General features: G+C 54.7%; 4 protein-coding genes across 8 annotated transcripts; 3 read left to right on the top strand and 1 right to left on the bottom strand.

Annotated features, from left to right (window-relative positions):
* Positions 1-15,605: 15,605 nt before the first annotated feature.
* On the top strand, positions 15,606-40,362 carry FAIM2 (Fas apoptotic inhibitory molecule 2). Of its 2 annotated transcripts, XM_004598981.3 has the most exons (12): positions 15,606-15,716; positions 17,615-17,807; positions 20,120-20,223; positions 20,598-20,662; positions 20,995-21,048; positions 25,531-25,581; positions 25,794-25,833; positions 26,287-26,324; positions 26,681-26,768; positions 27,032-27,127; positions 28,497-28,550; positions 40,102-40,362. In XM_004598981.3, the coding sequence occupies exons 1-12, from the start codon at positions 15,702-15,704 to the stop codon at positions 40,249-40,251; spliced, it is 948 nt and encodes a 315-aa protein (XP_004599038.1). In that variant the 5' UTR covers positions 15,606-15,701; the 3' UTR covers positions 40,252-40,362. The 2 variants fall into 2 exon arrangements, with proteins under 2 accessions (XP_004599038.1, XP_058529384.1); XM_058673401.1 differs by lacking the exons at positions 15,606-15,716; positions 17,615-17,807 and adding an exon at positions 18,417-18,539.
* A 24,121-nt stretch (positions 40,363-64,483) lies between these two features.
* Positions 64,484-68,231, top strand: BCDIN3D (BCDIN3 domain containing RNA methyltransferase). Its single transcript, XM_012930880.2, has 2 exons — positions 64,484-64,759; positions 66,664-68,231. The coding sequence occupies exons 1-2, from the start codon at positions 64,523-64,525 to the stop codon at positions 67,225-67,227; spliced, it is 801 nt and encodes a 266-aa protein (XP_012786334.2). The 5' UTR covers positions 64,484-64,522; the 3' UTR covers positions 67,228-68,231.
* Positions 68,232-75,105: 6,874 nt separating this feature from the next.
* NCKAP5L (NCK associated protein 5 like) lies at positions 75,106-105,094 on the top strand. Of its 3 annotated transcripts, none has more exons than XM_058673570.1 (12): positions 75,106-75,333; positions 95,760-95,888; positions 96,620-96,688; positions 96,786-96,824; positions 97,367-97,486; positions 98,954-99,067; positions 99,830-102,414; positions 102,954-103,116; positions 103,273-103,354; positions 103,581-103,889; positions 103,973-104,115; positions 104,301-105,094. In XM_058673570.1, the coding sequence occupies exons 1-12, from the start codon at positions 75,283-75,285 to the stop codon at positions 104,511-104,513; spliced, it is 4,017 nt and encodes a 1,338-aa protein (XP_058529553.1). In that variant the 5' UTR covers positions 75,106-75,282; the 3' UTR covers positions 104,514-105,094. The 3 variants fall into 3 exon arrangements, with proteins under 3 accessions (XP_058529553.1, XP_058529554.1, XP_058529555.1); XM_058673571.1 differs by lacking the exon at positions 75,106-75,333 and adding an exon at positions 94,304-94,419; XM_058673572.1 differs by lacking the exon at positions 75,106-75,333 and adding an exon at positions 95,059-95,149.
* Positions 105,095-118,543: 13,449 nt separating this feature from the next.
* Positions 118,544-132,867, bottom strand: TMBIM6 (transmembrane BAX inhibitor motif containing 6). Of its 2 annotated transcripts, none has more exons than XM_012930885.2 (10): positions 132,717-132,867; positions 125,483-125,570; positions 124,462-124,570; positions 123,305-123,425; positions 121,499-121,547; positions 121,312-121,409; positions 121,080-121,159; positions 120,280-120,380; positions 119,581-119,656; positions 118,544-118,726 (listed from the first exon to the last, which is right to left on the bottom strand). In XM_012930885.2, exons 2-10 carry the CDS (start codon positions 125,536-125,538, stop codon positions 118,703-118,705), a joined length of 714 nt encoding a protein of 237 aa, XP_012786339.1. In that variant the 5' UTR covers positions 125,539-125,570; positions 132,717-132,867; the 3' UTR covers positions 118,544-118,702. The 2 variants fall into 2 exon arrangements, with proteins under 2 accessions (XP_012786339.1, XP_058529740.1); XM_058673757.1 differs by lacking the exon at positions 132,717-132,867 and adding an exon at positions 132,074-132,289.
* Between the last annotated feature and the right edge of the window lie 5,899 nt (positions 132,868-138,766).

A 138,766-nucleotide genomic window follows, 5' to 3' on the forward strand; every position in this document is an offset into this window, starting at 1 on the left:
GTCTCTCATCCATCCCATCGGGGACAAGGACAGCTTTCCCATCTTGGAGTCCCTGAGAAGCAGCTGAGAGCGGGGGCTCAACTTCAAACACGGAGGTGATGGACAGGGGTGCTGAGCCCTAAACCCAGACGTCCCTGGGACAATAGATGTGAGCCTGTTCCCCTTCCTCTGGGTCACAAAGCCCTGGAACTCCTGGGAGGAAGTGGGAAGGGAAGGGCCAGTATCTGGGTGGGACAGAAGGCTAGGAGAGGTTGGAGGCATTCAGGATTAAGGAGGTAAAAATGCATGCTTATACAAGCAGCATTGTTTCAGCATCAGTGGCTTGACCTTACCTGTGATGGGTGGGTCCCTAAAATGGAAGTGCAGTTGGGGAGAGGTCAGGGAAGGGACAGATTCAGGTTCAAGATGAGGGTCAAGACTCTTCGGGCAGTACTGCGTCCGTGTTACAGAGAACCAACTCACAGGAGCAGTGTTCCAACACTGTGCCCTGCCTTCTCCACCCCGCTCTGGGCCACCTGGTGGGCAGCTGCCTGCTGGGCCTCTGCCAAACCTACAGCGACCCCTTTTAGGGCCAGAGACTATGCCTGTCTGTCTGGCTGCTGCCTCCATAACCCATGCCTGCCTAAGAACACCCAGTGCAGTGGGTGCTGGGTTGGGGGCACTGGGTAGGGCTTGGGCAGCCTTGAGGGTCCAGCTGTTTCTGCCCAGACTTGCTGCTGCAGCGGCTTGAGACTCGCCAAGTCTTTAGGCATGCAGACCCCTTCTCTGCTGAGTGTCTGTACCTTGCCTTGGTCAAGGTTACAGCTGACATGGGGCAGGGTGTGTGTGTGTGGGGGGGTGCTTAGCTAGCAACGCTGTAGACCCCTCCAGCTGGAGTCCTCCTGGCTCTGCAAGTTGACTGGGGCAGCTGCTGGCTCAGGTGGACCCTGAGCTCAGATTGCAATCACCAGGGAGAGCACCTGGCGCTGTTGGCAATGGTGGGGCCTGGAGACCGTGCATCCCTGTAATGTACCACACTGGGGGGGTAGGGGGGTGCCTCAGGGTTAGTCTTTATCTCACACTCTCCAGTCAGGCTGAGCAGGAACAGCAATGAGGAAATCAGGACCCGCAGGTGCCTGGTCTGTTTTGCTCTGCTGGGAGTTGGCGATGGCTCCGGCCCTGGGGTCTGTCCCATACCTTTCAGAGGTTTCTTCTTAGTCTAGGACATGGGCCAGCTCCCGGGGTCAACAGGAAGACTGCACAGGGAACACTTCTCTGGGAGCCCCACGCCTTCGCTCCCTCCCTCTACCCACCGAGCAAACTTCTTCCACATGGGCCCTGGCCCCAGCCCCCACCACGTCTTCTGTCTTCCACTCTAGCCCCAGCAGCAGTGGCCACCTGCACACATGCCATGCGCTGGCACTAAGTGTCCGCTCTACTGGGAATAGCCCCAACCTGAAGAATCCCAGAACCACCTACTGCTGTGCTTTCTGGCCTGCTTGTCTGTCCCTGCGTGATATGGAGTGGCATTCCTGGCTCTGTCCCCTGAGGGCTTAGTAACCTTGGACAGAGTTGCCTAACCTCGGTTTCCACTGGAGGGGATAACAATCCCCACCTGGGGCACTGGGAGGGGGAGATAAGGTGGAGCCAGAAGATGGCAGGTGTCACTGGGATTCTTATCAGCCTGTGCCTGCCCAGCTGTGCTCAGGACCTCTGCCCTCTAGGACGGAGGTCGTCTGGGTCAGCTGGCCCTGGAGAAGCCACTAAAGCCACAGCTGTACTGGGGGAGCTGCCATCCATCACCAGGGTTTGCTTCCAGTCCTGCCTGCTCCACTTTCAATCCAGCTCCCAGCTGATTACCTGGGAGAACAGGGGAGAATGGCCTAAGTACCTGGGCCCCTGCCACACACATAGGAAATCTGGGTAAAGTTCCAGACTCCTGGCTTTGGCCTGGCCCAGCCTCAGCCACTGTGGCCAACTGGGGAGGGAGCCAGCAGATGGAAGATCTCTCTCTGGGTTTCTCCCTCTGACTCTGTAATTTTGCCTTTCCAATAAATAAATCATTTAAAGAAAAGCAGCAGAAAGGAGAGAGCGAACGAGCTGTGCTGTTAAGCCAAGATCTGGTCACAGCAGATGCAACTGGGGCTTCACTGCCATGTGAGCTGACCAAGCCACATTCCGGAGGGGAAGTACAAGCTTGCGTGTGGATTCTGCCCCAGGAGTCCCCTCACCAGGGGCTGCCCTTCTGGTCAGCTCCCTCTGCACCCACTGACAATGCTCACTGCTGGTACAGTCACTGCAGGCCAGCGCTGTGACCACAGGGCTCCCAGTCAGGCTGCGTGCCTGGCATAGTGTGCCCAGGTGTTACAGCTACGTCATGAGTGGTCACCAACAGTGTCTCCCATCACAGCTGTTACGAGGGACTAGCAGGCAGTAGATCCAGGCTGCTCTGGTTCAAATCCCTGCTCTACCACCCTCTCTACCTTCTGGGGCAATACAACAACTAAACACTGTCACATCTTCATTTATTTTAAACCTTGAACTTCTAAAAATTGTTTGAAAGGCAGGGAGACAGACAAATGGATAGCAGTCTCCCTTCTGCTGGCTTCCTCGGTTAATTGCCCGCAACAGCAGTGGCTGGGCCAGGCCGAAACCCAGAGCTAAAGGTGACTTGAGTGAGTGGCGGCTGCCACATTAGCAGGGAGCTGGAACCTGAATTAGAGCTGGGACTGACTCAAGCACTCTGACACCTCCATCAGAGAGCTTATTTACTTATCTTTACAAAATATCTGAACTAGATGGGTCAAAATGCTTCTGACACATGTACATGCGTGAGTTGATGATTCAAGAAAACCATCACTCGCTTCTGGACATGCTAAGGAACCCGCTCACGACTTTGAAAATCGTTAAGTGAGGCGGCTAATCCAGTGTGGATTCTGTCTTTCCCATGTGGGTTATCACGGTTGAGCAGACGGCAGAGCAAGGAGTACCTCCCTTAGGAAGTTCATCTCCATGAGCAGGTCAGAAGGAGCCACAGGCCAGCCTCTCTGCTGAACTAATGGACCCAGGTGCCGACTCCCCACCAAGCTGCTCCCCTTCTACCGTGTCCGGTCGGCCTGGTGTCACCTGAATCCCACCAGGCACCCCACAACCTGTGCAGGGACACAATCCATTGTGGAAAAGCCTACAGAAAAAAAAAATGACCTGACTTCTTGGACAAGTCAATAATGAGGGGGAAGGAAGAGAAAAGGGAAGAGGCAACCACGATTCCAAGGAGACTGAAGAAGTGTCGGTCATGTACAATGGTTGGGCTTTCCTGGAGCCTTGATGTGCCCAAGTTGTGTTAGAAGTGAGGACTTGGAGTGGTATCTGAGTGTGGGACAGTCGCCAGCTGCAGCTGTCACACACCGCAGGTGGATGGACTGAGGTTGGAACACAGAGTCCCAGTTCCAGCTGCAGGCCAGCTCCCCGGCAGCTGTTTTTCCTCCTCCCATGTGCGCAGGCCCTGCCCTATGGGTCCTGGACAAGGCTCCCCAAGGGTGGGACCGTGGGAACTTATGAGAGGCCCCTGCCCCAAGAGACAGGTGTGAAGGGAGGGTGCTTCGGAGAGCCGCTGACCCGTGAATTGGGCAAGGGTGTAGCCTGGGCTTCAAGTGAGGGCAGAGCCATGCCAGTTGATGTGAGCTGAACATTTCCTACTTGCCTGAACTGCTAGAGTGTGAGAAGGGAGACCTGCCAAACTGCCTCCCAGGTGTGAAGGCATAAGGGACCAGGCAGGGAGGAGAGGGGAAGGCATTATCGCATTGCACGACACTAGCATTCCACATCAGAGTGCCAGTTCAAGTCCTGGCACATCTACTTCTGTCCAGCTCCCGCTGATACATCTTGGGCTGGCCTCACTTGGGTCCCAGAGTGTGAGACCCAGATGAAGTTCTTGCTACCTGTCTTTGGTCTGCCTTAGTCCTGGCTGTTGCAGGCATTTGGGAAGTGAATCAGCAGGACAAAGATTTCTGTCTTTCTCTGCCTTTCTTAAAAAAAAACCAAAAAGCAGAGTGAGACAAACTAGGCTACCTGCTGTTTCAGCTCTCAATGTCCACGACAGCCAGGGCTGGGCCAGGCTGAAGCCAGGTGCCAGGAACCTCATGCAGGTGTTTCACGTGAGTGACAGGGACTCACATATTTGGGCCATCTACTGCTGCATTTTCAGGTACCTCAGCTAGAGCTAGACGGAAGCAGAGCAGCCAGGACTTGAACCACCAGGGTCGCACTATGGGATGTCGGTACTGTACGTGGTGGCCTCATCCCGCTGCTCCATTCCACCACGCTCTGCCTTGCAAGTAGAGGAAAATAAATAAACACTAAAAATGAGTTAGTGAATGAGTAAGCCCAGGTGGGCATCCCAGGCTGACTGCAGCCCTAGGGAGAATCTGCCCCTTGGAGGCAAGGAAACAGGCCAGAGGCTGGAGGCTGTGACCTCGGGGTGCCTCATCGTCTGGTCTTCCAGCTCCCAGGATGTCACATGTGGGTGCAGCTCCTGGGAGATTACAAAGAAAGGATTTAAGGATTAAAATCTCCAGACGCTCTGAGCCCTGGAGCCACAGGCAGACTGGCACCTCTCAGTGCAGCCCTGTGCTGTCTGTCTGCACTCCCCGTCTGATCCTGACATTATTCCGTGTGTACGCTTGCAACCCCTCCCTCTGAAGCAGGTGCTTGTCTCCCGCAGGTCACTCACAACTAGGGAAGCAGATGATGGAGAGAGAACCGTGAGCTCCTCTCAGGACTTTGTAAGGCTAACCTTGCACCCTGACATCCCTCCCCAGCCCAGCCCGGTCAGGACGCTCCTACTCTGTGACTTCATGGTCCCTTGGCATACCAGAAGGACTCCCCGGGAAAGCAGGGCTTCAGGAAGTGGCCAGTCTAGATGAACTCACATACAAGACATGGTTGTGAGTCTCAGATGGGGTTCAAATCTTTACTTATATATTTTCATTTCCTTGAAAGGCAGAGCAATGGAGAGGAGGGTGGTGGGAGAGAGAAGGAGAGAAAGAGGGAGGGAGAGAGAAAGAGAGAAGGAAGAGGAGGAGAAAGAAGGCAAGCTTTCATCTATGGTTCATTCCCCAAATACAACAGCCAGAGCTAGGCCAGAGCCAAAGCCAGCACCAAGAACTCCATCCAGGTTTCCCACATGGGTGGCAAGGACCCAAGTACTTGAACCATCATCTGCTATCTCCGAGGCTGCTCATTAGCAGAAAGTTTGGTCAAAACAATTGGTGCAGGAACTTAAACCAGCACCCTGATAGGGAATTCAGGCAGTCCACATGGCAGCCTATATTTGCTGTGCCGTAACACCTGCCCCTCCAGGGAAATGTGAATATTTTTTAATATGTATTTATCTTTATGGGAAAGGCAGATTTACAGAGAGAAGGAGAGATAAAGAGAAAGATCTTGCATTCGCTGGTTCACTCCCCAAGTGGCTATAATGGCCAGAGCTGAGCCAATCCGAAGCCAGGGGCCAGGAGCTCTTTCTGAGTCTCCTGCTCAGGTGCAAGGGGCCCAAGGCTTTGGCTGTCCTCAACTGCTTTCCCAGGCCACAGGCAGGGAGCTGGATGGGAAATGGAGCAGCCAAGATACGATCCAGCACCCATATGAGATCCCAGGACATGCAAGGCAAGGACCTTAGCCACTAGGCTGCTGTGCTGGGCTCTAATGGTTTTAACAGTCACGAGAAGAAAGTATAAGCAACAAGCAAAATCAATTTTAGTGGCTTATTTAACTCAATCTACCTCAAATATTAGTACTTCCATATGATATTGATGGAAAAATAGCAAATAACGATATTCTGTCCTCACTTCTCCAAGATTTTTGAAACCCAGGAGGCCTTTGCCTTGGGAACATCATGGAGTCTCACCTTGAACTTAGCAAATGTTAAGGGCACATGTGGCTTGTGGCTACCACCGCAAGATAGCCCTGGTCCAGGTGACAGATCTGGGCATCGGTTCGTCTTACACAGAATGTAGAGCTAGAAACAGCTCTGTGGCCCCAGAGGTGAGCGTCACCTGCACAGAGTTGCTGGAGGAAAGGTGACTGCAGCCTCAAGTTCCTGCCTGAAACCCCTTCCCAGGCAGCCAGGCAGGAAACTGGACGAGGCTGGGTTCAGCGCTTGAAGTCCCTTCAGCTGCACCTGCCAAAATGCTGCCCTTCCAAGAGCCCAAGCTACAGACCTAGTAAGCAAAGAAGGCAGGCCAGGTAACCTCCCGGGAGCTGCACCCACGAGTCACGGCCTGGGAGCTGGAAGACCAGGCAATGAGCCACCCCAAGGTCACGGCCTCCAGCCTCCCACCTGTTTCCCTGCCTTCATGGGGCAGATTCTACACAGTGCTGCAGTCAGCCTTTGGTGCTCACCCAATGCTTTGTTTATTAATTTAACATTTACTTATTTCCATCTGTCTAAAAGTAGGAACTAGCGTGAAGCTACCACGTACGATGCTGACATGGTAAAAACCTGTGTTTTTTATTATTTGATTTTTTTTTTTTTTAAAGATTTTTATTGTTATTGGAAAGCCGGATATACACAGAGGAGGAGAGACAGAGAGGAAGATCTTCCATCCGATGTTTCACTCCCCAAGTGAGCCGCAACGGGCCGGTGCGCGCCAATCCGATGCCGGGAACCTGGAACCTCTTCCAGGTCTCCCACATGGTTGCAGGGTCCCAATACATTGGGCCGTCCTCGACTGCTTTCCCAGGCCACAAGCAGGGAGCTGGATGGGAAGTGGAGCTGCCGGGATTAGAACCAGCGCCCATATGGGATCCCGGGGCTTTCAAGGCGAGGACTTTAGCCGCTAGGCCATGCCGCCGGGCCCTTGATTTTATTTTTTAAAAACCCAGAAACTTATTTATCTGAAAGGCACCATTACAAGGGCAGGGAATATTGGAACAGGGAGATCATCCACCCACTGGTTCACTCCCCAAAGGCCAAGGACTGGGACTGGGTCAGACCAAAGCAGGAGCTTCTTCTAATCTTCCACATGGGTGCAAGAGCTCGGAACTTGAGCCATCTTCCGCTGCTTTCCCAGGCCTATCAACACAGAGCTGAGACAGAAGTGAAACAGCCAGGACACGAACTGGCACCCATATGGGATGCAAGCATGGCAGGTAGCAGCTTAACTTGCTATGCTACAACACCAGCCCTCCCTCCCCTCTGTTTCAATCATGGGTAACCAGTTCCTTCAATCTACTTTTTAACATTTTCTTTAACATTTAAAGGGCCTGGTGCGGTGTGGCCTAGCAGCTAAAGTCCTCGCCTTGAAGGGGCCGGGATTCCATATGGGTGCTGGTTCTAATCCCGGCAGCTCCACTTCCCATCCAGCTCCCTGCTTGTGGCCTGGGAAAGCAGTCGAAGATGGGCCAAAGCTTTGGGACCCTGCACCCGCGTGGGAGACCCGGAAGAGGTTCCTGGTTCCCGGCTTCGTATCAGCACAGCATCGGCCATTGCGGCTCACTTGGGGAGTGAATCATCGCACAGAAGATCTTCCTCTCTGTCTCTCCTCTCTGTATATATCTGACTTTGCAATAACAATAAATAAATCTTAAAAAATACAACATTTAAAAACGCACGAGTATCCATGACTCGCGGCTGTGAAGAAAGCAATCTATCTCAGGAAACTCCCTTTGAAAACCGATCTGGTCTTCAAGTCCTGGGACAGCTCTGCCTCTGTGTGGCCCGCCCAGGCTTCCGCAGGCCCAGTCCTGTCTGTGTATGTGGATGTTGGGGCTTGCCATCTGGCATGGTGGGCTCGGAGCACTGTTCTTCCCTCCTCTTGCTGGCCCAGTGAGGCTACCTAAGACCACAAAGCCTTCAAATGAGAGCCGTCACAGACGCAGCTTGACACTCTCGCCTCCAGCCCTGCCATCCTTGCCTTGTGGTAGGTGATGCATGGTGCATACCTCGTAGCAGCCTGGAAGGTGACCAAGGCACAGACCCTAGCCAACTCGCCCTCAGTCTGGCTCAGTCCCGGCTCACCCGTCGCTTTGCTTCCTCTGGCTTCCCACAGCCCTTCTGGGGCAGAACTACAGGTTGAGAGTGAGTGCAAGGGCAAAGGAGCCCTTGGCAGGTGTGGGGTCTTGGCTGAGAAATAGAACTCTGGGCTATCTCACACCTTGGCCCTTTTCCAGAAAATGTCTGCAACCCTGCCTCATATCCATCGCCCGACCGCCAGCTGCTGGGGGAGTGGTTTCAGTGGGAGGACACGCCAGCCCTCAGAGCTCCCCAGAAAGGCGCTGCAGGGGAACAGGCTGCTGCCACGACACAGACACCACTCAAACATTCACGAGGCTCCGGGCCCAGGACCAGGGCTTTGGGCTCAGTCAGGCAGAAGGGAAAGACGGCCCACTCAGCCACTAACCTGGATTACCTGGCTGAGAGGCTGGGTCCTAGAGGCAGAATGGCCTGGGGACTGGGAGGTGGGCTCTGGGATCTGACTGCAAGGGTTGGGGGTAGCGGTTCACTTAAAATCCGGAGAGCTGTGAGTGAACTTGACTAAGTACTTGACATGCAGAGATTGGGCAATGACCAAGACTGTGCAGGTGACACACAACAGGTGCATTCAACTGGGAGGTCTTCAGGCAAGAGGGGCATTGTACCACATCTGTGTCTACCTAGCCAGTGCCAGCACTCGCACTAAATGCTCGATGGATGGTGCTATTTGACAGACCTACTTTGTGTCAGTCATGGTTCTGAGCCCAGTCCTCACATTTGCTCTTGGAGACAGGCATGGGGGAGCTCCTCTCAGGAATGATCCCCTCGGGCTCGGTACAATGGCTCAATGGCTAAATCCTTACCTTTGCAAGCACTGGGATCCATATGGCACATGGGTTCATGTCCTGGCTGCTCCACTTCCCTTCCAGCTGCCTGCTTGTGGCCTGGGAAAGCAACAGAGGATGGCCCAAGGCCTTGGGACCCTACACCCATGTGGGAGACCCAGAAGCTGCTCCCGGCTTCGGATTGGCTGAGTTCCAGCCACTGTGGCCACTTGGAGAGTGAATCAGTAGATGCAAGATCTTTGTGTCTCTCTTTTTGTCCATACATCTGATCTGCCTTTCCAATACAAATAAATAAAACTTAGAGAAAGTGAGCCCCCATGGGGCAGGGGTTCTGTTTGAGATCCCAGTGAGGCATGCATCAGTGTTTGATCAAACACTGGTTGGACGAGGAGACGCGCATCTCAGAGATGAGCAGACAAGTTTAAGGCCTGAGGGTTCACCTGGCATCGGGATTCAGCAGCTGGAACCGACTCCCACCCGTCCCACTCCCCCACTGCACCACAGAAGCCCAGTAGGTGCACAGGACAGGGTAGGGACTGGAAGGGCCTTTAGGGAGCTTTCCTTGTGCGAGAGCAGAGAGGTGTGCACGCAGCAGCTCATGTGATGGTAACCAGACCCACAGCCAGCCCAGGAACTGGGGACAGGGCAGGAAGAGGGCAAGGGGGAAGCAATGACTTCTCTGGCTTCTTCCTGTTCTTTTCCACTATGACGCTGTGCAGGGGACCTGCTGCCCTGGGCCTCCCAAGGAGTGACCTGGTCCTTCCCACACTGAGGGAACCTGGGGGCTGGCGTGGGGAACCTGGAAACTTTGGGCTGTGCTGCCCTCAGCTAGGGCCTGCTCCTGCCTCAGCCGCAGGCAGCACTCCCCAGCCCTGCCCAGGGTTCCCAGGCAAGTGAGAAGAGGGAGGGGTGGGAATGTGGTTTCACACCTTACCCAGTACCCCCTGCAGCTAGGGGAAGAGTGATTCAAGACGTTGACATTTGCCAAGGCTTGGGCTCCGGATCCTGTGTCCTGGAGACCGTGTCTGTGGAGGCACGGCATGTCCCAGGGCGCGGGGCTACCAAGGCCGGGAGGGCAGCCCTTGCCTTGGAGGGTGGGGCTCTGTGCCCGAGACCTGTGCCAGGCGGGGGCGGGAGCAGGGCCCAGAAACAGCAGCGAGAGGGACAGGGGCTGGGGAACAACAGGTATTGTGTGTATTGGCACCCTGGCAGATGCAGCAGCCTGAGCCTGTGGCACCAGCCCCCTCCCTGAGAAACCTGGCTGGGGGTGTCTCTGTTGCACCTGTTCCCTGTCACTGACCTGGAAAGCACAGATTCTCGCTTCCCCAGGGGCCCCTCTGTGGCGGGGAGGGCAGGAGTTTGGCTCTGAGGGGAGAGGTGCCCGGGTCCCCACATCCTCGCTGCCCCAGACCCTCTCAGCCACTCTGCCCAGTAGCCCCTTAAGCTCTCCCCAGCTGGCTGGGGCCCCACCATGATTGCGTATCTTGGGGTCACCCAGGCAACCTCTTGGGCCTTGTGCTTTCACGTCAGGGAGAGGAGATGTCACCCCTGTCCCCTCCCTGGCACCTGCCTGGAACAGGACTGGCTGATATCCAACAAAACAGAAAGACAGAGCGGGAAGTGGGTTGGGCTGCCACGCTGTGGGCCTGAAAGGAGGCGAGGAAGTGCTTGGGGTGCCACCCCGCTGACGTCAGAGCCCCGAATGTGGGGGGTGAGACGCTGGCCGGGCCCCCATCTCCATCTAGCCAGCCAGGTCAGTGGAGGTGAGGCGGAGGGCAGAACTCCTCTGCATGCAGCCCAGCCTGCTCAGCCCAGCCTCACTCGGCCAGGACGTCCTTCTGGCTTCTACTTGCGACTGAGCCAAGGGGACCCAAGCTCCCACATCCAACCTAGCTTGGGCCCCAGTGCCCCAGGAGCCCCACAGGACGGGCCCAGGGAGGGAGCAGGCAGTGGCTCTGACCAGAACACAGAGCACACGGGCTCTCCCGGGGTGGGGGGTCCCCCCTGCACCCTCTTCTGGGTGCCAGGAGCCTCCGTGGATGTCTGCAGCCATCTCCACCTAGCCTGAACCTGCTAAGCATGACAGGGTCATGCTTTAAATAATGGAATGGGGCCTGCGACACCAGCATCCCAGATGGGTGTAAGTTCAAGTCCCTGCTGTCCCTCTTCTGGTCCAGCTTCCTGCTAATGCTCCTGAGGAAGCAGCGGAAGATGGTTCCAAACGCACGGGCCCCTGCACCCATGTGGGAGGCCTTGGCTCTTGGCTTTGGTCTAGTCCAGTCTTGGCTGTTGTGACCACTTAGGAAGCACTCTCTCTGTCTCTCCCTCTGCCGTGCTTTCAAATAAATCAGTTTTTTTAAAGATTTTAAAAAGGATTTATTTGCTGGGCCTGGCGTGGTAGCCTAGTGGCTAAAGTCCTCACCTTACACGTGCTGATTTCCCATATGGTTGCTGGTTCATGTCCCAGTGGTCCCACTTCCCATCCAGCTCCCTGCTTGTGGCCTGGGAAAGCAGTCGAGGACGGCCCAATGCTTTGGGACCCTGCACCCGCGTGGGAGACCCGGAAGAGGTTCCTGGTTCCCGGCTTCGGATCGGTGCGCATTGGCCCATTGCGGCTCACTTGGGGAGTGAATCATCGGATGGAAGATCTTCCTCTCTGTCTCTCCTCCTCTGTGTATATCTGACTTTGTAATAAAATAAATAAATCTTTAAAAAAAATAAAAAAATAAAAGCAGCGGAGGATGGCCTGAGGCTTGGGCTCTTGTATCCACATGGGAGGCCCAGAGGAAGCTCCAGGCTCCTGGCTTTGGATCAGCTCAGCCCCGGCTGTTGTGGAGCCCAGAGAAGTCACTTGTCATGGGCAGATGGGCTCAGCCTCTCCTGTCACCAACCCCTGCCCCTTCATGAGCCTGGGACCCTCTCTCTCCCCATCCCTCCCACAGTTGCTGAAGACCCAGCCTTTTTTTGCATTTCAGAAAATGCGTTCATAGCAAGCATCATTACAGCAGTCTGGTCTCTGGAGCGCCTCTGTGAACACACTATTCCCTTGCTCAAAAAAACCTTGAAAGCCGTGGGAGTCAGGGAGGTGTTTGGCATAGCAGCTGGGGTGCCTCTGCCCCACACCAGAAACCTGGATTGGGTTCCCAGCTCCAGCTCCTGACTCCAGCTTCCTGCCAAAGCAGACCCCGGAAGGCAAAGTGGGTGACGGCTCAAGTACTTGGGTCCCTGCCCCCCACATGGGAGTCCCAAACTGGGTTCCTGCCTTTGGCCTGCAATTATTTGAAAGAGTGATGGGGGTTCTTCTCTCCCCTCCTATTTTTCCCTCTCTCTCCCTTTCAACCCTCACATTCTCCACTACTTCCTTACCTCATGCAAACAGAATAAAGCATAAAGCCCATGCAGAGGCTGGGGACCCAAGGTTACAACCCCAACAGCCCCTCCCCCCATCCCAGGCATGCATGCTTCCATCCCTCCTGCTCCAGCCACTTGCCCATTCCTTCCCTGCACGGAGTGAGTCTAAACGGACCACCTCCTTCTCAATGGACAACTATCCCTACCACGTGCCACTCAGAGGTGGACACCTCCAGTAAGGGACCTGTGTTGTAAGGAGGAGAAGTCACATGTGGAGCCCCGAAAGCCAGCACTGGCAGCTGCCCCCAGCAGTTCAGTGTGTGCGGGGCACAGTGACAGACACCCCCGGCCTATACGATCATTCTGTCCTCACCACAGGCCTGTGACATCAGCACAGCCCGAACCTCTGGCTCCACGAGGCTCTGGGGTCTCACTTGCCCCTCTGCAGGACTCTCAGCTCCCCAAATACAGAAGGATGACACCGGACCCTCTAAGATGGCCTTGCTCACGAGAAACAGACCAGCATCCAAAGGACAGAGGAATGTGGCCTATCCATCCAAGTACTCACCTTCCAAGTACTCACCTTCCATGCCTGTGCCAGACGCTGCTTCAGCCCTCCGGGATCAGACTAGGATAAAACACCTGAATGTTCTTCCCCGTGTGGAGCAACAGCTCAGTGGGAAAGAGGAAACTAACCAGGTGTCACTTGTCATGTGGGAAAGAATGCAAGTTAGAGCAGGAATAAGACTCTCCAGTGTGCTTGGAGGGGTGTGCTGGTGGCCTTGCTACTTTGTGCGAGATCAGGAAGACCTCCCCAGTGAGGATGTCCCCAGTGAAGACCTCCCCATACAATGAGATCCAGAAGAGCAGTGACAAAAGTGAGGGCCTGAGGGGCCTGGCACGATGGGCCAATGTCCAAATCCTCAACTTGCAAGCCCCGGCATCCCATAGGAGAGTCGATTCATGTCCTGACTGCTCTATTTCCCTTCCAGCTCCCTATTTATGACCAGGGAAAGCAGTGGAGGATGGCCAAAGCCTTGGGACCCTGCATGTGCCTGGGAGATCTGGAAGAAGCCCCTGGCTCCTGGCTTTGAACTGGCTCAGCTCTGGCCATTGCAGGCATTTTGGGAGTGAACCAGCAGATGGGAGATCTTTCTCTCTCTGTTTCTCCTCTCTGTAAATCTATCTTTCCAGTAAAAGTAAATACATCAGAGAGAGAGAGAAAGAGAGAGAGAGAGAGAAGCAGGAAAAGAAAGTGGCCCAAATATAACACATAGAGTATGTGAAGGCCTTGGACTACGTACAAGCAGGTTTGACCCAGCCAAGGAACAGCCAAGACCCCCTTGCAAATGCAGCAGAGGAGCCCAAGGAGAAATGGAAAGGTGGTGGTCTCTGTCAAGTCAGCCTCTGGGTCAGGACACCTGCTTGGGGCATGCCGACTGCTGGAATCGAGGCAGTGTGTTCCGCATGCTGGAATTTTGCACAGTCCAGCAAATGGCAGCACTGCCATAGAGAGGCTCCTTGATTTTAAGACTTACTGACGTATTAGAAAGGCACAATGATACAAAAAGAAGTCTATCCACCGATTCTCTGCCCCAAATGGTTGCAACAGCCAGGGCTGGTCTAGGCTGATGCCAGCAGCCTGGAATGCCTGTGCGGTTGGCAGAGGCCCAAGCACTTGGGACCCTGAGTCTAACAGAGACAGATGAAGACACTTCATGAAGTCATGTGACAGGCACAAAGAAACTTCCAGAAGAGGAACATCTATCCCAGCTGAGGGAGGGAGGAGGCTTCCTGGAAGAGGTGCCACCAGAACTGTCTCAGAGGACCAGGAGGGTGAGTGCTTCTCCTCACAGTCAAGCCGTCCATGTCCTGGCTAACCCTAACCCTGGCTGCTCCACTGCTCATCCAGCTCCCTGCTCGTGCGTCTGGGAAAGCAGCGCAAGTCGGCCCAGTGCATGAGTCACTGCATCCAGGGAGACCTGGATGGCGTTCCTGGCTCCCAGCTACTATGGGTATCTGAAGATTGAACCACCAGATAGAAGATGGTTCTCTGTGTGCTTTTCCTTTCTCTCTTTCTCTGTCACTCTGCCTTTAAAATAAAAAAAATAAAGGGCCCGGCGCAATGGCCCAATGGCTGAATCTTCACCTTGCAAGCACCAAGATCCTCTAGGGGAGCTGGGTCATGTCCTGGCTCCTCTGCCTCCCTTCCAGCTCCCTGCTTATGACCTGGGAAAGCAGCAGAGGACGGCCCAAGGCCTTGGGATCCTGCACCTACATTGGAAACCTGGAAGAAGCTCCTGGCTTTGGACTGGCTCAGCTCCAGCTGTTGCAGCCTCTTGGGAAGTGAATCAGCAGATGGAAAAACTTTTGTCTCTCCTTCTCTCTGTAAATCTGTCTTTTCAATAGAAACAAACGAATCTTTAAAAAGCAAATAAAGATAAATAAAACAAACCTTCAAATAAAGAGATGGAATACAAACTTGGGGAGTGTCCCTGCTGCAAGGTCCTGCTCCCTCCTTTTGCAGCCTGTAAGTGACCGTCTGTGAGGGAAGTGGCCACCTCTGCATGTCCCAGGCCTGGCTTCTTATCTCCCAGGAGGGTCACAGCCTCATAGAAGCCCAAGGCCTTAGGCCAGAGAGTCCTCCGCGGCAGCTCCCATGGACACCCCCTCAGGGTCCACACCGCACTGCCCCCCTGATCTCCCTGTCTCCTGCAGCTCCAGGAGGCTAAGGGCCTTGCCAAGGTCACCCAGCCAGTGGCGGGCTGGACTGGGAGTAGCCCGGGTCTGCAGACTGCAAGTCCCATGCAGACAGTGCAGCAAATATGGGAGCCCGGGCATAGTGACTGGAGAGGGTGACCCAGCTCCGTACTCAGGGCAAGATGGAGATGGCATGGGAGGTGGTCTGGCCAGGGCTACAGAGGGGCTCCGTGGACCGCTTAGAGGCAGGCACGGCAGATCCGGTCTCTGGCTCTCCTCTCCCGCTGGATGATGAAACGGAGGTGTCGGTGTCGACAGGGGGGCTTGGGACGAGGCAAGAGCTCAGGGCTGCGACCAAGGAACCAGAGGGGACTGGACGGCCGCGCCTGTGCCAAGGATGAGAGCGGAGGCCCGGACACCTGCAAAGAGAGGGGCTGGAATGCCTGTGCTGCAGCATCAGAGGCGGCAGCACCAGGGCCTCAGCCTTCGCGGTCCCCGCCCCGTCCCCCGCCTCCCCGCGGACCCATCCACCGGCAGGCTCTGCAGCGCAGTGCGCCCGGGCCGGGACGGGTGCAGGTGCCGCGCGGGGGCGGGCGCGGGGGCGGGCGCGGGGGCAGCGCGCCTGCCCTGGTCGCGTCCCCGCGTCGCCGAGCCGCAGCGGCTCCGCAGCATCCTCGGCCCGCCTCCGCGCCGCCCCTCCTCCCTGTGCGGATGGTACGCTCCGGCCCGCCTGGCCCGGCCGCAGTGGATGCTGCTAGAACCCACGCGCAGAAAGCAAACGACGCAGGCAGGCTGCGCGGACCCCAGCGGCCGGCCCTGCCTCAGGGACCCCTGAGCGGAGAGACGGCGCCATGACTCAGGGCAAGGTACCTGCACCCACTCCCCTCGCCTGTGCATCCTGCATCCCTCCGGGCCCCCTGCTTCCTAGCATCCGAGAGCCCAGGGCCACTTCTAATGTCCTCCTGGGCCCCAGCGCCCAGGCCCGCGATGGCCCCTGTTGTGGTCTGAGCCCCCTTGTGAGGCAGTGGGCTCCTGGTCTCTCCTCCCGCCCCAGGCTGCGCCTGCGGTCCCTGCTGTAGTGCCCCCAGCTTTTTTTCCCAGTTGGCTTATCAAGGGGCGCCCTGAGGGACTGCGCCCAAGGGGCAGCTCCTCCGATCCAACCCTCCAACCTGTGTAAACTGTACCCCCCTCCTCAGATCCTAGCTCACTGCCATCAGCCCATGTCTGAACATCTGGCTACCATCCTCTGTGGTTGGGGTTACTATGGCAACTCTGCATCAGGATGCTCCAATTTTTGTTTTGCTTTTGAAGCAGGGCATGGGACTGGTCGGGACAGTACAAAACCTCTTCTTCCACTCACCCCCCTCCAGTTTGAGGCCTGAATTGTTGGGGAGGGGCTGGGCAGAGACTTGGCTGGACTCCCAGGGTTATGTAACAGCGACAGCCTGTGGAATTACACAACCACAGCCTGGGACACGCGGTGGGGGTTGGGGATCCCCCATCCTGGTTGGGGCCACTGAGGACTGGACAGGGAGACCTTGAGATGACCCCCTTCTCACTCCCTCTCCTCTCGGAAAGGAGCCTGGCCCTTGGATTCCCGCTGCCCCACATGCCAGGTTTTAAGCTCTTTGGGCCTCCAAGTGATGTCACTGGGTGATGCTGCAATTGGCCAGCCCTTCCTTGGGAATGCCTTGGGGGCCGGGGGCAGGCAGAGCCTGGGAGACAAGGTGTGGGCTGCAGTGGGCATCCTTCCTCTCCAGTCTGGGGACAGGCAGGGAATGGGGAGTGGGAACCAACATACACACAGGAACCAGGGCTCTGAGGGCCCTCCTTGAGGAGGTGTGGGAATGGTGGCCAGGGAGAGCATCCCCTCCACTGAGCCGACTTGCCCTCCACTATCCCCACTGACCTGTTCCTTGCCCCAGCCCCGTTACATCCTCCACTCTGGGGAGCTGGGTGGGAAAGACTCCTTCAGCCAGGGGTACCAGGGACCAGGCCCAACCCTGGGCTGCCCCAGCTGGAAGCCCGCAGCCTACCTGGGAGCCCTGGTGCCCAACAACTCCCGCTTACCAAGGTCCTTTGCTTCTATTCACTCCACGCCATTGTACCAGCCTGCACAGCTCATGTCCCTTCACCAAGGGGTGCATGTTGTGAGGCAGGGGACCTAGCTGGGTACAAATAGGCCTCAGTTTCCTCGCTGGCTGCATGGGGGAAGCAGCTACCATGGTGCCTTTCCAGGCCCCGTCCAGTGGGAACTGGATGCTGAAATCCCAACAGGAAAGGCCAGAATGGGGTCCTTCCAGAGAGCCCCTTGCCCTCCCTCCACCCAGCAGCCCTTCCTTTTCTTCCCTGCCCCTTCCTCTTTCTCCCGGGCCCTTGCCAGCCCAGCAGGAGGAAGGGCAGTTGCAGTGGATGGTGCCCGGGTTCTGCAGCTGCAGCCCCGTGACCCCACCAGACAAGCCTCCCTCCGTCTCTGGAGTCAGAATCTGGCTAGCCAAGTGGCAGGAAGATCACGTGGGAGAGCCACCTGTCTGTGACTTGGGTGATGGACTGCCCTGCGCCGGGACCTTTCCTGGACCCCAGGAAGACCCATCTCTGCTCCAGGGGCAGTGACCACCACAATGCTCCCGGGAATTCCTTCTGTCCTCACCTGCCATCCCGGGCACAGGTGCAGGTGTGCCAGGAAGTCCTGGACACACAGGGACTGCGGATGAGGTGGAAGCCCCCTGTCCCTGGTGACACCTCTCCCCGCTCTGCTCCACAGCTCTCCGTGGCTAACAAGGCCCCCGGGACCGAGGGGCAGCAGCAGGCACATGGCGAGAAGGAGGCTCCAGCAGTGCCCTCGGCCCCACCCTCCTACGAAGAGGCCACCTCTGGGGAGGGGCTGAAGGCAGGAGCCTTCCCTCCAGCCCCCACGGCTGTGCCTCTCCACCCCAGCTGGGCCTACGTGGACCCCAGTAAGTCTCCCAGCTCCAGGAGGCCAGGATGCCAAGGGGAGCGGAGAACTCAGATGGAAAATCTGAGCAGGAGGAGAGGCACTGTGTGGCTGTCGCTTGAGGCTGTGCCATCCACGGTTTAGGATTTACAAGAGTGTCCCGAAGGCTCCATCCAGAACACAAGAGAGAGGCAGCGGCAGATAAGTCATTGAGTCATGGCTCCCGGGGAACAGAGGCAGAGGCTAGTCCACAGGAAGCAGTGTGGAGGAGCAAAGATGGGAGTCAGAACAGGGCAGAATGAAATGAATCAATCATTCCCTGGCTGTTAGGAGACCTTCTAGAGACGGGTTCCCATGGGGGAGCCCCCATCCGTGACCACACTCCCTGTCTCCTAGTTGGGTGCAGGAGGGCGTGATGGAGCAGGTGGGTGGGCGCCAGCTTCAGTGCCCTTCAAAGCCAGGCATGGTCGCACACACCGGGGGGATGTGGGGTTCTGACCACTGGGAGCCCCTCTCCCCATCCAGCCACTGCGAGAGCTTTGCTAGGGCCAGGAGTACAAAGGGCTTCCCAGAGGCCCCTTGCCCCACCCCCCACTACTGGCAGAATTCTAGAAGGAATCCCATGGACAATGCCCTCAGACAGAGCCTCTGCTCACACGGAGTAGCCACATGGTCCGAAGCTCCCACCACCCGCCCCCTGGGCCCAAGGCCCAGAAGACTCACCCTAAAGTGGCCTACTGGAAGGTCCACGAAGGTCTGGTGGCATGAGGCCCTCCTGCTTGCCCCTGCCAGCCCTGGGCAGCACACCCCCTCCTCCTGCCCCTTGCTATTCGCAGCCTGCCTGTTTGGGTTTGCGGCAAAATGTAGATATAATGGAAGGAGAAAGCTGAGAATTCTTCTCCTTCCCTTTTCTTGGTTCGGTGTTTGACCCTCACCCATTTCGGGCGGCATGTTGATTGACTAGCCATTCCATGATCTGTGTCCTCACAGAGCTGGCTATATAGATGAGCTAACAGATGGCTGCCCTAGGGTGACCAGGGAGGCCTAGGCAGTGTACCTGACCCACCTTACAGGCAGGGAAGGCTGCCTGGAGGAGGGGGCTTCCATACAGTGTCCTGAAGGACAGGTGGGCCTGCAGGGTATCCCCAAGCAAAAGGAAGAGAGAGGGAAATGAGGGTGTAAGGCTGCAAGAACAGAATGTGCGTGAGAAATGGGAGTGCGTGGCTGGGAGGAGTGGGAGGAGGAATGTGCAGTGTGGCTGCAGTGACCCCATGGAGAACCTGAACTTGGACGATGGGCACTGGGGAGCCCCTGCAGAGGTTGCAGCTGTGCAGCAGAATGGTCAGCTTTGGAAGGCCAGGACAGGAGCGGTAGTGGGGGTACGGGGTAGGAGGGAGCCATTGTTGTTGACAGTGGAAGGAAGCTTAGGGAATGTGTTTGGGGGCAGGCCATGGGCTTCTGCTTTGATCAGCTTTGGTCTCCAGCATGTGGTCATGTGACTCACACTAGCAGAGCTTGTGCTGTCTGAAAGTTGGGGAGGCAGAGACACACACAGAGAGAGAGGTTACCCATTCTCCCTAAATGCCCACCACAACTGGGCCTGGCACAAGCTGAAGCCAAGAGCCAGAGACTCGGCCTGGGTTTCCAATGTGAGTGGCAGGGACCCAGCCTCTTGAGCTACACCTACTGCCCCCCAAGGTCTACGTTTGCAGGGAGTCAAGAGGAGAAGCCCATCTGGTTGAATGCAGGTGTCTCAGGTGGTATTTTAGTGCCTGCCCCACTGTGAGTCTGTTTCAATGCACTCCCTTGAAAGCTACCTGTTCTGAGAACAGGTGCTAGCCTTCCCACCCATACACGTGCTTCATATCGTGGCTCTGGCCTCATGTCCGTCCCCTCCAGCTACTCTGGCCAGAGTACCAGTAGCGGCTCCTTCCCCCACAGGCCTGGGAGCATCCAAGACCTGGACCAATAGCCCTGATATGTGCTGGGAGGCAGAAGGGTGCAGGGAGAGAGAGAGACTGTCCCTTTCTGCTCTTTCGTCACAAAGATGTCGGACTGAGGGGTACAAGGTAGAAGGTCCACGTTTGTGTGGCCAAGCATGGCCCTCTGGGGACCCAGGTCAGGGTGGAGGGAAAGAGAGAGAGGTGACAATGCATTCTCAGCCCCCTAGTCAAGAAAAACAAGATGTGGCAGGGGAACGGAGAACGGGGTTGGGCTGGGGTGCAGGGCTGGGTGATGGCCTTAGCATGGTCCCAAGGTGCCTTGGGACAGGAGGCAGCTTGGGGTGCCTGTTCTGTGCCCGAAGCCCTCACAGCCCCCTACCTGCCCACCCAGGCAGCAGCTCCAGCTATGACCGCGGTTTCCCCACCGGACACCATGAACTCTTCTCCACCTTCAGCTGGGATGACCAGAAAGTTCGCCGAGTCTTCATCAGAAAGGTGATGCTCCCCCCACCCCAGCTCTTCTGGACTGGAGCCCCAGAGAGCCCCACCCTTTTCTTCCCCTTCTTGGGGGATCCCAGCCATCAGCACTCCCAAGCACCCTGCCATCCCTGCACAGCAGCCATCAGCAACTACTGGGCAGGGTCCCCTCCACCTTGGGTTCACCCAGTATCTGCCTCCTGTCAGCTCCCCGTCCCTTCTCCTGTGCATCTGGACCCCATGCCAATGGCCCTGAGAAGAGGGTGGCGCCCTCTCCTGTGGGTCCACAGAGCTGGTTGATCCCTGGGGCAGCCGGCCTGTCCCTAAGTCCCGCAGCCTTCCACAAGGAGCCGGGCTGAGTGTGACCCCCTCCCCCAACATTCCCTGCCCAGGTCTATACCATCCTGCTCATCCAGCTGCTGGTGACTTTGGCTGTTGTGGCTCTCTTTACTTTCTGGTAAGTGGGCAGCATGCATGGACCTGAGACCTGGTGGGAGGGTCTCTCCTGGGAGGTTTGCTGGGGTGGGAGCACTGTGGAGGCTCCTCCTCACGCAGGGAAGGACTGGAGACGGTGCTCAGGGGAGTAGTCCTCTGGCCAGGCGGGGTGCACCTGCTGCTGCTTTCTGGGCAATCACCCACCCCAGTGCACCAGGCACCCACTCAGGAGCCCCCTGCTTCCTTCCTGGGCCTATCTGCTCCCCTCCCCCACCAGCCCTCAGGGATGGGGGTGGGGGACAGTCACACAAACAGAAATAATGACATTGGGTCTCTCTCCCTACTTCTCCACAGTGACCCGGTAAAAGACTATGTCCAGGCCAATCCAGGCTGGTACTGGGCATCCTAGTGAGTACACCCCGAGGCCCCCAGACCCAAAGCCCCAGGGCAGGGAGGGTGTCCCCGTGTCTCCCTGGACAACCCCGGAAACCCTGCTCCATTCTGTCGCCTAGAGCACAGCCCCAAGGGTCTCGCTGGGGAGCTCAGATCTGTTGGGGAGGTGGGGTAGGTGCTGGAGCTGAGGCTGAGGAGACTCTGACCCTGGTCCTAAGGAGAAGGGGCACTGCGTCACCCTGACACGTGGGAATAATATTGTTGCTGTTCTTATTAACACTGTTATTAGCACTTGTGAAATTATTAATCATAATAACTCCCACTTAAAGAGTGCCTAATAAGGGCTGGGCATCTGTCTGTGTACTCAGTGTACTGCGTTGCGTTTGATCCTCAAAACGGCTCAGGACGGTGATTACCTTGGAAAACCGAGGCTCCTTGGAGAGGTTGAGTCATTTACCTAAGGTCACCCAGCTCGCCAGGGGCACAACCAAGATTCAAACCTGGGGTTCAGGTTAAGGCTTGCATGCCTAATCCCTCTACTTGGCAACCTCAAACCACCTGGCTCCTACGTGTCCTGCCCTCGAAGGGCCAGGGTCACCTGCAGAAAGAGGTTGGAAGGTGTAGGCCCTCCCATCCGGGCAGTTGCAGGCCACAGCGGGCCTGGGGCTGAGAGCAGAGCCACTCTGGCTGCTGCTCTGGTCTCCCTAAGCCACCACTGTGAGCCCAGCCCTATTCCGGGATTGCTGGGGAAGACGGTGGGCGATGCCAGGTGGCAATTAGAGGTGCAGCAGAGGGGAGAAGCAGTGGGGAGATAGGAGCCCAGAGCGCTCCTCCCACACCAAGGGGAGCACCTGCCAGGAGAGGCCAAGGACTGACACGCTCCGTGGCAGGAGGCGCATAGGCTCACGGGGGCTCCACATCAGGCAGCCCTGACACCTCCTAGGGGACAGTGGGGCTGGCTCAGGGGTTTGCCACCCACAGCTATCATGGGCCTGTGCCTGTGTAGGGGTCTGGTGGTACAGGGGTGCTCAGCCTTCACTGTCATGCAGGGCCGACTACAGGGCAGGAAACTCACACCCCAAGTCTGCAGACTGAGCAAGCCGGCCCAGCCCATGGGGAACTGGGAGGTCCCTGGATGGGAGAACTAATGAGGCCCTGGTGACTGCCACCCGGGCCAGCACACATGGTGGGTTGGCATGGCTCCTGGCACGTCAGCACCCGGGGCTCCCCACCCCCTGCTGAGGCCTGGTGATTGGAGTCCTGGGGCCCCTCCCTGGGCCGTCCACTGGGGAGGTGTGTGGGGTGGGGAGCAGGGCCAAGTTCTGACCAGGGAGCCTGTCCTCTACCCGTCCACTCTCTGGCCTGGGGGCAGGGCAGGCAGAGGGAGGCTGGGGTGAACATGGGCTGCGTGTTCTGCACTGAGTGTCACAAAGCATTAAAGGTGTTGAGTTTCCCTCACCACCAGGTAGCCTGCCTGGGTTCTCCCCACTGCTCATCCCTCTCCTTCCTCCTCCCCTGCCCCTGCCCCAGGCACGGCCCCTTGAGTCCTGCAGGGTTTCACCTCCACCGACACACCGAGGGCTCCTCTATCCTCCTCTCCCATCTTCCCTGTAGAGCAACTAAGAATCAAACAGTTTTTTCTATGCGCGGTGCCAGATGTAAGCGTCTCATGTCATCCAGGCAGGTGTTGCGGTTACTCTATGTTACAGATGAGCAGAAGTGCAGCCTGTGCTGCCCCTGGAGGGTGGTGGAAGTGGGGACTGGAACAGGCCTGGTTGGGGAGGTGCTGGGCTCGGTTCTGATGCTCTCTAGTTAGACCAGCCCGAGCCCTGGGGCTGAGGTTGTGACGTGCGCCTGTGTGCGCCTCGCCGGCTCTCTCATTGCATCTCTGACTCATCCTCTGCCCCATGGGATGCCAGCTCCCCCTCCCCGGGGACTCTCGCCTTATTGTCTTATTGTCTGATGGCTCCTGCTGAGCTGCCACGCGTCAGCGCTGCGGGAACACTGGTGTCTGGCAGAAGTGGGGCGGAGGGAGCTGTCTATCAGCCAGCATTGAATGATAACCACAGCAGCCCCCACGGGGCAGTCCTTGCCCTGTGCTCACCCCTTTATGGAGGGCCTGAAAACATCCCCCCTCAACAGCTCATGAACTGACACCAGAGATCCTGTTCTGTAAAGGAGGAAGCCAGACCCAGGCTGTGGAAGGGCTTGGGGTTTTGCATCCCTTGGTCCCTCTACTTATCCTCCCAACCCCTCATCCAGGGGTTGAGGAGCTATTGTCCCTTGCCATCAGCTGGGCCAGGGAGACAAAACCCACACCCAGGGCATGCGTATATGGGGTATTCTTGCCGACACTGTTGTTGAAGTGACTGACCAGTGACTCAGGGGAGGCCAAAAGAGGGCAGGTGTAACTGTTTCCCAACTGGGGAAGGATGGCCCTGCTGCTGTACACGGAGAGAGGGTGGACAGCAACCCTGCCCCCACCCCTGGGCACCAGCTGCCCATAGGACCCCCATTGCTGTGGTGAGGACTGCTCAAGAACAGGAAAGTGTTGAAGCTGTAGGAGGGGTCTTGATCACCAAATTTAATAGGCTTGTCTGGATCCTTGCAAGCCCAGATTTCTGGTTTATAATTGTGTATCTGCATTTCATCCACAAAGACGTAAGGAACACCTGGCAGGTGCTGGTTCCGAGCCAGGTAGCCACAACAAGGCAGGCTGGACCTCAGGTGCCACAGCTGTGCATGGAGGACCAGGTACCCCAGGAAGGCCTCCTAGAACACGAGATCTCTGGTGCCCCAGCTAGTCCTTTCCAACAGGAGCTGAGGTTGGCAGGTGCCTTTCCAGGGTGCAGAGCGGGTTGTGATGACGAAGGTGTAGATGGGGCAGAGCGTGGTAAGAGCTGGGTGGGCGTGGATGGCGCAGGGCACTGCCAGGGCTTCGGGGCTTCTCTGTCGAGGGAGAAGTGTTATGTGATGAGACCTGCTTGGGAGCAGAGGGCCGGAGGGAACTCCTATAGCAACTCTGCCAGGCCAGAGAGAGAGAGGTGGCACAGCCAGCAAGGGTGGTAGAAGGGAAGGAGGGAAGGGAGCAGGTTTGCGAGCCACTTGGTTGGGCGGATGCTCAGATGCAGACGATTAGCCGGGCGTGGCCAGGTGACAGTCCAGGATGATGCTGAGGTATTGGCAGGAAGGAGCAGGAAGGAGGGAGAGTGGAGTTGAATGCCCTGTTTCCCAGAGGGCAGCAGCATGCTAGCATCTGGGTTTGAGGAGCAGAAAACAGAAATGTGTGAGGTCATGGAGACAGGTGAGCCTGCCTTGAAGTGTGTGCGTGGAGCAGTGGAGGGGACCTCAGGGACTGAGGAGGTGTGGCCGGAAAGAAAGGATGCTGGGAAGTCAGCTAGGGTGAAGACGGACGGACGCACGTCAGTGGGACTCGGTGAGGTCATCGCGATGTGGCCCAGCCAGCTGTCATGAACTGGGGCTGAGGCTCAGTTTGTTAGGCGGGGCGATGGAGAGGGTGCTGTCTGTGTGCACTGGACCCCTTTCTGGAAGCTGGGCTGTGAGGGCAGGGAAAGAAAGAAGTACCTCAGAGAGGGCTGGGGTGGGAGGGGTCTGGCAGAAAGACTGAAATCTGTGAGATCCCTTGCAAAGCCCAGGGATGGCAGGAGGGTGCACGGCATCACTGTGTGACGTTCTCCAGGGCATCCAGGGAAGCCCATCTCATCGTCACAGCTCTGTCTGGGATATGACCTTACAGGGGAGTAAAGCAGTTTGTGGAGGGAGCAGAGAGAGCTCAGGGATCGAGGATAGCTGAGGCCACGTAGAAGGCCCATTAGCAGATGACAGCACACCTTGGGGAGGGGACCTGCCTGGGTAGGTGAGGGATCCAGGGTCACAGGGATCCCAGGCCCTTGTCTTCCACCTCCTAAGCTGCCCAAGCTGCCATAGCTCTCTCTGCATTGCCCACCCCTCAATACTTGTGGCCCCTGACCCAGGAATTCATTGCACAGGTGGCACTTCTTGCTTGTGCCAGGTGTGGACTGGGTGGGCCAAGAGGCTGACAAGGCTGTTGGAGGTTGCAGTGAGGCTGTAGAAGGCAGGATGAGGCAGGGAGGGGAAGCAGAGTGCCTGGGCTCTAATCTGGCTTTGGCAGCAGTGTGCCAGCTGTGTGACCTAGGGCGTGGACGAGTCGCCTATGCTGTATGGTGAAGAATATACTTCATAGAGAAGGCATGCATGCCGACAGCTCTGCCTTTGGGCTTTCCAAGTGATCACACAAGTTGGGGGACATGGCTTTGCCTTGGGTGAGGTCCCATGGTGTCATCTCTGGAAGCAGGCCCATCCTATCCCCCTGCCCCTCTTTGGGAACATGGCCACATCCTGGGGTGACTGTGACCTGCCCTATCCCTCCTGGCCATCCTCTCCTGGGGACTGTGGAAGGGCAGGGAGGCAGAGCTCAAGAGGCTGTGGCTGACCTGTTCTCCTGTCTGTCCACAGTGCTGTATTCTTTGTCACCTACCTGACCCTGGCTTGTTGTTCTGGACCCAGGTATAAGAATGGCTTGGGGATCGGCTTGTGGGAGGGATGAGTGAGCCCCAGCCCTGCCTGCCACTCATGTACTGTGTATCCCCGAGGGGGTCCCCTCCTTCTCTGGGCCTCAAGCCAGGTGGGGGGAGGTGAGTGGTCGGACGGGGCTACACGGGGATGCAGGAGGGCGCTGCAAGGCGCAGGAGAGGACTCTGACCCAGGCTTGCTTGCAGGAGGCACTTTCCATGGAACCTGATTCTTCTCACCGTCTTTGTAAGTGACCTGCTATGGGTTGAGACAGGTGCTGCCTGGGGATGGAGGAGGAGGGCCTGCTGGGTCGGGACACGGGGCTGGGCTGCTTCGACTTACTTCGTTTGGGCAGGTTGTTGCACCTACTCTTTCTAAGGATCTGATCTTGCCCAGCCCCGTTTCCTTGTGGTTTGGGTCTAAAGAGGTTTGCATGGAGAAGCCTGGAGCTCTGGGCAATGAAGGGGTTGGGTAACCCACTCCAGACTTGGAGCAGAGGACTGCCAAGAACCGGAGCTTTTGCATGCTGGCCTCTGGGACATTCCTATGCTGGGCTGACTACAGATGCATAGGGGATTGTGGGCTCAGAGCTGACAGGAGCATGCAGGGGACAGAGGCCCAGGCTGACCTGGAGGGTGCCTGGGCCCTCTGAGTTCTGAGAGTTGCAGCCAGCGTTTGCTCACCCGCTTCTCCCTCTAGACCCTGTCCATGGCCTACCTCACCGGGATGTTGTCCAGGTAAAGGGAGCAGGTGTTAGGGAGCAAGGGCATAGGCTGGGCTTAGAGAATCCCTCCCCTCTGGTACTCAGGACCCAGCCAGGACAGTAGGGTTGGGGTGCAGGGTGTTAGGGAGCAAGGTAGTTCAGGCTGCAGCTGGAATAACCCCAGGCCCCTGCCTCTGCAGGCCCCTTTCCTCCATACACCCTTCCCAGGTCCTTCCAGTGTGACCCGTAAGAAGACAAGGGAACCAGAGGCAGAGAGGACGTTGGGATGGGGCTGGGTCAGAGGTCATACCACCAGGTCCTGGCAGAGGAGGATGGGACTGCGAGGAGTAGGGTCCTAGAAGCCAACCCCATGTGTCCTGTTACCCTCAGCTACTACAACACCACATCTGTGCTGCTGTGCCTGGGCATCACAGCCCTCGTCTGCCTCTCCGTCACCATCTTCAGCTTCCAGACCAAGGTCAGCTCCGGGCCCAAGGGCAGGGGCCCCAGCATAAGGCTGTGCAGAGAAGGGCTGGATCCAGAGCTGGGATCCAGGACTGGGGAGGAGGAAAGAGGAGGCCCTGGCTCAGGGACGGTCTCATGGAGTGTAGGGGGTGAGCCCACAGCCAGCTGCTGTGTGGGCCCCTGGCTGTGGCGGGCACAGCGCCCGCGGAGCCCTGGAGGCAGCACTGGCCTAGGCATGCCTGCGGGCGGGTGCTGATGACCATCCTATCTCCACAGTTTGACTTCACCTCCTGCCAGGGAGTGATCTTCGTGCTACTCATGACCCTTCTCTTCAGCGGACTTATCCTAGCCATCATCCTGCCCTTCCAATATGTGAGTCTGCAAGCCCGTCCTTCCCAGGCCCAGAGCCACAGCTCCGCAGCCCCGCCACCCTGTGCAGGCCCCTGGCACCTGCCCCGGGGCCTAGAAACAGTGTGAGCAAACAAGGAGGCTTTTCTTCTTGGCAGACCTGGACACCTGCCAGCTCCAGGAGCCACATCCGGCTTTACCTTTCCTTCCCTCTCCCCCTCCCCCGCCTCCTAGTCCTTCTCTCCCCCCACCCCCGCCACCAAGGAAGTTCAGGAGCATTTAAACTCTCCCAGCTGGGGAAGGAGGACTGGGACTCCAGAGGGGCCTGGAGGAAGGGTCTCCTGGAGATGCTAGGCAATCCGTAAGTCCAAGGAGGCAGGCAGCATCTGGCAGGCAGGTGCAGGGGGGGACAGGGGGCCGGAGCAGAGCAGACCCCCCACCCCAGAGCGTCCACAAGCTGGCAGTCAAGCTCTGCTTTTCTGAAGAGAGGGTCTGTCCAGGACTGTTACAGCCGCTGAGGCTGCGGCACGTGGGGCAGGGGTAGCCTGAACTCAGGGCCTCACTGGGGGTTCAGGGCTTACCCCATTCCCTCACTCTTCTCCTGCCTGCACTGGCCACACAACTCCTGCCCCTCCTTCCCCACTCCCATCCTGCCCAGCCCCAGCCTGGGGCACTTGGCTGCCAGTCCAGGACACGAGGATCGAACCTGGCATTTCCTCGCTCTTCCCAAGATCCTGTTGACGAAAGGAGGGGCCGGAGCTGGCCTGGGGGCCCTCTGTGTATCCAGGATGGGGAGGGGGGTTGTAGGAAGGGGCCCTGGAACTTCAAAGAGCTCTTTATTGACTGGGCCAGGCCGATACGGTGTCTTTGTTTCCCTGGAGTCTTCTGGGGGAAGGGCACCACCAGGGTGGCACCTCTCATGGGGGTCTGACTCCCAGCTGGGTGACCTTGAGACCTGGGCGGAAGGACCCTGCTGGTGCAGACAAAAGTTGGGGGTCACTGCCTCTGCACACACGCCATGGTGCATAGCTGCCAGAGACCTCTCAGTTCCTCTCTTGGTCCTTCTCCACCTGGAGGCAAAGCCATGGAGTTCCCTGGTAGAGGGACAGACCCCCATGCTGAACAGGGGTGGGGGATTCTTGGGAGGGAGCAGGAGTAACCTGCAGCCAGACCTGGATGAGCCTGAGCTGTGTGTAGGGGAGTTGGGGGCGGGGGCAGATCATTAACTGCCACCCCTCTGCTGGTCTCTGGGACCCACCAACCCCTCTCCGTCCTGGGGAACGGTACGGAGGACTAGCCATGCGCTCCCATCTCTGGATAGAGTCGTCCTCCCTGCCCCTCGCCTACTGCCCCTTCTGGTCATCCCTGACCCCATTTTGCGTCTTGTCTGCAGGTACCCTGGCTGCATGCAGTCTACGCTGTGCTGGGAGCTGGTGTGTTTACACTGGTGAGTTTGGTCCAGCTCCCCTGGGCCACCTGTTCAGGCTCCCCATGTCCCCAGCCTCCTCTGCCACCCCGTATGCTCCTGTCTTCCTCCCTGCATCCTCCGGGAGCACCTGTGGGTGGGGCTGTGCCCCTGGAGGGTGCTGTCTTCAGGAGGTGCTGAGTTGCTGGGTAGGGGAAGAAGGTGTCGCAATAGGAGCTGGGCTGTGGCCAGTGGTCTCTCTGCTGCTTTGTGGGGCTGGGAAAGTGGGACACCCTGGCTCTGGGGGTCGAGTGCTTTCCAAAGATAACCTGGATAGACTTCTTGAAGCTGAGGAGTGGTGTGTGGCACCGTGAGGCTGGCTTTGCTTTCTGCTGGGGCCTGGGCTGCTAAGGGAACAATAATGCTGATGTTGGCGGAGCGTGAGGGCAGCAAGTGCATTTAGCCATCCCGGTTGACCAGCAAGACAGAGTTACTGTTGCTTGGTTAAGGTGCAGGGAACCGAGGGTGCAAGGCCATGCTGCATTGTAGAAGGTTGTTAGGGTCTTTCTCCAGGGTCTTTCTCCAGGGCTAGGTGGGGGAGCAGCTGCAAGCAAGTGCCTAAGAGACAAGAGGTGACCAGGGACCGACGCCTGCCTGAGGTGGGTTGCAAACACTTCACTTGGGCAGGCTGGTGCCAGTCACACTAATCAGGAAGGTCCTGGTGGAAATGCTGACCAGGACTTTCTGCTCCTTCCCTTGGACACTCAGCCTGGCTCACAGTTCAACAGCCCTGCCTTAGTCACTGGCTCATGCCTGTGAGCAGAGGTTTGGTGAGGGAGTAGAGCTGGACAGGGATCTAACCAGTGTGGTGGACTCATCCCAAAGACCTTTGTTGAACACCTGCTGTGTGTGGTTGCTGTCCCACAAGCAGGCCCAGTGTGTGGCACTCAGAGGCGCTCAGGAGAGCCTGGGATGGGCACAGCCAGGCCTAGGACATGACGCCTGGGAGGGAGTGATGGGAATCCCAAGCTCTCCTTTTAGAGGATTCCATGGCAGTTAGGTGATTCGTCCAGGGTTGCTGGAAATCTTGCAGCCTTGGTTCAGACCAGGGTACAACAGTCCTGGGCTGCCTGGGGCTCTGAAAGTGCCACTCCCTGGGCAGGCTGCCTACCCTGAATCACCCCTTTGCTGGCTGATTCCCCCAGGCAACACCTTCGGGAGGTGATCCTTGTTTCCTAGGGTAGGGTCGGGTGCCAGGTTAGGGGGAAGGAATGAGGGGTCATGGGAGGCCCATGTCTGCTGAGGACACCTACGGGCATCAGGTTAGGACACGTGGGCTGGTGCAGTCTGAGAAGGGTGAGCATCAGGCAGATTGGCTGTGTGTGGGTCCAACCTCCGCAAATATGTGAACAACACAGACAGGCGGCACATACAGGCAGGGCTGGGCCACCATTAATCCCCTGAACCTGTTTAATAATCCCCTGTGTTATTAGAATAATAAAAATAATCCCAACCACCCGTTCCACTTGTTATATTCTGCAAAGCACTTTCACACCTGTGACCTCATTGCCTCTCTGAACAGTCTGAGGAGGGAGGCTGTGCTGTTCAGATGGCTGGCCACCTCTGGAGCCAGTGAGGGGCAGACTGGGGACCAGGACCCATGACTTCTGGGAGTCCCCTCAATGAAGACAAAGTCTGTTGGCTTGGGGTTGGTGAGGGCCAGGTGGGGGTCCTGCCCAGCAGCCTTCTCTCTGTGTCCCGTGTGGTAACTCTGGGCACAAAAACTGTGCTCACTGTAAGATCTCCGGTTCACAGAGACCCCTGCAGCTCTGCCCTCGCCCTCTGCTGTCCAGAGAGCAAGGGTTCCTGGGACAGGGCCTCCTGCCCTCCTCGGTGGCACCTCTCCCTCCCTGCCCCTGCAAGTCTGCTCCCGCTTGGCTCCCAGACTGCACCCTCCCTTCAGTTCTCTGCCACCTGCCCCACGACACCAGCATCATCTTCCCTTCCTACCCTTGCCTTTCTGGCTGCCTCAGACACAGCTGCTTCTCCAATTTGCATCTCTAGCCTGCATCTTGCTTGAATTCCAGGCCGGAAGGCCCCACCATGTTGCCAGTGTCTCAGTTTAGACGTCCCACCGGCTTTCTCCTTGTGTACCTGCTTTTCCCACTGCACTGCTGTCAACCTGTCACCTTGCCAACACCCTCGGATCTTCCCTTCTCCCTAACACCCCAAGCCCTGCCTGCCCTGCAGCCCTCCCTGCCACCAGAATCTGAGCACCTGCTGGCCCCCTCCTGGCCGCTCCTAGATCAATCGCCATCGCCTCCTGCAGACTGCCACATACAATGGCTGCAGCAAGCCGGCTCAACAGGCTGCCCCAGGCAGTAGCTGCAGTGCCAGCTCAGTTTTTGGCTCAGCATCTCTCAACCACTCCCCTTCTTCACCTCTTCCTACCCACCTGCTGCTGCCATGGCTGCACTGGCCTCTTTGCTGCCCACTCCATGCCCAGAGTGTCTGTCTGTCCCCTGGGGCCGCTCACGGCTCTGTCTTGTCAACTGTCCTGTGAGCCTGAGCACCAAGGCGCTGCCCCTTGCCTGGTTTCCATCCATGGTCCTTCCCCTCCTCCAAGTCACAATTGCCATGTCCCTCCTCCAACAGAACCCAAGTTCCCAGCAAGTGGAGGTTTCTGCCTGCCTGCTTGTCACTGGGGCCCTGGTGCCTGGAATACAGCAGTTTTTCATGGGCTAGAAGGGTGCTAGGGAGGTGTGGTGCAGGGCTGGGGGAAGCCGCTGACATGCTGCTGGAGCGCATGGTGGAATAGGATCAGGCACTGGCCTGTGAGCTCGAGGAGGAGGCGGGACCCGGTGACCCATTGGTGCCTTATTAGGAAGAAGTTAACTCAGCAGAGGCCTTTATTCGAAAGGCAGGTCAGAGAGAGAGAGAGAGAGAGAGAGAGATCTTTTGTCTACTGCATTTATTCCCCAAATGGCTGCAACAGCTAGGGCTGGGCCAGACCAATGCCAGGAGCCAAGGACTCCATCAGAGTCTCCCATGTGGGTGACAGGGGCTTAAGCACTTGAGTCATCCTGTGCTGCCTTCCCAGGCACATTAGCAGGGAGCTGGATCAAAAGTGGAGCAGTCAGGACTCAGTCCCGGATAGGATGCTGGCATTGTAACATAGAGCCAGTCCACCCTATAGTTTGGGTTTTTTTAAAAAATATTTATTTATTTTTATTGCAAATCAGATATACAGAGAGAGAAGAAGAGAGAAAGATCTTCTGTTTGCTGATTCACTGCCCAAATGGCTGCAACAGCTAGTGCTGAGCCAACCCAAAGCCAGGAGCTCCCTCCAGGTCTCCCATGTGGGTGCAGAGTCCCAAGGCTTTGGGCCATCCTCCACTGCACTGCTTTCCTAGGCCACAAACATGGAGTTGGATGGGATGTAGGACAGCCGGGACATGAACTGGTGCCCATATGGGATCCTGGCACGTGCAATGCGAGGACCTTAGCCACTAGGCTACTGCACTGGGGCCACCCTATAGGTTTTATATCCTGTGTGCTGCTCTCCTTCATCCTGGTCAGAGGAGGGAGACAGGTCCCATGGGAGTCCTTGATTCCAGGGTAAATTGAGGAGGGGAGCCCTGGACTCTGTGCCCTCCCACTTCATTTCAGGCCTTCCAGCTGCCTAACTGGATCTAAGAGACCCCGTGCCTTGCATTCAGCTCAACCCAGAAGTTTGCCCTGATCCTATCTGCCTCCACTTCCCTGTCATCTCCATCCTGTGTGGAGTCTCCCAGCTCCGCCCTCCTGGTTGGCCTCTGCCATGCTCTCCCACCCTGCACTGAAGTGGTCCCAGCACAGGAGGGCACTGGCCAGACCAACAGGGCAGGTACACTCAGTGCTGCCTCGGGGACGGTCTGACGGGGCACCCAGCCCCAGGGGACCCTGTGAGAGTCCAGATGTTCTCTCCAGAGCACCCCTGGACAGGACGACAACATAGTGGATGGGGGCTGAAGCTGCCCAGGGCTCTGGACCAGCCTGGAGGAATAGGCCCTTCCCAACAGCCCTGGGGCAGTCGAGGGCAGTCCCCCAGGTTTGACCCCATCGCTGCCTACCACATCCTCGCCACTGAAGGCCAGGATCCAAATGCCAGGACGCGTGGGTGGGTCAGCTGGAAGGCCCTGGCCTCTGGGTCACCACATGCTCCCCTCCCGAACCCTCTCCTCAGGCGTTTTCTGCAGATGCTTGGGTGCTGGGATGGAGTCAGCTCAAGGGGCTGGGGCAGGGAATGAGGGATGCATCCCAGGCCTGGGTGCTGGCTTCCAGCTAAGCTGAGCCTCCAGGGCTGACATGAAGCTACTGGACAGGTTACTGCACCCCCAGTGCTGGTCCTCCCTTGGGGTAGCTGATTTCTCCAAAGCACCTGAATCTGGAAGCCCGCCTCCCGGGGGACCCAGGGAAGAAGCCAGGTGTGGGATTTTAGAAAGCAGACAGCAGGCTTAGTGGGACCTGAGCTCTCCCCTCCGTGCCCTGCCTGCCAGCTTGAAGATGCTGGGAGTCATTCATAGACATCACAGGAAATTAGCGAAAAGTCCAGAGACCAGGCTAGAGGTGGGAGATTGGCCCCACAGAGTCCTAGGGTCTGGGGTGGGATGACAGGGAGAATCCGTAATCAGGGCTGCTGCTTGCTGGGCCTAATGGCCTTTGGACAAGTGGAGCTCAGGCAGGGAGATGCTTTGTGCGGCCACTGAGCCTCAGTGCCAGAAGCTGACCCATTGGGCACATGTAGCCACTTGTCCTACTCAGCCTCTGAAACACAAGCAGGGCTGAGGCTGTGAGGGCTCACTGATGGCAGGGCCTCCCTGGAGAGTGTGTGTGGAGGCCTGGGGGAGCATGTCTGGACACACGCACACGTATGCACATTTACAATGCAGAGTATACATACACACCCCAGGACACATGCAGGCACACGTGTGTTCACAGCCACCCCAGAAGGAAGCCCCGCATTCCTGATGCTCCATTCAGCATCACAGATGGGAAAACAGAGGCCCAAGACAGACTCCAGATGAAATGACCCTACAGTGGGAGCCCCGAGGGACGTTCCTTCCTTCTCAGCCTGTCGTCCTCCCATCCAGCCCCACAACACTGGGGACATTTAAGAAAAATGCTCCAATGGCACTCCCGCCCTACCCTGCTCTCCTGCTGTCCTGGGGCAGGCGGGGGGGGGGGGGGGATAGTGATCTGTGCCAGCCTTCCTCCATTAGCAGGACACTGGGACGAGCACACTCCCTCACTGGGAGTTCCGAGGCTCCTCACCCTCTGCGCCCTCAGACACACCTGTACCCTGTACCCTGTGGGACCTGAGTGGCTGCCTGCCAGGACAGGCTGTGGGGTGGCCAGGCTTGCCATGGTTCCTGTGCGCAGAGCACGTGAAAGCGCGCGGCGCGCCCGGGGCTCACTCTGTGCCCACTAATCCTCCAACGACACCCACGCCCTGCTCCAGCCTGCGGGCGGGGGCTGCAGAGAGGGCTGACTCAGAGGCTGGGGCAGGGGTGTGTGGAGAAGGGGAGGCCCTCCACCCCTGGCCCACTACATGCTGTGTGTGCTTGGCCAAAGCTGTCTGTGCCTTTGACATGGAGCCAGGAGCACTTACCTCCTGGTGAGGCTGTCTTAGGGCTGGCTGGGAGAACGTAGGCAGGAGAAGCGGAAAGTCAGCCCAGCCCCTGGCATGCGTAGTGGCTTCTGCTCTTGTTGCAAATGTTAACCCTGACCTAGAAGACAGCGAAGTTGGCAGTTAGGGTACCTGCGGTCAGGCCCCCTCTCCTCTTACGCTCCAGTTGTGTTCTAAGATGGAGACACCCGTGTGTATGTGGGGACAAAACTATGAAGAATGGCTGTGATTGTGGGGGAAAGAACTGGTTAATCCCGTAAATCCAACTGGGGGAGGATGTAGAACTCCTGTCACGCGTGTGTGTGAAAGAGCCCACATGTGTGGTAGGGAGATCCACACTGACAGAGGCTCCCGGCTGCATCCCAGCCCCCACCCCGGTGGGGAGAGAACCCGAAGGTGGGAAAGAATCCCTCTCTAAGTCATGCAAGGCACTGGGCACCGGATACAGCCTCCAGGGCTGTCACAGCTGGCATTTCCACTCAGTAACTCTGCAAGGGGACTCGTAGTCCTGTGTGACGACACCTCTGTAACAAGTGTGTGCATGGATCAGTTATGTCGTAGCCATGCTGCTGCTTCCTCCCGAGGGTAAGGGAGGTTATGATAGTTCCCACCTGGAGGTAAGCGTGACCTTCGAGTGGACAAACGCAGAAAACACGCCCACACAGCATGTGGGGTATCACCAGTGACAACTCTTGACAGTGGGCAGCGGAGAAGTGGCCACCATTGGACCCCAGGTCTCTGTGACCCCAACCCCCATCTCTTTCCCTGCCCCAGCCTGCTGTTTTGTTCTTTCAAGGATATTGCCAATGAGTTTCTTTTTTTTTTTTTAAAGATTTTATTATTATTATTGGAAAGCCGGATATACAGAGAGGAGGAGAGACAGAGAGGAAGATCTTCCATCCGATGATTCACTCCCCAAGTGAGCTGCAACGGGCCGGTGCTGCACCGATCCGATGCCGGGAACCAGGAACCTCTTCCGGGTCTCCCACGCGGGTGCAGGGTCCCAAAGCCTTGGGCCGTCCTCGACTGCTTTCCCAGGCCACAAGCAGGGAGCTGGATGGGAAGTGGAGCTGCCGGGATTAGAACCGGCAACCATATGGGATCCCGGGGCTTTCAAGGCGAGGACTTTAGCCGCTAGGCCACGCCGCCGGGCCCGCCAATGAGTTTCTTTAAAAAAAATTCTTTATTTAGAGGGCAGAGTTAGAGAGACAGAGAGAGAGGAAGAGAGATTTTCTATCCCGTGGTTCACTCCCCCAAAGCCACAATGGCTGAGCTGAGGCTAAGCTGAAATCAGGAGCTCCAAGTTCCATCCTGGAATCCCAAGTGGGTGCAGGGGCCCAAGCACTCAGACCGTGTTCTGCTGCTCTCCCAGGCACATCAGCAGGGAGCTGGACTGCAGACAGAGCAGCCCAAGACTCAAACCAGTGCATTCATTGCAGGCTGTGGTGTAACCCACTGCGCCACCACGTCACAGCCAGCTTGCGTTCTTAGGGAGTTTGTAACACTCATGTCTGCTCTCCTACCACACATGTGGGCTCTTTCACACACACACGTATGTGCTACTACCCTCTTACCCCGGGCCGGGCTTCCAGGCCAGGTCCTGTTCCACCCATGGTCCACCTGGAGGGGCAAATGCTGTTTACATGTTGAGCACCCAGTCCAGTGACACAAAGTAGTTTCTGCTGGCATCGGAAGACATGGCAGCCAGGCTTCAGCTCCCTCTACTTGGCATACTGCTCCCGCAGCTCTGCCTCAGCAAAGCATCCTGACCTACCCTGTAGCTCAGAGGGCAGGTGGCAGCAGGGCCTACGTTGTTCTTGGCAGTGAACTCTCCTCGCTTCTCCTTCCCCCTCCTCTGTCCTCTACATGAACACAAGCACGTACATGCAGAGGCACACGTGGCCAGGAGGACAGGTGCTGCCGACACACCGGTCCAGAGGCTGAGTGACAGCTTTGGGTGAGCGAGGTCATGAACTTTCCCTTTGTGTCATTCAAGTCCTTCTGGTCTATTATTATTTTTAAGATTTATTTTTTATTTGAAAGGCAGATTTGCAGAGGAAAGGAAAGAGAGAAGGAGACATTTTCCACCTGCTGGTTCACTCCCCAAATGGCCTGAGCTGAGCCTATCCGAGTTCTCCTATACCAGTGTAGCAATCCAAGGTTTTGGGCAATCCTCCATTGCTTTGCCAGGCCATAAGCAGAGAGCTGGAGGGGAAGCAGGGTCTTGAATCAGCACCTATAAGGGATGCTGGCATTTGCAGGCAGAGGATTAGCCTGTTATGCCACCACACCAGACCCCCCCCAACCCTTCTGTATTTAATTTCTATGGATGCAAAATAGGGATGCCTTATATTTCTTCTTCTTTTTAAATCTGAAGTGATGCACAGATAAAGCAAGCCTGGCTTTGTGTCCCTCACCACCTTCCCCAGCAGTAACCACTGTCAACGGCCCCTCCTTCCAGACCTCCTGCTGTCTGGCCCCTGTGGGGTGGGTGTGTGTGTGTGTGTGTGTGTGTGTGTGTGTGTGCGTATCGCGGGGCCATGGGGGGTGGATTTTCTGCTATTTTCCTTTCCTGTGAATGTGCATGCTCGAGGACATTAGTGGCCCAAGGAGGTTCCTGACGCCGGCTGGCTTAGCGATGGCCTGCTTAGTCCTGTGTTCTGAGTTTCGGTGATTGCTGGCACAGATGCTGCCATAGCAGCCTGGGGTGTGCACCCAGCATCTACACATCGGCTTTGCTGCAGGCTGCACATGCCACGCAGCTTCCTCGCAATGCTGCAACGTGTTGACCCAGTATTCAGGGCCTGTCTTGGTGGTTCCGAGCTGGCCTGGCCTTCCCACAGCCTGGCTCCTACACACAGCCTTCCACCTCATCTCTGGAGCACAGCAGACGGACGCCAAGGTCCAAGACTCACAGGGACAGGCCAAGTGTGTGGCTGGGGATGAACCTGCCACCCTTGAGGGCCCCTCTCTCCTTGCACACCCACCCTGCCCCACCCCTGCCAGCCTAGGAGGCCTGAGTTGGTTCCAGTCACCTGTTCCCTGTTCCCTGTCCCCATGTGACCCCCACCTCCTGAGCTACACTGGGAAAGGGACACATGATACAGACATCAGGCAGTGCAAGGCCTGCTCCAACCAAGTTCATGGTGCCTCGTCCTGCTGCTCCTCTTACCCTGCCTCCCACACACCTGCTGCAGGGTCTCCCTCTCACCCGACCACCCACTCAAATAGCCACCATCCTTACAGGTGTCAGCAGTCACCACCATCTTTAGCTCTGCACGTGTATTTCAGCTGTCAACTATGAGACTGACCTTCAGCGGAAGGAGCTGCTGTCAGCCAGTGCTCCCCCCTCATCCCTGAGACACCAGCAGCTCACATTCCCCTATTGCGAATACAAGCATGCTGGTCATGACTCGGTTCTGTGTAGGCAGGTGCTCAGTAAACACTGGTGGGGACAAATGAGTGCAAAGCCCTTGGCTGACTCACAGGCGTGAGGTCACAGTGACGATGGTGCCAGAGGGTGGGGTTGAGATTCAAAGCAGGTGACCGCACGGAGCACCATGTGGAGAAGTACCCAGGCCACAGGCTGAGATCAAGGGCAGGAATCATCGTCCTACTCCTTTGGAGAGGAAACCAGCTGGAAGTCCAGGAGGCCTTCAGGGTGGAGGCCCCGAAGGAGGGTCAGGGCCAAGTCTGCGAGGTAGAGAGATTCCATTTTATTAGTGCACTCAGGAGTGACCAAGCTCTGGGAGATCAACCAAGCAAGCTACTGATTGATAAGTCAGAGCAGCGATTTATTAACTTGTGCCGGCAGCTCTGGCTGCCTAGCAGCCAGGGGTGTTTGAGGAGGCAGTGGTGGGGGGCGGGGGAGTCCCTGTGCTTTCTGCTTGCTGCTGCTGCGGAAGGCGGATTTACTGGGAAGTCCAAGTCAGCTGCAGAAGTAACGGTGGAGTGCAGCGGCAATGCCCTTGCCGCCCGAGCAGGGGTCCACACAGGATCAAGCGCTTCGAATTGATTTATGTTCTTGTGAGCAAGGCCGTTACCAGCTCCTGTGTCACTCAGGCATGGAAGCTTTGTGCCCTCTCTCCCCGCAACTCTGGCTTCTGAAACACTCCCATTCCGCAGCCAACCCGTCCACACGCACCCTGCATGGTGGCCGCCTCGGTCTTTTTTTTTTTTTTTTTTAAAGATTTATTTATTCTATTACAGTCAGATACACAGAGAGGAGGAGAGACAGAGAGGAAGATCTTCCGTCCGATGATTCACTCCCCAAGTGAGCCGCAACGGGCGGTGCTGTGCCGATCCGAAGCCGGGAACCAGGAACCTCTTCCGGGTCTCCCACACGGGTGCAGGGTCCCAATGCATTGGGCCATCCTCGACTGCTTTCCCAGGCCACAAGCAGGGAGCTGGATGGGAAGTGGAGCTCCCGGGATTAGAACCGGCGCCCATATGGGATCCCGGGGCGTTCAAGGCGAGGACTTTAGCCACTAGGCCACTGTGCCGCCGGGCCCCCACCTCAGTCTTGACCGTGGCTCCCCACTCCCCTTCTGTTAAGACCGCTCGGCTTTTCCCAGGGACCTCCCCACCTAGATACTAGAGGCACCCGAGCCGTGGCAGCAGGGCACCCGTCCTGCATCCACAGCCATGCCACCATTCGTCAACATGCCCCCCACATGCTAGGTGCCTCTGATGCAGGGCCACCCTTGTGGCATGCGCTCTCCTCACCACATCCTAGACTCGACTCCCGGGCTCAGAGATGGCAAACACTTTTCTTAGGGTCTCCCCAGCAGGGAAGCAGTAACAGGGGCTGGTCATCAAGTCTGTGTGACCTTCAAGCTCATGCTGCTGACACCCTCTGCTTCCCAGGTGCTGGAGTCGAGCCTTGCAGAAGCTTCTGGGGGCAGTGGTGCTGAGGGCAAGATTCTCCCAGGATTCCATGGGGCTGTGTCTACAGCAACTGAAGCAGACACAGTCTGGGTCCTGGGACTCAAGTGGGGTGAGGAGGGGAGGAAGCTGGACCTGTACCCAGCTCCACTGATGTCATGTCCTCCTGCCTTCCGGGGCCCTGGGGATCCTATGGGTCTCCTTAGTTGAGTAAACTCCTGCTCATCTTTCAAGCCCCAGGGAAAATGTCACCTGTCCTGGGACACCTTCTTCCCACGCCCTCCACAGCCCTTGTGATGGCATGAGGCTTGCTCTCGGGCACTTGGTGATGCCCGTCTTCCCCCCCACCCCTATCATCAAGCCATCAGCAGAACAGAGTTGAGCTTGGCTTGGCAGCTCTCCTCCCCAGCAAGTCCCCAGCCCGCAGCTCATGCCCCATACAGGGTTGCTGTATCATGACTGAGTTCCAGGAGCCCGAACCCACATCTTCCGTACGCAAGTGACGAAGGAGCTGGCCACAGCCCAGTTCACAAGAATGTGAGGCTGTTGAAAGAACTCTGATCCTGTGTGGACCAGTGGTTCATGACCTGGGACATACAGGCCAACTTCCTGGCCCCTCTCCCTAGGGAAGCAGACTGTGTGTCTAGAAATGTCATACGTTGCCTCAACAGGGTTCTGCTCCCTTAGAAGAAAAAACTTACAGGGACAGGGAGGGCAGGAGAAGTCAGGGTCCCTGTGGACAGTGGGAAGGCCTGATGATGGAGGAGTGTTTCACAGTGTTTTCAGTCAGTTAGGCCAGGCAGCGGAACAAAATGCTTGAGCCAGGATGCTCAGGTTTTCCCAGCTTGGCACCTAGCAGATGTTCAGTAAATAGCAGTTGAATACGACTAGCAGTGGGAGGTACTGGGAAGGTCCCAGGCCCTAGCCCATCACGGGAGTGGGGTGCTGAGCAGCCAAGCAGCAGATAAAGGGATTAAAGGGGGCAGTGGCCCCGGGTGGGGCAGCTGGGTGGTGACTTTTTGTTCTCTTCCTTGTCCCCAGTTCCTGGCGTTGGACACCCAGTTGCTGATGGGCAACCGCCGCCACTCGCTGAGCCCCGAAGAGTATATTTTTGGAGCCCTCAACATCTACCTGGACATCATCTACATCTTCACCTTCTTCCTGCAGCTGTTTGGCACCAACCGGGACTGAGGAGCCCCGCCTGCACCCCACCCCTGCCTCCTGCCAGAGAATGCGCCTTGCTGCTCCCCTGCCCCTCCCCCATGCTCCCGCAAGACCAGACATAAAACTAGCTGCCTGCCAGCCCCTGGCCAGCCCGCTCACTGCCCCCACTCAGCCGCCGCATGCGCACTCACCACCAGGGACCTCTTCCAGCCTGGAAGGTCCCCCTGAACCTGGGGACCCAGGACGGGTGGGTGGGAGGAACCTGGCAGGATTTCCCAGCTGGCTGAGGCCGGATGGCCAGCATTCCTGGAGCTGCCACAGTGGGGTGACCCTGGGACTAGCCTGTTCCTCCCTTCCCTTCCTGATTAGGCACTGACCCTGGGTGGGGAAGGGGGCAAGGCAGGGGTGCAAGAGGCAGCCAGAAAGGCTGTTCCCACTACCCATCTTCCCTCTGTCTGGGACCAGCAGCTTGTTCCTGGGGCCTAGGGTGGCAATTGGGGACAAGCAGGAAGCTGGTACCTCTGCCACTGGCCTTGGTTTACTCTTCTGGAAGAGATGGCACAGGGCTTCTCCCAAGGGTGGGCCTGTCCTGGGCCCCCTGGGAAGGAGGCAGCAGTGGGGCAGCGAGTCCTGTGTCTACAGGGGAGGTGCTGGGGCTGCAGGACCATGACCTACACCCCCTCTACCCTCTCAGCACCCAGCAGCTCCCATGGGCCCTCAGGCTGGCGGCTCCAAAGGCTGTGGTTTGGTTATAGCGGCTGGGTCTCCTCCCCTGCCCCTGCTGCTGCTAGCCAGCCTCTGCCCAGCCACCCCTCGCCACCCCCACACACAGGCTTTCGTAGCATTGGTATGCCCCGTCCCTTCCCCACAGCCCACAGCCGAAGCTCCTCCCCCTCATCTCTGCATCTCTTCAGAGTTGTCCAGCTGATGCTGACAGTGAGGGCTGGCCCCTCAGGCGGGGCCCCCATGCGATGCCGCCAGGTCACCCTTATCAGCTTCCGGGTGGCGGGGATCTCAGGCAGGGTGTGCACCAGTCACCCAAGACCGGCTGGGGAAAGACGGGCAGGGTGGGGGGCACACCTGGGGAAGGTGAAGCTGCCGTGTGTGCATGGCCAACCCGGAGCCAGTGGAAAGTTACTGTGTGGAGGCACGCGGGCTCTGAGTGGTGGCCAGCAGAGGGGGGCGGGGATGGGAGTTCTTCCCTCCTCTTGTGTGGGGGGCAGGAGTCTCCGGTCACCCCTGGAAGGCTTCAGAGATGCTATCTCCAATCCCCACCCAGCCCTCCCCCACTCCCACTTGGAGCTTTCAAGAAACATTGCAGAAACACTTGGAAGTGTTGTTCCATCTTGGATATTTGTGCAGAAAAGCAGCTAAGAGCCAGCAGGTGGAGCGTGTGTGTGTGTGTGTGTGTACATGTGTAAAGGGCAATGGGACATGGTTGTTCTTGCTCAACCCCCCACAGGGCCCTCTACATAGCCCCACTGCACAAGAACTCAGAAAGACCACAAGTCCAGGGTCACACTGCTGCCTCACTCACAGGGGTCACCGATGTCCCAGAGGCGAGTGGGCAGGGATTGTAGTCCCCAGTGCCACCCATCTCCCCCGCTACCACAGTCTGCTTTCTGGGGCCTGCGGGGTCCCTGGCCTCACAGCCAGCAGGCCCAGGCTGTAGGTACCTGCCTGTTGCTGTGTGTGACTGGGTTTTCCTCTCCACCCAGCCAGACTGGAATGGGGAGAGGCAGCACTGGAATACTTCTGAGGGGTCTTCCAGGGGTTCAAGGAAAACCTGGATGCTAACAGCCACTCTGTGGGCTGCGAACTTTCAGTCCTGCGGCTGAAAGTGCCCTGTGGCTCTGGCTTCCTCTCCCCAGCCCTGGCCTCAGCTAGTCCCACCACCACCACATGACACCCACACACTGCTACCCCCAACCCCAGAAGCCCCTCTCCAACGGGCCCTGCCCTTGCTTCCAAAAAGTCTACTTGTTCAGGTCCTCGGGTGCTTTCAACCCACTGAGCAAGCACCCAAGGCTGAGTTGCAGAAGCCCTGAGCCGTGACCAAAGGGGGTCCTGAGCAGGCTCGGGCACCGCAGGGCTGTGCAGGGCCAGCGCCCAGCCCCTGCCCTCCACCTCCCCATCTAGGCCGGGACGACGCCCTGGAGCACCTGGACGCGTCTGGGTCGGTGGCAGCAAGGGCGGGGAATAGGAATGTAGGATTAGGAGAAACCGAAGCTGGGCAGGTGTAGAGGAGGAAGGGCCTCTGAGCGGGAGGGGTGGGGGGCGGAGGACTCACATTTTTACCCAGGGTGGGGCTGTTAAGGGGTAGGTTGGGGTTTCAGAAAACTGGGGGCCTGAGGTTCTGGAAGTCGCTCAGGAGGCGCCAATCTCCAAGCTCCCGCGTGTCCTCGATCCCTGTACGCACGCGGAAACCTCCCCAGCCCTGTGGGGCGGGACAGGCACCCCCTAACCGATCCAGGCCCCGCGGCCGCGCCCCACTCCGAGACCCGCGCGCGCCCGCACTCTGCTGCCCCTCCGCGGCCGCCCGAGGAAAAGCAGGGCCTGGTAGGACGGCCGCGAAAGCCGGGCCCTGGGCTGAGGCGGTGTCCGGAGGCCCCGCGTGGGGTCTGGCGCGGCCCTCCCGAGGCCGCCCCGGGCCGGACTTGGCCCTCGCTCCGAGGACTGCCGTGGCTCTCGGTCGCCGGTCACCTGAGCGCCCCCTGCCCTGCGTGGCTGCCCTGAGCGGCTGAGGCAGAGCCCCAGGCCCCACCATGGGCCATAGCGCACAGACGCCCGCTGCTGTCCCTGGCAGGCCAGGGGTCACGACCGAGTGGAGACAGGAATAAAAAGTTAGCTCTCCTGAAGTTGTTTCTTGGCCTGCCTCTGGTTTGCAGCTAGAATGGAGGCTTCCAGCAATGGCTGCCATGCTGTTTGGAGAAGTTTTGTGTCTTACACGTGTTCACATTTAAATCTCTGTGGAAAAAGCTATATATATATATATATAGTCTTTCCAATCAATCCTTGATGGAGACTTTTAGGATCCAGGGTCTGGAAGGATCCTGAAGAGGTGGCTCTGAACAGGGACTCCTCAATTCCCCATCCCTGGCCCTCACACCTATTCTTTGGACAGATTCTGTTCTTATTTTGTCTTTTCATTGACAGATGGGAGAGAGAGCTCTCCTATCAAATGGTTCACTCCCCCAAAGCCCTTGGAACTGAGAACTCAATTCAAGAACTCCATCACCTAGGCCTTCCCTTGCTGTGTCCAGCAGCTCTTACCAGGAAGCTAGAGCGAGAAGCAGAGCTGAGGCTCAGACACAGGCACCGGATGTGGGATGCGGAAGCCCAGGGCCCACGCCAGTTCTTCCCGGCTTTGATCTCAAATCTGCATCTCTCACAGTCTGCCTTGCACCTGGACCAGTCCCCCCAAGGAGCTGCAGCCTCAAAGCTGGGCGACTTCAGCTCCTGGTGCGTCCCGGGCTCAGCGCTCAGAGTGGAAAGAATGGAGGATTCCCTGCTAGAATGAGCGCATCTCCTCCCGCGCTTAGAGACAGCTGTGCAGCAGAAGACGCAGGAACTCAGCCAGCTTCGTGCAGGCCTGGGAGTAAGAGAGAAGGCCCGCCTGCAGGTTAGAGCCGGAGGTAGTGTGTGGGCAGGGACCCATCTACACTGGGAGGCAGGGACTATTGTCCTCATCTCGGAGCGGGTTTGGGTAGGAAACTAGCTGCAAGAGAGAGAGAGAGAGAGAGAGAGAGAGGAGCAGCAACAAGAATGAGGGGACCTGTGGGCAGAGGACAAAGGGCCTGGTATTCTGCACACGCTGTGCACAAAGCAGTTCCATAGAAGCATGAGATGTGAGAAGGAGGAGGTGCAGGCCAGACCGGATGCAGGCCCAGTGGCTCCAGGCTGCACGCGGTGAGAGCCTCCAGGGCGCTGCAGCAGCAGGAGGCAGAGCCAAGGTGGAGAAGGTAACAGTCGGAAGAAGGGGGTCAGGACAGGTGGACAGGAAGGGGCGGGGCTGCCCCCCAGTCTCCCACCTAGCCTGTCACTGTTAGTTCCCTGGAGCTGCCCTGTCACATCAGTACAAACAGGTGAGCTTGAAACAGCCAGGCATTGATTCTGCCACAGCCTCTGGGCTGGCTTCTTCTGGGGCAGGCGGTTCCATACGGCTCTCCCGCTGCTGGCAGCGCTGGTCCTCCCAGCTGCACCTCTGTCTTCACAGGGCATTTCCTCTGTGTCCTAAGCCTCCCTCTCCTTCCTCCTTGAATGCATTGTGATGACCCCAACACATCTTATTCTCATCCCTGGGGACAGATCATCAGCATTTGGACGCCTCTTTGGGGGGACCGCTATCCACCCACTCCCGGCAGCTAGTGATCTCCACGCACCCCTCTTCTTTCCCACTCCCAGGCCCCAACAAGGCTGGAGCAATCCAGAGCAGAGCCAACCAATCCAGCTCCCCTTGCCCCCTCTGCCCTCCCACAGAGTGTACCCCCACACACTGCACCTCAGCTTATGGTTCCACAGTTCCCCCGTCCAGGGTCTCTACTTCTCCAGAAAAAAACCCCACAGAAAGGAATGAGCCCCACCCTGGCCTCTCAGCGCCTCTGTTCCCCTTCATTAGCTTCTTCACTGCGCAAGAAGTTGACTGCCCTGGGGCTGCCCTGCCTCAGAGGCCCTAAGTGAGTTCCCAGTCAGGTACCCAGCTGAGCCCAGCCTTCCAGCCACGCCCACCAAGGCGACAGCACCTGTGCAAAACACGCCATCTTGAAGGGGACTCTCTGAGCTCCGCTGCGCCCTCTCCCGGCTGTTTGAGCGTTCCCAGGTTAGCGCATCCCATCTGCAGCTCGTCTGAACCCCTGAGCCACAGGCTCCATGAACACAAGTCAAGTGGTCGTGGTTTTAAGTCACCGGCTTGGAAACAGCTCCTTAAACAGCAGCAAGTGACTGCAGCAGAATGAGGTACCTGGGAGTGAAGTGCCTAAGACACTCGTGGTGGGCTTGGGGGCCTGGTGATGGGAAATGCCTGTCAGACTTCCATGATACTGTTTGCGAAGGCTGCGAGGACCCTTCAGGAAAATTGAGAAGACTGGAGAACTGGATGAAAGTGGTGCAGCAGTTAAATCACATCTCATCTCAAGGTACCTGGGTTCGGTTCCTGGCCCTGGCTCTTGATTCCAGCTTCCTGTTAATGTAGACCCTCGGAAGCAGTGGTAAGGACTCAAGCATCTGGGTTCCTGCCACTCTTTTTTTGTTTTTTTTAATAGTGAGACTCAAACTTATCTTGTATACAACCTGTTGCGTGTTCTTTGCAGGAGGTGAATCAAGCTGGGCATTCTGTGAAAGGGATTTAAGAACTGCAGTTCTGAAGGCCCCTGACTTTGGTCGTTGACAAAGTTCAATTCTGTTTATTGTGATCCTTGGTTCTGCCACTCTTGTGGGAGAACCTGCATTGGGTTCTCGTCTCTGGCTTTGGCTGTTGTGGACATTTGAGGAGTGAGTCTGTGCACAGGAGTCCCCCGCCTCTGTCTCTCTGCCTCTTTTCTTCAAATAACTAGCACTCAGAAAGAAAGATTTTAGTAGAAACTCTTGGAATACAGACTCTAGTTATATGCTGCATTAATGTGAAAAATGGAAAAATTATCTAGTTGATTGATAACACTGGTTAAGATTTTCAAGCATGGGCCCAGCGCCGGCTAAAGTCCTTACCTTGAACATGCCGGGGTCCCATATGGGCGCCGGTTCTTATCCCGGCAGCTCCACTTCCCATCCAGCTCCCTGCTTGTGGCCTGGGAAAGCAGTCGAGGACGGCCCAAAGCTTTGGGACCCTGCACCCACGTGGGAGACCCGGAAGAGGTTCCTGGTTACCGGCATCGGATTGGCACGCACCGACCCGTTGCGGCTCACTTGGGGAGTGAAACATCGGATGGAAGATCTTCCTCTCTGTCTCTGCTCCTCTCTGTATATATCTGACTTTGCAATGAAAATAAATAAATCTTTTTTTTTTAAAGATTTTATTATTATTATTGGAAAGCCAGATATATACAGAGAGGAGGAGAGACAGAGAGGAAGATCGTCTAGCAATTCACTCCCCAAGTGACCACAAGGGCCGGCACTGTGCCAATCCGAAGCCAGGAGCCTCTTCCAAGGCTCCCACACGGGTGCAGGGTCCCAAGGCTTTGGGCCGTCCTCAACTGCTTTCCCAGGCCACAAGCAGGGAGCTGGATGGGAAGTGGAGCTGCCAGGATTAGAACCGGCGCCCATATGGGATTCCGGGGCTTTCAAGGCGAGGACTTTAGCCGCTAGGCCACGCCGCCGGGCCCGAAAATAAATAAATCTTTAAAAAAAAAGATTTTCAAGCAGTACATTGGAAGTGTCTGGCTTCCGGCTGGATTTGGATCAGTGAAAGAAAAAAAAAAAAAAAGCAGAATTCTGTTTTGAAGCAGACTGTGGAGATGTAGAAGGCCTGGGACAATGTTTCTAGATGTCAGAGAAGTCCCAGAGCGACAGCGGCCTCACGGGGGCCCAGGACAGGAGGTCTCATCTCTCTGTGTTTAGTAATTCATTGATTTATTTGAGAGGAAAAGAGATGGACACACATACACACACGGAAACGCATGAGACAGGGAGAGATCCATTGGTTCACTCCCCTAAATGCCTACAATGCTAAGGACCAGGTCAGGTTGGCAACTCCATCCGGGTCTCCCACATGGATGGCAGGAAGTTAACCCTCCAGGGCCATCCCTGCTGCCTCCCAGGGTCTGCATTTGAAGGAAGCTGGAGTCAGGAGCCAAGGGCAGGAATGGAATCCGGGTCTCCTGATAAGGGATGTGAGAGGGTCTTGTCTTACAAGAGACTTACCAGGGTGGTTTTTGTCTCGTGGAATGATTGCTCAGCACAATTCCTACCATGTGTTATGTGAGCAATGGCAGTGGTCAAAAGCACCACCAGCTCAAAATGAAAATGGCAAGACTCTACAAAGTGGGAAGATCCCTGGACGTATGTGAGCAGGACCCAGGCTGAGAGATGACGCTGGGGCAGATAGGAGCTACTTCCCATGGAAAATGAAAGAAGGCCAGAGACGCATTCAAGAGGCCGGAAGGTATAATGGAGAGCCACAGGCAAGGCATTGCCAGGGAGCACCTAATGGAGAAACAGGTAGTGTGTGCGCTGCCACTGCTCAGAATGGCCACGGCAGCAGCTGGCTGTCATCCTCCCTCCTCTCCTTTGGGACCAGAACATCTGTTGAGGTCATCTCACCCTGTGTCTGCCAGCTGCCGTGTCCTGGGTGTGTGTGCCGTGTCCAGGGCAGGGGCACAAGCCCGAGGAGCCCTGTCTTAGGAGTGGACTTCAAGTCTGAGGCTGGTGCAGTCAGGGGATAAGGCCCCAGGGAAGCCTTAGGGAGGCCTGTGAGTGCGTTTTACACGAGGCAGACGGCAGATGGAAGCAGTTCAAACCAAGGACCACAAATTCTTTGGCCAATGGAATGTGATGGAAGTGATACCATGTAGAATTCCTAGACTGCTCTGGCCCAGCGACTCCAGCAAATGTCCTTGGGGGCAGGGGACTCTGACCGTTCCTCCTTCTCCTCTTGGCCAATCACTCTGGCCTCAAGGTGGACGCACTGACCTGATTGGTCCAGGGTCACGTGTTCGCCCCTGCAGCTTTACTCTCTGACAAAAGCAAGGTGATTAAGAGATGGTTCCCCAACGGGAACTCAGAATGTGACTCCCAGGGGGAAGGTGGGTGCTGAGCCAGCAAACACAGCCTATGTCCACACCCTGAAACAGAGACCTTGTCCTCAAAAACTCAGCAGAGAGGGGTGGAGGCCACAGGGGAAGAACTGGCACATGGCAAGAGTTGCATTAGTGTCGTAAGGTGGGGCGGGTGGGGAGGAAAGGCTGCTCAGAGGGTCTGAATGGAGGGGTAGGTTTTACTCAAACAGAAAATTGAAGGGAGCCACTGGTTGCGGCTGGAGCTCAGGGTGGAGGGAAGGAGTGAGGAGAAGAGATGGCCACCAGAGGGGTGGGTGTGCGGCACCTGCTGTGCCATGCCCAGAGTGAGGAGCATAGCCAGGGTTAGGCAGAGGAGTGACAAGGTTGGATTTGTGTTCAAGGACTAACTCTGGAAGACTGACAACATTTAGCAAATGATGTATTTTTGTTTGCAAGACACACACACAGATTAAGATCTCCTACCTGCTGGTCCACACTCCATGTCTACAATGGCTAGAGCTAAGCCTGGCTCAAGTCAGGAGCCAGCAACCCCAGTCCAGGTCTCTCACTTGAGCCATGTCCCACTGCCTGCCAGAGTGCACACTAGCAGGAAGCTGAAGTCATGAACTTGGACTTGAACACAAGCACTCCAATATGGAATGCAAGTGTCTCAGGCTAACTGCCTCTTAACGGCTGAACCAAACACCTGACGCTCAAGTGACTATTGGAGGTTTGTACTCCTTGGCCCAGATATCGCATTTCTGGATATTTATCCTAACTAAATCGCTGGACAAACGCCGCGAGAATGCAAGGACATCCAACGCAGTATTGTTCATAAGAATGAAAGTTAGGAAAAATAAATATTAAACAATGAGGGATTGTTCAACCGAATTGCAATACCTTTATTCTACTAAACAGAAACCACTAAAATTATTATATGGGTAAATATTTATCAAGAGAACCATAATCGTGAATAACATTAAGTTAAAAAAATGAATTACAGTGATGGGTGCAGCAGGTTAAGCTGACATATGGGATGCCTGTGTATCAAAATGCCACTTTGTGTCCTGGCACCTCTGCTTCCAAAATGACTTCCTGCTAATGCATTCTGTTAGCCAGCAGGTGGTGGTTCAAATGTTTGGGCTGATGCCATCTGCGTGAGGAACTCAGAGGGAACTCTAGCTTCCCGGTTTGTCCTGGCCTTGTCCTGGCCGAGACCCAGCTCTAGCAGGTGCTTGAGGGACTACACCAGTGGGTCCAAGATTTCTCTGTATCCCTCTGACTTCTGAGAATACATAAACAAACATCCTGTAAACAGAAACTTACAAAGTATTTTGTAGGAATGGTAACTTTTTGAAAAAAAAAAAGTTGTTTTTTGTTTTTGTTTTGTTTTGTTTTGTTTTTTGAAAACAGAGCAACAAAGAGGAGCTAGGGAGGTACAGAGGGTGGGAGTAAAAGAAAGAGAGAAAATCTTCCCTCCACTGGTTCACGGCTATAACAATGCTTCAGGGCCAGACCCAAGCCAGGGACACGAGCCTAGACTCCCATGAGGATGGCCGTGTCAGGTGTGTCATCCACTGGCAAGCCCAAGTGCTGAAACTGTGTGAGGGCCTGGCCGGGTTTGGTTGCGATAATATTTATTTATTCATTAATTACGTTGCATTACATGACACAATTTCATAGGTACTGGGATTCCCCCCCCTTCACCCCAAACCCTTCCCCCATCATGAATTCCTTCACCTTGATGCATAACCACAGCTCAAGTTCCATTGAGATTCCCTAATTAAAAGTTTACACCATACAGAGTCCAGCATCCCACTTGTCCAGTTCAAGTTCAACGGCCTCTTAGGGAGGCCCTCTCAGGTTTGAAGGCAGAGCCAGCAGAGCGTCACCTCGATCAATTAGAAGCTCCAACATATCATCAGCAACAGTCCAGGTATGATGAGGCTGGTGCAGAGTCCACTGATTGACATAGTCCGTCTTAGGGTTTCCCCTTGTCCAGTTTTCCGCTGCAAGCATAAAGCTGAGGTGGTTGATTCATCTACTCCATTTTCCATCTTTTTTTGATTAATGCTTTGATTCCTCCAAGGTGAAATGGCCTGTGCTAGCAGGGAATGCAACACCTGACCAGCATTCCTCCCACTGGTTTAGGTGAGGGATGAGAGTGTGATGGGCAGAGCCGGGGAGAGATGCGATACTCACTGGTTCCAATAGAGGTCGGGGCTCAGAAGAGAACCAACCCAGGGGTTACAACCATCAGCTGATCGGATTGATGGACGGTGGCGAGCACTGTGCTTACTAGTAGTACATGTAGGAGCCTGGACTGGGAATGCCTCAAAGTTTTTTTTCAGGGGGATTCCTGACTGGATAAGTAATAAAGTATTGCAAAAATGATAATTTCCAATTCTATAACTCCTTTTAGGTTTTCTAGTTGGCACTTTATCATGAGGAAGATCTATAAATTGTATTTTTAAAAAGCAAAAATGAGATCACGTGGGGCTGGTGTTGTGGTTAAGCCACAATACTACGCTCCCACTCTGAAGTTCTGAAGAACCTGTAGTCACTTTATAGTGCCGATCGCCAACATCAGCTCACTTAAAAGGCAAAATTCCGAGCTTGTCCAGCAGGATGCCCCATTACCTGATAGGATGAGGGATCAGCAGGGGGGTCACAGAAGGCAGGACTATGACATTGACTGGCATTCAAGAACCATACTCGGGGCTAGAATGTGTAGTATTTCTTTCTAGGCCAGCCACCCCTGAGACTGTGAGGTGCTGTCTCCCCATGGTTTGGAAGAGTACTCCCTAACTGGTAACCGTGCTTAGTATTTTGTCACATACATGCATTAGTTTTTCACAGATTATTTTTTTAACAGCAAATGGGAAAATGATATTATTACAACATAGAAATCTAGTAAATTGCACCTTGCTCATAAATCGGGGTTTATATTACATTAGCCAGCACTGTGTAGAGTGGGTAAAGCTTCAGCCAGCAATGCCAGTATCCCATCTGGTCACTAGTTCCTGTTCTGTTTGCTCTATTTTTTATTCAACTCCCTGATAATGACCTGAGGAAAGCAGTGAAAGACGGTCCCTGGACTCACACGGGAGACCTGGAAGTAGCTCCTGGCTCAGAGATTTTGACCCAGGGTAGCCTTGGCCATTGCTGTCATTTAGAGAATAAACTAGTGGAGGAATGATCTCTCGTTCTCTGTATTTCCCTCCCTGCCTCTGGATTGCTGACTTTTAAATAAATAAATAAGCCTTTTTATAAACAATTGTTTGTGGGGCTGATGTCACAGTGTAGTAGGTTAAGTCTCCACCTGCAACACCAGCGTCCGTTTGTGTCCCAGCAGCCCCACTTCCCATGCAGCTCCCTGCCTGTGACCTGGGAAAGCAGTGAGGACGGCCCAAAGCCTTGGGACCCTGCACCCATGTGGGAGACCAAGAAAAAACTCCTGGCTCCTGGCTCCAGATTGGCTCAGCTCCAGCTATTGAGGCCACTTGGGGAGTGAACCATTGGATAGAAGATGTTTCTCTGTAAATCTGCCTTTCTGATAAAAATAAGTAAATCTAGAAAAAAAAAGTGGGGGGGAGCAGAGGCACCTTGAGACATGTTTCTTACCTTTTCTTTGTAATAACCCAGATTAAGTTTTTTCTATGAAACCATAGAAAGCATGGCATGTACATCGATCTGAAGAAAACAGAAGAGCAAAGATGAGAAAGGATTAAAAACAATATAGGAGGGAAATGGAAATCAAGGCATACATACACATACATGCGCTGGTACACACTTCTATTTTTTTTTTTTTTTTTATTACAGTCAGATATACAGAGAGGAGGAGAGACAGAGAGGAAGATCTTCCATCCGATGATTCACTCCCCAAGTGAGCCGCAACGGGCTGGTGCGCGCCGATCTGAAGCCGGGAACCTGGAACCTCTTCCAAGGCTCCCACGCGGGTGCAGGGTCCCAGTGCATTGGGCCGTCCTCGACTGCTTTCCCAGGCCACAAGCAGGGAGCTGGATGGGAAGTGGAGCTGCCAGGATTAGAACCGGCACCCATATGGGATCCCGGGGCTTTCAAGGCAAGGACTTTTTAGCCGCTAGGCCACGCCGCTAGGCCCGATGGTATACACTTCTCACCACCCCTACCCTACCTGACGGATCAGACCCACAACTCTCAATGGATCCATCTTTGGAGTTCACAATGCCGACTCCAAACCCTGCGGCCCATTGAACTATATAATGTGCACAAGGATTCCTTCTGTCTCACACAACTTCTAGCTTTTCTGGAAGGGAATCACTTGTTTGCTTAATAATTGTCTGTCTCTCTGTTGCTCACTTATCTTGCAGTGAGTAAATATCCCCAGATACTTACAGACACACTCAATGTTCTCTCCTTGTCTTCTTCCTACCGTCCAACTGTACTGAAGACCAGCCCACCAGTGGTTGCTGCCCAGGAATCTCCCGGCAGCTCCAACCCGTGGAATCCTTTCCGCTCTCCTCACTGGAAACCTGTTTTCCACTTTGCATAAATTTCCCCTTTTGGATTTTCTATTTCCTTCTGGCAGAAAACATGTTTGAGAAAGAGGCTGTGTGAGATCTGGGTGGTTTTCGGTCTGTCTTCTCTCTGTGTCACTCCCTCAGAGTTTCCAGGGCTTTGTTCCACGGTCTTTCATTTGCCCATGTGGCTGTTGAGAAACCCTCTTCAATGATGAGACTTGATCCTTGGTATGAAATCTGTGAAAACAGATCTTTTCCTTGTAGTTAATCTTTCTGAAAGTATGTAGAATTTTCTCTTTGTCCTCAGTGGTTTGAAAAGTTGCCATGCTGTGTCTCCTTATGGACTCATGTTTTTCATGGCACTTGGCATGTGATGGGCCCTCAGTTCCAAGGAATTGTCCTGCCTTGCTTTCTCTCTAATGGTCTCTGCTTTCTCTTTCTGGACATTCCAGCACTGGGCTGTCAGACCTCCTAGGCTGAGCTCTGTCTTTTGTTCATTTGGTCTGATTTATGAGAGATTGTCTCAATCTTATCTTCCAGCTGTTCTATGTCTTGCTTTTCTATTGTGTTTTTAATCCTTAAAAGGGTTTTTTTTTCCCCCTCATCCTGCAAATGTTAATTTCCCAAAAATTTTATTAGAAAGGCTTCTACATATACAGGAAAATTGAAATAATTTTGTAGTCAACACTCATGTAGGGGGTGGGTTGGTTGGTTGGTTGGTTGGTTGCTGATTCACTTGCCCCAAATGCCTGAACGCCACAGTTGCATTCGGGCTGGCGTGGAGCTGGGAGCCAGGAAATCAATTCAGACCTCCCACATGAGTTGCAGGAACTCAAGTTCTTGAGCCGTTACCATTGCCTCCTGAAGTCTGTATTGGCAATACGCTGGAATCAGGTACCAGGGTCAGGAACGAAACCTGTGTGGTCCAGTGTGGAATGTGAGTGCCTCAGTTGGTGGCTTAACCAGTAAGCCAACCAACCGTCAGCCTGAGTGTTCTTTTTATAGCTTACTTATGGATACACTATCTCTTTTTAAAAACAGATTTATTTATTTATTTATTTTTAAAGATTTATTTTATTTTTATTACAAAGTCAGATATACTGAGAGGAGGAGAGATAGAGAAGAAGTGGAGCTGCCGGGATTAGAACCAGCGGCCATATGGGATCAAGGCGAGGACCTTAGCCACTAGGCCACGCTGCCGAGCCCCAGGTTTATTTATTTTTATTGGAAAGGCAGATATACAGAAAGGAGGAAAGACAGAGAGGAGGAACTTCCGTCCGCTGATTTCACTCCTCAAGCGGCCACCATGGCTGGAACTGCACCAATCTGAAGCCAGGAGCCCGGAGCTTCTTCTGAGTCTCCCGTGTGGGTGCAGGGTCCCAAGGCTTTGGGCCATCCTCCACTTGTTTCCCAGGCCACAAGCAGGGAGCTGGATGGGAAGCGGGGCTGCTGGGATTACAGCTGGCGTCCACAGGGGATCCCGGCACATTCAAGGAGAGGACTTTAGCTGGTAGGCCACCACACCATGCCCATGGATGTGCCATCTCTTCAAGAAAATATGCCTTCTTATTTCCCTGTAACCCTTGCTGGTCTAACTTCCTTGTCTATGGGCATTTTGGTCTTTCAGGTCAGAAGACTGTCCACAGATGTCTGGTAACCAAGGGTCATATGTTCTATAGGCCCCTCTGATGTGGTACAGTTGGAAATACATTCCCTTTAGGTAATCCTTTACCTAATGAAGGGCTCTAGCACTAACAAATAATTTATGTTTACAATAAGGGACAAGAAATTTATTAAACAATTCCCACAATCCTGAATTTTGAAAACTCTTTAGGACAAACTACCCAGTTCTTCAAACCTATAAGCTTAAAAAAAAAAAAAAGGGAAGTGAATCTATAGCTTAAAAAACATATAACTCACACATCATGTGTGAACCTTCCATCTAGAAAAAAAAAAAACTATGGGAAAATTTATCCGTGAGATAATCAGGGAGATCTTACTACTTCCTGAATATATTTGTATGAAGAAATTGTTTTCTTAAAGATTTGCAAGGCAGAGTTACAGAGAGAGGAGACTGAGAGAGATCTTCCATCTGCTGGTTCGCTCCCCAAATGGCCAGAGCTGGGCCTGTCCAAAATCAGGAACCAGGAGCTTCTTCCAGGTTTCCCATGTGGATGCAGGGGCCCAAGCAGTTGAGCCGTCTTCCGCTGCTTTCCCAGGCCATTAACAGGGAGCTGGATTGGAAGTAGAGCAGCCAGGACTCAAACCACTACTCATATGGGATGCTGGAACCACATGTGAATGTTTAACTTGTCTGCCATGGGGCTGACCCCAAAGCAATTGTGATTAAACCAAACACTGTGTTGCAGCGTGTTAAGCCGCTGCTTGGGATCCCAGCATCCCTTGTCACAGTGCTTGGGATTGAGTCAAGTGCTTGGGATCCAGTTTCCTTCTGATCCATGCCCTAGAGGTCAGCAGGTGATGGCTCAAGTACCCCAGTCCTTGCCACCCACATGGGAGACCCAGATAGAGTTTCTGGCTCCTAACTTTGACTGTTATGGGTGCTTTATTAATGAACCACAAGTTGGAAGATCTCTTGTCTCTCTCCTTTTCAATAAAAATGAACTTTTTAAAAAAGGAAATTATTTTAAGGCTTCTAAACTGATGATACTATTGTGAGTATGTTTAGAAAGAAGACAAGAATATTTGCAGAAAGATATACGGGAACTAACATATGTATATTGCAGCATAGCAGGTAAAGCCCTTGCCTTATAAAGCAGCATCCCTTATGGGCTGCACTTCATGCCCGTGCCACTCCGGTAGTGACGTGGGAAAAGCAGCAGGAGACAGCCCAAGTACTTGGGCCCCTGAACCCACGTGACAGACCCAAATGAAGCTCCTGCCTTCTGGTCCTCACCTTGACTCAAAAGCTGAATCAGCATATGGAAGATCTCTTTGTCTTTCCTCCTCTCACGCAAATTCTGAATTTCAAATAAATAAATACTTTACAAAGAAAAGAGAGGAAAGTATGAAGGTATTTGCAGATCAAATCGTAGCTATCAAGGATTTGTTTCAGAATAACTGAAGCAGAAGCAGCCTAAGTGAGATCAGCCACGTGTTAGAAACCACTGTAGCTGGGGAGTGGGTCTGTGGCGATCCTTATCTCTGCTCTCAGATATGCTGGAAATTTTCCACTAGCGGGGCGGGGGTGGGGCAATGAATATAGCACGAGAAGCTGATTGGCAGCTCTGAGCCGCTGTGGGGCATGTCTCCATGGGCTCCACGGGCTGGCGTATTGCCGGACCACTTCCGTGAAGATGCTGTAAGGTGCGTGTCTTCAGGCTCCACAAACCTCCTATTTGTAGCCGGCTGCCTGGAAAGTAAGAGGGCAAGGGTGTGAACTTCTGCTCTCGCTAGCATTTGGGTTATCCTTGTATGCAGTGGCGGCCTCCCTCATAGCACAGCCCCTGTGTCTAACTTTGCTCTCGGGGTTGCAGAGGGGCACGGCTGACGGCTGTGTTGGGTAGCAGAGGCACGAAGTCTGGCACAGTGGCTGGAGGGGGTGCAGAAGTGTAACTGTTCTTGTATTGATTCTTTTCATTTTTTGAGATAATTATAGATGTACAGGAAGTCACTAAATGGTATACTGAGATTTCCTTTGCCCTTCATTCTTTTCCCCTCAGTAGTTACATCTTATATAATTATAGTGTGTTGCTCCAACTGGGAAATTACCACGGCTACAGTGTGTGTGTGTGTGTATAATTTTGTGACACTGAATCACACATGTAGATTAGCACAGCCACCACTACAATTAAGATTCAGAACTATTCCATCATCATAAACATCTCCACTGAGCCAGCCTTCACTGTCACTTCCACTCCCTGCCGTATTTTCACTTCCTATCATTCTTCTGTTTTGAAGTGTTATATACATTGACTCATAAAGTGTATCCTTGTGAAAATTTTTCTTTTTGGCTCAATATAGCGCCTCTGAGATCCATTCAGGCCGTCACACACAGTAGTTCACTCCTGTTTATTGTTAAATATTGGTCCAGGTATGGGCTGCCTTCTGCTGCCTTCCCAGGGGCCGTGATAGGGAGCTGGACTGGAAGAAAAGCAGCCAGGACTTGAACTGGTACCCATACGGAATGCCGGCACTGCAGGTAGCAGCTTAGCCCACTGTACTACCAGTGCCGACCATGATTGTTCACATCCTGAAGGACATTATGATTGTTTCCAATTTGGGACAAATACACATTGCCAGGATTTGATATGGCTTGTCCTCTAAAAGTTCACGCACTGACAGCTTGGTTCCCACGGTGCCAAAGTTCCTTTAAGTGGTATGGCCTGGGTGGGAAGTGGCTAGGTCACCAGGGATGTGCCCTTGATGGGACCGTGGCTTCCTGTCTCACCATGCCAGTGCTTCCTCTGTGCTTTCTCTGCAAATGCCTTCCACAACAAAGTCCTTGGCAGCCCTTGGGTCACAGCTGAGGCTGGCGCAAGGCCCTTGCACCTCCAGAACGGCAGGCTGGAACTGAATCCCTATTCTCCATAGAGTACCCAAACTCAGTTTGTTACGGTAATGAAAGTGGGCTGATACCCTTTTCAACAAAGCCACTGCAAACATTGATGTGTACGTTTTGTATGGAAAACTGTTGCGTTGTATGGTAAGTATATACGCAGGGTGTGTGTGTATGTGTGTGAGTGTTGTGTCAAGGTGCCAGTATATATGAACAAGAACACTAAAAGCGTGCTGTGTGAAGGTGTGTCTGTGTGCACACGTATAGATACGAAGATGTGTGCGTGAGGGGGGTTGTGAGAGTTGTGTGTGTGTGTGTGTGTGGTTAGGCCATCACCCTTCACTGGAATCTTTTTCTTTTTCTTTTCTTTTCTTTTCTTCTCTTTCTTTCTTTCTCTCTTTCTTTCTTCTTCTTTTTTTTTTTTTTTAACTGCAAAGTCAGGTCAGATTACAGGTTACTGCACTCGCCAGAGCTCAGCCAATCTGAAACCAGGGGCCAGGCAGGAGCTGAGCTGATCTGAAGCCAGGAGCCAAAGCAGGACAGGGTCTTCAATGCAGGTGCAGGGTCCCAAGGCTTTGGGCCGTCCTCTGCTGCTTTCCCAGGCCATAAACTGGGAGCTGGATCAGAAGTGGAGCATCGGGGATATGAACCAGGACCTATATGGGATCCTAGGACTTGCAAGGCAAGAATTTAGATACTGAGCCATCACTCTGGGCCCACTGGAATTTTCTTACTCTTTTTTCAAACCTGGTTCTTGGCTTCTTTCACCATCCTGGACTGTTTCATATCCTTTCAGCAAATGTCCCTTTATTTATTAATCAGAGTCAGCAGCTGTTGCTTGCATCTGAGAGCCCTGTTCGCTACAAAGAAAGCGATTCACTTCAGGGGAGGCTGCCATGGGGTCTGAAAAGCCACGGTGACTGTGGGGGTTGCCCACTCACGAGTCCTGAGGTAATTTCAAAAGGAATGGGAAAATTAATCAGTTGTGGAAGGCAGGCAAGAAAAAGTCTTCCAGAAGCCCCTTGCGTTCACCCTGCATCCACTCGGCGGTGAGGGAGGGCTAAGCCGGGTGTTGGACGCAATCTGGAGGATGGGAAATGACCTCGTTTCCAGCGACGTTGTTGAGTGACTGAAATAAAGCAGCCAACACGGGACACAGCAGCGGCTGACCCCGAGAGCTCAGCAAATGGAGCTTGATACCCCAGCTCAGGGACAGCTCTCCCCGGGGTCACGTCCCTCGACCCAGCCCCCTTCTGTGCCCACCAGGATGATTCTCTGCCACGTCCCCACAGCTGAGTCCCGGCCTGGGGCCTCCTAGACTCCAGCCGCCCAGCCCTCTACGACCCGTGCAGCCTTCTTTGCCAGTGTGGGCAGCTGAGCGCCCAGAGCTTCCAGAAGATTGGAGAAGCCGCTGAGGGACAGAATGTCCACGGGCCTTCCTCAGCGACCCTCATTGAACTACAGCCTGGGAAAAGCAAGCCTTTATCTCCGAGAAGAGCTACAGTAAGAAGTCTTCTGTGTCCTCAGCTCACACTAATTTTCTGGAGAAACTGCCTTTACATGCTGGGTCTTCGTTTCCTAGTGAGAAAATGAGGGGTTAGGAACTGGAGTTCTCTGCCTGGAGAAGTAGCCTCACCTTGCACGCCAGGATCCCACATGGGCGCCGGTTCTAATCCCGGCAGCTCCACTTCCCATCCAGCTCCCTGCCTGTGGCCTGGGAAAGCAGTTGAGGACGGCCCAAGGACTTGGGACCCTGCACCTGTGTGGGAGACCCAGAAAAAGCTCCTGGTTCCTGGCTTGGGATTAGGAGAGCTCTGGTGGAGCAGAGGCTTTGGGGTGTGGTCATTGAGGGACTGGACAGCACAGGGAGCAGGGTGTGTTTACAAATCAGCTGTACAAAAGTTCCCTTGGGAAGCAGCAGATGCCATTAGGAGCCATTCCAAAACTGGGTACTTCCACCTTTGGGCAGGAGCCCTGGGCAGAAATGGAATTATGGTGGGGCTAAGGAAGCTGCGGGGTCAGGGTCCTCACTTCCAAGCACGACCCTCCCAAGGCCCTCGTAAAATTAGCAGAAGCAAGGTATTCCAACCCCAGAGGGCTAAGGGTTCAGCCTCTTCCACTTTCCTTCACATTTCTCCTCAGTAGCTGACTCTGGAGTGGCCAAGGGCGTCGCTGGGATCTGCCTGAGGAGAGATTCAGCTGGGAGTACAGCCCATTCAGGATCTACTCAGATAGCTTACCTTCACCACCACACCGCACGTTGTCACCACTCTCCCCCCGGGTGCAGGAGTACTCCCACCAGCAACGGCTGACACCTACAGGTGCAGCACAGGAGGTCAAGTGGCTCCTGCAACAGGCGGCACCAGAAGTATGTGCCAGTGGAAGATAAACACAGTATGAAAAATCTATGATGGTGGGCCCAGTGTGGTAGCCTAGTGGCTAAAGTGTTCTTGCATGGATTTTCACTTCATATTCTATGTTATGGAATCTCTTCCCCCCCCCCTTTCTCTTTCTCCATCACTCTACCTTTCAAATAAAACAGTCACACTGTATATATATGAAAAGAATAAATAGGAAGGCAGAAGGTAACCTGGGAACTGGCATGATGCTTCAAGACTGGCTAATCCTCCACCTCCAAGCACCAATTCACTTCCCATCCAGCTCCCTGCTTGTGGCCTGAAAAAGCAGTCAAGGGTGGGCCAAAGGCCTTGGGGCCCTGCACTCACATAGGAGACCCCGAAGAAGCTTCTGGCTCTTGGCTTCAGATCGGCTCAGGTCCAACCGTTGCAACCATTTGGGGACTGAGCCAAAAGATGGAAGATCTTTCTCTCTGCATCTTCTTCTCTCCATAAAATCTGCCTTTCCGCTAAAAATAATTAAACCTCCTTTTTAGAAAGATTTTCTTTTTATTTTTATTTAGCGGAAAGGCAGATATACAGAGAGTAGGAGAGACAGAGAGGAAGATCTTCCATCCGATGAATCATTCCCCAAGTGACCGCAATGGCCAGAGCTAAGCTGATCCGATGCCAGGAGCCAGGAGCCTCTTCCAGGTCTCCCATGTGGGTGCAGGGTCCCAAGGCTTTGGGCCGTCCTTGACTGCTTTCCCAGGCCACAAGCAGGGAGCTGGATGGGAAGTGGAGCAGCCAGAATTAGAACTGGCACCCATATGGGATCCCACTGCATGCAAGGAGAGGACTTTAGCCACTAGGCTACCGCGCTGGGCCCAAAAAATAATTAAATCTAAAAAAACACCAGAAGGTAGCCTGAAGGAATTCTTCCAGCCACTCAACACATCAGCAGAGGAGTGTGTCCCATACTGAGAGCAGTAGGTATAAACACACAGTATCTGTACAGATGCATCATGTATTCTCCTTTCTTGGTGAGAATGGTACAAAAGAAAACTTAGCAGAATTCTTACACTTAAATTTTTGATGACTTGACACCAAGGACTGGTGTCAGTACAGAAAAATAAGTTTATAATTCACCATTCATAGAATGAGGTTTTCAAAGATAAATTTTTGATGCTGGTGCAACAGCTCAATTGACAAATCTTCTACCTCCAAGTGCCAGCCCATTTGGGCTCCACTTCTCTTCCAACTCCTGCTTATGGCCTGGGGAAATAATAGAAGATGGGCCAGGCTTTGTGACCCTACACACGTGTGGGAGACCTAGAAGAAGCTCCAGGCTCCTGGCTTCAGATTGGCATAGCTCCAGCCATAGCGGCTGCTTGGGGAATAAATCAACGGATGAAAGATCTTCCTCTCTGTATATCTGACTTTTCAATAAAAATACATACATCTTTTTAAAAGGCAAATGTGTTAACAAGTACAGCTAGTTGAAAGAATAAATCTAAGATTAGTCACTATGTAAGAATATTTGGGACCATGCGTGATGGCCTAGCGGCTAAAGTCCTTGCCTTGAATGTGTTGGGATCCCATATGGGCGCCAGTTCTAATCCCAGCGGCCCTGCTTCCCATCCAGCTCCCTGCTTGTGGCCTGGGAAAGCAGCCAAGGATAGCTCAAAGCCTTGGGACTCTGTTCCCACACGGGAGACCCAAAAGAGGCTCCTGGCTCCTGGCTTCAGATCGGCTCAGCTCCAGCCATTGCGGTCACTTGGGGAATGAATCATCTGATGGATGATCTTCCTCTGTCTCTCCTCCTCTCTGTATATCTGACTTCCCAATAAATATAAAATAAATCTTTAAAAAGAGAGAGAGAGTATTTGGTGTATGGGAGGGAAATCCCTGTGTCTGTGGAACCATATCATGAAAAATAAAAGTAAAAAAAAATAACAAAGAATATTTGAAGATGCTCTGAAGTCTTGTAGCTCATAAATTTAATTGATGTTTTCCTCCAGTTTGATAACCACCCTGACAATTTATGCACAATTGCCAGTAACAACTCATGAGGCTGAAAACTACTTAGAACGACAAAAGACAAGTGATAAATCTGACTTTCCATGCTATGGAAAGACTGAATTATGTGACTACATTTCCTCTCTAAAACAGCATTATCAGAGAATAATACAAGTGAATAAGAAGAAAGACTAAGCAGCCAAAAGTGTAAAAGTAATATTCAAGCCTGTCATTGAACTAATCAGACTGTTACGAGCCTTTTTGTGTTTGTGATGCGTGTTATTTTTAAATTTGTATTTGTTTAACTTGTTATTTTAAAAAAGTCACCTTCATACCTATTTCCATATTTGTGGGCAGAGGTGGTGGCACAGCACCTTAAACCACTGTTTGCGATGCTGTCATCCCATATTGAGTGCTGGTTCCAGTCCTGGTTACGCCACTTCCAGAAGCACCCTGGAAGGCAGCAGGTCACTTGACCCAAGTGGAGTTACAAGCTCCTGCTTTGCCTGGCCAGCCCTGACTGCTGAGGTCATTTAGGGAGTGAAACAGGATGGAAGCGCGCTCTCTCTCTCTCTCTCTCAAGATTTATTTATTTTTATTGCAAAGTCAAATATACAGAGAGGAGAGACAGAGAGGAAGATCTTCCGTCCGATGATTCACTCCCCAAGTGAGTGCAACAGCTGATCTGAAGCCAGGAGCCAGGAACTTCCTCCAGGTCTCCCAGGCAGGTGCAGGAACCCAAGGCTTTAGGCCGTCCTTGACTGCTTTCCCAGGCCACAAGCAGGGAGCTGGATGGGAAGTGGGGCCGCCGGGATTAGAACTGGCGCCCATATGGGATCCCAACACATTCAAGGCAAGGACTTTAGCGGCTAGACCACTGCGCCAGCCCTCTCTCTCTCTTCCTTGCTCTTCTGCCTTTCATATAGATGAAAACAAATACACACGTATCATGTGTTGGTAATCTGTTGAGTTTTTTTTACCTTGTAAAACCCCCTTGGGCCTGGCAGCGTGGACTGACTGCTAAAGTCCTCGCCTTGAACACGCCAGGATCGCATATGGGCGCCAGAGCTAGTCCCGGCAGCTCCATTTCCCAACCAGCTCCCTGCTTGTGGCCTGGGAAAAAAGAGTTGAGGACGGCCCAATGCTTTGGGATCCTTCACCCATGGGGAAGACCTGGAGGAGGTTCCTGGCTCCTGGCTCCAGATCGGCGCAGCACCGGCTGTTGCGGTCACTTGGGGAGTGAATCATCGGATGGAAGATCTTCCTCTGTCTCTCCTCTCTGTATATCTGACTTTGTAATAAAAATAAATAAATTTTAAAAAATAAAAAATAAATTAAAAATAAGTAATAAAATAAAACCCCTCCCATTGTCTCCCAACCTTGGGATTGTACATGTTGCAGCTCCACCGACCTGGCTGGCAGTCATGAGGCGAGTGCTCAGCTGCGGCCACAGCTCTGTGATGTTCTGCTGTTGCTTGCTCAGGTAGCAGGCCCGGAAATGAGGACCTTCAAGTCCTCTGGGCTAATCAGGCTCTGAAATAATGGGCACAGGTTAGAAAAGTCTCCAGAGTGGCTCAAACGACAACACCTCTCTGTGAGGTTATGTTAGGTCATCAGCATCCTTGCCAGGCCACACCTTTGCTCCTTGGAGAAACCCACAGTCAGCAGGAACCTGCCATATGCTGCCTGGACCTGTAGCCCATTGTTCTGGGAACGGTGTGTCCAGGACTCCAAAACATGCCCATGCCCTTAGTGAAACCCAACTTTACTGGGAAAAAGAATGTCTGGTGTTTAAACAAATAAGCCTGAAATTGTTTACAAAACCAAGGTGCACCTTACCTTCAAAACAAGAATAATGGTGCTCGCTTCGGCTGCACATATACTAAAATAGGAACAAAACTGGAAGAATTAGGAGTTTGCGCTGGCGCCACCTAGTGACCAAAAAGAGTAAATTCCGCTCCCCTCAAATGTCAAAAATGGAAACCGCATTGCTTCTCCCACCCCCTTTTCTTGACATGTCAGTCCTGTAGTTTACTCAGTTCCACCATGATTGGGAGTCACCAGTTGAGCTGTCCGAATCTTATAGACAGGCAAACATCAGTCAGACCGAGATGAAGTAGAAACTGGGAAGAAAGCACAGGGACCTTTTTTTTTTTAGATTTATTTTTATTGGAAAGGCAGATTTACAGAGAGGAGCAGAGACAGAGAGGAAGATCTTCTGTCCGATGGTTCACTCTTCAAATGGCTGCAACAACCAGACCTGAGCCAATCTGAGCCCAGGAGTTAATTCCAGGTCTCTCACACAGGTGCAGGGTCCCAAGGCTTTGGGCCGTCCTTGACTGCTTTCCCAGGCCACAAGCAGGGAGCTGGATGGGAAGTGGAGCTGCCGGGATTAGAACCAGAGCCCATATGGGATCCCAACACGCATTCAAGGCAAGGACTTTAGCCTCTGGGCTAGCGCGCTGGGCCCCAGACCTGGCTTTTATGGTCACCTACTGAGGTTTTCATTCCAGACATCCGTATTGCACAGACAGGAGAATGGAGGCTGGAAAGAATTCAGTGTCCTAAGCACGTGTTCTGTCAAACAGCCTGGCTCATTTCTGTGTGACCTAAAAAAAAAAAAAATGCTCCTGACGTTGTTGTACCCCAGTGTCTTCGTGCAAAAGAAATTGTAATTACAGTCTGTCCCCATATGCAATCCTAAGGTGCTGAGCTGCCCCTGACAGGCAAGCCTCTGGAAGCTCCTGGCACCTCCAGAACCAGCAGCAAGTTCCTGCGCCCCCGCGCCCTGCCCTGGGGACAAGTAATTTCCAATTCTGCGGGTCTTTGCACATGTGTCAGGAAAGGAAGCTGGGCTACAATTGTTTTCCAAAGTGCCAACAAAGCCTAGTTCAAGAGGTTCAAATTTATTAAAAAAAAAAAAAAAGAAAGCTTCAAATTACGTCACTTTAAAACATTAACTTCTAGCTGTGGCCAAACTCCTGCTAGGGCTGTGGTAAGGGTTTCCGTGAGGCTGAATGCGCGTCAGCACGGCGCCGGCGCACCAGGGCGGTCGGAGCAGGGCGCAGGCGCACTAGGGCGCTCGAGGCCGAGCGCTCGGGGCGGGCCGCTCGGCTCACTCCGCCATCTTCCGTCTCTGCGCACGCGCAATGGCACGGTGACGGCCCTCGCCGGCCACAGGAGCCTGGCTTCCGGTTCCGCCTGCCGGGACAGATGGCGGCGTCCGCGAAACTGGTCCGGGGGGGCGTTCAGGAAGCCGCGGGGAACGTGGAACCGCGAGTTCTAGAACCCGGGGCCGCCCCTTACGGAAATTTCCCTCATTATTCCCGCTTCCACCCTCCGGAGCAAAGGCTCCGCCTGCTGCCCTCGGAGCTGCTCAGGCGGCTCTTTCCTCCCGAGGGTCCCGACACGAGGCCGATCCTGGGGCTCGACGTGGGGTGTAACTCCGGGGTGAGTGAGGGAGCGGGCGCGGGGCCCCGGAGTCCCGTGGTGGGCCATCACACCCCAAAAGGCCCTCCCAAAATGAGCTTTCCCCGCGGCCGTGCCTGCCTGCGGTGCCAGGGTGGTCGCCCCCACCACCACCTTGTCGCCTAGGAATCCTGAGGGCAGAACCTGGACTCCTTCTAAGTGTGTGTGTGTGTGTTTCCAAAAGGAAGATTGCCCTGGGCGCGAGGGCTTGAGGGGTTGCCATTGTCACGCCTCACCACCAAGTGTGCTGTGGCATCTAATAGTTGTTGTCAAACCACAAGCAAAATAAGGAAAGACCTCTCCCACGCCTGCTGGGACATCCCAGAGGAGCTGGCCGCCTGCGGCTGGAGGGAGGAAACTGTGCTGTGTTGGTGGCCACTGGCAAAGAGGTTTCCGTGTGGAGGGCTCAAGACCCCCACGTGGAAGACCTGAACTGATTCCCCAGCTCCTGCATGGCATTGGCCCAAATATTTGAGTCATCACCTTCGGCCTGTTCGGTTGCTCATTAGCAGAGTGTAACCAGAAGCAGAGCCAGGGCTCTGTCAGCTACTCCATTATGAAAGGCAAGCTCTCCAACCAGTGCCTTCCCTACAGGCCACGGGCCTGCCCTTTTAGCCATCGTTTCAAAGTAGGTTTTGTGTGAAGAATATCACACATTTAGAATAGATAAAACAGCTCTACATTTCAAGAGTTACAAGCATGTTTATGACTACTGTCTAGGTCAAGAATAAAATACTATCCCTACCCCAGAATCCCCCAGTATGCTTTCTTCAGATTACCCCACTCTCCACCTAGACATAACTAGTCTTTTATTTTCATTTCCTGGTGCTTTTTTTTTTTTTTTTTTAATAGCTTACTGTTTTTTAAAGTGCTTAGTGTAACTTTACTCATTTTAAGCTTCATTTTTAAAATTAATTTCTATTAGAAAGGCAGATATACAGAGAAAAGAAAATACAGAGGAAAAAGATCTTCTGTCTGCTGCTTGACTCCCCAAGCGGCTGCAACAGGCCAGAGTTGGGCTGATCCAAAGCCAGGAGCCAGGAGCCTCTTCCGGGTCTCCCACATGGGTGAAGGATCCCAAGGCCTTGGGCCGTCCTCTACTCTTTCCCAGACTACAAGCAGGGAGGGAAGTGGAACAGCCGGGGTTAGAACTGGCATCCATATAGGATCCTGCCACATGTAAGGCAAGGACTTTAGCCACTAGACTATCGCACCAGGCCCCTAAACTTCATTTAAGTGGCTGCTTGCCAAATTTTATCTGTGACTCACGTTTTCACTCAGCCTCGTGTATTTGTGATGCCTCTGTGTCATTGCACTGGGCTGATTTCCTGCGTTGTTCGCGGCTGGCTAGTGTCCCATCTGAACGACTGTATCACATTTATTCATGCTGCTGCTTTTAGACTTCTGGATGGCTTCCACCTGCCCAAAATACATAAATGAGGATTGCGGAACTATAGGTCTGAGAAACTGATTTTTTTAAAGAGTGCTTGTTACATTCCTTAGCTTCCTGGTAACAGAACTTCTTTATGCCTCTGGACCCCTTTGCTCCTGCCTGGGATGTGAGATGCCCCAGAAAGGACAGCGAGGTGACTGTCACAGTACTTGACCTGGAAGGTACTGCTCCAGGTGTAGTTCCTTTGCTGCATCCTCTGGGCTGTAACTTTGGACAACCCAGGATAGGGATGATGCATTACAGCATGTGGCCTCTGGAGGGCGCCGAGAGCACGCTGGAAAAGTGACACACCCTCTGTAGGTCATGGTAGGGGAGGCTGGTTTGTGATGAAGCCAGGTGAAGTGACGGTCTCAGTGGGGAAAAGAGAGATGGAGAGTTCCCTTGCATTCATGGTTGGAAACTGCAATGACAAAGCTCTTTTGGATTCCTCTAGGATCTGAGTGTGGCTCTATACAAACACTTCCTCTCCCTGCATGACGGGGAGACAGGCTCAGAGGCCTTGGATCTCCATCTGCTCTGCTGCGACATAGACCCAGACCTGGTGGAACGAGCTGAGAAAGAATGTCCTTTCCCCAACGCCTTGACCTTCATCACCCTGGACTTCATGAATCAAAAGACGCGCAAGGTCCTCTTGAGTTCTTTCTTAAACCAGTTTGGACGTTCAGTGTTTGACATTGGCTTCTGCATGTCAGTCACCATGTGGATCCACCTGAACCACGGCGACCACGGCCTGAGGGAGTTCCTGGCCCATCTTTCCTCCCTATGCCGCTACCTGCTGGTGGAGCCACAGCCCTGGAAGTGTTACCGGGCAGCTGCACGGCGTCTCCGCAAGCTGGGACTCCATGACTTTGACCACTTCCACTCCCTGGCCATCCGAGGGGATATGGACACACAGATTGCGCAGATCCTGACCCGGGACCATGGCATGGAATTGGTATGCTGCTTTGGCAGCACCAGTTGGGACCGAAGCCTTCTGCTCTTCAAGGCAAAACCATAGATTGATCCAACCCCTAGATCACTGCCGTAAGAAGGGAAAGAGAGGAAGTGATGATTCTAGAAGCAGGAAGATCAAGAGACAATGAGAGGGTTCTGTACTGGGAATTGTGTTCTCTTTCTTTAGCCTTCAAGTAGTCTCAAAACCTGGCAGAAGCCAAAGCAGCAGTTTACAAGGCATGCAGTGGAAGAAATCTGTTTCCGTTACTTTGGACAGTCCCCGAGTAGAACAAATCCATAGAACAATGGGCTTGGCCATCTGGGTTCATAATCTGAATCTTTGAAACATCTTTTTAAAGACCAGTCAATGTGGACTAGTGCCGTAGCACAGTGCGTCAAGCCTCTGGCTGTGCTGCCAGCATCCCATATGCGTTCTGGCAGCTACGCTTCCAACCTAGCTTCCTGCTAGTGTGCCTGGGAAAGCAGCGTAGGATGGTCCAAGTGCTTAGGTCTCTGCACCCAGATGGTGACCTGGAAGAAGCTCCTGGAGGTCAGTACATGATCTCCAAATAATCACAGTGGTCCCAGAGCTGAAGTTGGCCTCTCTGGGACCTTAATGGAGGAACACTCCAGAAACCTTCTGACCCTGCTGGGGACACTCATGAAGCCAGTCCCAAGAACTGGGCCAAATGTTGTCCCCCAAGTTGTCGACATTCCAGCTCCTCACAGCTGTGAATGTTGCCTTGGAGAGCAAACAGATTCTGCAGATGTGATTAAGAATTAAGGATGGGAAGATGAGCCGCATCATTGGGATGGGCAGCACTCCAGTGTCCTTGTAAGAGGACAGCAGTGGGAGGTTCGGCCACAGAAGAAGGTGCTAAGACAGAAGCAGTAGGCCGGAGTGATATGAGAGAGGGCTGCAAGCCAAGGAATTCCGGAGGCTTCTGGAATTACAAAAGGCCAGGAGATGAATTCTGTCCCGGGACCTGCAGTAGCACGCCTGCCACCACCTTGATTTTACATTGTTGACCTGCAGATCTGTAAGAATAAATCTGTTGTTTCAAACCACAGAGTGTGTAGTGCTTTGTTTAAAGCAGTAACTGGAAGCCAGTACAAGGACTTTGGCTACAAGGAGACTGACTCCAAGCAACATACCTGGCAGAAATTGAGCCCCCATGACCAGAGATACTCAAGGGCTCCATGTTCCCAGGAAAATTCTGCCGGCTGAACAATTGACTGTTGGGAAAAGCTGTCATCACTTTTTAAATTTTTATTTTTAATATTGTTTACATAGTTGAAAGGAATGCATGCTCCTGTGGACCTCTGATCAGAGTGGGGAGGGTCAGGTATAGAGGAAGGTGCATAGGATATATATTTAAGTCTCCCCCCCCCCCACCTCCTGTTTCTGCAGGGGACGGGAAGAGGGCAGTTCCTTGCTGTCAAAACTGCATGAGGGGGGCCCAGCACAGTGGCCTAGCAACTGGGCTCCTCACCTTGGGTGCACCAGAATCCCATATGGGCGCCAGTTCTAATCCCAGCAGCCCTGCTTCCCATCTAGCTCCCTGCTTGTGGCTGGGAAAGCAGTGAAGGGTGGCCAAAAGCCTTGGAACCCTGAACCCACATGGGAGACCCAGAAGAGCTCCTGGCTCCTGGCCTCAAATTGGCTCAGTTCTGGCTATTGCAGTCACTTGGGGAGTGAATCATCTGATGGAGGATCTTCCTCTGTCTCTCCTCCTCTTTTATATCTGACTTTGTAATAAAAAATAAATCTGGGCCCGGCGGTGTGGCCTAGCGGCTAAAAAGTCCTCGCCTTGAACGTGCCGGGATCCAATATGGGCGCCAGTTCTAATCCCGGCAGCTCCACTTCCCATCCAGCTCCCTGCTTGTGGCCTGGGAAAGCAGTCGAGGACGGCCCAAAGCTTTGGGACCCTGCACTCGCGTGGGAGACCCGGAAGAGGTGCCTGGCTTTGGATCGGCACAGCACTGGCCGTTGCGGCTCACTTGGGGAGTGAATCATCGGACGGAGGATCTTCCTCTCTGTCTTTCCTGCTCTCTGTATATCTGACTTTGTAATAGAATAAATAAATCTTTAATAATAAATAAAATAAAATAGTAATAAGAGGGCACAGTGCAATAGCCTCTAGTGGCTAAAGTCCTTGCCTTGCATGCGCCAGGATCTTCTGTGAGTGCCAGTTCTAATCCCAGCAGTCCTGCTTCCCATCCAGCTCCCTGCTTGTGGCCTGGGAAAGCAGTTAAAGACGGCTCAAAGCCTTGGGACCCTGTACCCATGTGGGAGACCCAGAATAAGCACCTGGCTCCTGGCTTCAGATTGGCTCAGCTCTGGCCGTTTTGACCACTTGGAGAGTAGCGTAATGGATGGAAGATCTTTCTCTCCTTCTCTCTGTAAATCTGACATTCCAATAAAAATAAAACAAATCTTTTTTAAAAATAGTAATAAGAATACGGGAGACTAGATGATCTTGTACCCTTTTAAGCTGCAAATGTTTAGCGTGATGATTTTGAAGCCTAATTTGTCAATACTCATCAGGATGCATGCTGTAGGGACAGACACATTGAGTCTAGCAGTCAAGATGCTTGTGTCAGTGCTGGGGTTTTGATGCCATTTGCAACACTGGCATCACTTATCAGAGTGCCAGTTTGAGTCCCAGCTGCTACACTTTGTGATCCAGCATTGCTACTAATGTGCCTGGGAAGGCGGCAGAAGATGGCCCAAGTACTTGGGCCCCTGCCACTCACGTGAGAGACCTGGATGGAGTCCTGGGCAGGCATCTGGGGAGTGACCAATGAATGGGACAGTTCTGCCTCCCCAGCTCCCTCTACATTTCAAATAAAATATAGTTAATTGAGCATATATGCATAGGAGGTAATAAAACAACTAAAAGCGAAACACAAATGGTGTAAGTATTTGGCAATGCCAAAAGATAAAACAGAAAGCTAGAATGTGGCCAGGCACCTGACACAGCAGCTAAGATGGCGCTCGATGCTTGGCCTGCCTGCATCCCCTATTAGAGTGGCTGGGTTCCAGGGCCAGCACCTCCTCTGCTTCCAGCTTCCTGCTAATACACATCCTGGGAGGCAGGAGGTGATTGCTCCAATTATTGGTTCCCCACCACCAATTTGGGAGACCCAGATGGAATCACTGGCTCCTGGCTTCAGCCTGGCCCAGCCCCAGCTGTTGTAGGCATTTGGGTAACAAAACTAACAAATAGAATCTCTCTCTCTTTTTAATAAATAAAAATTTTTCAAAGGGGCTAAAACAGCTTATTCCTCTGAGTGGAAAGAGCAGGAGTTTTTTTTTTCCTGTTATTTGGTTTCTTTAACCTTATGTACACATCACTTCTTGGGCCTGGAGCGATAGCATAGTGATTAAAGTACTCACTTTGCACGCCCAGAATCCCATATGGGCGCCGGTTCTAATCCCAGTAGCTCTGCTTCCCATCCAGCTCCCTGCTTGTGGCCTGGGAAAGCAGTTGAGGACGATCCAAAACCTTGGGACCCTGCACCCACGTGGGAGACCTGGAAGAAGCTCCTGGTTTCTGGCTTCGGATTGGCTCAGCTCCAGCCATTGCACTCACTTGGAGAATGAATCATCGAACGCAAGATTTTCCTCTGTCTCTCCTCCTCTCTGTATATCCACCTTTCAATAAATATAAATAAATCTTTAAAAAAACCCTATGTACACATCACTTCTTTAAAAACTAATTTTAAGTTGTTAATAACTGAATTAAGCAGTATCCTTTCCAAAAAAAAAAATTCCAAAATAATTCTCACCCACCTGTCTGCCTAATTTTAGCACAGCCAAAATTCTTCAGAGAGTTTTAAACCCTTTCCATCTCTATTCTCTACTTCGTTGCATCTTTTCTCAGGCCTTGGCAATCTGGTTTTTGGCTGCAGCTAGCAGGTACATGTTTGCCCTCAGCTAGACCTCAGCAGCACTGGGCGTGATGTAGTCCTGTTGGTCTCCGTGGTCGCTCTTGGTCTCTGGTGACAGGATCCATCCAGCTTTGTCCTTCTCCAGAGACGCCTGTTCCTCAGGGGTCAGTTCCAGCCGCGTTCCCTTCTCTCCCTGTATACTGCCCGCCACGCCCTGGCTACCATTAGCACCCACTGCTCTGACTGCTCATCTCCAGTCCAGCTCCTGCATTCTGAGCCGGAGTGTTACCTATCCAGCAGCCTACACCAGGCTTTTCTACCAGTGCTGCACTGCAGACTGTGGTGTTGGCCGGACAGGGTGGAGCCCTCCAGCAGAACTGAGGGCAGCATGTGCTGCCCTGGAGCTGAGAAGCCTGACAGGTAGTTGGCACAGCTGCGACCGCCCCTGGGGTCAACACTTGGGGAGCAGACCTTTCTGCCCAGATGTCCTCTGGACATTTCTATGTCCACATGTTAAGAAGTGAGTACATGGGCCCGGTGCAGTAGCCTAGTGACTGAAGTCCTTGCCATGTACACCCCAGATCCCATATGGGCGCCAGATCTAATCCTGGCGGCCCTGCCTCCCATCCAGCTCCCTGCTTGTGGCCTGGGAAAGCAGTCAAGGACTGACCGTCCAAGGCCTTGGGACCCTGCACCTGCATGGGAGACTCAGAAGATGCTCCTGGTTCCTGGCTCCTGGCTTTGGATCAGCTCAGCTCCAGGCTGTTGCAGTCACTTGGGGAGTGCCTCTCCTCCTCTCTGAGAAGTGAGCACACTAACTCCCAGACCTCTGCTTCCCCGAGTGTTTCTAATTGTAGTGTGTTGTCCTACTGTCTGCAGATGACCAGGCCGGAAGTCTTGGGAATCTGTCTTATCCCATGGCCTGTTGCCTCTGATTTAGCTCATGAAATCATCTCTCTTTAGCACAAATACTTCCTAGTCCAGATCCCATCATTTCTCATCTTCCTCCCGATACTAGGAAAAAAACAACCCTCCGTGTCTGGTCACCTGACTTCCACGTCGGTCCTGCTCTTCTTCGTAATACAACCACAGTACTCTTTCTACAATGAAAATGTGACAACGTCACCCTCCTGTCAAAAGCCATCCACATGCCCTGTAGTCATGTGAAGTGTGACCTTCTCACCGCTGACCCTCCTCCCAGTCACATGGACCCCAGACAGCTACTGGTGCCCGTGAAATGTGAAGAGTGGACACTGGATTTAAAGGGGGAGTTCCAAGGATCCGAGCAGGTCCATCGTGTTGGTGCCATGCACTGTGGGCCACGCTGCCACAACTCAAGGACTGTAACTTCCCCATGCAAAACTCCGCTCCTCTTCAGCAAACGGACCAAGAATTAACCACCTCCTTCCTTCCACTCACAGAGCCTGAACAGCGTCAGGATTGCATTCAGATTCAGTCTGGGCACTGGAGTTGTTTGTGGATTAAGCCACTCCTTACCACGCCGGAATCTCATTTTGCAGTGCTCCACCCATGTGAGAGGCCAGGATGGAATTCCTGGCTCCTGGCTTCATCCTGGCCCAAATCTGGTTGTGGCTATTTGCGATAGTAAACCAGCAGATGGAAGATCATTATCCATCTCACTTCATCACTCTGTCTTTCAAATAAATACATTTTTTTAAAAAAAAAAAAGTTCAACCTTGAGATTAGCCAGGTGAGTAAAATGTTTTAAGAGACCAGTTAGCAACTTGAATATCAGATTCAAGAGTTCCAAATTCAGGTCAGTTTATCAACCTGTGCAAACACAGTGGTGAAATGCCTGCCGTGTCAGCCTCTGAGGAATGAAGATGGTTCCAAGTGAATGAATGACCACATAGCCTGGCAGCACGGACATGAACATGCGGGGGTGGTTCTCTGAGATCATCCACTCAGTCAGTGAGTACTTGCGCAGCTGGACCACACTGCCAGACTGGCTTAGTACCAATAGCTTGCAGCTACCAGACACCTGAGAGGCCTCGCTGGTATGTTCACACCACACACAGCTCAAGTAAAGAACAATGTAGGATTTGTGGTAGCTACAAGTGTGGAGACTCAACCCTGGGACTCCTGTGCAATTTCTCCTCATTTAAGTGAACAGCAGCACTGGGAATGAGAGTGTCTGAAGCCTCCTCCACGGGGCAACGGTCACCGCACTCCTTTCACAGAAGCGAAGCTCGCACAGCATGGAGAACTTGTCCACACCCAAGTGCCTAAACCAGCAGGCACGTAGGAGTGCAGAGGTTCTGGCTACGTGTATTACAAGGTAAACATGTGAACAGAGACTAAAAGACCATTTAGAGGGTCCATGTGCTTCAGAAATCTCAGTTATTTGGAAACACTCCAAGAGAGTTAGAAATGACTGGTGGACCTGGAGGGCTTGCCACCCACGGCTGAGGGACACAACAGCTGCATGAGGTTTTACTGGGCTTTCAACTCCACACAGCTGCAGAATGGCTCACTATGTTCCGAGTCCCAGGACTGGCCTGCCAATTCCCTATTCAATTCATGTTGGGATGATGGACTGGACAGGATTTCAACAGTGACAGTACCATTAGGAAATAACGGCGAAAGAGGTACGGGAGCATATTCATAATATGACTTCAGCTGAAGTTAAGATGCCCGTGTCCCGCTTCCGAGCACCTGGATTCCATGCCCAGTTCTGGCTCCTGATTGATGCCTTCTGCCTTAGCAGACCCTGGGAGGCAGGGCTCTCTCTTTCTCACAATCTTTTTTTTTTTAAGGATATATTTATCTTTATTGGAAAGTCAGATTTACAGAGAGGAGAAGAGACAGAAAGATCTCCCATCCACTGGTATACTTTGCAATTGTCTGCAATGGTCGGTACTGAGCCTATCCAAAGCCAGCAGCCAGGCGCTTCCTCCTCCAGGTCTCCCAGTTGGTGCAGTGTCCCAAGGCTTTGGGCCGTCCTCGACTGCTTTCCCAGGCCATAAGCAGGGAGCTGGATGGGAAGTGGAGCAGCTGGGATTAGAACTGGCGCCCATATGGGAAATGGGGCATGCATGGCGAGGACTTTAGCTAATAGGCTACTGCGCCAGGCCCTGTCTTTACAATTTTAAATTATCTCATGATGGTGCCATCATGTAAAAAAAATGACTTATTAATTTGTATGTGTTTGAAAGGCAAGTAAGAGAGAACGAGCTCTACCACTCACTGGTTCACTCCCCAAATGCCTGCAGCAGTCAGGGCTGGACCAGGCTGAAACCAGGAGCTAGGAACTCCATTCAGATCTCTCATGTGGGTGGCAAGGGACCAAGCACTTGGGCCATCTTCTGCCTTCCCAGCCACATTAGCAGGGAGCTGGATCAGAAATGGAGCAGCCAAGACTTGAACCACTATTCCAATCTGCAATGCCAACATCTCAGGGTGGTAAATTAATCCACTGAACTACAACATCTGCCCCATAAGAGAAAAATCTTCCTGTGGAACCCAGTTCAAAACTAGCACTGTGTAGGCAGTCGGGCCAATGTGGCTGTCCAAAGATGAGAATGGTTTGGAAGGGGTCTGGCTTTCCTGTAGGTGACACGGCCGGGTACCCTACGGAGACATCTGGGGGCTGGAACAGGGCCAGTTCCTTTTTGTGCCCAGCCCTTGTACGCCTCACCGCAGCGAGGAAAACTCGCCAGCACCCGCTGTCTCTTGGGACAAGTGGAGCCCGTTCCTAGCGCCCAGTTCTCCAGATCCCGTGCAAAGAGGAACACGCAGGCGCTCTCGAAGGGTCTCATACCCAACACGTATGCAGGAAGGCAAACCGCGAACGCGGACTCGCACCACCACAGACACACGTGCGCGCCCCGCCCGCAGCAGCACAGGCACACGCCCGGACGCCCCCATTCCATCATCCCGCCCTCTCCAGCGTCCCCTCCCCGGGCCGAAGACGTCCCCCAGGCCCGCCGGGCCCGCGAGGAGCCCTCCTCTGTAGGGGGAGGGGAGGGCCTTCTCGCCCGGGCGGAAGCGGCGCGCGCCAGCCGGGCAGACTTCGCTCGCGTCCTGGGAACATCTGGAGCGGGCCGGGCGGGGTGCGCGTCCAGGCGGGTGCGGATTGGCCGCGCCGGAGCAGCGAGGCGGGGCCCGCGCCAGGGGCGGGGCTCCCCGGCCCCTTTAAAGCCTTGACATCAAGAGGCGGCTCCGGCACCCCCTTTCTCTGCCCCCCGCCCCCCGAGCCGTGGCCATGGACCCTGCGCGTCCGGCCTGCCCTGGCCACGCTCGACCTGTGATTTCGGTGAGTTACGGGTCTGCTTGGGATGTAAAGCGCGACGGCGGAGCTTGGCTGGGGCTTTGGGGGGCGGCGTGTAGGCTCCGGGCGGGGCCTGGGGGTGTGGAGGGCGAGGCTCTCGCGGGCAGCCGTGGGGCAGCGCGGGCGCCGCGGCTTTCTGCGCGGACCTCGCTGCGCATCCCTCCCTGCCTTCCGCCGCGCTCTCCTCCTGGAGAGGCGCTGTGTGTGTGTGTGTGTGTGTGTGTGTGTGTGTGTGGTCTTTGGGGGGTCCCCGTTGCGACTAATCCGCCCCCACCCACCCCCGCCCGCCCCCGGCGCCATCCTCGCGCACACTCCATGGCCCCGGAAGGGAAACTTTCGGGAGTGGGGGATGTTCCGGGGGCCTGCCTCCCTCCCTCTTGGAAAGCCTGACCTTGCCCCGGCCGCGCACCCCGCCCCGCTCGCGTCCCACCGTCCGGTAGCACTTAGCAGGGCCGGGTTGGTCGTGGGGGGCTGTCCCCTAAAACGCAAACGCGGGGACGAGCCTGGGGCTCCTCTTCGTACTGCTTGCGGTCCCCGTGGCCTGGCGCGGCAGGGCGTGGGGGAGGCGGAGAGAACGGATCTCCGCGCAAGACCCTTGGAAGCGTTGCGGGGCTGCACGCTGGAACATAAGCCGAGGCAGGGACCGGGCAGCGCCCGCGGAGCAGGCCCTCGGGTCCTGGCTGTCGTGCCAGAAGAATGCGGAGAATTTATCTGTGCCTGGCGCTCCCCTGGCTTAGCCTCGGTAGGCAGTCAGCTGCCGGGACCCCAGCGCCCCTCTCCTTACCCTGGGCCCAGAGCCCTGGCATTGCCCCAAGGGTTCCTCCAGGACCTGCGCTTGCCGGCTGCTCAGGCCTACCCAGCTGCTGTTTCCTGGAGGCCTGCCCTGGGGAGCCGCGGGGTCTTAAGCCGGGGTTCCCTTTATTCTCTTGTTACCATTCCCTCCCGCTCCTCCCACCCCGCCAGCGTGGGTCCCCCTGCCCAGGCGCAGTGCTTGCCAGAGAGGAAGTGGCTTGCAGGAAGAGGCCTGGCGGGTCAGCGTCTGAGAGCATTGTGTGGTCAGTCCTTGGGGGAAAACGAGTCTCTAGCTGGATTACTTTGTCACACACTGTTGTCCACGTGATGCCCGCCAGCTCTCTGAGACCCCCTTTTCTGGTAGTAAGGGTGACACAAAACACTTAGTGGTACCCCCAGAACAATCCGCTTCCCCACGCCAGCCAACAAGTGGGTTCCTATCTAAGGAGCAACGTCCTGTGGCTCCGGTTTGTTTTCAGTCTGTGGCTCTGTGGTGAGCTGGCTCCAGCTCTCTTGTGTCCTCCTGCTGCCCAGGCCTCCCTAGGAGAGGTCCGTGTCCTGGGCAGAGGCAGGCGGGCACCCATGGGTGTGGGTGCAGAGCTGCTGTCAGCTGGCATGGAGTCAGGGACCCCACTTCCTATTCATCCAAGCTGACGGAGTGACCTTGGCCCCACATACACTCACTCAGGGTCAGCCTGTCTGGGGCCCAGCTTGGCTCCGTTTTTAAAGTGAATGGTTCGGCTGATGTGCGACTCTGGGGAGAGGAGAAAGGTGGTGGGCGGGGAGGCTGCGTTTGAAGAGCCCCGGGGTCCGTGATGTGACCCTGCATCACAGGGACGTGGGGTTAGACTTCCCGCTCTGGCCCGGTGCTGCCCCGCTCTCCGACTTCGTGCCTTGGGACATGAACTCCTGCTGGCTGGGGCTTAGCCCACCCGTCGAAGCCTCTGGGTGAGACATCCTGACCCAGCCGGTCTTTGCGTTGGGCCTTCGGGATGGGTTCAGAGAGGGGGAGGAGGCAGCCAGGGGCCAGCAGGATTCCCAGGAGGCTGGTTGCATCTCAGCTGTTGGGACTTGTTTTAGGACCGGGGCCAGGGAACACAGCACACTCATCCACCCTCCTCAGTCCGCAGGGCCCCACCGCTGCTGCCCATCCCACACCCTGGTGTTGCCCAGCTCCTAGGCTGAAGGTCCTCGCCCAGGCTGAGCAGCCCCAGGAGCCCTCCCCACCCCACCTTGCCAGCCCCTTTTCCGTACGTCAGGACTTGCTCTCCGGTCCCAGAGCCTTCTTAAAGCTGGCTTCCATTCTCAGCCTCACAAGTAAAGGGAGGTGCTGGCTGGAGAGGCCCTGGCGCGTTCGGCTGTGCTACTTTTCCCTGTGTTGGCTCTCCTGGGCACGTCTGTGTGTCTGTGTCTGTGTGCGTCTCCTGGGACTGGATGTGTGTGTGTGTGTGTCTGCTGGGACTGGATGTGTGTTTCTGTCTCTCTCTTGTGTATGTGTGTGTGTGTCCTGTGTGTGTCTGGGGCCTGGTTGTGTGTATGTGTGTGTCTCTCCTGGGCATGCGTGTGTGTTTGTGTCCTGAGCCTGTGTGTGTGTGTGTGTGTGTCTCCTGGGACTGGATGTGTGCTTCTGTCTCTCCTGGGTGTGTGTGTATCTGGGGCCTGGTTGTGTATGTGTGTGTCTCTCCTGGGCGTGTGTGTGTGTGTCCTGAGCCTGTGTTTGTGTCTCCTGAGTCTCTGTGTGTGTCTCTTGGGCCTGTGTGTGTGTGTGTGTGTGTGTGTGTATCTCCTGGGCGTGGGAGTGTGTGTGTGTGTGTGTGTGTGTGTGCGCGCGTGTGTGTGTGTGAAGCTGCAGCAGGAGGCAGTTTGGTTAGACCCGAGGAAGCTCTGAGCTGTGAGCTGTTGGAATGGCTCGTGGCTGCTCCCAGAAAGTGGTTAATGGTGGAGTCCCTGTTAGAGTGAAGGGTGCAGCTGTTGCTAGGCAGAGCTCTTGCCCTTCTTGGGGTGTGGTTCAGGCTGGGCAGCCTGAGGCCCCATTATAGCAGGAGAAAGGATTGTGTGGCGGCTGAGGAGGGGTCCAGGCCCTGCATCTGTCTGCATGGATGCCCATTCTTGTCCCTGCCCCAGTGCACCACCAACACTACCAGCTGTCCTGACAGCCCTCACCCACAGCTGGCAGGCCCCTCCAGCCCTAGTCTGGCTGCGCTAATGGACTGATTGGATTTTCTATACTTGGAGCTCGGGGATTCTGATTAAACATGCAAATTTATGTAAATCAGTCTGGGATCTGCCACCACATCCAAACAACGTGGAACAGTACAGGCTGGACGGAGTACTAGGAACAGACTAGTGTAACGTGCCCTTGTGCTGAGATTGGGGGAACTTGGGGCCGGAGGGGGAGTGATTCTCCCGGAGGTGAGCATGGGAGGCTGGACTCAGCAGGCTCTGGGCTGTGGCTCCCCCACCCCGCCATGCCTCGCTTCTGCCCGAATTGTTTATTCATGAGGGGGTGTGGTCAAATGTAAAGCAGGAAGATGCCCTTGGCAAGAACTGGGGTTCTGGAGGGTCGCAGCATCACTCAGGCTCTAGGGGCTGTGTTTGCCATCTGAACACACATGAGAAAAGCCAACCTCACATCCCTTGGTCCAGCACACTGTCCTGCCAGGACGAAGGCCAAGGTCATTGCTGGCTGCCTGGTTGGCCTTTAGGGTTGCCCAGAGCTGCACGTGTGTCTGTCGTCACCATCTGTCACAGTAGCAGGTCCATAGTGGGGCACGCATGGGTCTGCATGTGCGTGTCGGCTCCCTGCGTGGCCACCCTGGCCCCCTGTGACTCTGCCCACCACGCCCAGCCCTCTCTGAGGGTACAGCTGGACCTCCTGCAGGAGTGACCGCATAGAAGGATGTGGTTACTGCAGAGTCTCCAGGGATCAGTGCCAAGATTGGAAGGGGTTGCAGCGATGGGCTGGGGTCTCCAAGAAGCAATCTTCTGATTTTCCTTGTTTTGATTATTATTTTTTTTTTTTTTAATTTATGAGAGAGAGGGAGAGTTCTTTTCTCAAGTACTTACTACAGCACTGGGAGGCAGGAACCCGGTCACAATCTCCCTCATGGGTGACAGGAACCATTGCCTGGTAGGGCCTGCATTAGCAGGAATGGGGCTAGGCAGTCTGATAACCAGAGGCTAAAGGGCCATCCCTTCCCTACTCGCTTGTTTGTTTTTTCAAAGGTGTGTTTATTTATTTGAAAGGCAGAGTGATGGGGCAGGGAGGGAGGGTGGGTTGTCTGTCCACTGGTTCACTCCCCAAATAGCCCAGAAGCCAGAACACAGGAATGCCATGTGAGTCTCTCATGAGGGTGTCTGAGTCCCAAGCACTTGGGCCTTCTTCTGCTGCCCTCCCAGGGGCATTAGCAGGGAGCTGGACAGAGGAAGTGGAACGGCGAGGAAGCAGCCCATGCTCTGATATGGCGTGCCAGCATCGCAAGCTGTGGCTTAACCCTCCGTGCCCTGACGTCAGTTCTCGCCTTTATCTGAGCCACCCCCGGGCTGCGCATGCCCCGGCTCCTGCTCCATGGCTGGCTGAGGCACAGGGCTGAGCCCTCACTTGCCCTGGGTGCCTGAGCACGCAGGGGATCCCACAAAGATGCACAGGCAGGCTGCCAGGTGACCCCTGGGGGGTGGGGTGTGTGGGCTCAAGAATTCCCACCCAGCCTGGCCTACCTAACAGGATCCCCGCTGTAGTGGGAAGGAGAGGGCTTGGAGCCCGCATCTGGGGTCTTTACTCACCTTCCCCTGGGTTGGGAGTGCATGTCCCCTGGGTCGGCGGCCAGCCCCTTGGGCTCCCCACAGCCACATAGCCCTTAGCACCCAAAGTGAGGGGAATCCCTGCTCCCTGGGCCTCAGTTTCCCAGCCAGTGCTCACATCACCGGGGTGTGGCAGCTGCTCGCTAATTACCGTTTTCTCAGCTCTGGGAGTTAGGCAGATGAAAGAGGCCTGGAGAGGCCAGGCTGTTATTAAGGTGAATTATCATTGCTGTTATTACTGATTTCTGGGAACCCAGAGGCCAGGCAGGCGCATCACCCTATGCTTGCACCGGTCCCTGGGCTCCTGGAGGGCTGTGGTGCTCGCGTAGCTTTGGTGCGAAGCTGTAAGATCCAGAGATTTTACGGAGAGGAGACCCGGTGCTCCCGCCACCCTGGCCAGCAGGGCTAGGGGCTCCCAGCTACAGTTCTCACCCTCTCATAGCTTTGCAGGGGTAGGGGTGGAGGTGGTTTGGGGGCTGGGTAGGTGGTGTAGTTTTCCTAGACAGGGTCACGAGGGACTTGTGGAGTGGAGTGTGGCCCTGTGGGTTAACAGCTGCAGTTCCCAGAGCCGGGGCCCCAGCCCCTCCCGGGCCGGCAGGCTTGTTGTGGGGGCTGTAATTGGCCCTTTTGTGCAAGGCTTGGTGAGACACCCTTGGAACCTGCTCCCAACAGCCGCAGGCACTTGGAGGTGCCAGTCACGCTGCCTTACCCCCACCTGCCCCCGACTTGCCCCTCTGCCTCTGCCCTTAACTTTGCCCCTCCCCTCTTCCCCTTCCTGGGGTGCTGCAGTGAGCCCAGCTGTCACCCCAATCCACTCCTGATGTTATAGTGAGGCCCTCAAGGTAGCCCCTGCCCCCAGAGTGGGGCAGTTGGCAGGGCTTCTCTCCCAGCCCAGGGGGAGGTTTCAGGAAGGGCAGGAGTGGAGGCTGGTGTTGGTAACCTGTCAGCTTCCCACGTGCTCCTGGACACTCTCTTCTCCCAGTCCCCCAACCCCATCCTTGTAGGAAGAGGATGGGTGGCCACAACTGGGCGCCTTGGACATCTGGCTAGGAGGTTGGGTTCCTTTAAAGTTTTATTTTTTCCCCCACTACATTTCCTTTAGCTTCTTTCCCATAGTTCAGAAACGAAGACGTATAAAAAGCAACACTGAGCAGCCACACTCCCACCCACATCCTCTGCTCCCCCTAGACACTTGCTTATTGTTTTCCTATATGTCCCTGCAGTTTCTTCCCGCCAAGGCAGCAAGTGCCAGTGTGCACTCTGTTTCGCCCACTCTCATCCACAGGAGCCCACGGGTGTGCCATGTGGCTGTCGCCCGTGGTGGCACCCAACAGTCCCTGGGTCTTCCTGCAGGCCCTGGCAAGTCTCTTGTGTCTCACTGCCTTAGTCTTGTCCAACTGCTGTAACCAAAGGCTATAGACTAGTGACTTATTAACAGGAGACGAGAATTTCTCAGGCTAGGAGGCAAGAAGCGCCAGGATCCAGACCCTGGCAGACAGATACCAGGTCTGCTCCATCTTGCTCATGTGAGAAAGGAACGGGGGTGGGGGAGTCTGTGAGGTACAGGCTTTGTCTATGGTGGAGGAAGAGGTTGGGGTTTCCACGTCTGAATTTTGGAGGGATGGCTGGGATCCATTCAGACCCTAACACCACCTCTCCAAGGCCCCTGGGTGAACCCCAAGCCATGAACATGGGTCCTCCACCTTCGTATACTGAAGGATTTAGACCCAAACCAGGGGCCAAGGGAGACGGCAGAATCTCCTGTGTGCCAGGAGGTTCTAGGGCCAGCCTCTAGGGAGCCAGTGGTGACCTGAAGAAAAGTCCCCCCTTAACCCAATAGTTAGTGACTGCAGAGGAAGGACACTGGCTCTGAAGGGCAGCCTGTCTAAGCCTGGGCATGCACAAGGCACGTGGCTCAGCACATGTGTCTGCCTGTGCCTGGGGCAGGCGCCCATGATGCACCTGGGGCCATGTGAAGGGCGCACTGCTGTTTCTGCACCTGACTCCAACCTTCCTCTCCCCACACTGTGGGATGTCCCCATCTGTGGGATGTGCTGGCTTGTACTGCATCCAAGAGAACAGCCCACTGAGCTGTCCTCTGGAGCTGGAGGCGTGCCCTCCACTCCAGGCTGAGGGGAAATGGGGGGTGTTTGCTTCTCATTTCCTCTGTAGACAGCACCTCACTTCCTACCCCTGAGGCTCCACAAAGGCTAGGCTCTCTGCTCTTCTGGCCCTTCCTCTCCTCCCCACTGCCTTGCTGGGAAGCTTGCAGCCTTCCGAGCCCAGGAGGGGCTCCTCCCCTGAAGGCTAGCTGGCCTGCCTGGCTCTTAGCCCCACGTGGCGTCCAACCCTTTACCTAAGGCCTGCAGCGAGAGGGCGTAGCTCTGTTAACACAAGGAAAGCCTGAAGCGCTTAGGATGCAGAGTTTACCTGAAGGTGCAGTTTGGCCAGGCTGCAGTCACAAGCCCTTGTATGGACACCACCCCCAGCAGAGTCCTGGGGCGAGGCGTGTGGGTGACCTGGAGAGGCTGCTTGGGAAGTCACCTCTGGGCACACTCGAGTGCCAGGGTCAGGTACTGGCTCTCCTGCCTGAAGTCAGACGTGGGAGCAGGGAGCCGGAGCCCCAACAGGCAGCTCTCCATCCCGCCAGCAGCCCCTCTGCCCAGGCCCTGCTGTGGGACCCAGCAGTGATGCCCTGGGACGCTGGGAACCCTGGTTCCTGGAAGGGGGAGCAGAGTCAGCGCTGGCTGGGGCCGGGAAGCAGGGAATAATCCCCTCAGCTGTCCTGCGTCCTCCTGTGTGCTTGTGCACGGGGCCTCTGTGTGCTCCTGTGAGGGTGTGTGTGTGTGTGTGTGTGCGCGTGCGCACACAAGCTTTCTGCCTCAAGTAGCCCCTCTCCTTGCACCAACCCTGCCTGTCATGGGGACCCTGTAAGCTCACTCGATGCATCCAGTTCTGAAAACCTTTCCAGCTTAGGCTTAATACTTCCTTCCTGATTTTTAAGATTCTCCCAAAGTCTGTTTTTTTTTTTTTTTTTAAGTACTGCCTTCACAGTAGAGCTGTTTACTTGTATGTCCTTTTTTATTTTAATTGGTTAAGGTTGTGTGTGTATGTGTGTATATATATATATATATATATGATGTACATCAGAATGGTGTGATGTATGACTCCGTTGCAGAATGCAGAAGTCAAGTTACTTAGCAAACTAGCGTGTATTAGCGTATGCTATCTCATGCGTATTTTTGTGATGTGAGTACATACAGCTACTTTCTTAGCTGTTTTCAAGCTACCTGGATATTGTTCACAGCACTCGGTGCGGTGTGCGCTGGGTCTCCTGAGCTTCCGTTCATGAAAATGTCCGTGCCTTGACCAGCGACCCTGCGTCTGACAGCCAGCTGCTGGTGACATGCACTCTGCCCTGCTGTTACTCATGTTCCATGAGCTCCTAATCGGCACTTGTTTTCCTCTGGCTTGTCTCACTTCAGTATGTCTGCGGCGGACCAATGACAGCACTGCCTTCTTCTTCTTCTTTTTCAAATATTTATTTATTTTATTACAGTCAGATATACAGAGAGGAGGAGAGACAGAGAGGAAGATCTTCCATCCGATGATTCACTCCCCAAGTGAGCCGCAACGGCCGGTGCTGTGCCGATCCGAAGCCGGGAACCTGGAACCTCTTCCGGGTCTCCCACACGGGTGCAGGGTCCCAAAGCCTTGGGCCGTCCTCGACTGCTTTCCCAGGCCACAAGCAGGGAGCTGGATGGGAAGTGGAGCTGCTGGGATTAGAACCGGCACCCATATGGGATCCCGGGGCTTTCAAGGCGAGGACTTTAGCCGCTAGGCCACGCCGCCAGGCCCTAATTTTACTTTAAAAATGCATTTATTTTGTTTTGAATGGCTGCTATTACAGAGAGAGAAGAGAAGACACAGAGAGAGGGCGTCCATCCGCTGGTTCACTCCCCAAATGGTCACAGCAGCCGGAGCTGAGCTGATCTGGAGCCAGGAGCTTCTTTCCGGGTCTTCCGAAAGGTGCAGGGTCCCAAGGACTTGAGCCATTTCCTTCTGCTTTCCCAAGGCATAAGTAGGGAGGCAGATCAGAAGTGGAACAGCTGGGGCACACACCGATGCCCATGTGAGATGCCATTGCTTGCAGGTAGAACATTAGTGTGCTATCTATGCCACTGCGCCAGCCCTCCGGTCATTTTTTAGATCAGATCACTTGCTCTCTTGCTGTTGAGTTCCTTACATACTGTTGACTAGGAACTTAGCAGCTGGGTGGTTTGCAAATGTTTTCTCCCATTCCATAGGAAATGTCTTCACGCTGTTGATTGTTTCCTTTATAGTTCAGAAACTCTTCAGCTTGATACAATCCTGTTAGTCTATTTTTTTTTTTCTATCAGTCTATTTTTACTTTTATTGCTTGTACGTTTAGGGTCATGTCCCCTCAGAAAATCATTGTTCGGAGCAATATCATGGAATATTTCTCCTGCGTTTTATTCTAGTACTTTTTTTTTTAAATAAAGATTTATTTTTATTACAAAGTCAGATATACAGAGAGAGGAGGAGAGACAGAGAGGAAGATCTTCCATCTGATGATTCACTCCCCAAGTGAGCCGCAACGGGCCGATGCGCGCCGATCCGATGCTGGGAACCTGGAACCTCTTCCAGGTCTCCCATGCGGGTGCAGTGTCCCAAAGCATTGGGCCGTCCTCGACTGCTTTCCCAGGCCACAAGCAGGGAGCTGGATGGGAAGTGGAGCTGCCGGGACTAGAACCGGCGCCCATATGGGATCCCGGGGCGTTCAAGGCGAGGACTTTAGCTGCTAGGCCACGTCGCCGGGCCCTATTCTAGTACTTTTTAAGATATATATATATATTATTATTAAAAAGGCAGATTTACAAAGTGAAGGAGGGACATAAAGATCTTACATCCACTGGTTTGCTCCCTGAATTGCTGCAATGACTGGGACTGAGCCGATCTGAGGCCAGGAGCCAGGAGGTCCTTGTGGGTCTCTCCCATGAGTGCAGGGTCCCGAGACTTTAGGTCCTTCTCTGCTGCTCTCCTAAGCCATAAGCAGGGAGCTAGATGGGAAGTGGAACATCTAGAGCATGAACCGACCCATATAGTGTTCCCAGTGCTTGGAGATGGAGGATTAGCCAGGTGAGCCAACACTGCCCCTCTCCTAATACTTGTACAGTACCAGGCCTACTTGGCCCTCACGACTTGGCTCATTACCTGCTGCTTCCTGGTGTGGTAATTAGAGGAAACTTGAGTCAGGAACTGAACCAGGGTTCAACTCTGGGCATAGTCTGTCATGAGGGAAGGGCTTCCCCCGTGGTGTACATCCAACACTCCCACCCAGCACTGCTTGTTGAAGGGGCTGCTCTCCTGTTTTTTTATCCTCGCCATTTCAGGTCAAGATCGACTGAAGGTTGATACATGGCTAGATGTCTGTGTTCTCTATTCTTTTTCAGTTTAGTCATTGGCAAGGAGCTGGATCAGAAGTGAAGCAGCTGGGACATGAACCAGTACCCATATGGGATGCCGGTCTCACAGGCAGTGGTCTAACTCACTAGGCCACAGCACCAGCCTCCTCTGTATAAACTGTGGAGATTGTTCTATTTCTGCGTTAAAACGTTATGAGGTTTTTGGTATTGGTTACATTGATTGTTTTGGGCACTGTGAATATTTTAACTTTTCTGATCCATGAAGATGGGATATCTTTCCATGTATATGTGTCTTTTTCACTTTCTTTCAAAGTTGTGTGATAGTTTTCAATTTAGATTTTGCATCTCCTTGGTTAAATTTATTTCTGAGTGTGCTGTTGTATCTGTTGTGCATGGGGTTTTTTTAGTTCATTGCTAATGTATAGGAACTGCTATTAATTTTCTTTTTTAAAATTAAAAATTTTTATTTGTGACCCTGGCTTGGTAGCCTAGTGGCTAAAGTGCTTGCCTTGAACGTGCCGGAATCCCATATGGGAACCGGTTCTAATCCAGCAGCTCCACTTCCCATCCAGCTCCCTGCTTGTGGCCTGGGAAAGCAGTGGAGGACGGCCCAAAGCCTTGGGCCCCTGCACCTGTGTGGGAGACCTGGAAGAAACTCCTGGCTCCTGGCTTTGGATCAGCGGAGCTCTGTCTGTTGCTGCTACTTGGAGAGTGAACCAGTGGACAAAAGATCTTCCTTTCTGTCTCTCCTCCTGTGTATATATCCAACATTCCAATAAAAATAAGTGTTTTATTTGTGAGAGAGAGAAGGCTCTTGTCCACTGGTTCACTCTGAAGGCCTGCAGTGGTGGGGCTGGGCTGGGGTCCAGCCGGCTTCCAGGAGCCAGGCACTGAATCCCCAGCTGTAGGCCATTTGAGTCTTCGCCGCTGCTGCCCGCAGTCTACGCTGGCAAGAAGCTGAAATTCTCAGCTTGAGCCAGTGCTTGAACCCAGAATCTGCGGTGTAGGATGTGCGTATCCCAAGCAGTGTCTTACGTGCTGGGTCAAGTGCCCGCCTTAAAGTGCTGTTGATTTTTGCACCTGTGTCTTGCGCCCCTTACAAGCCTGAACACTGCAGGGGAGTTCTGGGAAGAGCTGGCCCGTCTGAATTGCTTCGCACCAATCCCCAGCATTGTGTCTCATGGGAACAGTTTGTAGAATGAGTAAAAGTGAGTCCTCTTTGCCTAGCAAGGACACACTGCAGGGGTCCTGAGCTTAAGAAGGGTCATCTGAGTGTCAAGCACAAGTCTAAAAATGGCCTGTGCACGTGGTTTGTCATGTGGGCTCATGGGAGCTGTTGGTGTGGGACTGGTTAGGGGTCGGCAGGGGGACCTTAGGAGCCCATTGTGCGCTCTCGGCTATCCCTCTCCCTAGCACCAGCCCAGGCCTGGGTGTTGGGGAGCAGTGGGTCTGGTGTCTGGTCCCAGCCTCATGTCAGGAGCGCCGCGCTGGCAGGGGCAGGCAGGGCACCCGCTGTGGCACTCCCTTGTCACAGCCCGGAGGACCCTCCCTCTCAGGTGACTGCTGGGACACTGGCAGGTGCTTCCACTCTGCACTGCAGATCCCTCAGGCCAGAAGCACCTTCAAGGATGTGTAGGGGTCTGTACTGGGGCCGGACCCCAGCAAAGTTTTGGGAGCAGGGTGCTTTGGTCACCCTGCTAAGCAGGAGAAGACCAGGGATGATTTGAGATGGGAGGGACATAGTCAGATGTAGTTATGCACCCATGCCTTGGTAGCACTCCTTGGGAAAGTGGTTGTGGCAGGCAAAGCGCTAAGCCCAGGATATCTTATGGTGTCCGCAAGGCTGCACTTTGTGGACAGTGACACGTGAGAACACAGAACCAGCCTGAAAGGATTGTCAGTGGCCTTGGCTGGACTTTGAACGATGAAATCAGTGATGGTGGCACAGAATTATAACACAGCCAGTGAATCCAAAGCAGTTATCCGTGTCTGAGTAGTAGCACCAGTGGCGGCCCAGGGACGGCTCTTCCGGACAGAAAGCATCCAGTTTGTGAGTGCAGGAGTGAGGATGATGGCAAGTCACCACTGTCACCTCTTCAGCAGTTGCCACTTGCAGGGCCCCCTGAGGAATCCAACAGTTAGGGGTGGAAATGTGAGAAGTAAGATGCATGTGTGGCCTGGAAGCATTGCCCCTCAAAACACTCACTGATGACTAAAGGAAGAACAGGAGGACCCCACTAACAAACCCTCCCCCCTAATTGAGGGATCTGCAGTCATAGGCTGTTTCAGGGGCCAGTGTTGTAAGGTAAGCTGCAGCCTGTAACAGGTAAGCCCCAGCCTGCAGTTCTGGATGCTCCATTTCCAATCCAGCTCCCTGTAAATGTGCCTGGGAAAGCAGCAAGCTGCCCAAATATCTTGGCCCCCTTCACTCATGTGGGAGACCTGGTGGGTCTAGCCCACCTCTGGCTATTACAGCCATTTAGGGAGTGAACTAGCAGGTGCAACATCTCTCTCTTCCTACCTTAAAAATAAATACATCTTTAAGAAAAAATAAGCTATCTTGGCATCCCGTGCATCCGAGATAAAGAAGGGCTTCTCACCTCTGTCCTACTGTCCCCATGCGAATCCATAACCGCAGAGCAGCTGGCAAGAATAAAAGCCGTGCTCACACAGTCTCCACCGTGCCAGCCTGTGCCCCTCAAATGCGTCAGGGTCCTGAGAGGCAGGGAGAGCTCTGAGGGCCTGTCAGGAACTCACGGCGGAAGACCCAGGAGACCCCGTGACAGTACAGTGTGGGATCCCGGATCAGATACTGGAGCAGAACTTCAGTGGGAAAACCGCTAAGGTACAGTCTGTGGTTTCATGTTCTAAAAATTGTTATGCTCAAGAAAGATGTGAGGAAGAGTGAGAACACGCCACTCGGATTCCTTCAAGCATGCGTGCGTGTACGTGGCGGTAGAGATGGCGCGTGGGCAGGGGAAAGGCCCCCCAGGACACCCTGTCACGCCGGGCCGTGTTGGCAGCTCACTCCTCGGGGAAGGGAAGCTGTGTCCAGAAGGCGTGCAGGCGGCTGCCCCGGGGTGAGAAAGACAGCCCAAGGTGCAGATGGGGAAGGGGTCTGAATGGACATTTCTGTAAAGGAGATACACAGGTGATCAGGACACACGGAGAGTAAGAATCTGAGAAGTAGGCCTGGAGGGGCTGGCGTTGTAGCTAAGCTGCCGCACGCAACACCGACATCCCGTACTGGAGCGCTGGTTCCAGCCCGGCTGCTCCACTTTGGATGTAGCTCCCTGCTGAAGCACCTGGGCTGGCAGCTGAGCGTGGCTTGAGTGCTTGGGCCCTGTACCCACACGGGGGACCAAGAGGGACTTCTTTTTTTTTTTTTTAAAGATTTATTTTTATTACAAAGTCAGATATACAGAGAAGAGGAGAGACAGAGAGGAAGATCTTCCGTCCGATGATTCACTCCCCAAGTGAGCCGCAATGGGCCGGTGCTGCGCCGATCCGAAGCCGGGAACCAGGAACCTCTTCTGGGTCTCCCATGCGGGTGCAGGGTCCCAAGGCTTTGGGCCGTCCTCGACTGCTTTCCCAGGCCACAAGCAGGGAGCTGGATGGGAAGTGGAGCTGCCGGGATTAGAACCGGCGCCCATATGGGATCCCGGGGCATTCAAGGCGAGGACTTTAGCCGCTAGGCCACGCCGCCGGGCCCCACAGGAGGGACTTCTTTACTCCCTGCCTATTGTGGACATTTGGGAAGGAACCAGTTGATGAGTGTTTGTTCTGCCTTCCAAGTGGATGAAAATAAAGTTTAAGAAAATTCTAGAATTGACTGTGATGATTGCATGTTATGAGTATTTCTGTCTGTGTAAAACCCCTAAATTGTAGACTTGAAGAAGCTTAGGAGAAAGTGGTCACTTGTACCTGAAAAGATAGAGGAGTGAGTACTGTGTGCACTTGGCGTTGGGATGGGGGCGGGAGGGACCTGCTAGCTTGGGCCAGCGTGGTTGCTTTCATGTGAGAAGTTGGGGGTGGGGCTGGCATGGAGGCGGAGGCTCGTCGGGTCTGGCACCTCAGAGGCCGTGCCCACATGAAGCGCCTGAGGTCAGTGCCTGCCTCTGGTGCCAGCACCGACAGCACCAGCTGACTGTTCATGCAGACCCCGAAGGGTACCTCAGGTCATCGGCTCCTGGGAAACTTCCCAGCCCTGGGACGCGGGGCAAGTGAACCAGTGGGAGGAAGAGCTCTCTCTCTCTCTGTGTCCCCAGGTGTGCCTCTCAAATTTCTCTTTTCTAGAAGATTTAGAGACTTATTCATCCATTTTGAAAGCGTTACAGAGGGAAAGGCAGATGCAGAGAGACGAGAGAAATTTCCATACACTGATTTACTCCCCTAAATAGCTACAGTGGCCAGGGAAGGCCAAGCCAGACCCAGGATCCAGGGGCTTCATCCAGGCCTCCCATCACAGGTGCAGGGATCCAAGAGCTTGGGCCATCCACTGCTTTCTCGGGCCATAAGCAGAGAGCTGGATTGGAAGTGGAGCAGCTGGGACTAGAACTGGTGCCTGTATAGGACGCCAGCACTTGCAGAGGGAGACTTAACCTGCACACCACCGTGCTGACTCCCTAATTTGAAAATGATTTTAAACAGAAGGAGAAGTTTGTCTTTGAAGGGCAAAAGAAGACAGTACCTGGAGATATCTCAAGGGGTGTTTTCAGTGGAGCAACTTGGACACGAACAGGTGCCCATATGGGATCCTGGCGCATGCAAGGGGAGGATTTAGCCACTGGGTTACTGCAGTGGGCCCCTAACACATCTTAAACTTACCAACAGTTACTGCTGTAAAAGTTTCAAACATCTAGTATTTATTTTTAAATAACAGTGGTAAAGCCCATTATACATGAATGTGTGTTTGGCATGGTCCTTAAGCCCCACATCCGCATCCCACTGCTTGGGCATGAGTCCCCGCTCTGCACCCAGTCTCGGCTGCCTGTAGATGACCCTGCTGGCAGGCGGCAGGGTGCCCGCCTGGGGGTCCTGGATGGAGCTCCCAGCTCCTGGCTGGGGCTGGCGTTTGAGAGCTGTTTGTCTATTGCCCTGCCTTTCAAACACATACGTATGTATTTTCCCAAGCCTAAACCTTTGCCATGGGATTTCCTGGACGGCAGCTGCATTCTGGCATCTGCTTCAGGGATTCTGTCATTGTGTTGTCACAAGACATGGCTCTGGGCACATGTGAGAGTCAGAATTAGTTTCTTAGGAGAATCTTGGAACATTTTGATTTAGGGAGCCCTTGAGAGGGCCTCAGGGTCCCAGCACTATAACCTCCCCTTGGGTGGGAAGCAGCCTGAGGGACCCAGTGACAGCTGGCAGTACCCTTGGCTGGGCGGCTGCACTGCAGAGCCCTTGGGGTGGACCCTATAAATAAACCCATTGTCTCAGAGCCCTTCCCCTCTCTCCAGCCTCGCAGCTGCTCTTTTTGTGGTTGGGTTATACGGTGGACAGGGCACAGGAGGGCTTGGGGAGGGTACATGAGGGACATTGAGATCTGGAAGGCTGTGGGGCTCAGACACGGCCTGGAAGGGTAGGGGACTGCAGTTTTGTAGATGAAGAGGAAGTCGGTGGGGGTGCTGCAGGCCCCTACCCAAGACCCCTGCCTCCCGGGGGGGTTGTATTTCCCTGGCCTCCCTGTTGGAAGGGAGGAGATGACCAGCTGCCCCTATGCCCCATGGAAGAGGAGACAGCTGGAGTTCTTAGGGTTGCTGCAGGATGCCCTGTGCCAAGGGGTCAGGTGGCCACTGTCAGGCCACAGTGCTGTGGGAGCCAGGCCTAGGCCTTCAGACACATTCCCCCGCCCCCGACACAGGCTCACACCCAGGCCTGCCCTGGCTGCTCCTGGCTTGGGAAACTGGATTTGGGTGCCGAAGGAGCTGTTTACAAGTGCACTCCTGGGTGTGACGGTCAGGACTGGGAACAGAGATTCCAGAAGGCAGCTGGGGAGGGGAGGGAAGGGGCCAGCAGCTCTGCCTTCCACTGCTGCCCACCTCCCAGCCTCCACTGGCCTGGTTCCCCAGAGGACTGGGGGAACAGCTGGTGAGTGCAGGGCTCCTGGGGTCAGAAGGCCTCGGCCAAGGGCCCGGCTGGGGACTGCTGGCTTTCCAGGGCCTGCTCCCAAACCCGTGCATCTCCCCTGCGCCCTGGTACAGGGGTGGGAAGGATGGGAGTAAGGGGCCCCTCCTTACTTGAAGCTGGGAGAGGCAGCTGGGCCTGACCAAAACCTAGAGATGCATTCCCGAGCTCCCCTTTCCCTGTCCCTGGCTGTCCCCTCTGCACTGATGTCACCTCCTTCTGAATCAGGCCCTGGCCGAAGACCTGGTGGGGACATTCATCCCAGACCCAGCATGTGGGAAGCACTGGGCGGTGGGGTGGGGGGAGACTTCTGCAAGGGTGCCATGGTGAGGGTGAGGAGGAGTTGGGGTTCCTAAGGAAGAAGATGGCAGACTAGAGTGGGCCAGATTCCCACCTGCTCTGGCCCTCCATCATCCCACCCCAAAGCTAGCTGAGCAGTCACAGGCCCCATCCGGTCCAGGCCAGAGGTGGAGGCCAGTTTAGTCCCAGGTCTCTTCCCTGGCCCTCAGGTCTGGCCTGGGGCTGGCCACGCCTCTTTGCAGGCTCCGCCCAGGCGCACACTGCAGGGGCTGAGGGGCCCGTGGTAGAATCTGGGGTGGAATTCTGCCCAGGTACACACTCAAGGGAATGAGGGGTCCGAGGCAGTGACCCCCAACCTGGGGTGGGATTCCGCCCTGCACCAGGAGCCTCTGCCACCCTCCCAGTCTGGGTGCCTTTATGGTGTAGTTATTTCAGCTGTGTTCACGCCTACCTTCGCTGCTGTTCTGTGTGTGAAGAACACAAAACCTCAGGCTCCCCCTAGCTTTATCTGTATCTATATATGTGTACATATATACATCTGTGTTATATTTTTATGTATTGTATGTGTTGTATCATATGCGTGCATGATGTGTATTGTATATGTATGTGAGTAGCTGTGTTTGTGTGCATCGTGTGTGTAGGTGTTGTATGTGCATATCATGTAGCTGTGCCTGTATGTATATTGTTATATGTACATGTGTATGGTTATCTTTCTGTACATCTGTGTGTATTGATCTGAGGGCCAGACAGGCAGACAGACAGTGTCACCTCCCCTGGCTCACTCCCCAGGGGCCCTCGGCGCCCAGTTTGGGATTGAGCCAGGAGTTGGGGGAGAGGGACTCAAGGCTTTGGGCCATCACTGCTGCCTCCCAGGAGGCTGTGAGTGGGAGCAGGGCTGGGAGTGAGACCCAAGCACCAGGCTGTGGGCTGCAGAGGTCCTGACCCTCCTCCACCCCCAGCCATGCCATGAAACCCGTGCTGCTCGGCCTGGGCCCTGCCCTCACCCTCCTTGGCACACCCGCCTCTCCCAGCCTGCCCCTCTCTTCTCTGGGAAATAAATGTTGAGGGTACAGGGAGAAGTCAGTGAGCAGCAGAGGCAGGCTGTCCCAGGGCAGGGGCCAGCGGAAGTAGTAAGTGATGGTGCGGAGGTCAGGATCGTGGTGGTGCAGGGCCAGGGGCGCTGGCTGAATGGGGAGGTGAGCCAAGGCCTCTTTTCTTTCTTTCTTTTTTTCTTCTTCTTTAAAGATTTATGTATTTATTTTTATTACAAATTCAGATATACAGAGAGGAGGAGAGATAGAGAGGAAGATCTGTCATCTGATGATTCATTCCCCAAGTGAGCGCAACGGCCAGTGCTATACCAATCCGGAGCCGGGAGCCAGGAACTTCCTCCAGCAGGTGAGGCCTGGTCCTTGGCAGCGCTCGCTGCACCTCACGCTTCACTCTGGGCCAGGGTTAGTTTGCGGTAGTGTGGAAGGCTGAGTTCTGGCAGACTCTATGAGTATGATCTCATCCTCCCGCCCCCCTGCCCTTCATGCTCGAGTGTTCTAAGCCCTACCGCCTAGTCAAGGAAAGAGAAGCAGGATTCTAGCTCCTCCCTGTCCACCTGCAAAGCTCCCACAGGCAGCCTCACCCCTGGTGAGGCCAGCTCAGGGCCCATCCACCTGGGCCTGTCCAGGGTACTGAGCAACCCAGCCCTCGGCCAGGGGTGGCTCCGCTTGCTGGGACTCCCCTCCAGAGGTTGTTAGAATTGGGTGCAGTGGGGGAGCAGCTGGCAGTGCTGGGCACATGGGTGGGAGAAGTGGCTACCTGTCCTCCGGCTGGTGGCCGGGGCTGCCACCTGACTTTGTGTCTGCTGGGACCAAGGGAGGCAGCGTGTGCTGTGGGTGGGTCACCGCGCGCTGTGTGGGCTGTTAGCCAGGGGCTGCCAGCCGGTGCCGCCACTGGCCTTCGATGCCTTGCCTGCTTTGCCTGTTCCGGGATCTCAGCAGTGCTTGCCTTCGGGATTCTGTGGCTAACTGTCACCTCTCAGGGCCCTGTGTGCCTGCCTTGCACCGTGGAGTGAGGCTTCGTCCGGGCATGTGTCTGTCTCCTGTTGACTCCTGTGTCACGGGCAGCGGTCGTGCTGATGCTTGTGGGACACCTGACTGACAGCAGCCCTCTGTGTCTCTCTGCAGGCCAGGTGACTGTTCTGTGTGCAGAAGGGTGCGCCCCAGATTGGGGCGGGGGCAGGCAGGTGAGGGGCTCTGGGGCCATGCATGCTGGGGGTGGGGCCACAGAGGGGGCGGGCAGAAGGCACCCTCAGTGGAGACAGAGCAGCAGGTGTCCAGGTGCCTGGGTCCCCCCTTTACCGTGGTTGCAGGAGCTCTAAACCCCTTCTTGGGTGGACAGAGGGGCTCAGTAGGGGTAAGAAAGAGGCAGTGGACAGGAAGCTGCTGCCTTTGTTTTTAAGATTTATTTTTTTTCGTTGGAAAGTCAGATATACAGAGAGGAAGAGAGACAGTCTTCCATCCACTGATTCACTCCCCAAGTGGCTGCAACGGCTGGAGCTGAGCTGATCTGAAGCCAGGAGCCAGGAGCTTCTTCCGGGCCTCACATGCAGGTGCAGAGTCCAAGGCTTTAGGCCATCCTCAACTGCTTTCCCAGCTGGACGGGAAGTGGGGCAGCGGGACATGAACCGACGCCCATATGGGATCCCCATGCATGCAAGGCGAGGACTTTAGCCACTAGCCTACCACGCCAGCCAGCTGCTGCTCTTTTATAGTAAAGAGTTTCCCACCTACTGGAAACTGCCCCCAGGCTTACCTAGACGGGGATGCAGGGCTCCTGTGGGAGGTGAGGACCCGGTCAGCACGCTGCTGTGGCACACATAGGCAGTGGAGACAGGTATCTGCTGCACTCCAGGCCCTGCCCCCAGGAGAGTGTGAGGTTGGCCGGGCAGTGACCACAGCATCCCGGGCCCCTCAGGAAGCAGATATTAGCTGTACAGGAGCACTTGACTTGGAGCCCTGAGGAATGCTCCAGGGCCCAGCCAGCTGCGGGTCAGGCGAGTTGGCAGGTGGGTGATTTCCAGAGACTCCTGCCCAGGGAACCCAGCACAGAGAGACCCATCTACTGGGGTCTCCTGGAGCCAGCATCCCACTCCTCCCGATCCCAAGGTGATGCAGTGAGGGGCCACAGAGCAGAGCAGAGCAGAGCACCAGTGGAGGCTGTTTCTCAGGGTACTGTCCCACAGGTGGCCACGCCTCCCTCGCCCCGAGACCCGGCAAGAAGGAGGGAGCCTTCTGCCCATCTCTCAGAATTAGGAAACCGAGGACCAGCTGGTTGACCAAGTGAGTGAAGGAATGAGTGGCGCAGGTTCTCCTGTGTTTGCCCTGGCAGAGCCAGGCTGAGACTTTGGGTACAGGGCCAGGGCTTTGTCCCTGGCTCCTCATAGACCTCCAGCCTGGTCCTCCCTGAGGTAGGTAGGGGACCGCAGCTCACCTGGACAGAACCCTGACCGCTTTCAGCTGTTACTGCTGCTTGAATAGCAGTAGTCTTGTGTCTTAATGATTTCTCAAAGTCACCGGATTAGCTTTACAGACCGAATCTGTGTGCACATGCTGGGTGAGATTAGGTGACATTTCTGTTTCCCATGTGGGGAGCCTGAGGCCCAGAGAAGTGGAATGGCAAGCCCAGCAGAGAAGGCAGGGTGCTGGGCTCCTTGCCCAGGGTCGGATGACCTAAAGGGAGGGGTAGGGGCAGGTGCCAGTGTCGGGGTCCACAGGACAGTGGTCTCTGTTTCCAAGACGGGAGGCGTGGCATCCTGTGCTCGGGCACTTCCCAGCCTGTCCCTGACTTGTTACAATGTGCATGGAACCCAGGTCGAGAGATCTAGAGTTTTCATCTTCATCCCCCTCCGGCCTCAGAGTAGCCTTCCAGGGTTCTCTTGCTTTTTCCCAGGGCTCTTCGTTGGAAGCCATGGACCAGCCGGCTGGAGGTCCTGGAAACCCAAGGCCGGAAGAGGGTGCAGATGGCAGCGTGGAGCTGGGCACCTGCCAGGAGCTTCTGCAGCGCCTGCAGGAGCTGGAGGTGAGGCCCAGGGTGGGGCAGGATGGGCAGTGCCAGCTGAAGCCCATTGAGGCAGGGCAGCCCCTGTGAGCTCAGTGCAGGTGTGGTGGGGCTGAACCTGCCTGCCTGGCCAGCCAGGAGGAATAAATTGTTCAACAGAGTTCTTCCAAGTGGCACTGTCCTTGCTCCTGGCTCTCCTGCCTGAGTGGTGGCTCAGGGGAGCAGGCTGTCCCAAAGTGTTCTCTTCCCCCCTCTCCCCTGCTTACTTGCTTTCTTTTTAAAGATTATTAGTTGTTATTGGAACAGCAGATTTACAGAGAGAAGGAGAGACAGGGAGAAAGATCTTCCATCCACTGATTCATTCCCCTAATGGCCACAATGGTTGGAACTGAGCCAATATGAAGCCAGGAGCCTCTTCTGGGTCTCCCACATGGGTGTAGGGCCCAAGGACTTGGGCCGTTCTCCACACCAGAGCCCATATGGCACTTGCAGGTGGAGGATTAGCCAATTGAGCCATTGCACTGGCCCCTCTCTCCTGCTTTCCTGCCCTTGCCTGGTCTGAGGAAAGAAGAAGGGGTTGGATGGCTTGGGGACCTGGGGGTTAAGGGTCAAAGACTCTACTGTCTCAGCCCTGCCCTGCTGCAGGACTCCCCTGTGGATGTACCTGGTAGACTCCTGGCCTCCCATTCCCCAAAAGAAGCGTGCTTGAGACTAGAAGGGTCCTGAAGTCTGGCTCTCCTTTGCTACTGCAGGCAGAGAACTCGGCGCTGGCCCAGGCCAATGAGAACCAGCGGGAGACGTATGAACGCTGCCTGGACGAGGTCTGTGGGGTCTGCGATGGGGCCACAGCTGTTTGCTTCAGGCACACACTGGATGGCCAGACAGTTACAGCTCTGTCTTGGGGCCTTCTGTCCCCAGGTTGCAAATCACGTGGTGCAGGCCCTACTGAATCAGAAGGTAAGGATGCCCAAATGTTTAGGGAAGGCCCTGCTGGGGCCTGGCACCTGCTCAGCTCAACTAAGCTTTCCCTGGGGCTCAGAGGATGGGGTGTGCATTGTCCCCAATTCTGTTCTGTCTGGAGGTGGGGCAGGGAGGGATCTGAGAAGGGCTCGGTCCCTAAGCTTGGGTTCGCATCTTCCCCTTTTCTTGGCCCCAGGTCATGGTGACCCCCAAAGCAATGCCAATGTGAGGGTAGGTGATATCTCTGTGCCCACTCCCTTCTAAGGGTGGCTTCTTGGCACAGGGGCTACTGTCACCTCAGGGTTGTCCTCTGCCTGGCATAGACCCCTGCCTTGATGGCCCCGGGGCTGGAAGGAAAGGTGGCAGAGAAGGTAGTTGGCTTCCAGTGGGGTAGTGAGCTGCAGTGGTCTTGCCGTCCCTCGAGGTGGCAGAGCTGACCACTTGGGCAGCCCCAACCCTTGGCAGAGGAGGATGTTCCACAGCTGCTCAGCACGGGCGTCTCTGCTCATCGCTCTCCCTGTCCTGTCCCGCGTTGGCAGGACCTGCGGGAGGAGTGCATCAAGCTGAAGAAGAGGGTGTTTGACCTGGAGCGGCAGAACCAGCTGCTGAGCAGCCTGCTGCAGCAAAGACTCCAGCTGCCCACAGGCTCCCTCCCGCAGGTAGGCCGTGCCTCCCCCCTGCACCCTGGGGAGGCCTGTCCCTGCCCTGCCCCGCCCCTTGTCCAGCTGCCATCCCTTCTCGCTGCTCCCGCGGGTGGAGCTGCAAGCGCTGTTGTTTCAAGCTCTCTGGAGACCTTCTGGCTTCCACCAGGACCTCTCTGGGCCAGGGGCAGGGGTGTGGCCGGGCCGAAGGCAGCTGAGCTGGGGATCACACAGAGGTCAGGCCCTGCGTTGCCAGTAGCTTTGTGTGCATGGGCAGTGTGTGCAAAGGCTCCAGTCCACTATGGCTAGTCCTAAGTCATGGTCCTCCCAGGAAGGAATCCTGGCCTGTGTTAGGATGTCACTGGAGGTGACCCTGCAAGGAACCCCCTGGGGGTGCTCACCACCACACCCTCCTCAAGAAGGAGCCGAGCTTCCTGATCCATTCCTTTCACCTCTGGAGGCTCTTAGGGTTTCCCTGGGGTGTCCCAACCTGCAGGACACGAGGCTCAAACCCTGAGGGTGGACTGGGAATGCCGGGCTGCTGGCCCAAGAAACACCCGGACACTCGTACTTGGTGGAAAAGAGTGTCTCTCTTTGTTTTTACTCCTCATATATATACCTTCTTCTCTAGGGGAGGGGGAGAAGGGGAGGGGTTTCCTGGGAGTAATTATCTTCACTGAAGCAGGGAAGGAACTAATCAGCTATATTGAAACAGGGGAGGAACTAATTATCTGAACAGGAACAAGGGTGGAGGTTCTATTCTGCTTACTCTACAGAGGATGTTTTGGCCTAATATCCTGCTTGCCATAGCCCTGCTTGCAGGCTTTTGCAATGCAACAGGCTGTCATGTAGGCCAAGTCTAAGGCCCATAAGTCTGTGGCTCCTAACACTGGGGAGTACATCTTTGTTTCCCAGATTTAATCCAGTGGGAAGAAAATTACCCTGGAGTGGGAGATTTAGGAAATATGGATTCCCTGGCGACTAAACCCCTGGGGCAGGGAGGTCCCTGTGTGGACAGGTCTGGCCCCAAGGAGCTACAACAGAGGCCCAGCAGGCACTGAGGCCCAGGGCCAGGGCAAACAGCCCATACTCAGTGGGGGTACCAGGGAGAAGGGACAGAGAGAGGTGGCCCATGTTTAAATCCTACCGTGGCAGTTCCAACCGAGACCAGGCAGAGGGCTCTACCCCAAGACCCATGTCCCTGCCACCTTTAGGTCCCACATGGCAGAACAGGAAGGGACTTCCATGGTGGCCCCTCTGGAAGGGGAAGGAGACCTCTAGAGCTAGAGGAGCACCCCGACTGCGCTGCTGCCAGCCAGCCCCCTGATGGCAGAGCCCCCTGACGGCAGGACCCCTCCCTGCCCGCTAACCCTGCGTCACGTTCATGCCTACCTGAGGCTCCTGTCTGCAGAGCCTGGGGACAGCAGCTTGGCCACACCCGCCGCGAGTCAGGAACCACCACATCAACCTTGGATCTCCCCACAGATACCCCTGACCCTGCTGCAGCCGCCGTCTGAGCCCCCAGCCTCCCCAGCCCTGAGCTCCGCCGAGGGACCAGCCGCCTCGCTGCCCCTGGGACACTGCACTGGACAGAGAGAGGTAGGAGGGCAGAGCCCAGTGGTCAGCCACTGTGTCCATGCCCCCAAGGGAAGTCTGTCGTAGCCCCCAGGCCAGCGGCGTGAGTCCTGGGCTGGCAGCCCCACCCCCAGGCTGGGAGCGCAGTGGGAGCCATCCTGTACCTGCTATGCATTCACCACCCCCGGGCTCACTCATCTAACTTCCTCAGGTCAAATCTGGGGACAGATGAGGACTCTGCAGCTCAGAAGTCATGTAACTTGCCCAAGGTCGCATCTCTCAGTCGCCTGGGAGCTGAGCCTGCAGTCAGGCCCCAGAGTGAGGCACTGTGCAGACTTCCTGAGCCGATGCTGATGCTGGCTCCCAGCGGGACAGGGTTGTATGAAGCCATTCCCGCAGGCCGTCCACCAGTGAGGCTGGCTGTCTGTACAGCTGGGCTGGTCTGTGGTCTCGGACTGCACCCGCTTCTTGAGTCTCCATGTGCCCCTCGGAGCCTGAGAAGTAGACGAGCCTCCGTCCTGGGATGAGCACGGGGCTCCCTTGTCAGTGATCAGCCCTGCTAATCCAGAAGGCAGGTGGTGGGGGGGGGTGTGACCGGAAAAACCAAGAACAGGAGGAGGACTTGGGGTGTCTGGGCCTCGGTGACCTCTGAGGAGGCTTCTGTCCGGTCCCAGGGGCTGTGAGCTCTATAGGCTTGCAGCTGTGCCAGCACCAGCCGTGTTCTCGCAATCGTGCTCGGCTCTGGGCCTCCCCACAACCTCCTCCTGAAGCTGGGCCCTCCCCTAGGTGTGCTGGGAGCAGCAGCTGCGGCCTGGTGGCCCAGGGCCCCCCGCCACTCCACCGTCGGCGCTGGATGCCCTGTGCCCGTTCCTGAAGAAGAAAGCCCAGATTTTGGAGGTGCTGAGAGCCCTGGAAGAGACAGATCCCTTGCTCCTCCGCTCCCCTGCCAGCTCCTGGAGGCCTGCAGGCCAGGGCCCTGGCTCCCCCGAGCCCATCAACGGCGAGCTGTGCGGTCCACCACAGCCCGAGCCCTCTCCCTGGCCTCCCTATGTGCTGCTAGGCCCCGGGGGCCTGGGAGGCCTGCTGCCTTGGGAGCGCCTCCTGGGGGGCCCGGGGGAGAGGGAGGGCATAGGGCAGCCCTGGGGCCCCAGCAGGAGTGCCCCCCAAGCCCAGGGCCCTGGCGCCAGCCTGCACTGTGCCCTGGGGAGCAGCTCTTCATCCTCGTCCGATGAGGCCGGGGAACCCAATGAGGCGCCTAGCCCCGACACCCTGCTTGGAGCTCTGGCTCGCAAGCAGCTGAACCTGGGCCGGCTGCTGGAGGACACGGAGTCTTATCTGCAGGCTTTCTTGGCAGGGGCCACGGGCCCACTCAGTGGGGACCACCCCGCCACCGCCGGCGGGCAGCAGCCAGCCTCTCCGGACCGGGGACCCTCCCAGCCACCCAGGTCCAAAGGCCTCCCCAAGTCAGCCTGGGGCGGGGCGACCCCTGAGGCCCCCAAGCCGGGTTTTGGTGCTACCTCAGAGAGCCAGGGTTCCCTCCCCTTCCTCAGCATGTTTGTGGGCGCAGGGGATGTCCCCCTGGGCTCACAGCCCGGCCATCCCCACTCATCTCAGGTCAAAAGCAAGCTCCAAATTGGGCCCCCTTCTCCTGGGGAGGCCCAGGCACCCCTCCTTCCCTCTCCGGCCAGAGGCCTCAAGTTCCTAAAGCTGCCCCCGGCCCCAGAGAAGGCACCCAGCCCAGGGGGGCCCCAGCTGAGTCCCCAGCTGCCCCGGAACTCACGCATCCCCTGCCGTAACAGCGGCTCGGATGGCAGCCCCTCGCCACTGCTGGCTCGCCGGGGCCTGGGGGCAGGAGAGCTGTCCCCGGAGGGAGCGCAGGGGCTGCAGACCAACCCCTCAGCCTGCCCCACAGCCCCAGACCCTGCACCGCCCCAAGCCCCCCAGCTGGCTGTGCCAGCTGTGTCCCCATGCTGTGACAACATCCTGGACCTCTCGCGGAGCACCTTCAGGGGGCCGTCCCCAGAGCTTCCCCCGGCCCCCCTACAGGTCACTCTGGAGCTGCCCACCTACTCGCAGCTCACTCTGGAGGTGCCACAGGCTTCTGAGGGCCTCCGGAGCCCTGGGGTGCCCTCCAGCCCTGGCCTCCCAGAGCCTTGCACCTACGGGAGCCCCCAGGAGAAAAGTTTGGACAAGGCTGGCTCGGAGTCCCCTCATCTTGGCCGCAGGACCCCGGGTGGCTCGGCCAGGAAGCCTGGTCAGGGGTCAGGACGCCGACCTGGGGATCCTGGATATCCTCCTCTGCGGGACAGACTAGTGGCCCTGGGGAAGCTGAAGACAGGGACCGAGGTGCCCCTGGGCCCCGAGAAGAACGGGGCGACGCGGCCTAGCACTGAGAAGGCCCGGGGACCAGGGCGGACAGGGGAGACTGCGGGAGACACGGTGCCCTCTCGGCCTTCTGAACAGCCAGAAGCTAAGGTGGCTGCGCGGGGGGCAGTGGCCTTGGGCACAAATAGTCTGAAACAGCCGGAGGCTGATCCTGGAGCCCGTGTCTACTGCTCGTATTCCATGGGCGCCCGGGTGGACTTGGAGCCCGTCTCACCCAGGAGCTGCCTCACCAAAGTGGAGCTGGCCAAGAACCGGCTGGCAGGGGCCCTGTGCCCCCAGGCACCCCGCCCCCCTGCCAAAGTGCCCGCCTCGGTGCCCAGCCTGGGCAAGCCCAGCAAGAGCCCTCACAGCAGCCCCACAAAGCTGCCATCCAAGTCCCCCACCAAGGTGCTGCCACGGCCCGGGACTTCCCCAGTCAGCAAGGAGCCCCCCAAGCCTGACAAGGGGAAGGGTCTACCGTGGGCAGATGGGGGAGGCACGGCCCCTCAGGGCCCTGGCCCTGCCACGGACCCAAGCCAGGGCCCTGAGGGGCCGGTGCCCCACTCGGCCATCGAGGAGAAGGTGATGAAGGGCATCGAGGAGAACGTGCTGCGGCTGCAGGGCCAGGAGCGCGCCCCGGCCCCCGAGGCCAGGCACCGCAACGCCAGCAGCATCGCCAGCTGGTTCGGCCTCAAGAAAAGCAAACTGCCAGCCTTGAACCGCCGTGCGGAGGGCGCCAAGGGCAAGGACGGGGCCGGCGGGGGCTCCCCGATGCGCAAAGAGGTCAAGATAGAAGCACGCAAGCTGGAGGCCGAGAGCCTCAACATCTCCAAGCTGATGGCGAAGGCGGAGGACCTGCGCCGGGCACTGGAGGAGGAGCGGGCCTACCTCAGCAGCAGGGCCCGCCCGCGGCCTGGGGGTCCTGGGCCAGGCCTGGGGCAGGTGCAGGGCCAGCTGGCTGGCATGTACCAGGGCGCAGACACCTTCATGCAGCAGCTGCTCAACAGGTGAGGGCCTGGGGCACCTTCCTCTGGAGCTCATCTGGGGGTTCATGCCCCAACTCCTTCCATCAGCGGCCTGGGGTTTCCGTCACATCTCACCTTGGCTGGCTGGCTGGCTGGTGTCAGACCCGCCTGGTCCAGGTCTCATTTGAGAAGGGTTAGCGGTAAAATGAGGAAGCTTGTGCGGCACGAAGGGCTCATCTCTTGGGAAGGGCAACCTCCTCCTTCTCCTGGGCAGAAAGTGCACAGGCGCTGGGTCCCAGGGGACTGTGGGAAGCAAGGCAGGTGTTTCAGAGGCCCGGCCGGAGCGGGCCGATGGGGGACCATGGTGGTACCGGGTACCACTGTAGGCCAGCCTGTGAGCACCATTGAGCAGGGAGCTAGCTCTGCACTTGGCCTGGGCAGCATTGGCTCCTGCCCTTGGTGCCAGGGTCAGGAATGTTTAGGAGTGGACCGTGTCCTTGTCCCTGTGTGAGTAGCAGTGAGCGGCTGCCAGCCTGGCACCTGTGAAGGGCATGAGGCTGTATCTGCACCATTGCCCCTAGGGTGGATGGCAAGGAGCTGCCACCCAAGGCCTGGCAGGAACCCACGCCCGAATACCGAGATTTCCAGCCAATGTCCTCCAACCCCAAGAACCCTTGGCCAGCCTGCGGGCCCCGAAACGGCCTGGTGGGCCCTCTTCAGAGCTGTGGGAAGCCTCCTGGGAAGGTATGTTCTTGAGGGGACCCCCAAGGCTGGGCATGGCCTTAGGTACACCCTGGGAGGGGCGGGGGGGTCCGCTGCTTCCTGGGGGGGCCCCTCCCTGGAGTGCAGGAAGGGAGCTGCTGAGAGAACAGCACACTCAGACCCTGTGAACCCACACAGCCAAACAGTGAGCCAGTGCGGCGGGAAGAGATGCCCTCTGAGGACAGCCTTGCCGAGCCGGTGCCCACCTCGCATTTCACAGGTCAGCTGGAGAGGGGGCTGAGGAGGGAGGAGCCTCCCACGTCACACCTGCTGCAGTCATAGCAGGAACCAGGCCCTGGGTGCCAAGCACTCCACATGGGAGAAGATCCCATCTGTGCCCTCTCCAAGACCAGGGCAAGCTGGGGCGGGGGACTCTGCTCAAGGGTGGGGGCTGTGGCTAAAGGCCATGCCCTCATCCCCGGACTTTCCATTCTGTCCCCTCCCAGCCTGCAGCTCCTTGACCCGAACTTTGGACAGTGGCATCGGGACCTTCCCACCCCCAGACCACGGCAGCTGTGGGACACCCAGCAAGAATCTCCCCAAAACCAAGCCGCTTCGGCTGGAGCCTCCTGCTGGGGTGCCCCCAGCCCGGCCCCCACCCCTCACCAAAGTCCCCCGGCGCGCGCACACGCTAGAGCGGGAGGTGCCAGGCATAGAGGAGCTCCTGGTGAGTGGGCGGCACCCCAGCCTGCCAGCCTTCCCTGCACTGCTGCCTGCCACCCCAAGCCACCGTGGCCATCAGACATGTCCAGGTGGTGAGTGTCAGCTGGCAGTGGGCCAACCAGGGGCTCCCCGGGAAGCTAGACAATCACATCCACCTTCCTGTTGTCTTTGACAGATGCCTGCGAAGACCCAGGCCCTCCCCCTCCCATGCAACTGGCCAAGAACTGGACCTTCCCCAACACAAGGGCAGCCGGCAGCTCCTCGGACCCCTTCCTGTGCCCACCCCGACAGCTAGAGGGGCTTCCCAGGACCCCCCTGGTGAGAGTGGCAGAGAGGGTGGTGTGGGCAGGGGTGCGGATAACGGAGCTCCACGCAGCTGGTCAGCCTGCCACCATAGTAGAACTGCCCTGGCTTTCTGGCCAGGGCCTCTGAAGCGTGCCCTAGCCCTGCCAGCAGGGCCGGAGGGGCAGACAGTGCTCCCAGCTGCTGCATCTCCTTGGCAGGCCCTGCCCGTGGAGCGGAAGCGGAGCCTGGAGCCCAGCCGCTCATCCCCTCCACCACAAGGCCCGGCCTTTGGGGGCAGCCGCACCCCCAGCACATCGGACATGGGCGAGGAAGGCAGAGTGGCCAGCGGGGGCCCCACGGGCCTGGAGACCTCGGAGTCCCTCAGCGACTCTCTGTATGACTCACTGTCCTCCTGTGGGAGTCAGGGCTGACAGCCGCCTGGGCACTGTCCATGCTGCCCTCTTGAAAGAGTCAAGGTGATGGGGTCTCCCCGGCACACCCCACGGCCCCGCGCTGCTGTGGTGAGGTGACTGCGCTGAGCTCAGGGAGTGACCCCACCCGCCTGCCCGACCCCCTCACCGAGAGTGAGGCTCTTCCTCCAAGGACCGGGTGCTCATGGCTGCCGCGATGCAGCCCCAGCCCCCGTGTTGGGCTGAGCCATCTTGTGGTGCTGGGCTTCCTGCCCGCCAGCCGTGCCATCTCTATCCAGCCTGGCTGCCTCCATGGACCATTCCGGGACCCCGAGCTGAGGGGGGCCAGGATGAGGGACTCCTGTTGCCTTGCGTCTCTGCCCTGGCCTCCCTGCTGTCTGGATGGTGCTGTCCCACCCCATGTCCTTGGGGTCTGTCTGTCGTTCTGTTTTGTTTGTTTTGTTTTGATTTTTTTTACAGAAGCACCTGACCCAGCTCCTAGCCCCAGCCCTGCACTGCGGTTAATTTATCTGCCGCTCATCACGCGGCTGCTCTGCCTCCAGCCTCTGCTTCTGCTGTCACCCTAATAAAACGTGGAGTCTAACTCCCCCCTGCCTGGGCCGACCGTCATGCCGGGGGCTTGGCGTGGGGGTGGATCCCCTGTGGGTTAGTGACCCGGATAGGGCTACCCAGCCAGGGAGCACCATGGAGCCCAGCACAACACCGCCTCCCAGCCTGAGCTGTGGTTATTCCAAGACCTGCGAGGGCACGGAGGCCTCCAGTGCCTCCTTCTGTGCAGGGCCCCATCAAGGGACACAGGGAGAGGCAGTGAGGCTGGGCCCTGAAGGGCAGCAGGGAGGGTGCCCTGGCGGCACCCACAGCGGTGGGAGTACAAGCTGCCTCTGAGGTCAGCTGCATGTGACCCCCTGAAGCCAGGAAGCAAAGGCAGGGCTCAGTCCCTGCTGCCTCTTGACTCCTCAGGCTGGAGGCCAGGTCCTCCATTATTATTATTTTTTTGTAAGTATTGTTTACATAGTTGAGAGGGATGCATGACCATAAGGTCTTATTAGGGTGGGGAGGGTCAGACATGGAGGAAGGTGGGTGGGACAAATGTTTCTGTCTTTTTTTTTTCTCCTGTGTCCACAGAGGAGGAGAGGAGAGGGCTCCTGGCTGTTAGACTATGTCAGTACTTTGCCAGGAAATATGGGACTGTCCTTTGATGACTTCCCTAGAGACCCTCCCATGCACCCCATCTGGGGAAGAGTGACTGAGGGGGCTATTTGAATGGTGTGCATAGCTCTGAGACATTCTCCAAGGCTGAGAAAATCTTTCCAAGGTCTACTAGTCGACAAAGTCCATCTTGGTACATCTTGCTCCAGAGCTTGGCCAGGAGAGCTATTCAACCTGTTCTGCTTTCCACTGCTGAGGCATTCACTGTCCACTGCTGGCCTAGACAAGCTGGCTGTCATGTCCCCCATGTGCATCTGGGCATGCCGTCTACCACACAGGCATCAGCAACTGAGGAGGCCCAGTTCCGATACATGCACCCCAAGGTCAGACTATACATCCCATGGCCAGGGTCTGAGTCCAGTGGTCAGTCAGGGAGTCTCCCAAGAAACCTCACCTGGGTTGACCTCAGACTCAACTTTTTTTTTAAAAGATTTATTTATTTTATTGCAAAGTCAGATATACAGAGAGGAGGAGAGACAGAGAGGAACATCTTCCGTCCGATGGTTCACTCCCCAAGTGACCACAACGGCCGGTGCGCGCTGGTCCGATGCCGGGAACCAGGAACCTCTTCCGTGTCTCCCACACGGGTGCAGGGTCCCAATGCATTGGGCCATCCTCGACTGCTTTCCCAGGCCACAAGCAGGGAGCTGGATGGGAAGTGGAGCTGCCAGGAATAGAACCGGCGCCCATATGGGATCCCGGGGCATTCAAGGAGAGGACTTTAGCCGCTAGGCCATGCCGCCGGGCCCCAGACTCAACTTTTACATATGCCAGCCAGTGCAGGGTCAGTCCCACCCCAGCCCTATATCTCACACGAACCAATGGGTGCTGCAGCCCAGCCCAGCCAGCCTGTCACACCTGCTCCTCACCCATACCAGCGGGTACTGTGGCCCAGTTGGGGTCACCTCCAATAACCCCAACAAGGTCTGTCCCCAGCCTCAGTTTTTGCGCATACCAGACCTCTGCCACAGCGTAGCAGGTGCTCATGCAAACCCTCAGGTGCTGAGGCTTAGCTCTGCCTGACCTGCCAGTGGTACTGCCACCTTGTCCAGCCTGGCCCACCCCCAGCCTTGGTTCTGGTTCTCCCCAGCTCCACAGGGACTGCCTGACACGGGACCCCCATTTCTACCTCAGCGTTCAGCCAGAAGCTCCCTGGCTCAGAAACTCAGTTGGGGAAGGAAAGGCTGGGAAGAACCTGAGCTCCCCTGCGGCCCCAGGCCCCCTCCAGCTGTGAGCTTGCAGGTGGGCCATGCCGTGTGATGCTATGGCAGTGATTGGGTGGCAGCCAGCCCAGCTCACAAGAGCCTGCAGGTTGGACCAGGCAGGGCTGGGGTGGCCAAAGTGCCACATGATGAAGCCTGCTGGCCCCCGTCTATACCTGGCAGTCCCTAGAGGCTGCCTGGGCAGTGTCTCTCTGGAGCCCTGGCCGTGTGGCTGGGACTCTAGACTGTCTGCAAGGGTGGGGGTCCCTGTAGTGACCACCTTGGTGTTGGCGCCACATGCTGGCCACCCGGATCAGGGATGGGCCCCTCTTGAGCACAGAGTCTTGCCTCCTGAATATAGACCTCTTGGGTCTTAGCTCCTGTGAGCAGAGTCTCTCCAGCCCCTAGGTATGCCCATTGCATGTTAAACACATCAAGCTAGCATTGTGATTCATCGTTACAGTCTTACATTCAAGGTAGACCAGTTGGCTAGAAACACTCAGCCGGTGTCTAGGGAAGGAGTTGAGGAGCTGGGGGCACCTTGAATATCAGCTCTGCAATTCTGCACTTGTTTCAGTTTGCTTTTTCAAAGATCACCGATTGACTTGAAAGGCAGGGTGGCAAGGGGGTGGAGGGAGAAGCTGAACTAACATTTGCTGATTCCCTTCCCAGCCGCACTGGGGGCCTGAACTCAGGAGCTCTATTTGGGTCTCCCGTGTGGGTGGCAGGGCCCAAGCACTTGGGCCATTTTCTGCTGTCTTCCCCGGTACTTCTGCAGGAAGCTGGGTTGGAATAGCACTTGCCCAGAGGATGCCAGCCCTGCAAGTGGCAGCTCAGCCCCTGCCCCATCCCTGGGATCTATCATGCTGGCATCTCCTGCCTGGACACCCTCCCCCTCCCTCTGATGCTTCCTGCTGGGCAGAACTGGGCATCACCTGACCTGCCATCGTGGGTCTCGGCCGTGGAGCCCGGGCTGGTAAAGGAAGTGCCCTGTCCCTGGGCCCTATTGGAGGCCCGACCCGGGCAGCAGGTCCCAGCAACTAGACTTTGCCCTCAGCTTTCTGCTCTTCCTGCAGCCGCCCAGCCAGCCCCTCCCACTCCCATGTCCATGTTAGCGCTGAAGCTGTGAGCAAGACCTGGAGAAGGGCCAGGCTGGTGTTTCTGATTCCATTTCCACTTGCAGGTCCTCCGCTCTCCCCCCACCCCTGGTTTTATGGGTCTGGGTGGCACATGCCCAACAGCACCCTCTGCCTCCACCAGGGAGTCTGTTCTCTGTGTGTTGGTTTCCTAAGGCCATGGCTCAGCCCTGCAGGGTTCCCTCATCTCCCACTTGGAATTACTTGCCTGCACACATTCGCATTATCTTTTCCAGAAGGAGCTGGGGCCTGGGGCAGGCTCTCCACTCCGTCCTGTCCCTGTCCACCCTCTTCTCGCCACTCTGCCACCTGGCCCTCCAGCCCAGTGTGAGCTGCCCAGGGCAGCATCCCCCAGCGAGGTCCAGGGCTCGGCCACACCGCTGCCTGGAGGTGGTCCCCACCCTTCCAACTGCACATGCTCCTGGCTCATGTGGCTAGTGTGCAGCCGAGGCCTAGGTGCGCACAGGCATGCGCCCAGCACACACCCCGGATGTCCCATCTGAAGTAATTCACACAGGCACATTTCGAGTCCTGGGAAGCCGATTGCTTGTACTTCGGGGAAGGCTTAACTGAAAGCCACAGGGTCCTGAGCAGGATGCTGTCTCAGCTCGCAGCAGCAGAATTAAAGTGGCTTAATGTCCCAGAGCAGGGGGCAGGTGCTCGCCTGCAAGTTGCACAATCTTTGTTTATCTTATTTGGAAGCCAGAGTTACAAAGAGATCTTTCATTTGCTGGTTCACTCCCCAGATGGCCATGATGGCTGGAGCTGAGCTGATCTAAAGCCAGGAGCCATCCTCTGCTGCTTTCCCAGGCCATAAGCAGAGAGCTGGATGGGAAGTGGAGCAGCCAGGACATGAACCTGTGCCCATATGGGATGTTGGCATCAAAGGGTAGAATAGTGTCCTCTGCCACCATGCTGGCCCCATGCAGGACCCTTCCTATTGCCTTCCAAGCAGGGAAGGTCAAGATCTCACACACACACACACACACACACCCCAGCTTGCCAGTCCTCAGTAACAAAGGACCCAGGCTCCACGCCACGGCCTTGTGTGGGAGATATCCCGGAAATGGTAACTGAGGTTTTCTGTGGGTTGCCAGTGGCTTCTTCTTTTCTCCTTTTTCCTTTTTTAGATTTTCCACAAATAGTAGGTTCTGTTTTCTTTATCAAAAAGAAAAAAAAAAAGCGCGGAAGTCACACTGCACAGCCAGCTCTCGGTGTGCAGCCCCGGCCCTGGGTGATTGAATCCAGGCCTAAGCCATGTTTTAAGGCCTCATGAATTGGAAATAGATGGGGTGAGCATTGCTGTGATCTTGGGGTGCAGGACAGACAGCTGCTAAACACAGATACATTAGAAGAGCGTCAAGAGGTTTATAAAGAGTTCATGAAAGAGTGTTCTGAGAAACTAGGCATGGATTTCAGAGTTTCAAAATAAGCTCCTCTGTTGAGTCTGCTCTCCCCCGCCTGCCAGATGCCCGCCTGCTTCCTGCATCACTGAAAGGGAATTTCCTATCGGGAGAAAGGGGAGTTCTTCGTGTTCTCGCAGTAATCCTTCCAGAGGAGCAGAGAGAATACAGTTCCTATTTGCTTGATTTCTTCCAAAAGGCCCAAAACAACCAGCTCTGAGGTGGGGTTGAAGCCAGAGGCCAGAAATTCTATTCCAGTCTCGAGACGGGTGGCAGGAATCCGGTCCCGCCATCCTGGCTGCCTCCCAGGGGCCACGTGACCACAAAGCCGGAATTAGGAACCAGAGCTGACGATCAAACATGGGGTGTTCCAGTGTGGGGTGCAGGTGTCACACACCCCAGGCTAGCTGCCCACTCCCCTCAGAGGGCTGAAACAGGCACATGCATACCTGTGAGAACTTCCTCTTATTTTTTTTTTTAAGATTTATTTTTCTTGGAAAGACAGATTTATGGAGAGAAGAAAGAAAAAAAGATCTTCCACCTGCTGGCTCACTCCCTAAGTGGCCACAATGGCCAGAGCTGAGCCAATCCAAGGCCAGGAGCTTCCAGGTCTCCCACGTGGATGCAGGGTCCCAAGGCTTTGGGCCGTCCTCCACTGCTTTCCCAGGCCACAGGCAGGCAGCTGGATGGAAAGTGGGACTGCCGGGACACAAATCAACGCCCATGTGGGATCCCCGCACATGCAAAGTGAGGACTTAAGCCACCAGGCTACTGCATCGGACCTGAGAATTTGCCTTATGTTAGACAATGAAATCATCGTTTGCTGCCCTGCTTGCCTTTGGCACTTGATAACGAAGTGGTGTGTTCCCTCCGAAGCCCACGAACCTGTTGGTGGATGTGGAGTTCTGTGGTGTAGATGCCCCTATTGCCTGGCGAAGCTATAGAGACGCGTCCTCAGCCGCCCGTGTTTCCTGTACACGGGGCTGCTGGGTCACAGGGTACGCTTGATCGCAGTATCTTAACAGATATGAACACTGTCACAGCTTGCATGCCGTTGCCCGTTCCCGTGACTTTAAAGAGGTGAGGTGAGGGGCCCAGGGTGGTAGCCTAGTGGTTAAAGTCCTCATCTTGCATGCACTGGGATCCCATATGGGCGCCAGATCTAAGCCCAGCTGCTCCACTTCCCATTCAGCTCTCTGCTTGGGACCCTGCACCTGCGTGGGAGACTCAGAAGAGGCTCCTGGCTCCTGGCTTTGGCTCGGCGCAGCTCCAGCTGTTGCAGTCACTTGGGGAGTGAATCAGCAGACAGAAGATTTTTCTCTCTGTATCTCCTTCTTCTGTATATCTGCCTTTCTAATAAAAATAAATAAATCTTTTTAAAAAACCAAACAGGAATTGTTACATTTTACACACCAGGACCAGCTTGGAAGCAGAGAGAGATGGCACTGGCCCCGGGTCAGGTGGACGCGGTTAATCCCACAGGGTTTGCTGACAAAACACAATTGATGTGAGGCAAAGGGAAGCGCAGTGGGCGACTCTGTCATCACTGGAAGGGACGCTGCCATGAGCTGATGTGGCCAGAGCCTGCTAGACGGCACCCAGGACCAAGTGTGGAGTCCGCAGTTGGTTGCCAGAGCCTGGAGGCTCCCAAAGAGGCCTGATCAGAGGGGAGTGGGTCAAGCGTGTGCAGGCAGAGAGGACGGGCCTGAGTGATTACCCGCTCGGGTGCTGCATTCGTCAGAGGTGGAATAAAGTGAGTAGGAGGTGACCAAGGAGGCTGAAGAGGTGGTGCCAGGAGAGATGAGCCAGCTCTCGGTTTCCGCTCCTGGGGCTGCCCAAGGAAGGTGGACGCTCTTTGGGCACAGGGGCTGCTGGTGACACTAGCATGTGCAGTAGAATAATGGCAGCAGGGATAGAAATGAGAGCTGGTGAGTCAGAGAATTGGGGAGGGGGTTGTATACCGTGGCACAGCGAGCTAAGCCGCCACCTGGTACACCTGTGTGCTGTCTCAGAGGCCCGAGTCTGAGGCCTGGCTCTGCTTCTGATCCAGCTTGCTGCTAACGAGCCTGGGGGGGCAGCGGGTAACTGCTCACGCACGGGGCTCTCTGCCTCCCGTGTTGGAGACCCAGCTAGAGCCTAACGTGGCCCAGGCTGCTATGCCCATCTGGGAAGAAAACCAATGGATGAAAAATCTCTCCCCGTTGTGTGTGTGTCCATATGAATGTGCGTCTCTGCCTTCCACATAAATCCATCTTAGGAGAGAAAAGGAGAGGAAGAACATGAGTATAGACAAACCTTAGATGTCAGCGCCAACTAAGCTGTGTCAAAAAAACAATAAAATTTTTTTTTTCATTAAAAAAAAAGTCAGCAGAGAGGGCCCTGCATGATGCTCAATGACTAATCCTTACCTTGCATGTGGCAGGATCCCATATGGGCGCCGGTTCTAATCCCGGCAGCTCCACTTCCCATCCAGCTCCCTGCCTGTGGCCTGGGAAAGCAGTGGAGGACGGCCCAAGGACTTGGGACCCTGCACCTGTGTGGGAGACCCGGAAGAGGCTCCCGGCGCTTGGGGAGTGAACCATTGGACGGAAGATCTTCCTCTCTGTCTCTCCTCCTCTCTGTATATCTGCCTTTGCAATAAAAATAAATACATTTTTTAAAAAATTACAAAAAAAGAATAAATACTCTCCTGAGGGCTGGCACCATGATGTAGCAGGTTGAGCCACAGCCTGCAGCTCTGGTATCCCGTAGGAGCGTTGGTTCGAGTCTCAGCTGCTCTAGGACTTCCCATCCAGCTCCCTGTTTGTGGCCTGAGAAAGCAGAAGAGAATGACCCAAGTGCTGGTCTCTCTGCACCCATGTGGGAGACCTGGAGGGAGCTCCTGCCTTTGACCCAGCCCTGGTCATTGTGGCGCTTTGGGGATTGAACTGGTAAGTGAAGCTCTAACTCTGCCTGTCAAATAAATAAAAATCTTCCAAAAGAAGAAATGTGCTTTGGACCATTGTTATTTTCTTTGGGACACAATCAAGGTCATGAGTAGAGAAAGGTTGGAGAACCTGCTGGAGGCCTGGGAAGGGAAGTCATGGGGGTGCAGAGGAGTGGATAGACAGGTGGGTAGGAGCCTCCCACAGGCGTGAGCATCCACCTCTTCGGGAGTTCTGCAGGAGGAGAATGGCACTGCTAGGCCGGGCTGCTAATCCTCTGTGAGCCATCTACATGCAAACGCCTCGGTTTGCCTTTCCAGCCACTCAAGGGGAGCCGGATGAGCCAAGGCTGCCACGTAAGCAACTGAGCATGACAGGTGAGGGAATGTGGGGGTCCGGTGTGGGGGGAAACAAGATGTGGTGACATTATAGGATGACTGTGCTGAAATACCCAGTGTAGAACACCAGGCCGAGATGAGGGCAGAGACCGGGCAATACCTCTGCAAGCTGAGGAACCGCGAACCATGCTCTAGGCCAGAGAGCCCACAGCAGCCTCCTCGCCACCTGCTCAGGGATGTGGCCCTGGGACACAGGGTGAGATGCTCACTGGGCACAGGACTCAGCTGGGAATGGGACCGAAGGCAGCATGGGAGAGGCAGGGAGCACCCCCTCCACAAGTCCACGGGGGCCGGGTGGGCATGTGGCACAGCAGGTAACATCTGCCCTGCTGGATGTCTGGTACGGGTGCTGGCTGCACTCCTGTTCATGCTGCCTGCTATGTGTACCCTGGGAGGCGGCAGGCAAGGGCTCAAGTGCCTGGGAGACCCGGATGGAGTTCTTGCAGCCTGCCTTTGGCTCAGCCTGTCCTTGGCTATACTAAGCCCACCCACCCAGCCTCACCATGTCCTTTAGGTAGGGTATGATTCTTATCCCCATCCCAATATTAATACACGGGTGAGGGCCCGTTGTGGCAGTTGGGAAGTTACCCAAATGATGAGGAACCATCTCTGTCATTTCCAAATAAAAACTTTTAACATGAATAAAATCCCCAAGAATAATCTTTCCAACTAAAACTAGCAAATGTGAATTTGTCAAATAAGTTACATGCTTACTTCTTTACGTTTTAAAAAAGGAATTGACAAAAAGGAAACACAAAAGTCTCTTGGGAAAAATGATGCCACTGTGTAATTCATGAGCCAGCAATGAATTCAACAAGAGAAAATAAAGTATTTGGAATAAATTAAACTGAAATAAAAATAATTAACACACATGGGATGTAACCCATGTGTTGGCAACTCAGTGGCATGTTTTTTATGGTGATGTAATTTGTTGTTGTTCTAACCTTATTTCATGGCTTCTCAATTATGGAAATGTATAGTGATGGAGTACTGGGGTCCACCATATTTAGATGTGGGGGCATAATGCAACATTCATTCCTGCTTTCAGATGAAAAATGGATTCCCAATGAAACTGTTGGGCATGTGTAGACAATGGCATGCTGGACTGTCTGACATTGTACCAGCATGTCGGGGTACACTTAATTGATGGAACTGTGACTCCTTAGGAAGGACTATAGCATTGTAGTAAAATGGGGAAAATCTGTCGGGGGGTGGGAGTTTGCGGGCGGGAAATACCAGTCTATACAAAATTGTACCACGTAATTCAAAAATTAAAAACAAAGCAAAAAGCAATTGTTTTTTCAGAACCATTGGAAAATAGATTGCCACCAGATGGCGGAATGGGGACATCTGAGAGGTTTACAGCCTGCACTGCCACCCTGCGGCAAGAGGAGGAAGTACAGTGCATCCTCTGCACCAGTTTGTGACCCAGACCCTAAATGCTTGGATCATCCTCTACTCATCCCCGAAACCCACAAAAGGCTTGGGATGTACTCGTAGACTTGACCAGAGCTCTTCCCTTTCTGGCTTTCCGCAGCCTGCGCCCGTTCCCTCGGGTGGACGACATGGGCAGAGCTGCAGGAGCAGTCCGGGTGTTCCTAACCTTTGTCAAGTCAGGCTACTGTGGGCGGGAACCTCGTCTTTCCTTCCGTTCCTCAAGCTGTCACCTGGTGGAGGTCCACTGGGCACCCCAGTCAGACCAGGTCACCAAGGAGGGTGATGCCAAGCAGGTGGCGGGCGATGACGGGGGAGCGCCGTGAGGGGGGGTGTGGAGGTTGAAGGACACCTCAGCAGGGCCCCCTGGCCCAGATCCAGGGGCTCATGGTGAGAGCCAATCCAAGGGCAGCTGGCTGGTGGGCAGGACCAAGTCAGGCAAGGAGGGTAGGGCAGACAGAAAACAAAACTGCCAACGCTCAACAGCAAGAGCAAGCAGAACATTCTAGCACAAACATGAGCTCATTACAGCTGGCGCACGGAACAGGGGGCAGAGGGCAGAGGGCAACTCAAGTCTTTGGGCTGGCAAAGAAACTTGGATTTTATCGGAAGGGCAAAGATGAACAGTGTGGGGAGTGCACTGTAGAGTTCCAAGCGCAGAGAGGAGGTTGAGTGGGTAGTGTGGCCAGGACCGAGAAGGCAGGGTGGGCCCCCAGGGGGACGCAGGAGTGCCGATGGGTGGGTGGGGGAGGTTCCCACTGGGAGTGGGCACCTGGCCCAGCAGTTCAGGCTCCGTGTCCCACCCCGGGACTCAGTCCCCGGCCTGGGCTCCAGCTCCCTGTTCATGCACTCCCCAGGAAGCAGTGATGGTTCAAGTGACAGTCCCAGGGCAGCCGTGGATCAGGTGCCCACTCTGGGCTCTGGCCCTGTCCAGCTCCAGCAGCCGCAGCTGCTTGGGGCCTGAATTTGCATCCATTTGTAAAGGTTTCACACACCTCTAAAGTGGTGAGGCCAAGGTCCCCTAGGAAGGCTCTTCCGAAGCTGTTTGACACCAGCCAAGCTGCTCTGATTTAGGATTTCTTACTGTACGGTGCTATTCCATGGCATGAAGACATCTTTGCTTCAAAAAATGTGCCTCTTGATGGAAGTCTGGGTTGCTATTACAAATAAGGTTTCTTTGAATATTCACCAACAGGTTCTTGCATTAACGTTTTCTCTAGTGCAGTGGCTGGGTTGGTTTTAATAGATTTGGTTTTATTAGAAACTGGCAAATTGCTTTCCAGGGAGACTGAGCCACTGTACCTTGCCACCAGCAGTACCCGAGTTCATGGAAATCAGAATTAATGTAAAGCTTTTTACATTTTTTGCCATGTACATTTCCGTGAACTTTGTACGTCGAAATGTTTTTGCACTAAAATACTTTTAAAATGTTTCATCTTATTTGAAAACAGCAAAGAGAAAGACATGTGTCACAGCCTCTCTGCCTTCTATTAGAATGCTGGGTTCAGGCTGACCTTGCTGAAGTACCTACTCCCAGGACACTGGGCCTCTCCCAGGGCCATGATTAAGGGCGCACTGGGATTCAAGGGTACAGTTTCCACTGTGCTCCACCCACCCCTGAGCTGCCCCAAGGGGCCTGCCAGGCAGGCACTGGCTTCCTCACGCCTGCCCCAGCCTGGGTGCTGTTCTCACGTTCTCCCTCACCCTACTGCAAGGCCACAGGCCCCAGTATGGAGGTGGTCTGCTCCCCTCTTAGGTTTAGTCTGTAACTAGCAGGGGTCTCACCCGCTTCTACACTAGTTGCCAAGATTCGGAGTGGGAATAGTTTACCCTTACTTCCCTATTCACACCTAGTCAGGGTCACTGCCAGGAAGCGAAGGAGGACTCCAGCTTAGGTCCAAAGCTGGTGTTACCCACCCAGGTGCACATCAAAGACCAGGGGCTGGAGCTAGTGGCGTTGGCACAGCAAGCTGGTTAAGCCAACACCTGCAACACGCTGCTTCCAGTCCCAGCTGCTCCACCTCCAATCTAGCTCCTTGAGTCCCTTCCACCCACATGGGAGACCTGGACGAAGCTCCTGACTGGCCCGGCCCAGCACCTGCAGCCATCTGCAGGGGTGGGGAAGGGAGGGGCTTTGGAGGCAGCATGCCTGGCAGACCTGCAGTTGCCTGCTGGTGTGACCTGGGGAATAACTGACAGTCTGTGGCAAAGGCATCATCTTAGGCTGCTGGAAGTACTGACCCATCTCTAAACCACTGCATGGAGCCCAAGCCTGGAAGCATCGCGAATGTTCCTGTTAGCCAGGGCTGACTGCACTTACATGGCCAGAGCGGCCTGACCTCCCACTCAGGACAGAGGCTCCCACAGCACCTGCTGAGCCTGTAAGGTGCTGCGTGAGCCACAGGGGTACCTGGAGTGCAGCAGGCCAACCCAGGCTCACCTGGCTTTCCTAGGGAGGTCTGTCTACAGGGACCACCACCAGCCCATCCTGCAGGACAGGGCAATCCTAGGCAACGGGCATTTCTCTCTCTCACTGATGTCCATGAGCTAAAACCCTCACAGTGACCAGACATGCCCTCCTACTCTGTCTACACCCGACTGGATTCCAAAGCTCACCCACACACCTGAACCAACTCCATGTGCTGGCCGCCGCCACGCAGTCAGGGCGAAGGGCAAGAACAGAACATGGCCAAGACCAGGCTGTGTACTGGACGGATACTCCCTGCGGCTGAGGCTGAGGTGGGGCCTGGGCACAGTCCTCCTTCCTGTTACCTGTCAGGCAGGTTGAGCCCTGGCCCTTACTGGCCCACCAGCCCCGCTGCCCTCCAACGTCACACACACAAACACCGGCAAAGGTTACGGAATTTCCTTTATTTTTTACAAATTAAGACTATGTAGATTTCATATACTTCTGAATCAAAAACACCTCTGTCTTCACAGTATGAGTGTGCAGCCTGAGCTGAAAACCAAGAACTAGAAAAGAAAGTGGTAATTACAGCGATAACTGTATTAAAAACCTGTTAGGTGTTTTCTTTAAAAGTAGTTTTTTATATTTTATCATTCTTGGCACTGTTTCTAAAGAAAATCTCTTTATCCCAAGCAAAAAAAGCACAAGAGGTGGAGTCTGGCTTCGGGAGATGTCATTTAGAATCTCAAGCCTGGCAGAGAATCCCGGATGTTCTGAGTTGCTAATGGGGGCCTGACAGGAAGGAAGACCCTCTAGGAAAGTCCTCACGCCAGGGGCTGCAGGCAGCAGCTGGGTCAGAGGGAGTGGATCCTGCCGGCGACATCGGCAGCCTGGGAACAAGCTTCACGGGGCACCAGCCCTGTGGCTGCAAGGACTGCAAACAGAAAAGCCCCAAATGCTGACTGCGGACGGCCTCTCCAGGCAGGCCTGGCCGCTGCCAGCTGAGGGGGCAGCCTGCAGCACTGCCTGGCCACAAAGCTGCAGGACTGGGCTCTCCCTGGGCCAGTCACCTGGAGCCTGCCTAGAGGGTTACTGAATTCTGCTAACAGGTGACCAGCTCCAAAGCTAAAGTGCATCTGTAAAGCGGATATCATTAACTGCCCGAGCAGCCGGTCTGACACTATCCACCGGTGCCTGGCTGAGCACACGCACCACGGGCCGTTAGGCGGCTGCAGAGTCGCCATGGCCCTGCTCTGCTGGCAGACTCTGTGTGTGCCACCTCTGCAGAGCCCTCTGTGTCTGGCATGCTTTGTGCCAGGGCTCGGCCACGCCCCTCCCCTCCCCTCCCCTCCCCACAGCAACCCAAAAGATGCTTCTGGAACTATGGCAACGCCCAGGATTTCAACACGTGCACAAGGTGGGGGATGCAGACGCGTCTTCCCTTTCTGCTGGAATCCTCCTGTGCCAGCAGAGAGCCGGCAGGTGCCCTGAGGGTCGGGAGGGGGTGGGAACGGAATGCGCACGAAGCCGGGCTTCCTCAGAGGCTGAGGCGGGGGGTGCTTGCCAGCCGGGCAGTCTAGAAGCAGCAAAGTGTCCACCAGAAGGTCTTGACGTTCTCTGATGTTACAAGCCTCAGTTAGCAATGGGAGCAGCAACCTTCTTTCCAAAGAAAACCACGCTGCCCAGTCCCGTGGAACAGCACACAGATCCAACAGTGAGGGCAGCTGGCCAGCTCTGCCCAACAGTTCCAGCACCCATGGAGAGGCACAGAGCACGGCGGGCGGGGCTCCCGCAGCTAGCCCCCTCTGGGGCTCCCCACTCCTCACTGGACTGGCTGCTGAGCGGAGGAAGGGGCCAAGGACGGGGCTGACAGAGAAGAAGTGAAGAACCCCAGGAATACAAAGCCAAACTCCAAACTATGTTCTGCTAATCAGTTTGTTGATCAAAAAATCCAAAATAGAGAAAACCACAAAGTACAAAAGCTTTTCTGATGCTTTTCATTATCACAGAGCACGCCACCTGTAACGAGTGCGAGGGGGGATGAGGGCGAGGGAGTGGAGCGGGAGGGCCGTGCGCTCACTTCTTCTCTTTCTTCTTGTCCTGGGGGGGGCGGGCAGAGAATAGCGCCCTGTCAGATTCTGGCACCAACATTCAAGCTTTGACTACCCAGGTGACCTCTGCTTAGCCCCGAAGTAGCTGACCACCTTCCTCGTGGTCCTCCAAAAAACTGCTGACAGACTTGACAAGAGCCACAGCACAGGTCAACTGGCTGTCTACAGCCACGACTCGAACCCCAACCAGGAATGGCTGTGATGAGCGCCAGCCTGCCGCTGGCCAGGGGCGGGCCTGGCCCGAAGGGCAGATGGGAGCCCACGGCACAGGCCGATACACACAGGCTGGCTGCATGGCCGCCTCTTCCTGCAATCTTCAATGGAATCCCAGCACGTTTCTGGAATGAAGTGAGGGGTGCCAACTGAAATGGGGGCACCTGTCCAGCCACGGCACAGGCCAGAGTCCTAACCCCAGAGTCCCCTGCTCTTGTACCCTGCACCACTTCCTGTTCAGAACAGGAAGTGAGAAGCCAAGCCCCCGCCTCATGCGCTTCCTTACTGTTAGGCCAGACTCCGAATTAGGCTCACAAACGCTCTACAAAATGCCTTTCCGGGAAAAGATAAAGACTAAGACATGGAAAATCAGTCAGCTTCTAAAATCCCCAAAGCTAGCTGTCACCTCCTACCTGACCATGAGAATGGAGTCCCCAGATGCCACAGCAGGCTGCCCCTCCTCCACCGAGGTTCCCTTCTTTTTATCACTAACACTAGGGAAGACTGTTTTAACTGCTCCTCTCTGTCTCCTCACTCCGTGGCCTGTCAGTCACCCTGACCCTACGCAGCGTGTCAGCAGGTGCACCCAGGTGCTCCCGGTCACCTGTGCCCGTGGTGAGGCTCACTAACCTTCTCATTCATGGCCAGGATCATCATGAGCTTCCTGAAGAGAGTAATGAAATCCAGGAAGAGGTCAATGCAGTGCCTGAAAGAGGAGAGGCGGGTTACCAAGTGCAGGCCCACAGAGCCTCCAGCCCCCACCCCCGTCTCCACCCCACCCCTACACTTGTAAGCCTTCAGCTCACTGAAGCCACAGAGAGTGGAGAGGGCCTGGGCTGGAGGCTGTGCAGGGCCAGGTCTTGTGACTCGGAGAAAGGATTGCTACATTGAAGATGGCAAAACACCACATACACTTCACAAATATGTAGAATTTTAAGTTAAAAAACAATTTTTTTAAAAGAATCCATTTAAATTAAAACCAGAACTTTAAAATGTGTTGGTCTCTTTCTCACTGGTAAAGCCATCACGTGTAACCCTGCCACCCCACAGCAGAGTGCCTGGCTCTGGATCCAGCTCCCTGCTAATGAAATGGGCAAAGTGGCAGACGACGGCCCAGGGGCTCAGGTCTCTGGCACCATGATGGAGATCTGCACGGAGCTCCTGGCTCCCAGCTTCAGCCTGGTCTAGCTCTGGCTCTTGAGGCGATTTGGGGAGGAGGGAGCCAGAGGTTGGTAGAAATCTCCCCACCTCTCCCACCCACTCTCTCTGTTGCTCTGCCTTCCAAATAAACAAATCTTTAAAAAATAAAGACCAGTTCTTAACACTTACCAGATATAATCCTTATCTCCATTTTCAGCCTTTTCAATAATGAGTTGAGTATCAAAAAGGACAAAGCCACACATGACCACCAGCCCCATGTACAGATTTGCCTAAAAAATAAAATGAAGTTACCATTACAGCAGGTGGGATAACAGTCACACCTTGTTCTCGGCTGTACCAAGTGCATCCAGTGCTAACCCTACAGACACGATCACTCAACGGCAACGACCCTACGACCAAGACCACATCACTTTTCCAGGCACAGTTCTGTTTTTACTTTAAGGTCATTGAAGAGCTTCAAGCATTTACCAAAGAACTGGACCTGCATTAAGACAAACGTCCTCTGAGACACCCTCCATGCTCGGACCATAATTTCACCTGCTAGGGCTGGATGACGTTACACCTGAGGATGGCCTGGGTACCCTCCAAATTCCAGTGTCTCGTTTTCAGGGGTGAGAACTGGAATCAGCCAGGTTATGGCAGTGAAGGAGGGGCCTTCAGGAAGTGACTGGACTGGACTGATGGTCAGGGTGGAGTGTTCATGACTGCCTTGAGGGGACCAGCCCCAAGACAAGTGTGTTCCCTGTTTCCATCTCTGGTTCCTGGCTCACCACATACCCAAACCACAGGAGGCACCGCTGAGGGACCGAGAGCTGAACCTTCGCTCTGCAGAGCCCTTCTCAGGTCGTTCAGCTACAGAAACTAAAAGGCGTCTACTGTGGCCTGCACACCGGGAAGATGCTCAGCCCACCTGACTCCAGGGCTGAGCAAGAAAAAGGCTGTTGCCAGGTGCCAAGCAAAAATCTTACCTGGAACAGCCAAATGGATCCAAAGAAAAGGTTACCCAAGGAAGACAAGAGCATCAGGCTCATGGCTGACATCAAGATACCTGTGAGACAGGGCAAAAACCATCCTCAGAGAAGCCAATACACAGGAAAGCACTCCCGCAAAGCCAGTCACCTTCCCCCAAATGAGGGCAGCGGGTAGGCAGGGAGTCCTAACAGGGACTCGGGCCGAGCAGAGCCCCTCCCATGCGCTTACCTCCCAGGAAGAGGTAGGTGCGGCGTCTGGCATACAGAGCGCTCAGGGTGAAGCAGGTGAAGATCATGGCCGTGCCCAGGAAGGCAGTGGGCAGGATGCTGTTGGGAGGAAGACCATTGGATTGAGGGCAATTCGTGTATAGCCCAGACGCAGAAGTAAAAAGACATGACACTCTGAAAATGATTACCTGGGGTTGATGGCAATGCACAGCTCCAGAGCAGGGCCCAGGCCAACTCCTGGAAAACAGCAACCACCCCGGAAAAGAGTGTGAATGTCGGTTTTTCAAGATCAAAAATGAAAAGAGTTGACTATATTTGAAGTCTTGACAGACATTTTCTATTTGCTGGTTCATTTCCCAAATGCCCACGATAGCCAAGGCTGGACCAGACTGAGGCTAGGGGCCAAGAACTCCATCCGTCCGAGTCTCCTAAGCAGCTGGCAGGAACCAAAGTCCTTGAGCCACCACCTGCTGCCTCTCAGAGCGTGCGATAGCTGGAAGCTGCACCCGCGAGTGCAGCAGCGACACTGACATGGAATGCAGGTTTCCCACACTGCACAACAGCAGGCCACCCACTCCGATTCCTCAAGAGGACCCTGACCGCTAAGAGCGCAGGCACAATCATGCTCCCCAACAAACAAAACATGGGGCTCAAGTAATGCAATCTGCTGCTCACCCTTTTCATACCTGTTATTTTTTCCAAGAGAACCTATACTTCCCTGAACTGTTTATAGACAAAGCTACAAAGTTGTCATCTTAGCTAACAATCATGAATAATGTTAGGAGGAATAAAAATCCAGGGAAAAATGAAGCAGGCATGTAAAGAATTTCTGAGCTCAGATGTTGGAGAGGACAGTGTGGGCCAGATGCAGAATCAGGGAAGAAAAGCCAGAGGCAGACGGCGACGTTTGTGGCCAAGTGGGGCCGACGCCTCTGTAGCAAAGGATGGAAAGACGAGTTCTGCAGGTGGACAACAGTTCTCGTTACTTTCCCTTCTCCTCCTGCTAATGCTATCCCTTTAATGCCACCAAAAGTAAGCCTTCTCTGATAAAATCTTAATCCTTCTATCTCTTCCTTACTAAAATGTCAACACTGGGTAGCCAGTCTGTCTCCTGGAACAAACTGTACTAATTCAAGTACTGCTTTGCAAGTATTTTTATTATGAAGCTTAGGTCCTTCTTCCGTTCATGAGAATTCTAGAAGTGTTCCAGTTTTTTTTTTTTTAAACAATCAGCAAAGTGTCTTGCACACTGGAACTCAACACACAGCCTTGAGAGCACGCCCATGTGCTAGGCTCACAACAGATGTTGCTGTGGCAGCGGCCAGGGCGGGCAAACCCGCAGCAAACACCGAGAATCAAATCCTCTGTCCTTTAGACACAGGCCTGCCACTAACACCGTACTACTGCAGTATGATCACACCAGCTCAGCGCCTGAGCCTCACTTGAAGTCACAGCTACAAGTCATCCTACGGCTGGGAAGCAAGGTGAGCCCAGGTGGGGAAACACACTGTGTAAGGCACAAAACACTCCAGACTGGAATACAATGTTAGAAGAAACCCTAAGGGAGAAAGCACCAGAGGCAGATACTTCAGAGAAAAGCTGAAGGAACTGTACCATCGGAACATACAGAAAACAAAGCATGCCAAATCAGAATAAACTACGGGGACAGGCACTGCTGTGCAGTGGGAGCCTCCACCCGGGACACGATGACCCACACTGGACTGTCTGGCATCAATCCCATCCAGCCTCCTTGCTAACGTGCCCGGGAGGCGGCGTGCTGGGGTCCCGGTGCTCCTGGCTCTGGCTCGGTCCTGCCCTGGCTACCGGGGCCACTTGGGGAGTGCATCAGCAGACAGAGACCTCTCTTCTTTCTCTGTCACTCTGTCAAACAAATCACTCTTCATAATAATGACAAATACTGGCTTTTAGTGTATAACAATAAAGCAAGGCTCCCATAGTTTTCCTCCCTCAAAATTAAACCAATCCCTTAATACCTGTAAGGAAAGCAAATCCAGCCAGAAGTCCCAGTCTTTTCTGCTCAGTTTCATGGCTATGAGGGGTCGCCATCAGCCACATCATCAACCCCAGGGAGCCCAGGGCGGACAGCAGGCCAGCCTGTCAATAATGAAACACACAGGTCCTGGATGTGAGGGTGCGGCATCCCCACACACAGGTCCTGGATATAAGGGTGCAACGTCCCCTTTCTGACCTGACTGATCAAGTAACATTACAGTGTGCGGGTTTGCTGAGCTGCTTGGAAGGTCACGGGTACTACAGTTACTCGTGGTATTTTCAACTTAGGACGACGGGCTTATTGGGACATAACCTCATAGCTAAGTCAAGGAATGTGTACCTCATAGTTGTGAATTCAACCATGCCTTTCTAAGGTGGACACAGGGGACAAGACAGTACACTCTCGGGAGCTGGGCTCAGGAGAGAAGCCTGAGTCTTGAGGACGGGTCGGGACCACAGCGGGGGCTGGAGGCACTTCTACCTTGAGAAGTCTGTCAACCAACAGCCACCACCCTTCCTCACACCATGAGGGAGTCCTAAGAGAGAACCACGGTGACAAGCGCTTGAAGCACACTCCACCTGCAGGACAAGTAAACACCAAGGTGCCAGGTCCTGAGTGCCAGGGCAGTGTCTCCTCTGCAGTGCCAAACGCCAACACAGGCACGCTCCAGGCACTTGCTAAAAAAGCTACTGAAAATGGACAAGGCTCGGTCAATGAGAACTTGTCCTCTGAGCCTGCTGGAACTCCTCCACGGTGTTGGAAGAGGAGTTGTGGAGGGCTGCCCCCACCACGAGATGACAGCTCTCAAAGCCACACACTGCACAGGCACCTGGGCAGAGAGGAATGAGGGAGCAAAGGACAGAAAGGCCACTGTCCAGGAGACTCCCAGCCCGCACTCACGCCTCCCTCAGTGCGCAGACGTCTTGGAGGCTGGTCAGTGCCAAAGCTAAGACACTCTGCTTTCTGCCAGAAAACTGAAATGGCTTTACACGTCCTGATTAACGGCTGGCTGAGGTCAGACCCCAGACGACGGAGACGGATTAAGAAAGGGCACAAGCTTTGAGATACACGCTGTGCAGCGAGCTCCTTCCTAATGTAGTCAGCATCATCGCAACCAGGACAGAAGGCTGATCTTACCTGAATGAAGTGAGTGACCACATGGACATAGGCCCCGGCAGCCGCCACAAACATACAGAGGGCAAAGCTGGCATAGACCTTCTTCAGGTGCTGCTGTGTCGAGGGGGTTCTAGGAAAAAAGTGACAGCAGTCATCACTCCTGCGCTAATCTCATGTCTAAGCTAACAGTAATTTCACTCCATCCTTTCCCAGAGAATATGTGAAAGCTGCATTACAAATAGCTTGAGAGAATTTGGATACATTAAAAAACACACACATAAAAACATGTTTTGAAACAGGTTAAATAAAATTTATAAAGACTTGTTTATTGAGCCTGGTGCAGTAGCTAAAATCTCAGCTCCTGGCTTCGGATCGGCTCAGCTCCAGCTACTGCAGCCAGTTGAGGAGTGAACCAGCAGACAGAAGATCTTTCTCTCTATATCTCCTCTTCATACATCTGCCCTTCCAATAAAAATTTTAAAATCTTAAAAAGAAAAAATTGGGGGACCCGGCAGCGTGGCCTAGCGGCTAAAGTCCTCGCCTTGAAAGCCCCGGGATCCCATATGGGCGCCGGTTCTAATCCCGGCTGCTCCACTTCCCATCCAGCTCCCTGCTTGTGGCCTGGGAAAGCAGTTGAGGATGGCCCAAAGCATTGGGACCCTGCACCCGCATGGGAGACCCGGAAGAGGTTCCAGGTTCCCGGCTTCGGATCGGCGTGCATCGGCCCGTTGCGGCTCACTTGGGGAGTGAATCATCAGACGGAAGATCTTCCTCTCTGTCTCTCCTCCTCTCTGTGTATATCTGGCTGTAATAAAATGAATAAATCTTTAAAAAAAAAAATTGGGGGCAAGCCAAAAGCTTAAAAGTAATCACAGTTAGTACCCAACATCACACAGCAGCCTGCAGCATCTGGGTGCTTTTATTCGGTCTTCTGGGTTTTAGCCAAATGTGTTTGTTTTTCTTATACAAAACTCAATACACTAGGAAAAGGGAATAAGCCAGGCATGAGCGGGGACAATGCAGTCAGGGGCAAGGCACTCACATGTGGGAAAACTTGAAGAGCGCATCAAAATTGATCTTCCGATCAAACACATTCATGGTTCCCGAGTCTGTGGGACACGGCCTCCGCTCTGTGGAGTAAGAACAAAAGGCCATTGTGAAGGCGTAAGTAACACACTGCCCGGCTAAGAAACAACAGACAAGCTGGAAAAACGCAAAGTACCTCATCGGAACCATTTTCACTGTTAAGTACTAGGGACCTTCAAAAGGTTAATGGAAAATAAAGACTTATGAAAAAGCTATCCTTGGAGCTAAAACTTTTTGCACCAAAACAAGCTTCACTTTTAATTACACTTCCAGGAACTTTGTGAAGCCCCTCCCCCCTTGTTCTTTTAGATTTTCTTTGATTTTACTCTCAGAAGAAAACTTTGCCCCTTTAAAACCAGTTTGTCAAAGAGATAATCCGCAGCCTAGTCAAGACGATCAGCCACAGCCACTAGCTCACGCAGCAATTTTACACCACTGCTTCAGGATGCCAGCGAGCCTCCTCAGTGAAGGTATTGAGAAAGAAACGCTATGAAGTGGGATACTGTGCTAGGACTTGCATTGTAAACCGTCACACTAGAAAACCATTTATTTAGTACATCTCACAATGGTTTTCCTCCGAAAGCAAATTTAGGCAGAAAGACTTTTCACCATTCTGACACGGTTCAGACCCTTTTCCACAGAAAGTGGGAACAGTACAAAGAAGCCCTTGCATTCTTCACCCAGACTTCTTAACATCACTATTCCACTATTTACTTTATCCTCGTTGAAGACTAAAAACATTCTTCACAAACTATGCAGACACTACATTCCTAAATATTTGAGTTCATATGTCAAAAAGCAACGATCATAATCAGGAAATTCACACTGATGTAGTATTATGATCTCATTCACACACAGCCCTTATTCAAGTTTTGCTAAACTGTCCCATTTTCCCGAGAAACACAACTTCAACCGGCTACGTACAGGCTGCTGCATTGTGTCAGTACCATTAAGTCAGGTTTTCAAGTCCTGCTCCCTCCCCATCTCACATGCAATCTGACATAAACATACCCCATCTATACAACCAAAGGTTTAATCAAGAGTTCTCATCTTTTCCAAAGGCAAATCCTCCAAATTAGATTTATAATGCCAATCCATTTAAAACCTACCAAAGGGGAGTGGGTTTCACACACAAAAGATGAGTTATTGGAAAGGCAGGCAGACTGCTCACACCAGCCTTACCAGCAACAAAACAGCCCCCAGCGGCGGCTCTGCTCCGGTGCACACCTCACCACCTCCCTGCATCCAGGGTGGCTCAGCGAGCCACAGCAGACCTGGATGGGTTCCCTGGCTCCTGACTTCTGGCCCAGTCCCAGCTGTTTTGGATCTTTGGGAAGAGAACCAGTGCACGGTAGCGCAGCCCTCTCAAAAACTGCAACCTCCTACCAATTTCCTTAGGAGTCCTGGCCAGGGGCAGGCCTCACTACTCCCTCCGAAGGCTCTCGCCAACACACAGGCCCTCTCCTCCCCGACAGGCTCACTCACCTCACCTCTGTGTCTAGTTCTGCTCTTCAGGATGAAGTCAGCAGGAAGCAGCAGAGAACCTACCAAAGCCTTGCCTCTCCCTCTAAGTCACGGGTTGTGGGCCTTCTTGATCTAGATGGTGCAACTATTGCAGGCTGTTGCGAGGCCAGCCACAGCCTAACACGCCACAATGAAGGCTGTGCTCTCCAGGGAGCACTCTTAGAGGAGGGCAGAATCCAGCACCTGGGAAGTGTCTTGGTTTAAGGTTTCCATTAACACCCTTAATGACATCCCCAGAGAGAATATGCAGCAACCCTGAAGCAACCTTCAGAGCCAACACAGCAGCAACCCAAAGTAGCTCTTACTGCCAATTTCCAGCACCACGTCAGGGAGATGGTGGGGTACTCTCAAGAGCCCAGAGGCTCCTTGTCAGAAAGGGGCAACACCTATGCAAGCAGACCCCACAGCATCTGGCCGTCTGACATCTCCCAGGCGGCACCGCCTTTCCGGGGCTCCTACAACTGCTGATGGGAAAGTCAAAACCATGGCAGCCTGTCAGGGTGGGGAGGGAGGTGTCCAACTGTGATTTAACCTTCATTCACCAGCAGCCAGAAATCATACACAAACAACATTTACTGAACTATTTAACTATCACGTTTTATAGTTGTGAAAGTACACAGTAGTTTTAATAACAGTTACAGGAAAGAAAATAAAGATCTACTTAACAGATATGACAATCTAAGTCAGAAATATTAAAACTTGAGGAGAAAAAACAGGCCTTAGGATCAGGAAGCAGGATAACTTGTTCTAGATCTGTTCCAAACAGACAAGAACTAACGTACAGATAACTAATAGATCCATCTGTACCCTCAAGTGTGTCCACACAGCATAGATTCACCAAGTTCTACACCAGAAGCCACACAGAAAAGAGGTTATATTTTCGATGGCTCACGTGCACACCCAGCACAACCAGGTTAAACTGCATCAGAGCTCAAAAACAGCAGCTCTCGACTGCAAGCATTTCCACCCCAGGATCTAACAGCTCTTACCAGAGCTCGAGAAACTCAGAACCACTGACTAAGTAACTCAGTCTAGGGAGCTGAGGACGGCCACAGCTAAGTGAAAATTCACCTGAGAACAGAGTACATTCAAACGCTATCATGTGTATTTTACAATACAAACTGCTGAAAAATCCCACAGTGGTTTTGTATACAAGTCTATTACAATGTACCCCATTCCACGGACCTTCTCTCATTTCCCAATTCTTAAATATTCTAAAATAAGAAAGCAGGGCATTTACAAAGCATACAGTGTGGACAATGCCTGGGTTTGGGAGGAGTGAGAAATCTATGCTGCATCTCCTTGGGAGAAATCAGTGTGCAGGTGTTAATCACAAGGAAATCCCTCCGACCTGGTTCAGGGCCGCATTCAACACCCCATCCTCAGAGCAGCAGCGGATCCAACACCTGTCAGAATCGATCACAACTGCTCATGCAATTCTTGCTAGACCGTGTTTACTGTCATCACCCTGTGATTTGCCCATGCCAGACTCCTCTGCCACAGCACCCAAGGCACACCAAGAGCTACCAGCTTGCTGCATGGCTGTACCAAGAACAGAGCAGCCACGCTCCACATCAGGCATTTCGCGTGGGGAGGAAGGTGCGGCAGGCAGGCGGTCACTACCAGTGGCCAGCCACAGCTTACAGTCCTTGCTGCTTTTCCAGACTTCCTCCTTACTCCTGTCCTAAAACAAAAACTGTCAAGGCTCAATTCTCAAACATTAAAAACGTGAAATGATTTTCCGCAACCTCATTCCAGCACAGTGCATAGGAGACACATGGAACCTGCCAAATCTCTCCAAAACAGAAATGACCATGTATTTAGTATGCATTAAGAAAAAAATCCGGGCCTGGTGCGATAGCGTAATGGTTAAGGTCCTTGCCTTCAATGTGCCGGGATCCCATGTGGGTGCAGGTTCTAATCCCGGCAGCTCCACTTCCCATCCAGCTCCCTGCTTGTGGCCTGGGAAAGCAGTTGAGGACGGCCCAAAGTCTTGGGACCCTGCACCCGTGTAGGAGACCTGGAAAGAAGTTCCTGGCTCCTGGCTTTGGATTGGCGCAGCACCGGCCGTCGTGGCTACTTGGGGAGTGAACCATCGGACGGAAGATCTTCTCTGTCTCTCCTCTCTGTACACCTGCCTTTCCAACAAAATAAATAAATCTTAAAAAAAAGAAAAAAGAAAAAAATGCTAGTGTCTGAAAAAACAAAGCCAGGTGGATGCAACCAGGGCAGACGCTGCCTGCCAGCATACTATTTAACATGAAACTAGCAGGTCATCAGAACACTGTCCACACATTCAAGGAAATACTAGTTTGCGAGTTCTAAGACTCTTTCTTCCTCATTAATTCAACCACTCTGACCTGTGTGTATGTCCTCAGGTATCCCAAGTACTAAGCTGAGACACATAAAAGCCCCACGCACTGCTCAGGAGAGGCCACCCCGGCCCTGTAGCAGCAAGGTGCATCAGTGCCCTGGCCAGCACTTCCAGCAAGCGTTCAGTTTCACCTTCTGTGAAACAGTGACACACAATACCCCACCTGGCACAGCTGAAAGCAAGAACACCACAGTGCTGAACGACACTTCGCACAGCGTGTGCAGCGAGTACGCAGAAACCACTACCGCTGCTGTCAGCATCCACTACGCTCATTTCCACTGCATTTTCTGTTCCTTTTGAAAGTCTAGTTTTACAGGACATTTATCCTAGGCTTAGTTTACACATGCCTTGTGCATTAATTCCTCAGAAAATATTGCTCAATGGGCCTGGCGGCATGGCCTAGCGGCTAAAGTCCTCGCCTTGAATGCGCCGGGATCCCATGTGGGCACCGGTTCTACTCCCAGCAGCTCCACTTCCCAGCTCCCTGCTTGTGGCCTGGGAAAGCAGTCGAGGACGGCCCGGGGCCTTGGGACCCTGCACCCGCGTGGGAGACCCAGAAGAAGTTCCTGGCTCCCGGCTTTGGATCGGCGCAGCATTGGCCATTGCGCTCACTGGGGGAGTGAATCATCGGACGGAAGATCTTCCTCTCTGTCTCTCCTCCTCTCTGTACATCTGACTTTGTAATAAAAAATAAATAAATCTTAAAAAAAAAAAAAGAAATTATTGCTCAATCACTCACAGCTAACTACAAAATAAAAATACATTATGTACCCAAATTAAAAAGTAAAAATTAAATGAGGGGGTTGGTAACAAAGCAAGGTATAAACTGAACTTTGAAGGAATTTGAGCAATCTTACTAGTGGTGTTTAAGCAGCGGGTTATCTCGGCACACCTTCAGTGTCTCCTGTCCCACCGGGCCACAGGGCGTTCTGAGGCAGCCTAATAACCCAGAACCTGATGAGCTCAGTGGTCATTAGCCTGATGTTCTCCTGCCCCCAGGCAGCTGCATTTCAGAACAACCCAAGGAATTCTGTCTGTCCGGGGCTGGGCTCTGCTCATCCCAGATGAGCAATCCAGTCAACCCACTCCTACAGGGGGCTGCGGCAAAACCAAACCAGTGCACACGCATGGAATGTCTACCACTGCCAATTAATCATTTTTCCTACCAAATGCAACACTTTTTTAATCTCTCCCCCATATTCACAACCTGTTTGATAGATACTGAACCCCAAGAAGGTGCCAAGTGCCCTAAATACATAATCTTCTTCAGGTATAAATCAATAATCCCTCCCTAATGACTGAGCCCAGTGAGAGCCAGCTTAGACTAGGACAAGTGACCACAGCACTTCACTCGGGGCCAGTGGCACCTCCTTCCAGCTCCCCCTGCAGGAACTGCTCACCCTCAGGAGCACCGCTCACTGCCCACTGGGCTGGCTCCCAGACGGTCCTGAGCAGGCTCATGGTGGCACCTACTCCAGTGGGTCACTCAAATGGCCCGATCTTGCATACATGGTCCTTGGAAGAAAAACATGTCTAATATAAAAGCTGTAATGGTTCTGTCAGATTTGGTCAAGAAACTCTGGGAGAACACAAACAGGGTGATGTGGAAGATACTTGGACAGGCAAACCAAACTGGCAAAGGAAAAGTCTGCAGCTAGGGCCCCCTGGGACTGCTCAGCAGCTTCCCCAGGGCAGAGCAACACCCTTGGGTGGTTTATGAAACCCAGTGAAAGTCTTCAAGCCTGACTAGTCACAGAACACTTCACAGCTTCCGGTGTGCTTCTCATCTTCAAATCAATCCAACTTCAAAGGCCTTGAAAGGTCAAAAAGGCACTGGCTTTGGTGTCAAGTCCTGCCATCTTGTACCACTTAACCCGGAGCAAAAGTGATTGTCATTTCAGGTCATTTGGCATGATGATTAACACCGGCTCCACCGCATGCCAAGAGCAACCGTGGACACTCGACAACACCAGGAAGTTAACACAGCTCTTCCAACACCTGTGCCTGGTTCTGAGAAAAGTCCTCACTCACTCAGCCCCAAGCCCAGGGCAAGGGAAACCCTCCCCTCCCCCCCCCCAAAAAAAAACACGAACCAAACACACGCTGACACCTGACACACTTCTCTGTACTTTCCAGCATTCATTTCTACAAGCAGCACAACCCATATTATCAGGGTGAAAACCAAACAAACCCGGAACTGCTCGGTATCGGCCTTTCCCCATTTTAAGAGTAAGAGTCCATCGATCAACAGTGCGGAAGGGAGAGAAAAGAAAAAGCCCAAAGCCATGTCCCCTCAGCAAGATGAATACTGGAGGAAGGAAACAGACTGAATTTCTCCAGGACTTGGCCGTTCTAGTCTTACTGCAAGAAAACATACCACTGAAGCCACGACAAAATACTACACACACACACACACACACACACACACACCCCGAGAAGTGTTTTAAAAAATGGCAGAAGTGAAGGGCGCACGCAAAGATCCATAAGAAAAAATGCGGGGGTAAAACACGGATAATCACATAATACAATGTAATTACTGAAGTTAAATAATAAATAATTAAAAAAAAAAAAACACGGATAATCATTCCCGAATTAACTCCACGTCGGTCTCGGGCAAGCAACAAGGAGCCAAGCCCATCAGCCATTCACCTTTAGCCCCAAAGGGCACCTCCGACGGGTTACTCATTCACAGGTGACCCACCGCTGGACCTTCTCCACCTGACAGCGGCTGGCTCACGGGGCAGGCGATGCAGAGCTGTGCTCACAGCTCAGCAAGAAACCAGAGAACCCCAGCGCGGCTGCGGCCAGCAGGTCCCGGCGACGCCGCCTCACCCGTCCACAGGTAACCAACCGGTCGGACCGGAGCGGGGCCCTGGGAAGCAGGTGCGGCCGCCGGCTGCCCGGCCACCCCGGAGCCTCCTCCCATGTCACAGAGGAGCGTGACATCACGGGCCGGCCGCCAGGGGCCACGCCGGCCACCATGGGCCGAGGAGCCCGCAGCGTGTCCACCCCGACCACCCGCCGCCCCGCCGCGTGTCCTGCCCGGCCACCCCGGCCACCCGCCGCCCCGCCGCCCCGCCGCCCCGCGCGCGCCCGGCCGGCCGCGGAACCCCACCCCCATCCGGGCCGGCGCCTGCGCGGCGCGAGCGCCCCTACCCGCCCCGCCGCGCGCGGAGGACGAGGCCCCGTCCCCTCCGCAGCCCGGGCGACTCCGCTTTCGGCTCAGCCAGGACGGTCTCCTTCCCCACCGCTCGCTCCCGGCCGGCCCGGCCCCAGGAGGGCCGGACGTTACCTTCGTAGCCCTCCTCTCAGGAGCCTGGCAGCTCTTCCAACACCGGACGTGCTCTGACACTCCCGGCGTCGGCGCCAGGCTCTTTTATACGGCATCCGCCCCTCCCGCAAGGTCGCTCCTCATTGGCCACTGGCTAGCCTTTGCCTTGCCATTGGCTGTGCGTGCATAAACAGCGACCGCTTACCTCACAGTCATTAGCTACCTCGCTTGTCCATCAAGACTCGGGCCACCGTCCGCCGCGGTTGGGAAAGGTCTCCGCCTTCTTGCCCGGTAGTAAGGGCGGCTCGCGGGCCGCCACCGCCCCTAGTGGACGGAGCGAGGAAGGGCGGGCTCCGTCGACGCGGCTGCAGAGTCAGGGGCCTCCGCCGCCGGGACCGGCCAGTCCCGGGCCCTGCTGTCAGGGTTCTCATGTTAAATCAACGGAGCTCGCGCGATTCGAGAACACACTGCCGGGCCCACCTCCCCATCCGCTGCCTGGGGAAGGCGGGTTCTTGCAAGTCGCCTCCGCCGTGCGCGGTGGGCGCGGGGTGAGGTGCGGTGAGGGACTCAGAGGATGAGGAAGGCTGTGAGGACCTGACCCGGCTATCCTGGCTGCCCGTTTGGTGGCCATTCCCTCCAGGGCCTCATCCCAGCAGGCAGACAAGTTGTGCAAGTGGACAGGTGGAAAGGTGATGCAAAGTTTCTCAACGATCCAGTTTTAAAACTCTGTTTTCGTGTTTGCTAATTTACCGTTCTACTCTGAAGCTGGAATAAAAAGAAGACACGGAAGAGACATGGGATGCCGCTGAAATGGGAGGAGGGCGACTTGCGTGGTTGTGAGGCAGTTAATAATGTTATGTTGTGATGTCGGAGGTTTTGCCAGCATTTGAAAACCTGTAATGATTTCCTATCTCACTCTAAATAAATATTGACCTGATTACATAATTTTGTCATTATTACATAATTTTACTTGCTCTAAATAAATATTGACTTTATTGCATAATTTTAGAGTCCCACACTTGTCTGACGAAGGCCAGCTCTGTGCCCCACTTTCCAGTTGAGGAAACAGGCCCACAGACAGAAAATTTTTTGGTTTAAAAAAAAAAATGGAAGAAATGTAGATTAGGCACTTAATTCTTGCCGGTTCACTCCCTAAGTAATGGCAGGGCTGGGCGGGGCCAAAGCCAAGAGCTAGGAACTTTTTTTGGGTTTCCAACATGGGTGGAAGGGGCCCAGCACTTGGACCATCTTCTGCTGCTTTCCCAGGTATATTAGCAGAGAGCTGGATCAAAAGGGGAGCAGCTGGGACTTGAACCAGCACACATGAAGGTTGGTACTGCAGGTGGAGGTTCAACTTGATATACCACTGTATTGACCCAGTTAAGTTTATTCTCTGTAATGCCATCTAATATTTATTGCTTTTATGTTTCCTTTTAAAAAGGATTTCTTTTCCTCTTTTTTTTAAAAAAAAGATTTATTTTATTTTTATTGGAAAGTCAAATACGCAGAGAGGAGAAGAGACAGAGAAGAAGATCTTCCGTCCGATAACTCACAACAGCTGGTGCTGCGCTGATCCGGAAGCAGGAGCCAAGCACCTCCTTCCGGGTCTCCCACATGGGCAGGGTCCCAAGGCTTTGGGCCGTCCGAAACTGCTTTCCCAGGCCATAAGCAGGGAGCTGGATGGGAAGTGGAGCTACTGGGATTAGAACCTGTGCCCATATGGGATCCTGGCACATTCAAGGCGAGGACTTTAGCCGCACATGCCGGGCCTAGATTTATTTTTCTTAAAAGGTAGATTTATAGTGAGAAGGAGAGACAGAAAGATCTTCCATTGGCTGGTTCACTCCCCAAATGGACGCAATGGCCAGAGCTAAGCCGATCCAAAGCCAGCAGCCAGGAGCTTCTTTGGGGTCTTCCACATGGGCACAGGGTTCCTATGCTTTGGGCCTTCCTCTAATGCTTTCCTAGACCACAAGCAGGGAGGTGGATGGGAAATGGAGCAGCTAGGACATGAACCAGTGCTCGTGTGGGATGCTAGCAGACAGAGGATTGGCCAGTTGAGCCGTTGCTCAGGCCCCTTTATGTTTCTTTCTTTAAACATCATTTCCTAATATTTGCTTTTAGTTTCATTTCACAAAATGAAAGAGAATGCATGATCTGTCTGAACTGGGGTTTCTCCCCCACCCATACACACACACTAACTTCTGCTGCCTTTCTGGGTGCTGAGTGCTGGGTGTCCTTTCTGGTTCGGGTTACTAATCTTGCAGGGTGCCTTGTGAATTTGCACCTCAGCATCAGTGTGACCCTTCCGGGTGCAGTTCTGCTTCTGAGCCTTCTGTTAGGCACAATAAGCCTTCTGTTAGGCTAAATCTGTGCTCTCTGCCTAAAACAAGATGTTGCTAAGCAATCAGCTTGCACACTGCCACCTGACGGTTATTCATTCACTGGACACCTAAAATATTCACTTCTTTTTTTTTAAGATTTATTTATTTATTATTGGAAAGGCAGATATACAGAGAGGAGAGACAGAGAGGAATATCTTCCATCTGATGGTTCATCCCCCAAGTGGCCACAATGTCTGAAGCTGAGCCAATCCAAAAGCAGGAGACTCCTCTTGGTCTCCCACACAGGTGCAGGGTCCCAAGGCTTTGGGCCGTCCTCGACTGCTTTCCCAGGCCACAAGCAGGGAGCTGGATGGGAAGTGGAGCTGCCGGGATTAGAATCAGCGCCCATATGGGATCCTGGCATGTTCAAGGTGAGGACTTCAACCATTATGCTATCGCGCCGGGCCCCAATAAACACTTCTTTTTAAAAGATGTGCTTATTCTTTTTTTTTTTTTAAGATTTATTTATTTTATTACAAAGTCAGATATACAGAGAGGAGGAGAGACAGAGAGGAAGATCTTCCGTCCGATGATTCACTCTCCAAGTGAGCTGCAACGGCCGGTACTGCGCCGATCCAAAGCCGAGAGCCAGGAACTTCTTCCGGGTCTCCCACACGGGTGCAGGGTCCCAATGCTTTGGGCCGTCCTCGACTGCTTTCCCAGGCCACAAGCAGGGAAGGGAGCTGAATGGGAAGTGGAGCAGCCGGGACTAGAATTGGTGCCCATATGGGATCCCGGGGCATTCAAGGAGAGGACTTTAGCTGCTAGGCCACGCCACCGGGCCCAAGATGTACTTATTCTTAATTAAGAAAGATTTAGAGAGACACTGAGAGAGAATTTTCTATCAACTGGTTCACTTTCCAAATGGCCACCATGGTTGGAGGTCAGCTGATCCACAGCCAGGAATCAGGATCTTGTTCCCGGTCCTCCATGTGGGTGCAGAGCCCTAAGGGCTTGGGCCATCCTGAGGGCCTTCCCAGGATGTAAGCATGGAGCTAGATAGGAAGTGGAGTAGCTGGGACATGAACTGGCACCCAGATGGGAGGTAAGCACTGCAAATGGAGGATTAGCTGGACACACCACCATGCTGGCCTTGATGTGTATGTTTTAGGTACTTGTGGACACAGCAGAGAACTAAACGCAGAGGTCACTGACCACAGAGATGCAACATACTGACCAGGGGAGAAAATTTGAACAGCAAGCATTAAAAAAATAAATGAATTATTTAGCATGTTAAAGTACAAAGGAGTACAGTAATTGGGATTATAAGCTCTGAGAACGTATGGAAGCAATAGAACTGAAAAGGGTCACCACGTGCACATGCTGAGCTGTCCCGGGCCTGCCTGGGCTCCAGGGGCTGCTCCCTTCGGGGTGAATACACTGAGGAGCGAAGCCTCGGGGGCTGGGCTGGCCTGGGGCCCACACACCCGCTGCCCTCATTGAGCATGGATGGGATTGGGGAGGGGCGCGACCTTGGTCCTAAGGGTTGAAACTTCTGGCAGTCAGTTGACTGCAAGGGTGGGGGCGTGGCCGGGCGGGGGGTGGTCAGACGGGGCATCTCCACGCTCAGATTCCTAACTCAAGCCACTGCATGCACTTGGTGAGCTTTCCCCGGGCCTGCCTGGGCTCCAGGGGCTGCTCCCTTCAGGGTGAATACGCCGAGGAGGGAAGCCTGGGGGGGGGGGAACTGGGATGGCTGGGGCCCAACCGCTGCCCTCATTGGGCGGGGGATGGGATTAGGCAGTGGTGCGACCTTGGGCCTAGGGGTTGAAATTTCGGGCAACCTGCTGGCTGCTCGGGGTGGGGGTGCCAGGCTGGGATATCTCCATGCTTGGATCCCTGACTCCAGCCACCACGTGCACATGGTCAGCTCTCCCCAGCTAGCCAGTGCGCCATGATGGCTGCCTGACTGGCAGCTCTGGGGATTTGATTCTTTGAATCGCTGCTAAGGTAGCTCCAGGTTGAACCCACTGTGCCTCTGGGATGTGAATCAATCCCTAACATTCCCAATGACAGAGTAACTTTTCCTCTCAAGAACTTGTAATCACTGAACAATGCTGACCACCAAACACCAGTCCATGCAAAACCTAAGGCTTGGCTGGTCCAGCAGGATCATATCCTATTACCCTACATGATGATGGATCAGGAGACAGGTCACATTCGGCAGGGCCATGACATTAACTAGCACTCGAGAACCAAATCCAGGGGTAGAGTCTGTGGGGAATGTGTGGGCCAAACCCCGTGGAAATTCTAGCCCCACTGGTTAGCTCAAGAGTTGGGGTGGTGATGGACTAAGCTAGGTGTAACCAAGGAGTCTGCCATCAATCACAGGTAAAGGAACCGACAACAGGCTGGACTGGTCAAGGCAGCAGCACCTGAATGTGCATCCTGAATAGGGTGTGGGGTGGGCCGGGCTGCAATGTTCACCAGCTCACACAAGGTCAAATGGAAGGCCAGACTTTGCCGGTCACTGGCCTAAAACCCAATGGCATGTATGAGAACTGGGTCTGGGAGTGGATTAAGTGGAGGAATTTGGGAAACTCCCTTGGCAAGTCATAGCTCCTGCTGGTGAACACGTGGCCCAGACCTGGGGGTCGGACAAGCTGGACAAAGTAGCTCCAACAACTGGCTAATGTGTGGATTGGTAATGGAATGGGGTGTACTGGGCAGGACTGAGCAAACCTTACCCCACAAGTGAAACTAGAAACCAGGATGGAGCACAGGTCATGCCGAGCTAGGCTCTTGTACCTACTGTTCTGCATGAGCCAGGGACGCTAAGACACAGTGTCTAAGGCAGAGGTCGGGACAGATGAGGGGCTGAGCCAAGCTGAGTCAGAGCAACCACTGGCATGCACACTCGATCTATGGCTGGGAACAGGCCTGGTTGGGGAGCTAAGGGGACACCCTAATCTAGTTTCTTGCTAGATCGCCCGCCACAGTGATAGCCCAAGTGATGGGGCTTCTGCTACTCACATGGGAGACCTGAATTCAAGTCCTGGCTCCTGGCTCCTGGCTCCTGGCTCTTGGCTTTGGCTCCAGCCCGCTCCAGCTATTGTGGGCGTTTAGGGGAGGAATCAGTGTGTAAGAGCTCTCTCTCTCTCTATCTCTCTCCCACTCTAACTCTCAAAGAAAAAAAATTAAAAAAAAATTAACTTTAAGGATATAGCCTAATTCTCTCCTGCTTTAATGTGAATGGGGTTAGTGTTAGGTACAGAGTTCAAACGCTGCTTGTGATCCTTGCGTTTCATGTCGGAGTGCCTGGCTCAAGTCAAAGGTACACGGATTCTCACCTGCTTTCCTGCTAATGTTGCCCTGGGGTCTGGGAGGAGGGACCAGAATTGAGGCCCTGTCTCCCAGCTCTGGACTGGCCCATGTCTGGTTGTGGAAGGCATTTAGTGAAATGAACTAGCAGATGGGAGTTCCTTGCCTTTCAGCAAATAAATAAGAGTTCTTTTCTTAAAAAATTAAGTTTATGGACCCAGCACAGTGGCTTAGTAGTTAAAGTCCTCGCCTTGCACACGCTGAGATCCCATATGGGTGCTGGTTCATGTCCCAGCAGCCCCACTTCCATCCAGCTCCATGATTTTGGCCTGGGAAAGCAGTTGAGGATGCCCCAGAACCTTGGAAGCCTGCACCCGCATGGGAGATCCAAAAGAAGCTACTGGTTCTTGGCTTCGAACTGGCTCA

Source organism: Ochotona princeps, chromosome 15, assembly GCF_030435755.1.
Source record: "Ochotona princeps isolate mOchPri1 chromosome 15, mOchPri1.hap1, whole genome shotgun sequence".
Lineage (NCBI taxonomy): Eukaryota > Metazoa > Chordata > Mammalia > Lagomorpha > Ochotonidae > Ochotona > Ochotona princeps.

What these genes read in the sequence shown, in the direction of transcription:
- FAIM2 (XM_004598981.3), top strand. An exon ending in GTGGCTCTCTTTACTTTCTG is followed by an intron (nt 20,663 to 20,994) that starts GTAAGTGGGCAG and finishes ACTTCTCCACAG; the next exon opens with TGACCCGGTAAAAGACTATG. An exon ending in CTCACCGGGATGTTGTCCAG is followed by an intron (nt 26,325 to 26,680) that starts GTAAAGGGAGCA and finishes TGTTACCCTCAG; the next exon opens with CTACTACAACACCACATCTG.
- BCDIN3D (XM_012930880.2), top strand. Translation starts at nt 64,523, where the DNA reads ATGGCGGCGTCCGCGAAACTGGTCCGGGGGGGCGTTCAGGAAGCCGCG. An exon ending in ACGTGGGGTGTAACTCCGGG is followed by an intron (nt 64,760 to 66,663) that starts GTGAGTGAGGGA and finishes GGATTCCTCTAG; the next exon opens with GATCTGAGTGTGGCTCTATA.
- NCKAP5L (XM_058673570.1), top strand. Translation starts at nt 75,283, where the DNA reads ATGGACCCTGCGCGTCCGGCCTGCCCTGGCCACGCTCGACCTGTGATT. An exon ending in ATGAACGCTGCCTGGACGAG is followed by an intron (nt 96,689 to 96,785) that starts GTCTGTGGGGTC and finishes TTCTGTCCCCAG; the next exon opens with GTTGCAAATCACGTGGTGCA. An exon ending in AGGCCCTACTGAATCAGAAG is followed by an intron (nt 96,825 to 97,366) that starts GTAAGGATGCCC and finishes CCGCGTTGGCAG; the next exon opens with GACCTGCGGGAGGAGTGCAT.
- TMBIM6 (XM_058673757.1), bottom strand. Translation starts at nt 132,110, where the DNA reads ATGAGTAACCCGTCGGAGGTGCCCTTTGGGGCTAAAG. An exon ending in CTCTTCAAGTTTTCCCACAT is followed by an intron (nt 124,571 to 125,482) that starts GTGAGTGCCTTG and finishes CTTTTTTCCTAG; the next exon opens with AACCCCCTCGACACAGCAGC. An exon ending in TGCATTGCCATCAACCCCAG is followed by an intron (nt 121,410 to 121,498) that starts GTAATCATTTTC and finishes TCCTCCCAACAG; the next exon opens with CATCCTGCCCACTGCCTTCC.